The 109,998-nt window shown below is 43.6% G+C and overlaps 1 protein-coding gene across 2 annotated transcripts; it reads right to left on the bottom strand.

Moving 5' to 3' along the window:
- Positions 1-4,478: 4,478 nt before the first annotated feature.
- NUMBL (NUMB like endocytic adaptor protein) lies at positions 4,479-93,573 on the bottom strand. 2 transcript variants are annotated; one of them, XM_063431117.1, is made up of 10 exons: positions 93,543-93,573; positions 37,941-38,086; positions 32,600-32,741; positions 29,056-29,130; positions 27,645-27,719; positions 13,691-13,831; positions 11,859-12,063; positions 11,174-11,488; positions 8,854-9,027; positions 4,479-6,206 (listed from the first exon to the last, which is right to left on the bottom strand). In XM_063431117.1, the coding sequence occupies exons 3-10, from the start codon at positions 32,723-32,725 to the stop codon at positions 5,524-5,526; spliced, it is 1,794 nt and encodes a 597-aa protein (XP_063287187.1). In that variant the 5' UTR covers positions 32,726-32,741; positions 37,941-38,086; positions 93,543-93,573; the 3' UTR covers positions 4,479-5,523. The 2 variants fall into 2 exon arrangements, with proteins under 2 accessions (XP_063287187.1, XP_063287186.1); XM_063431116.1 differs by lacking the exon at positions 93,543-93,573 and adding an exon at positions 83,898-84,023.
- Positions 93,574-109,998: the final 16,425 nt, after the last annotated feature.

A 109,998-nucleotide genomic window follows, 5' to 3' on the forward strand; every position in this document is an offset into this window, starting at 1 on the left:
CAATACTGGGTGGGTCAAGCACACGAGCTGGCAGATCGCTTCTCGGCTGGCCCCCAACATGCAGAGAGTGTTACTTAAATGCTGTCTGCGAGGTTCTGGTCATAGAACCATAGACTGTGACGGCAGATAAGAACCATTAGGCACATCTAGTCTGCCCAATGTTCTAAATACTGCATCTAATGATGCATTCGTGATGTGCTGCCCCAGTGACAGTTCCCCAGGGTCCCTGTATTTGGGACCCTAGGTAATAATCAGCATTGCGAGACAGGACCCCAAATAGGGACAGTTGGGAGGCGTGCTGTGTGGGGTGTGTAATGCTCTGTAGGTCTCCGTGAATGATCCTTCATACTGTGCAGGCCTTACTGGGATATGTGATGTCACACCTCGTATCGCTAGCAAACGCCAATTTTCTCACACAGCCACAGACAGACTGTGAGCAACAGCAAAATCGAGGCAGTGCAGCTATGGTCACAGATTGGCTAATTTTGTCTAAATGTTGCATCCCAATAACCAGATCACTAGAATTCGGTGTTAAAAAATCACCACTTTAGTACAAATTAAGACTTCTGCAAAAATGTGTTAGGGGCAGCTGAACCAAATCAAATTCCTTGTGATCCACACACAAACGAATCAATCTGTCCAGATTTACATGTAGAGTCCTATTCATTGGATAAAATCCACAGGTTAATCGCAGTCGGATTAAAAGGAATTAGACAAACAAAGTCCAGTGTTCCATTGAATATAGCTTGAAGCAACAGCAATCAAATCAGTTCAGCTAATACTCTGGCGCCCTCTATCTTTTCAATAACGGTACTACATGCAGCATTTTTATCATTGGTTGTTAACCTCTACAAGACAAGTCTTTGGCAAGATACACTGTATTAATAGCAGTACCAACACACACACACACACACACACACACATTGAACATGTCCATGCAAAGACACATATGATATATGGAGAGCTGCTGGGTTCAGTGTTTATTCTCAGCCAATAGTCGCAATATATTTTAAATTATTAAAGCTTGCATTTAAATAAAACGGATAAATGTATTCTATAGATTAAATCTATACATAAAACAATTGAGTGACAATCTATAGTTGGAGAACCCTCCGTATCGCCAGCACAGATAATGCAGTGCATGTGATGTCGTTGCTGTGATTTTCGCAGATCCTTGTTAATGTCTGATTAGAAAATAAATGATACATTTCTTCTTTATAGCACATTGATAGATTCTTATTGCCAACCTAAAGAAGTCGTGTTGAATGATCAGTTCAGGTGTGTAATAAGAAATAAATAAATCCCAAGACACCAAAGCATGTATTATATTTAGGATTTTATTTAATCTTTTCACAATGTTATAATACAAATACAGGAGGTTTATCTTTTTTTTTTTATAGATACAAAATCTGAAGAGCGGAGTAGAAATTGTCTGTTTGAAACAAGAACAAAACAAAGCAAAAAATTATAAAAAAAAAAAGGGGGCAAAAAACAAAACATAGAAAGACATTTTAAAAAATGCATCGGGCTTAAAAAATGAAATGACTTAGAAACGTAAAAGTGGTCCCTGTCCCTTCGGATTGCGCACGTCAGGTACTTGGAACTGAACCCTTCCTATAAATATGGGTTGGACCCTATGGGAACTGGCTAGTGGTGTATCGATGACACACGAGCTGGCTATTCAATAAAACCTGAGTTTTCATTCCCAGCTCCATTGTCAGACTGCGACTGAACTCAGCACAACAAAGAGTTTTACAGACTGCACCCTGATTGCAGAGGACTGCCACTCCCGTCTCTCCCAGCCAAGTCCTGCAATGGGGGAGCCCCCTCTGTATTGACAGCAATAAAACAATCCTGACATTGCACTCTGTGGACTGTATTGGGTATTGGGGTATCAGTTGCTGTTACCATGGAAACATGTATGTCCACAGTATATCCATCCTCTTGTTATATCTACGCCTATATAAGCACATATATATATATATATAGATTTATCCTGTATATAGATTTCATACACATACGTGCACGTCTTTGCTGTATATACACACTACCCTTCCTGATATACTCTATATGCAGGTATTTTACACCTGAGTTATGGCTTTATTATATAGCAATACCCACTCAGCAGATGTGGAGCCACATATGTGTAGAGAGATTTGGGGTGGGGGCTCAATACATACAGTAAATGTTTAGGAATTTGGCCACGTAGACTGGTATCCCGGGTTAAACAGTGTAACACCAGCCCATGAGTAGGTGAGAATTCTGTCACCAGGAAGGTGTTCAAAATACGGCCTAACGGTTTGTTTCTGTAGTAAAGACGGTATAAACCCCAACCTCCCTTTTCTTACTGGAACCCCTCTGTGCTCTCTAGATATGCTTCCAACGTTTGGGGTACTTTATCGTCACTTGGGAGGTGTTTGCCATTTGTTGTAGATACCCTGCAAAGTGACACGTCCACATGTGTGAAGCTACCCATTAATACTTACCTTCAGCTGTCCCTCAGGGCCGTCATACTAATGAGAATTTTTGTTATCTCTAATCTTATATATGGATAATGGATAGCAGTGACCAGGCTCACACAATGCGGCACAGACAGAAATTCCAAGTTAATTCAATGACACCTGTTGGAAAGACCCCTAAATAGAGAGAGAGGGAGATCTCCATCATCACAGCCAGGGCAGCAAGAGGCTCAGCCAGTCTCTTTGGCCAGTTGCCCCACTATCGTACCACTTGCCCTGCGGAATGTTCAACTCTACATTTGCAACAAAAGAGATGGCAATCACCTCGGCACCCCAAAATGATCAGCTAAGCATCATGGGAATGAGAATGGCAAACTCTTTAAGTTGGCTAAGCATCATGGGATATGTAGTCCACATAGATCTGGCAGAGCAAACATTACTATTTATCCCTTGTTCATCGCACATAACATGAAAGCATTAGAAATAGAGACAAAGGTCTATTTATACAGCCTGATCGAGCAGATACACATTTCTAGGTGAGAAAACGTCTATGCAGCTATTTATTTATTTATTTATTTATTTATTTTCTGGCTTTGGGTCAAGGATAAAATCTGTTATTACGGACTTTCCCAGTCTGGCGCGTTGATTGACATCACATCAACTCAAAGGGTTAAAACCTCACATTTTAAACTGAATCTTGTTATTTGGTCATTTTATATCTTAAAAAGACACAGGACTACAAAAAAAATATATATTAAATATAGTATACATTTGGCATTTAATTTAAATTATAAAAAAAAATTATAACAAAAAAAAACAGAAAAACACAAAGTCTAAAGATAATCTTGTGAGATGTTTGAAATAAAGCAAGTTTGCGGTAGTTTATGTTACGAATTCTGTTGCATTGAACATGTATGGCGTTGGCTTGGAGGTTGATATTGGTGTATCTATGCAGCCATGAGAGAATTTGGCACAATATATTTAAATCATGTATAGTGTTCCTCTTTCCCCAAAAACATTACAGACACATACTTTATCCAACACGCAGAAATCAGGAAGTCTTTCAGATGTGGCATCTGTGTGATCGCGGCTTTGCGCCAGAGTTAAGAATTCATTTAGAACATGCCTCCTTCTGTGTAGGTTCCACACATATATATTTTACTTTTAAAGGATAGACTTTATTTTTCGATATAATGCTTTGCAGTCTCAGGCAAAAGAGTAAATCCACGAGAGGTCAGTAGAATTATCAACGCATTATAACAAATTTTATAAACACTAACTCTCAATTCTCTAGCAGAATACCGTCTTAAAAAAATAAAAAAAATATGGCAATTAAAAAACTATATTTCCTGGCTAAACATGGCGGCATTACGTATGGAGGCCTGAGAAACAGGAATGATGCTGTCGTGTAACACAGCCAGGAAGAGACAATTACAGTAAGTATGTCTTCAAATGTATGCTTTATATTCAAAGAAGAAGTTCATTATTTTATAATATGACAAATATATCTAAAAAAAAAGGGGGGGGGGGCGAGGGGGAACCAACAGAATAAAAAAAACTGTGGGTTAGAAGAGAAGAATATTAATAACTTACATTCAGAAAACCCAAAACACACCAACCTTGTGCAATGCATTTTCTATCTTAAAAAAAGGAAATTTAAACAATAAAAATCTTCAAAACATTTTAAAAAGTTGAGATATATTTGTAATTTGCCTCCATTTGAAAATTTTCGACAGTAGAAATTGGTATTCCAGTTTTAGATCAATCTGCTTTTGTTTAACATTAAATAATATATGCATTTTATATTTATAATATTCTAGTTTATTTCTATTATAGTGAGCTATGTCCTCCTAAATCCCAAATCTCCCTTTTCTGAATTATTTCATATTCCTACAAAATAAATCATATCGCTTTCAATTCACTGTTAAATGGTGATTTTTTTTTTTACTTCTCATAATGCTAAATACAGATTCATTTAAAAAAAATAATGTTAGTTTTTAATACATTTTAAGCATTTCAAGACTTCATGTAAAACTATTGCACAAAATATGTTAGATATAACATGCCAAATATAATATTGACCTCTAGTGAATTCAGCCAAAGCCTGAACAGCAAACATCATTTTTTTTTTAGATATTTAATTTGGGCTCAAATCCAATATCTAAAAAATGTTTTAAAAAAATGTCTTCCGTCATCTGTTTTTGCACATGAATTACAATCTCTTCCCCATTTTACAATCTGACTGTCAGTTAAATAAAATTCACTGCTAAGGAATACATTCCAGAATAACCATTTAAGAGTGGAGTACAAATATTACGCTGTTTGTTTGCTTTTTATAAGTGGTTTTCTGAAATTTGGATTCATCTCTTTACTTCTCCTATGAAGTTCTGGGCCCAATTCAATTCTGTAAATGTAATTTACGTTCTAATATCAGTATTTTAAAACATTGGTCATTTAACATGTTCACCTGACATCTTGAAGAGGTCATTCTAAAGGACATATCCAGGTATTAATTATAAAATAATACCTTGAAAGATTTGCAATGTGTAAACATTAGAACAGCGTTGCATCTCCACAACTGATTTCTCAATCACTTCCTTGCACCATCCCACAAAAAAAGATCACATACCCCAGGCTCCCTCTTCACATACTAATCTTTCTCACACCCTTTGACTGCCACTTGAAGGACATTTCACAAGATAATGAACCAACATGAGTAATCATGCTTCTTTTAGCGCTTTCCACAACCCACCACAAGCCAACTATTTATGGAACATATAGAAGAGTTTTTTGGGGTACCCAGTAACTGGTATTGGTAAATGTTTTGCAAATAATGACACATTATGCATCCATGAGTACAGATGATCTGTGATGATGTTATGTCTCCATCTGGACTGGATCCACCACCAAACCATGGGCTACAAGACACAATCTGGCACGCTTGTATACAGAGATAGGTTGAGTTTCCACGTACAAAGATTTCTACTGGCTGACTTTGATTGGTCAGGTATGTTCTTGCAGCTGATCCTTAAAATCAGTTTGTGTTGAGATGGTCACTTCTTGGCTACAATTCTATCTGGAAAGTCTTTTGCAGTTCGTTAGAGAAGGGGTTGGCCAACCTTTGCTGAGATTTGGACTCCAAGGCCGCCCATTGAGCTTCAAACTGGTCCACCTCCTGTGCTGTGGATGCCAGCCTCAGCTGGCTGGGGTCTGGGGGCCACGTGGTACCATTTGCAGTGGCATTTGGCTTTGGTCCCATCTGTGAAGGCTGGGATGAGGTAGGGTTCTGGACATTGGTGGAGTGCAGAATGCTCTGAGGAAACGGGTTGGACTTGTTGGCCATGTTGGAAGATGGTACTTGAGTAGCAGAGCAGAATACATTGGCCACCATCTGGGATGGAGTGATGCCCACCACAGGTACGCTGGGAGCAGGGTATGGCATGGTGTTGGCCATAGTTGGCGCATACCCAGCCACAGGTACATAGGCAGGCTGCATGTGGGGTGTAATAAACACGCCGACCGGGGCAGATGCATGATCATAAGTAACTGGATATGCTGGCATTGCGGCAGGAACTGCCATGGGCACTGGAACCATAGGCTGGGGTGGGGGCTGCTGCTGCTGGGCTTTAGCTGCCTTTGCCACCTCTTCCAGCCAACGCTCTGCCTCAGATGGAGTGCGGCGATGTCCCATTTGGAAGTTAGAAGGGGCTGTTGTGGTTGTCACATGGTCGACCCATCCTGGATTCCCTGCAAGAAATCGAGCAGACTCAGAGGCCACATAATGAATGGTCGGCATGGAGCACATAAAGAAAACAATCACAATGCAGCGATATGGATTGCGATGGCAATTTTACCAGTCGCTGCCATCATAATAATTATGGATAATAAATCCTATTAAAAAAGTGATTTCACTGAATTAGCGTCTGCATGGAGCTGCCACTGGTAAGACACCGGATATCCCATGGCGATATAAGACCTTCCGTCAGCAGATTGTGTAATAATTGATTATCATTTAACTAAGCAATGGAAAGTAAACATCTGCCAATATTCTCTTGTGTTTGGAACATAATAATTCCCACCATGCACCTCTTTTGGTTTACTCCGCACTTTTATTCATTTTATTTATTTATTATTGTGTAACATTTCCCAGCTTGCCCAGAACCAGATCATTGTGTATCTTTTTGAAACATTGTAACTGGCTTCCTAACCACGAAACGCGATATCGGATACTTATCACAAAGCTCCGTCATGGGATCTGAACCAGCCAATCACACAGTGCGAGGGCGGGACTAACCACATCGCATCATATTAATAGTTCCAGCCAGTGGTATTTTATCCAATCACGGAGCAGGGGAAGGATTTTATATTTGAATTAATTCCATATTGGTTTAATGCTGGTGTTGGGTGTATGTACAGCAATAGGAATGCAGACGCACAAGCGATTTGGGAAAAGTCCTGACTATTTCAAGGCACAGGTAATATTTAATATCAGTCTGTGAGATTTCCCTCATTTGGCCAATTTTTAGGTTTAATTATTTTCTAAATTAAAAGAGTGCCTTACATGCAGATTATTCACATTAATAGTGCAAGCAGGTTCATCTGATAATATGGGAGCAGGAACCCTTTATTGAAGGGTTTGAGGGTTGCCTTCCCCTCAGGTGTGCAGCTCCTTCCACCTCTGTGATCAGTACTGTAGCGCTGTTCCACCCCAAATTCTATTCATCTAATAATATGCCAATTAATATGCTTTAGATTTTCAATTTAAATATAAATAGAATGATAATTAGTATTTACAATGAAAAAGGAAATGCAAGGGGGAAGGCGGGAGGTCTGTGCACGGAGTGCGTTAAGGTAGATACCAAGAAGGAGGCAAGTGCAATAAGTGTAGAGGCCATTCTATCCAAAAATAACTTTATACGTATACCAAGGGGATCACTTCTTGATGGAAGATTTGGACAAATGTACGTATATATAGGGTTAGGGCATTTAATAACTTGAGGCAGGAATTAGCATAAAGGTTTGTTTAATGATTGCGTGGGTTTGGATTGGTTGAAAGTTTAAGAAATATGTGAATTCATAGTATGATAACATGGCATTGAAAGTCATGTTTCAGTGTTTGCAGAGGACACAACACTTTGTAAAGTAATAAAATGTGAGCAGGATATTACCTTGCTGCAGAGGGATTTGGATAGATTGGGGGACTGGGCACTAAAATGGCAGATTAAATTTAACGTAGATAAATGCAAAGTTATGCACTTCAGGGTTAAGAATGCACAAGCAATTTACACACTAAATGGTAGAGAATTAGGGGTAACCACGCACGAGAAGGATTTGGGAATTGTTATAGACAACAAATTAGGCAGCAATATGCAATGTCAATCTGCAGTTGCTAAGGCCAGTAAGGTTTTGTCATGTATAAATATGGGCATGAATTCTAGGGATGAGGATATAATTTTGCCTCTTTATAAATCACTGGTAAGACCACATATTGAATATGCTGTGCAATTTTGGGCGCCTGTTCTAAAGAAGGATACCATGGCACTAGAAAAAGTGCAGAGACGAGCTACAAAATTAATAAAAGGAATGGAACATTTTAGTTACGAAGAAACGTTAAAAAATGTAAACCTCTTTAGTTTGGAAAAACGGCGCCTGAGAGGGGATATGATAACATTATACAAATAAATAAAAAGAGACGAACAGGTAGAGCCAAATTAGATACACATAAAGATGGGGGATAACCCCAAGTAGACAATGAAAAGAGCAGAGAATGGTGTATCTAATGCATTGTGCAAAATATATGCATCGAAAAATATTGCTAAATAATTTTATTATTATTTAGCAATATTTTTCGATGCATATATTTTGCACAATGCATTAGATACACCATTATACAAATATATTCGGGGCTAATACAAACCATTATCTGGAAATCTATTCATAAACAGGGCTATACATAGGACACGAGGTCACACATTTAGGCTTGAAGAAAGGAGATTTCATCTAAGGCAAAGAAAAGGTTTTTTTTACAGTAAGAGCAATAAGGATATGGAATTCTCTGCCTGAAGAGGTGGTTTTGTCAGAGTCACTACAGATGTTTAAACTGCAATTGGATAAATACTTGCAAAAACATAACATACAGGGATACAATTTCTAATTAGTGGGGTAATAGCTGCTTGATCCAAGGAGACATCTGACTGCTATTTTGGGGTCAAGAAGGAATTTTTTCCTAGTTTGTTGCAAAATTGGAAGCGCTTCAGACTGGCTTTTATTTTCTCACAAAAACATATGTGAGGAAGGCTGAACTTGATGGACACAAATCTCTTTTCAGCCCATGTAACTAAGTAACTATGATTTTTATCAGATAGATTTGTCAACCAGCTACGTGTGTCTTTACCTTGCGCAACCTGAGGAGGGGGAGGGAGACTGGGTACTGTAGTGGGGGTCTGTGTCCCATTGCCATTGATGAAAGGGTCTTCTGCAGCTCTGTTGGTGAACGAATTGTTTATTTGGTTACACAGATCCGTGATCCCATCAGAGTCCGGTGGGAACGAAGGATCAGCTTCAGGGACTGAAAGATAAAAATGGGCAAGAAACATTTAACCCTACACGTTGGCATGGTTAGCAAAGCGCAGCAAAGAGTTAAGGAGTCCGTCTTTACAACGGAATGTGAGTGGGTTCCAGCCATTTGTCTATAGGCTAGTGACGATGAACTCAGACATCACCGATATTCCAGATCCACATTTTCTGTTATGCAATGGGCAGGTGTTTGGAGAAGAGGTTTACTGAGCATTGTGGGAAAGGAAGTTGACATACCTGGGGTGCCGTGGTTAATCACAACCCCCACAGATCAGAAGAAGGAATTATTTGTATTTGCATATAGGGCATAATTACCTGGCCTTATATGCAAATGAGAATTCCCAGAAGTGAGGTTACGTTGCACACAGCAGATATTGGTCACACAGGGGGCGGAGCAGCCGTAAAACAACCGGGTTTGTTCATTAAACAGAGAACTGCAAAATCTAACTATAATTCCCTGTGGTAGTCTAGCTGGAACAAATTTCCAAATCAGTTATTTTTGTCTAAGTTTTAGAATTCACTACTATAAACTCACTACTACAAACTCACTACTATAAATTCACAACTACAAAATAAACACCCTACTATAAACTCACTGCTAGAAATTCACTACTATAACCTCACTACTATAAACTCACTACTATAAACTCACTACTACAAACTCACTACTACAAACTCACTACTACAAACTCACTACTATAAATTCACAACTACAAAATAAACACCCTACTATAAACTCACTGCTAGAAATTCACTACTATAACCTCACTACTATAAACTCACTACTATAAACTCACTACTACAAACTCACTACTACAAACTCACTACTACAAACTAAACTCCCTACTATAAACTCACTACTATAAACTCACTACTACAACCTCACTACTACAAACTAAACTCCCTACTATAAACTCACTACTACAAACTCACTACTACAAACTCACTACTATAAATTCACAACTACAAAATAAACACCCTACTATAAACTCACTGCTAGAAATTCACTACTATAACCTCACTACTATAAACTCACTGCTAGAAATTCACTACTATAACCTCACTACTATAAACTCACTGCTACAAACTCACTGCTACAAACTAAACTCCCTACTATAAACTCACTACTATAAACTCACTACTACAAACTCACTACTATAAACTCACTACTATAAACTCACTACTACAAACTCACTACTATAAATTCACAACTACAAAATAAACACCCTACTATAAACTCACTGCTAGAAATTCACTACTATAAACTCACTGCTACAACCTCACTACTACAAACTAAACTCCCTACTATAAACTCACTACTAGAAACTCACTACTACAAACTCACTTCTATAAATTCACAACTACAAAATAAACACCCTACTATAAACTCACTGCTAGAAATTCACTACTATAACCTCACTACTATAAACTCACTGCTACAAACTAAACTCCCTACTAGAAATTCACTACTAGAAACTCACTATTATAAACTCACTACTATAAATTCACTACTACAAACTCACTATTATAAACTCACTACTATAAATTCACTACTACAAACTCACTATTAGAAATTCACTACTAGAAATTCACTACTATAAACACACTGCTAGAAATTCACTACTATAAACTCACTGCTATAAACTCACTACTATAAACTCACTACTACAAACTAAACTCCCTACTATAAACTCACTACTAGAAATTCACTACTAGAAACTCACTATTATAAACGCACTACTATAAATTCACTACTACAAACTCACTATTATAAACTCACTACTATAAATTCACTACTACAAACTCACTATTATAAACTCACTACTATAAACTCACTACTACAAACTCACTATTAGAAATTCACTACTATAAACTCACTGCTAGAAATTCACTACTATAAACTCACTGCTAGAAATTCACTACTATAAACTCACTGCTATAAACTCACTACTACAAACTCACTACTACAAACTCACTATTAGAAATTCACTATAATTTACTATAAGCCACTTGGTGTGTGAAGACACTACAAGGGTGCCATACAGAGCGATGAACACACAATGCGCACTCCTGACGCTTTGCACACAATCACATACCTCTCTTATTAGCATTAAATTGTTTAATAATCCCCCGCTCACCTTGGTTCTTGTCCTGGAAATTTGTCTTCCTTTGCAAAGTGGATGGAAGCTCATTTAATCGGAGAGAGAGCTGCCGTTTAAAGGGCGAGTTTTTCTGGCTCAGTGCAGGGAATCCCCGGAAGGAGCCCTGTCTCACCAACTGTTCCAGGGGCGCGTGTCTGCGGGGGATGGCGTGCTGTCCCCCTCCCTCCCCCTTTTCACTCGGGACCATCGCACACTGTGGGGGTGACTGGTTCTCAGGCTGCGCGGGTAACACGGGGCTAGGAACCGCAGCTACAGATGGCGTATTTACCGGCGGAGTCTGAACTTCTTCAACTGTAACAGATCGGTATATTTTACTTTACAATACAATAGAAACTAACTCTTCACATGCTAAAAAGGCCCCTGCAATGCTCAAACTTTTAACGGGTTAACAGGATTATATTAGAAGTCTCTCCCCCAAAATAGTTAGAGAAAGTTTTCCATTTTACAAATTATGATACACTGATAATATTTCAGGTCCGGCTTCTGATAGGATTAAAGTGACGTGACGGGATATTCCACTGGTTTCCAAGGTGACTGCTCCATGTTAGTACTTTACCCCAGAATTGCTTGTTATGGCTAAGCCTGTGATTGGCTGTTGGGAGGGTAGATTCCAGGCTGTAGCACACCCCCCCAGTCACCATTTACTAAACCCGCCACTCACCTTTCTTTTTATCCTGAAGATGTTTCATCACCTCCTCACGCTCAGCCTGCTGAGACGCAGAAGTGACACGAAACGAACCCTCACGGGCAAAGCTGGTACGACTGGCGTCAAAGGAAGCAGTGACGCCGCACTCTTTCTCCCGCTTCTGCTTACGCTCCAGACAAGCGGCAAACGCACAGCCCACCGCGTGGCTCAAACGCTCACCCTGCCGAACGGAGGGAGAGAGAAAGTCAACAGGGAAATAGAGGAAGGCAGTTGGGAAAGGTGCGAAACTCGGAACAACATAGAAGCACAATCATAAGGTTTTCAAATAAAAAATACTAAATAACACTTTGCATGAAACTAGGAGCAGGATGGGGAGCTGTAATGTTTCTTTAATTTACTGCTTACATCTCTATTCTTTGTTATCTATTAATATCCCTTTATATTTTAGCACGGTTGACTCATTATATATGAGGTTATCTTTTCCTACAGATATAGACATTAAATATGTTGTAGTTATTCTTTTTTCTCTTAAAAGGACACTCTGGATTCAGCTTGCTATAATGCTTTATGTGTGAAGAGTGTGTCCTCTTTTAAACTTTTTTTAAATGAACCTGGTTACACCCCCCTGGCTGTCAATCAGACAACCAGTCCTGTTACTTCCTGGTTTGGTTAACTCAGGCAGCAACTGTCCTGAGCACCTGCCTTAAAAAGACTTCTGGGAGTCTGTGATTGGACAGTCACAGAAAGTCTGGACAGGAGAACAATGGGACAAGGCTACAGACAATAGATCTGCAGCTATTGCAAGACAAGATACATACAAGATTACATGCAGATTTTCTTTGCTAGATTTCTATTAAATTGCAATTTTTAAATTTTATTTATTTATTTTAATGAAGGATGTTTTTAATGATACTGTTATACAGTGATACCAATGGCCTGATGGGTGTGCGTTGATTGTACATTGTAAGGAAACATTTAGATCAAAGTCTACCTGGCTCTCACTATGACCTCACTGCTTACAAGCAAGCTTGTAAAAACATAACATACAAAGCAAACATTACAATCTACAAAAGGGTCAAAGTTTGACAGACAAGATTAACTCTAATCCTTCTAACCAGACCTATTCTTTGAATGATTTAAAAAAAAAAAGTCTACAGTCCCTCTCACTCAATCTATTCTCTGACCGCGAACACATAACTGAACATTCAATGGAACACAACTCAGCAGATGCAACGTATTGATAGGTGTAAAATAAAATCATGCAATTAATGTGGTGATAGAATTAGGGATATTTAACTGGATACCATGAGATACACAAATTTTTCAAATTCTGCCAAAACTTCTGACTCCATTACTTTCCGGATCCCAAGACACATTGTGTGTGTTCCCACTTGCTCGGAGTGGTTCTCCAGGTGGTTCTCTGTACACGCACAGGTTAACAAACCATCCGTTCTCAAGCCTATCTTTTCTCTAAATATTTTGAGATTTTGGTTCCTGCTACTTCATAATCAGCTATGCATTAATGGAATATGGAATTGTAGGCCATCGCAGAGAGTCCACCAAAGGTTATCCATTACTAGAACAGACCTAAGCTACGGGGATATTTCAAAAACGACAACTGTGACACAAATAGTAACTGCACAAATTAGCTTAAAAATGCTACTAATGGAGATTTATAGCAGGAGAAATGTGTGTCCTATCCTGGTACAGGCCACTATTTCTTGGTTTCATATCGGTATGTTATACATTGACAAATGAGCTCGGACACAGCTTGGTGCTGGGATTCGAAGGTCCCTGGCTTTATACAGTGCATACTGTGTGCATGTGTGAATGAACCCCAAACTCACAGAGTCTTTCAACGCCATGAAGCAATGACAGATCCAGCGGCGCGTGGTACCATCACGGCAGATATAGGAGAACGCCTTGTCAAAGTTACGGTCCGGCGCACAGAATGACACTTTCTCGATAGTCTGGTCCACAATGAGGTCCTAGGCAGGAGGACAGGAAACAAGACATGAGGATGGTGGGAATTTTATGGACAGTATGTCAGATTACAGGTTATTATTATTATTATTTATATAGCGCCATCAGATTCCGTAGCGCTGTATAATAGGTTCTAACAAAGACCTTGATACCATGGGGCAGAGATATAACACAATGACATTTTATTTATAGAATATGAGAAGCAGCCGTTGAATAAATGGCCATTTAATATGAGAAATGAGAGCTCAACAGCAACACATCACATGCTCTAAAAATGATATATATATAAATATATAGTCACACGTCACATGATCTAAAACTATATATATATATGTATATATAGTCACGTGCTCTAAAAACGATATATGTGAAATATTTTATATGCTTGGAATTTCCGGTTTAATTAAGGACATGGAGGTTGGATTATAAATGGCGGCACACACAGGTCTTACACGCAGCCTTCTAAGAGACACAAAGTGACATTTCGTAGCTAGGCCCACAAGGTTTTCTTGGGACCATTATTTTTATTTCCAGGCCCAGGAAGCCATTAATCCAGCATTGCACACATTTATTCTCCTATTTGTATCATAAAATGGCTCCTGCCCAGTTGGCGCAAAGTTATTGTTACTGAGGCGTTGGTCGATAGAGGGTATAAATTTTCTTGGTCATGAATCATGGCTGCTACGTACTCCCGCCCCAGGGTACTAGGCGTGGCATTAGCTCATTATTAACTGGGCTCAAGGGGCAGCAGCATGGATTCCGTTACGCCATTACCACGAAGAGGTGAACTAAAATGACCTTGTGATCGCCTCTCCCTCGCCAGAATATTAACTCCTGCATTACTGCGCCAGCTGTATCGGGATTGTATCCACAACAATCCTCCAGCTGCCGATTAAAGATGCAGGCAGGCGTTAACAGCTCAACTATAACCATTAAAGGTAGATATAATTAGAGTTATCATTTGGAAGCAGATCGACAGAGCGAACAGATGTTTCTAATATGCAGGAAACAATGACAAAGTATTGTCATGGCCTATTTAAAGACCCTGTGTAACCCATTTTGATACCGGAGAAACTGACGGAAGCCAAGCACAGAGAGATGGACACAGGTTTCTTCAGGAAGGAAGAGATTCTTTATTGGATCACCGATCGGGACTCAGAGGGACTAGCGTCACCAAAATACAGCAAAGTCTGAGTACTGAATACATAGAGTACATTCCTTATATAGCACTGTAGCTCCTCCCACAATTAACTACACCCACACATACCCTTAACCTATTTAATAAATAGAGTCTAAACTCATCCATCCGGTCTAACCACGTGGCTCATCTGATACAAAGGAGAGGGACGTGTAATTCCAGTTCTTACATTCCTGCACCTGGTCAGTACAGTGATAACAGTATCTTAGCTACGTGTACTACAAACACATATACATACATATGCCTTGTGGCAATCTTAGCCTGCTAAACTTGTATTTTACTGGAATTACATCACATTCCCCCCTTTGATGCCTCTGATATTTCACAATTACTTGAGGCATCACTTAACCTTGGTTTGCATATACCTCAGGTTACCATGAACCAGACCAGACTTATCTTATGATGTGAATCTTTTAACACTCATCTTCCTGCATTGGTTCTCCTTGATCTAGAGCCTTATACTTATATATCGCCATTATCTGTGCAGCAGCCTTCCTCTCTGCTATACTTCCTATCAGGCTTTGCACAGACCTAACTACTAAGGGTATAAGACACGGTAGGAGTAGACACAACAGTAAAATCAGTAGGACTCCACCTACCACTGCCTTAAGCCCTCCAAACCACTCATACCAGCTACCAAACCAACTACTTGGATTGTACCCTTTCCATACCTGAGTAGGCACATGCACTAGTTTAACCATATGGCTAGTAAGCTCAGCTATTGCTTGCCCTTCGTCATCTATTTGAAGACAGCAATTGCTCAGGTTAAACTTCCCACATACACCTCCCTCTACTGCCAAAAGGTAATCCAAGGCTAATCTATTTTGGTACACTGCTGTCCTCATCCTGGTATTATGCTTCGCTAGAAGATTGAGTGCTTGTGAGGTCTCATTAGTAATAATCTCAACCACCGCCTGTAATCTTATAATACGGTTGAGCATATAAATTGGGGTTCTATAACCAAAGGTACCATCCTCAGCCCACGTGGCTGGCCCATAATAATCTATAATACGCTGGGGAGGCCATTCATCATCTTCCCAGGCGCCTATCTCTATGGGTCCCCTTTTCTTCCTATGATTCACATCATACACTTTAACACCTAAAGTCTCACCTGTTTCAATCGGTAACAAGAAGAAGGATGGTTTGAGCATACCCAACACACATGCCCCTTCCCAGTCCTGTGGCAACTCCGAATAGGCTTTCTTACCACAGATCCAGTACAAATTTGCTGGGGCTCTCCAGGTAGATGTGATGGATAAATCAAACCACACATCCTTTAAACTGGCATATCTAGCAAACGGGTTAGATGGTTCTGAGACATTTGAAGCCGACCACCAAGTTGTATTCTTTGTATCATCATCATAAGCTTTTTGCCCTAGACAAGTTAATTCTCCTACAGAAGTATTATACATTATTCCTTTCCTTGCTATGCAAACATAACCTATGATGGAGGTCTTTAATCTCCACTCAGATTTACCTCTAACACTCAAATGATAATCGGCTTGTGTAGATATTAGTTGGTCAACTGCCTCAGAACCGGACATTACCTCCTTTGCTTCCCAAGGCCATTGGTCTCCCATGTTAGTACCTCCACACACATAGCAGTTGGTAACATTAAGACTACCGGCAATACTTTCAGCTAGGTCAATGAACAGGTTTTTAGCGTTATGGGGGATCTTATTATCTATACTCATCTCTTCATAAAAGGAATGGTATACTTGATGAGTCTGGGAGGATACCGTATCAGTCTCTATTCCTATAAACAATAATGTCCCAGGATCTAAACCCGTCCCGTATATCTGAAACCCAAATAAATTTCCATACTTATCTAGGAACTTGTCGGGGTTATTAATAAGTATATGGACTGGGTTGCATTCCATAGACTTACAATAAGGGCTAGTCGGCAACTTAGTCACTATCATGTCTTTATCTACTGTCTGTCCCCAAGTTGCCCACCCCACACAAGACCAATATGGGCAAAAGTTATAATCTCTATTTGGGCATCTAGGACTTACATATTTATTTTTGCTACTGGGACAAATATATTTATCGTTAGACCCATACGTCCTCTCCCATCTAAGATCCCCACATACATTCCACGGCTTTCTACCACTCGATATCGCTTTACACGCATCAAATAGCAGAACACCCGAAGAATGTACGGATTCTAACACCGTTTTATTAATTAGGGTCCCCTGAGGATCTCCATTCCTGAGAGTCAACCAAATTGTACGAGGTTGATACTCTGGACTGAAGCACTTAGGTTCTCCTACTCCTAAATGGCACACACTATAGTCTATATTTAGGTATCTACATCTTGATACCTCTCCTTTACATTCGTATTGTGAATGCCAAATTAGGGTTTGGGAAATATGGTTACCTGTTCTCGTAGTCTTAATGCATACCTCACAGCTAGGAGTGTCGGTACCTCTACCTTCCTGAATATAAAAACACATATAAATAAACACAATCAAAAGCACATCTTTCGCCGTCATCCTCAGTCTTCGTCCGTGCGATGGAACCTCAGCTTCCAGGATGTGAGGGCTGCAGGGAATGGAGTTCTGCTCATCTTCACAGGTGTCCCTTCGAGACTTTCCTGGCTTATACACTATGTGTTGGTAAGCGGACAGGCTTTATTATGGCCTTCTCACTCACACCTGTAACAATAAAATTTGTAATCCACAATAATTCCTCGTTACTCCGACTGAGTAGTGCGTTTTAACCGGATCTTGCAGGGATTCTCTGGATCTGCTGTAACTTGCCAAGAATCGACTGCTGCTGGTTTAACCCTGGAGTGATGTATCCACGGAGTCACTTCTGCTACTTTTATTGCTGTAGGGGTAGACAAAAGAACAACATAAGGACCTCTCCACTTGGGCCCTAACGGTACATTATTCCACTCTTTAATCCACACTTGATCTCCTGGATGATAACTATGAACAGGGGGATAAATATTCACAGGTAATCTATCTTGTACCCATTTCTGTACCTCCTCCATAGTCTTACCCAACTCTACAACCTGCTGCCGGGTAATTCCTTCTCCCAACTGACTCAAGTCCCCCCTTAAGTTACCAAGTACGGGAGGTGGTCGCCCATACATGATTTCAAAAGGAGAGAGGCCCATCCTTCTGGTAGGGGTACTGCGGATTCGCAATAAAGCTATGGGTAAGAGAACGTTCCACTTAAGTTGGGTTTCCTGACACATTTTAGCCAACTGGTTCTTTATAGTTCTATTCATTCTCTCTACCTTACCAGAACTCTGGGGTCTATATGCAGTATGAAGCCTCCACTTTATACCAAGCATATGAGTCAGTTGTTGTAGGCACTGATGAACAAAAGCTGGACCATTGTCCGATCCTATAGAACAGGGTAGTCCATATCGGGGTATTATTTCTCGTAGCAGGAATCTTACAACTTCTCCTGCTTTCTCTGTACGAGTAGGACATGCTTCTACCCAGCCTGAATAGGTGCACACAATTACCAACAGGTAACGATGTCCACCCGATTTAGGCATTACTGTAAAGTCTATTTGTAGATCGGACATGGGGAGTCCCCCCATAAACTGGACTCCTGGTGGCTTTACTGGTCCTTGTCTTGCATTATTCTTAGCACACGTTACACATCTGCGTACAATGGCCTGAGTCAAGTTGGACAATCTTGGTATGTAGAAATGTTTCCTGAGAGATTCTTCAGTACTGTCTCTCCCAGAATGTGTCCCGTTGTGATAATTTTGGACAATTTCTACCGCTAGTGATGCTGGTATGACTATTCTTCCATCTTCTAGCTGATACCACTTGTTCTCCAAATACTTTCCCGGTTCAGTCTTTAACCACTCCTCTTCTTGAGCTGTATAAACTGGAGTCCATTGGGACAGTGGAGTTGGTATAAGAGCAGCTATATGCCCCACATACTCCTGTCTTCCTGATTCAGCAGCACGCTTAGCTGCACTATCTGCCATCCGATTTCCCTTGGTTACATCACCATCTCCTCTCAGATGCGCTCGACAATGTATGATACCGACTTCTTTCGGCTCCCACACTGCTTCCAATAGTTGTAGGATTTCAGCTGCGTACTTGATTTCTTTGCCTTCTGAATTCAGTAGTCCTCTTTCTTTATACAAAGCTCCGTGGGCATGAGTGGTTAAAAACGCATACTTAGAGTCCGTATAGATATTTACTCTTAAACCTTCAGCCAATTGTAACGCTCGTGTTAGTGCTATTAATTCTGCCTTTTGTGCTGATGTTCCTTTCGCCAGTGGCCGAGCTTCTATCACCTTGTCTATTGTTGTCACTGCATATCCTGCATAGCGGATCCCTTCTTTCACATAACTACTGCCGTCGGTGTAATATTGAACATCGGGGTTCTGGATGGGAAAATCACGAAGATCTGGTCTACTTGAGAATACTTCATCCATTACTTCCAAACAATCATGTTGACTTTCAGTAGGTTGTGGCAAAAGGGTAGCTGGATTTAAGGTGTTTACAGTCTCTAAATGCACTCTTGGGTTTTCACACAACATTGCTTGATACTTGGTCATACGGCTGTTACTAAACCAATGATTTCCTTTGTAATCCAACAACGTCTGTACTGCATGTGGGACTCGTACATAAAGTTCTTGACCCAGAGTGAGTTTATCGGCTTCAGCTACTAGCAGGGCGGCTGCAGCTACGGCTCTTAGACAAGGTGGAAGTCCGCTGGCCACTGCATCCAATTGTTTAGACATGTAGGCAACAGGTCTTTGCCATGATCCCAAGTACTGTGTCAATACTCCCACAGCCATTCTTCTTTGCTCGTGTACATACAGGTAGAATGGTCGTGTGTGATCAGGTAGACCTAATGCTGGGGCACTCATCAAAGCCTTCTTCACATCTTCAAATGCCGTTTGCTGTTCTTGGGTCCATAGGAAGGGGTCGTGCTCTGTACCTTTGATAGCTGCGTACAGAGGTTTTGCTAGTATCGCATAACTGGGAATCCATATCCTACAGAAGCCTGCTGCCCCCAAGAATTCTCGCACTTGTCTTCTATTCTTGGGTATTGGTATTTGGCAGACAGCTTCTTTTCTCTCTGGCCCCATAATCCTTTGACCTTCAGAGATATGGAATCCCAGATACTTGACAGTTGGCAAACACAACTGAGCCTTCTTCCTGGACACCTTGTATCCTGCCTTCCAGAGAATATGTAGTAGATCGTGCGTTGCTTGCTGACATTTTTCTTTTGTAACTGCTGCTATCAACAAGTCATCTACATATTGTAACAATACACATTCTCCTGGGATAGACTCGAAATCCAATAGATCTTGACTTAGGGCTGAACCAAATAGGGTAGGTGAATTTTTAAACCCTTGGGGCAGTCTTGTCCAAGTCATTTGGCGTTTTGAGCCCGTTACAGCGTTCTCCCATTGGAAAGCGAAAATACATTGGCTTTCTGCGGCAATTCGGAGGCAAAAGAAGGCATCTTTGAGATCTAAGACTGTGAAGTAAGTAGCCCCGCCCGGAATTAAAGCAAGCAGGTTATATGGATTGGGTACAACTGGATGTATGCTAACAACCGCATCATTGACTGCTCTTAAGTCCTGTACAGGTCGATACTCATCTGTACCGGGCTTTTGAACAGGCAGCAATGGGGTGTTCCAGGGGGAAGTACAGAATTTTAGGATACCATACCGTATGAACTTATCCAGATAGGATTGGATGTTCTTCTTAGCCTTCTGCGGAATGTGATATTGTCTTAGGCTCACTGGATAAACCCCATGTTTCAGTTCAATTTTTATTGGTGGAATATTGCGGGCCAGTCCTGGTGGGTTGTTCTCTGCCCAAACTCCTGGTATGTTAAACAATGTCTCATCACTCCTAGGGTTTTGGCTAGTCAACACTGTATAAAGTCGCCACTCTTCTTCCTTTGGTACGGATAAAGTCATAATACCTGAAGGTCCATTAAACTTTAAGGATGTTGTTCCATTTGGTAGGAACGTAATCTGCGCTTGTAATTTTGATAGCATATCACGTCCCAGCAATTGGACTGGACATTCAGGCATATAAAGGAATTGGTGTTTTACTACGTGGCCTCCCAATGTACAGAGTCGACTTTTAAGAACCGGTTTTTCAGCACTTCTTCCAGTTGCTCCTATCACAGTAATAGTCCTTCCAGATGGAGGAGCAACTAGATTAGTCACCACTGAATGTTCAGCACCAGTGTCGATCATGAACGCACTCCTTTTCCCCCCTATTGATACATCGACCATAGGCTCCGCTCGACCAAGGGGGATGGAGCCCGGTCGGTATCAATAGTCCTCCATGACCGTGTCAGCCAATCCTACAAAGTCCCTACCTTCTCTATCGCGAGACCTTTGCGCTGCTGGAATATACCTGTCTTCCCTAACACTTCCTCTGTTCCCATTACTCCCTCTATAACCATTACTCCCTCCGGGGCCTCCTCTACCTCTCGCTCTACCTCTAAAGTTTCCGTAGCCTGCCCTGGGTTGGTCTCTCTCGTACTGCTCTCTTTGCGGACATTCGTTCCTCCAATGCCCTTCTTCCTTGCAATACGCGCATTGATCCCTACTCAAAGGCTCCCTACTCCATCTATTATTGCCTCTATCTGGGCCCCGTTTATCTACGCCTGCGATCGCTACCGCTAGCATATCAGCCTTTTTACGCATCTTGCGCTCTTCCTCTTTCTTACTTTCTGTATCCCTGTTCATATAGACCTTATTTGCTACCTCCATTAGTTGGGTGATGGACATACCTGCAAACCCTTCTAACTTTTGTAGCTTGCGCTTAATATCTCCGTAAGCTTGGCTGACAAAGGCGGAGTTAACCATTCGGGAATTGTCTGCGTCTTCCGGATTAAAGGGGGTATACAAGCGGTATGCCTCCAATAATCGGTCATAAAAGACACTGGGCGCTTCATCGCTTTTCTGGATCACCTCAACTGTCTTCGACATGTTAATGGCTTTCTTTCCTCCGGCTTTCATGCCAGCAATTATAGCGTCTCTATAGGCTCTGAGTTGAACCATATCAGCACCATTTACGTTCCAATCGGGATCGGTGTTGGGATAGTGTGTCGCGGCCCATGCTGCTGGATTGGCTTGGTTCAAAGCACGGGCTCTATCCTCTAATGCTTTAATGGCTGCTTGATTTATTCTTGTCCTTTCCTCATTGTTAAATAAAGTCATTAATAACTGCTGGCAATCAGCCCATGTCGGATTATGTGTCTGTACTATTGAGGTGAACAGATCAGTCATGGCTTGTGGTTTCTCAGTATACGAGGAATTATGGGTCTTCCAGTTTAAAAGATCGGTTGTGGTAAATGGGACATATATGAAGACTGGGTCAGCGTGTGCCATTTGACCTGCGGCATCGATATAAGCTGACCCGGGATTCAGACGAAGAGGCATCTGATAGTGCTTTAATTGTTGGGCATCAGTCAACTGTCGGGTTTGGATGGGGCTACGTAGAGAGGCGTCAGTCATGGGTTCCGGTCGGGGAGAGATAGGGTATGGGGATGTGGGAGGTCGGTTTTGGGAAAAGGTCGTAAATAAAACACTTCGAGCCGAGCTAGATGAAGCTTGACCGGAAGTCTGAAGTGGCGCCAAATCAGGATATTCGTTTCTAATGGGGGTGGATTCTGGTTCCGGAAGGGGAGATTTAGTACGAGGGGGGGTGGATCCTGTACTGGAGGAGGAAGCGGAAGTGGATGAGGGTAATGAGGGGAGGGGTGCAGGACTTCCTGCGTTTGCGTCACTTCTTCTTAACGGAAAGTAAGGGGGCGGCAAAGGGATCTCGGACTCAGGGGGCGTGTCCAAAATGGGCCTAACACCAGTCCTAGTGGACGAGCAAGTCCTAGCTACCATGAGGCGACACTGCTCCTCGTGGCATGTCCGGAGCCATTTTGGCGAGTCATTTACGGCCTGTCTCCAACAGTCAATATAAGGAAACTGGCCGTAAAGTTCAGGCCTACCCGATACAGCCACGTGTAAGCGCTGTACCAGAGTTGGATCCAAACTGCCACGTGGCGGCCATGCCGCAACCAAAGTAGGCCACTCCCTAGTACACAAAGTGACCAAACGTACAGGAGACATCTTTACCCCAAAATCACAAACTTTGAATCCCTTTTTAAAATTCTTAACCATACATCCTAAGGGATCCGGAATCGTTGACTGCGACGCACCCATACTTAACAATGGAACGTCGTCGACAACGAATACTATACACGCGTACTATTCAACAGTCACACCCGTTTCCTCTGGCAACAGCACCACGTGGTACGGTTACCAAGTGAAACGTACACAATAACAATAAACACTCAGGGAATTCCCGTACACACACAGCTGTTACACCAGTCACTATATAATCAATATTATGCCCTTTGGCGTAACTATACAGTCACCCACGCTATAATTCTCTATATACGAATTACCCGTCTATAACACACCCCAGTAACATCGTCTTTTACAAATAGCGGTTACAGTACGGTTAGCATAGGTCAAAGCACAAGTTAAGGTCACAATACAATTATTAGTGGTTATGGTGTTAAACATGCAATGGACGACAATGATTAGTACTTATTATATAATGTCAGTAAATATACAGGGTTATGGTACCGTGCACTATAATACAGCAACACACTATTAACACTCTCGCTAGACGGCTGAGCTCGCGCTATCTAACAAGATATACACTTTACTAAAACAATCGTTAACACATTTACAATTCCCAACTAAACTATTGGCCAGTACCTTGAATGGACTACCTAAAACTATATACACCCGTTTTGGTTAGCCACACTGCCCAATCACCACATATATAGCGAGCTAGAGAACCGAATTTACACAGGCGCCTCTTAGTCGCACTATCAAAAGTCTAGTGGGTTCCAAATTTACACGCCTTCCCACTTAGCCCAGATAGGATGAGAACTAGCGAACCGAATTTACACAGGCGCCGCTTAGTCTCCCGGTCCCTCCGACCTAGCGAACGTAATATACACCCTAGAACGCTAGTCTAGACAAGACACCGGTGTCCGGCTAGGGCTATTTACACCAGGACCCCGCCTGACTAACCAAATCAAACGGTCTGACTAAAGAGCGTTCGATCGAGCGGTGCGCCTTCGCTCCTTCCCTCCGACAGAGGGGGCAGATACACAGATTCAAAACCCCTTTGGGCCTACCGCACAATCGGTATACCCCTAGTGGGTCCTGCCGTCTAAAACAGCAGTTGTCTTACCTCCTCGTTCCTGAACCTGAGTTCACACTCATCGACGGGGACACCCCAGCACTTCTCACGTAGAGGCCGATGATCTCCTGGACAACAGACCAGTGGCGCCGAGACGAAGGGAGGTCCACGCAGAAGTTCAGGGGTGCAGCCGTAGAGAACGTGGGCAAAGATAGACCGTCTCACGCCTCTGCCTCTCAGCTACCGTTGAACGATGAGCTTCCCGGCCAATGCACCAAATGATACCGGAGAAACTGACGGAAGCCAAGCACAGAGAGATGGACACAGGTTTCTTCAGGAAGGAAGAGATTCTTTATTGGATCACCGATCGGGACTCAGAGGGACTAGCGTCACCAAAATACAGCAAAGTCTGAGTACTGAATACATAGAGTACATTCCTTATATAGCACTGTAGCTCCTCCCACAATTAACTACACCCACACATACCCTTAACCTATTTAATAAATAGAGTCTAAACTCATCCATCCGGTCTAACCACGTGGCTCATCTGATACAAAGGAGAGGGACGTGTAATTCCAGTTCTTACATTCCTGCACCTGGTCAGTACAGTGATAACAGTATCTTAGCTACGTGTACTACAAACACATATACATACATATGCCTTGTGGCAATCTTAGCCTGCTAAACTTGTATTTTACTGGAATTACATCACAATTTAAAGGTACATACAACCTTATAGTAACACACAAGTGACATTCATCCTACTTCTGAGCCCATAGAAATCTAGCTGTGATGGAAGGAATTGAAATTGTAAACAACATTTTGTGTCAGCAAGGCTTGCACTCCTTTGCGTATCTTGCACGGCATGCTGGGAGTGTTGTAAGGGCAAGATATTTCTTTTACATTTATTGTATTTCCCATTACAATAATTTATATGGCACCAACATATTCTGTAGCCTCAATAGGTAGACGAGACAGACACTTAATTCTAGTAAAACATGTTTGACAGACAGGAATGTATACATCTATCTACAATGATGGGTCACTTGAGATTTTACTTATAATCTGGAGAATAAAAATACATGAAATCAATTATTAACAAAATATCCAATTATGTTCCACATTTATTCTGGAATGAGAATGTTATTATGATGCAGCTAAAGAGACACTATGGGCCCCTGGACCACTTCCTGTCAGTCACATGGTTTGGGTGCCATGACACCCCATTTTACCCCTGGAGTGTAAAGGATTGACGTTCTGCAGACAGCAATATGTACGTTGCAGGGCTAAATGCCTCTAGTCTCTGTCACTCTGCAATTTTACTCATATAGGATAACCCATAGCAAAGTTCACGGTTTATTGAATTGGACTATATGCAACTATCGGCAAAGCAGCAATGTGACATTATGTTCAGCCCAACTTGTGCTTCCTGCCTGCCTGCAAAACAAAGGCCAGGACGACGAGGTTCGAGCAGGGACCAGGGTGAGGTTCCAGCGGAGGCCAGGGTGAGGGTCCAGCAGAGGCCAGGGGGAGGATCCAGCAGAGGCCAGGGTGAGGATCCAGCAGAGGCCAGGGTGAGGATCCAGCAGAGGCCAGGGTGAGGATCCAGCAGAGGCCAGGGTGAGGTTCCAGCAGAGGCCAGGGTGAGGTTCCAGCAGAGGCCAGGGTGAGGTTCCAGCAGAGGCCAGGGTGAGATTCCAGCAGAGGCCAGGGTAAGGCTCCAGCGGAGGCCAGGATGAGGATTCAGCGGAGGCCAGGGTGAGGATCTAGCAGAGGCCAGGGTGAGGTTCCAGCAGAGGCCAGGGTGAGGATCCAGCAGAGGCCAGGGTGAGGATCCAGCAGAGGCCAGGGTGAGGTTCCAGCAGAGGCCAGGGTGAGGTTCCAGCAGAGGCCAGGGTAAGGCTCCAGCAGAGGCCAGGGTGAGATTCCAGCAGAGGCCAGGGTAAGGCTCCAGCGGAGGCCAGGATGAGGATTCAGCGGAGGCCAGGGTGAGGATCTAGCAGAGGCCAGGGTGAGGATCCAGCAGAGGCCAGGGTGAGGTTCCAGCAGAGGCCAGGGTAAGAAACATAGAAACATAGAATGTGACGGCAGATAAGAACCAGTCGGCCCATCTAGTCTGCCCAGTTTTCTAAAGTCTGCCCAGTTTTCTAATACTTTCATTAGTCCCTGGGCTTATCTTATAGTTAGGATAGCCTTATGCCTATCCCACGCATGCTTAAACTCCTTTACTGTGTTAACCTCTACCACTTCAGCTGGAAGGCTATTCCATGCATCCACTACCATCTCAGTAAAGTAATACTTCCTGATATTATTTTTAAACCTTTGTCCCTCTAATTTAAGACTGTGTCCTCTTGTTGTGGTAGTTTTTCTTCTTTTAAATATAGTCTCCTCCTTTACTGTGTTGATTCCCTTTATGTATTTAAATGTTTCTATCATATCCCCCCTGTCTCGTCTTTCCTCCAAGCTATACATGTTAAGATCCTTTAACCTTTCCTGGTAAGTTTTATCCTGCAATCCATGAACCAGTTTAGTAGCCCTTCTTTGAACTCTCTCCAAGGTATCAATATCCTTTTGAAGATAGGGTCTCCAGTACTGTGTACAGTACTCCAAGTGAGGTCTCACCAGTGTCCTGTACAATGGCATGAGCACTTCCCTCTTTCTACTGCTAATACCTCTCCCTATACAACCAAGCATTCTGCTAGCATTTCCTGCTGCTCTATTAGTAAGGTTCCAGCGGAGGCCAGGGTGAGGATCCAGCGGAGGCCAGGGTAAGGCTCCAGCGGAGGCCAGGGTGAGGATCCAGCAGAGGCCAGGGTGAGGTTCCAGCAGAGGCCAGGGTGAGGTTCCAGCAGAGGCCAGGGTGAGGTTCCAGCAGAGGCCAGGGTAAGGCTCCAGCGGAGGCCAGGGTGAGGTTCCAGCGGAGGCCAGGGTGAGGATCTAGCAGAGGTCAGGGTGAGGATCCAGCAGAGGTCAGGGTGAGGCTCCAGCGGAGGCCAGGGTGAGGATCTAGCAGAGGCCAGGGTGAGGATCCAGCGGAGGCCAGGGTGAGGTTCCAGCGGAGGCCAGGGTGAGGATCTAGCAGAGGTCAAGGTGAGGATCCAGCAGAGGCCAGGGTGAGGATCCAGCAGAGACCGCCGCATGGTTAGTGGTGCTGGAATAGAGTAGCCTGGGTAGGTACCATGAAGCAGCAGTAAGTTAACATTTTATGCCAGCTATTTGTATTTAAACCCTCGCGGTTTGTGAACTGAGTCAGCTATTATTTCCAGCTTCAGTTGAACATTTTCCGTATTTGATTAAATTTGTTGCCTATTAATTTCCTTTTCAGTCTACTAACAGGGCACACTGGGGTCACAGATCACCGACCGAAACCCTCACGGCAGCGGATACATAATTAAGGCCACAGCCGGTGCATTTCTATGACTGTATCACCCATCACCTCGCGCTGCTCACCTTGGTTTTATCGTCCACAACGCGTAGCCCATCCGCTGAAACCCACAGAATAGCTTTTACTGACTTCTTGCCAAGCTGGAGAAATAACGAGAAAATAAACCAGAATTAGTTAGTGCGACCTGCAAGTAAGCATCAATGTTCAATGAGTGTATCTGTCTGTAAATGTGGGGACCTGGAATAGCCTCCCAGTGGGAGCAGTAACAGTGATATAGAAAGGGTAGTAGATACCTGGAATAGCCTCCCAGTGGGAGCAGTAACAGTGATATAGAAAGGGTAGTAGATACCTGGAATAGCCTTCCAGTGGAAGCAGTAACAGTGATATATAAAGGGTAGTAGATACCTGGAATAGCCTTCCAGTGGGAGCGGTAACAGTGATATAGAAAGGGTAGTAGATACCTGGAATAGCCCTCCAATGGGAGCAGTAACAGCGATATAGAAAGGGTAGTAGATACCTGGAATAGCCTTCCAGTGGAAGCAGTAACAGTGATATAGAAAGGGTAGTAGATACCTGGAATAGCCTTCCAGTGGGAGCAGTAACAGTGATATAGAAAGGGTTGTAGATACCTGGAATAGCCTTCCAGTGGGAGTAGTAACAGTGATACAGAAAGGGTAGTAGATACCTGGAATAGCCTTCCAGTGGGAGCAGTAAAGACTAATAGGAGTAAAGGAATTGAAGAATGTTTGGGATGTGTAAAAGATTATCTTAGAGAATGAATAAAATGTAATGAATGTGCCATTATAAGCCAATATGTTCTGTTCTATATAAATCCCATATAGTATGAATACACGCTCTATTGATAGGTTCTGGTAGAGGCATGTTAATGATCATCGTTCTCATTATTAAACAAAGCATAAGAAGGTAAATAAAACCAATTGTGTATGTAATTAAAAGCAATCTCAGTGTGAAGTCAGCTTAGGAAAGCCATCAGCCCCCTGCCAAGCAGAATGGGGATGTGACAGCTTAGAGTGCTTTGATGTACATCTTGAATTCTTCCAAATATCCAGAGAGCCTGCACCAGGCCTTTCATCTTATCTCCTATTCTCACATGGAGGCCCACGCAGCCTACTTACAGCTACCACACATGCGATGCACGCCTGTAACAGATAGGGGGAGCCATTCGCACAGCTTATATCAAAAATTGGGAAGAACAGAAGGCCCCATCGTATCATGCCAATACTGCAGAACACAATGTATCTTCTATATTCACTTATTCCAAAAACCTTTAATGTATTACATTGTGGAAATAACGGATTTTATTATGATCTGCCGTACAGATTGCAAAATACAGCTAAGGACAATATAACCAATGTATTACTCACCGAATGTAGCCAATGGCTCCTAGTTAATCTTACAGTGTAATAACGGAGCTAGTAACCATCACACGTGACTTGCTTGACGTGAGAAACTCACCAATTTCAGTTTTTTAACGGCGTCCTCACACACATGCATGCCTCTCGATTCCTCCACCTCCACGTGACCCAAGTACTGCAGACACAAAATAGGTCAATAGTCAGAGGGTTGGTCATGGGTACATAGACAAGTGTGACCATAGGAGGGGTAAGTGGACAGGATATCCTGTATATTATACATTGTACAACAGACTCCGCAGGAGAAGACATCCCACCGGGAGTCATGAAGAGCTCTATTTTGCTCTGGACATCACCCAGTTATATTTTCGGTGGGTTTGTTACAAAGGGTCGATCCGGTTTGATTAAGTTTTACCAGTGAGGTTCCCATGAATTACAGAAAGCTGAGGCCAGAGTTTTAAACAACCAAAAATAGATGAGAGAAACACCATAAATTAGCTAAATACTGAATATAGCTATTGTGGAGTAAAAATTCTGGTTCCCTTGTTAATTTTGCACAATTCCTGCTTTAATAAACAGCAACTTCATTTTTCTAATCCCAAATGATCACATTCCACTTCTCAATGCTTCATTACTAAACAAAGATGCCACGCCACTATATTGTTTTAATGTTCCCCTTCCCGGCTATTCTAACACTGGCTGTGGATGATAAGAATTGTATGTTTGTAAATGCAAACACCTGAAGAACTTTAGTTTACTAAAATGCTTTATCTGTGAGTCTATTTTCTTTATTTCATTTTGCAAATAGTATAGAGTTCAATGGAAATTGACACTTTTATAAATGACTCCCTTGTTACTCCCCCCTGGCTGTCAATCAGACACGTGGTCCTGTTACTTCCTGGTTTGGTTAGATTATTTGCATTGAACTCAAGAGGCAGCAATTGCCCAGAGCTCCTGCCTTGCAAAGACTTCTCGTTGAGCTACATCGGGAAGTCTGTGATTGGACAGCCACAGAAAATCTGGGCGGGGTTAGAAGTGGAGGGCTTGCACAGGCTGCAGACAAGAGATCTATAGCTTTTACAAGCTGTTTTGAGATAAACCTTCCATGAGAGAATGCATAATTAAATGTTCATTATATCTACTAAACAATCTTTTTAATGGGCAGTGGAGTGACATTGTTATGGTGTCCAGAGTGTTCCTTTAAAAGGTTCAATATTTAGCTTCTTTTGAAATTTAAGATAAATTATAATGTTTAACAAAGGGATGAAGCAATAATACTGGACAGAGATAATAGGGGTTAACCCATCGAACAAATGAATAAACAAGAAAGGGAGAAACTGGACTGTCCAGTGACCACAGCAAAATATTAAGATATAACTTTGAATATAAAAAGAGCTTAAAAATATATCTAGCTCTAAACGAACAAACACATATAAAGAAAAAAGAAGAAAAAGGGAAGAACCCTAGATAGAGGGTAATATAGATCCCTATGCACTCAAAACGTAATCTCCAACGTAAATTCTCCTATGGAGGGATTCACTAGGTGAATAATCCTGTATTGATAATACAGAGTCTCAATGGTGAGAAACAGAGGATAACCTACGAAAGGATTAACTAGATGAAAAATCCTGCATCTATAATACAAAGTGTCTTCTTAGTGAGAAGGAAAGAAAACTCATCGAGTAAAAATGAAATAAATAGCAGGAATAGCGATACAAATAGAAAGTAACAGTTAAACTGTTACAATAACAGCAATCCACAGGAGGTAGAGACGTAGAAATAAAGTAAGTGCTACATAAGGGAAAAAATAGCCCAGGACAGAGGGTCCTAGATAAGCCTGGACTACAAATAAAACGTGTAACTCATATAGCGAAAAATCCCTGCTATAGCTACAGTCTAAAATTCGTTGAGAGAGCAAAGCTAAGCTAGAAATCCCTAGACTGAACAAATAATCGTAAGGATGCAAAGATAGCTAAATATAATATCTATCTAATATGTGCTGGTCCGCGGTATCAAGTCACCCAGTTCCGGACCTAAACGTGAAAATATACAGACAAGAATTGTAAGATTTTAACTAAAGCTTCCGATTTAAGGACTAGCTAAACTAAAGGCTCTGCTTGCCAACGGACAGAGAGTCAGGATACACGTCAGTAAGCCCCGACGCGCGTTTCGCCTGTGAGCGGCTTTTCAAAAGTTATATCTTAATATTTAGCTGTGGTCACTGGACAGTCCAGTTTCTCCCTTTCTTGTTTATACATTATAATGTTGGTATAATTGTTAAATATTTGTAGCAGATGTATTCTGCATTTAATTAAAGTGTTAATTTAATTTTCATCTGCGTGTGATTTATCCAATTAAGAAGAACTAATAAAACGTATTCTATATTCTTTACTTTTAGAGGCTAGTTGGGAAATCATGACAGTTTGTTTTAAATCGGAGCTTGTTCCAACGTGTTTTACATTATGCTGTTTGCACGGTTCACATCAACTACAAAACCCAAATGATGGCTTAATGAACACCCGAGTTACGTCCTCGGTCACTGCAATTGGTATGTGACATCCCTTCTGTCCCGCAGTGTTTGTCCAGTGACACCGTTCATGTCATAATATTCATAAATAAAACCTGAGAATCGGACTACAACTCTCTGAAGCCCCCGCTTTACCCACGAAGCCTTGCTGCGCAGTGATTTAGGAGATAGAATCGGCACTTTGAAAAGTCCATAGAAATGAATTGAAGCATTCTGATTGGCTGTTCAGATCTGTCTGGGCAGCGCTAACATTCAGTAATTGCAAATCCTGGGAGTTTATTGCAAATACAGCAACTTCTAATGTGATTATCTTATTTACATTTTATTATATGGGATTAGTTGTTATAGCACTATCAATGCCGCCCAGCCCAGGCCTTTTTTAATTTAAAGAGTCATAAAAGTTAAAAGCACTCTGTGCCCTCGTTTGGAATTTGCAGGAAATATTCTTGTTCCACCCTAAATAATGGGCTTTTGGGAGCCGAGGTCTACTGGTGGTGATTAAAGGACCACCATAGGCACCCAGACCACTTCAGCTCAATGAAATGGTCTGGGTGCCAGGTCCCTCTAGTTTTAACCCGGCAGCAGAGAAACTGCTATGTTTACACTGCAGGGTTAACCCAGCCTCTAGTGGATTAAGGTAAGTGGCCGAAGGGGGGGGGTCCGAGCGAGGGGGGTTCTCCAAGAGCCTATAGTGCCAAGAAAACGGGTTTGTTTTCCTGGCATTATAGGATCCCTTAAACCCCTTAAGGACCAAACTTCTGGAATAAAAGGGAATCATGACATGTCAGACATGTCACGTGTCCTTAAGGGGTTAAAGTGATGCATTGCCTAGTTTTTAATGAACAGCTCTGTCTACATTCTATAATTTACATATCTACAAGTGGATGTCATTCACGCAGACAGCCACTAGGGGCTTCAGACAGAAATAGATTCAATGATTGAATCAATTTGACATCCAGTGTCAACATATGCCAGATGCTGTATGGTAGTCCAATGGTTGGCTCTATCAGTGTTGCGCATGCGCCATGTCTGTAAGAGAAGTGCAGCGAGGAGTCTGTCTCGGCACTGGAAAAAAGGGACGTTTAATGGCTTTTGTATATCTTCTCATATCTCTACTCACCCGCACAGGGAAGCTGCATTTCCCCCTCCTCACTGACTCTTCATCTGCCCCCCACTGGTGGGGTCGACTAGCCTCCGGGACGTACGTTTGCTTTTTCCGCCGCAGGCTCTGACGCAGCTTATTCATTTCAGGCGCTGCAGGGCTGGGGGACAGAAAATGTAAATCATTTATATTATTTCTATTCAATCTTTCTCCATAAAAAAATAAACACAGTCTGCTTTGAAAGAAAATGAGGGAATATAACAACGCAAACAAACTGAACCACTGGTATAGACTGTATTTATCGCACAGAAGACATTTTCTCCTAGTTATCTGGGGTGAATAGCCCTTGACAGCAGAGCTAGCAATCTACATGAAGGGGCCTACACTGGACCAAGTGGTCAGTTAAAAAAAAAAGAATAAATTCACACATAACGGATATAATGTAGTAGTTTGATAGTAAAAAATATATATCCCAGAATTCTGTGCAGCCCTCCTCCCCTCGCTCGCTTGCTCTCTCCATCTCTCGTGACTTTCCCCAGCCTCCCAGACATGTTAGAGAAGATTGAAAGCATATGGTGAGACGACGAGAAAAAGGAATAAAAATCTCCGGAAACCGAGGGATCCAAGAGGGAGCTGTGAAGAAAATGAACACAACGCTCTCTCCTTCGAATTTTAATTTGAAAATGTTATATATATGTTTTTTCAAATAATAAGATTTTAATGAAAATGGCATTTTATTAACCACATATTGGCACGTGATCAATTTACTGAAAAGAAGAGATGATTGACATCCGTTCTCGAAGGGTTAAGGTTAAGGGGTACCCCCCCCCATGATAAATATGGGATTTTTTTTTTATCCTCTATCATACAGGAGATGAATATTCGCAGACGGTCTATTTAATCTGCCAGAGTAAGCAGGGAATGTTACAGGCACAAGGATTTAATATCCAGCCATTAAATGCACAGCACACGCCGGTAACCTTACAAATCAAATTAACCCTGTAACACCGAGCCAGGGATTTACCCTCCTGGGAACTAGAGTGTCACATTTTCTTAGACGCCCAAGCCAGCGTTATATACACACACATCTAAATATAACAGAACGAGAGGAGGAATATTCAAATCAGGACAGCATTTTAAGGTTTTCATTATTCAACTAGTGACCCATGAAAGGGTTAAGCAATGGCTACGTGCCGAATGCTATGAGAATCAGTCCCTTTAAAGGGTTTTATATTGACGGAGGAGCGAGAGGGTACACATGGAGAGGTTATAACCTCATAAAGTCTGAGAGTGCAAATACCATTCAAGGGAGAGACATTTCCCAGGATACCAGAGACAGCCAGACACTCAATTAGAAATCTCAATACCCCACAAAGCTCCATAACCAGCGATAATGGACGCTTCAAGGAAATGCTGGATTGTAACAAGAAAGACCCTGCAGTGGGAGGGACAGACTCCGTGTCCCATAGCTCCTTCTGTCTGTGTCACCCTGCAGTGGGAGGGACAGACTCTGTGTCCCATAGCTCCTTCTGTCTGTCACCCTGCAGTGGGAGGGACAGACTCTGTGTCCCATAGCTCCTTCTGTCTGTGTCACCCTGCAGTGGGAGGGACAGACTCCGTGTTCCATAGCTCCTTCTGTCTATGTCACCCTGCAGTGGGAGGGACAGACTCTGTGTCCCATAGCTCCTTCTGTCTGTGTCACCCTGCAGTGAGAGGGACAGACTCTGTGTCCCATAGCTCCTTCTGTCTGTGTCACCCTGCAGTGGGAGGGACAGACTCCGTGTCCCATAGCTCCTTCTGTCTGAGTCACCCTGCAGTGGGAGGGACTGACTCCGTGTCCCATAGCTCCCTCTGTCTGTGTCACCCTGCAGTGGGAGGGACAGACTCCGTGTCCCATAGCTCCTTCTGTCTGTGTCACCCTGCAGTGGGAGGGACAGACTCCGTGTCCCATAGCTCCTTCTGTCTGTGTCACCCTGCAGTGGGAGGGACAGACTCCGTGTCCCATAGCTCCCTCTGTCTGTATCACCCTGCAGTGGGAGGGACAGACTCCGTGTCCCATAGCTCCTTCTGTCTGTGTCACCCTGCAGTGGGAGGGACAGACTCCGTGTCCCATAGCTCCTTCTGTCTGAGTCACCCTGCAGTGGGAGGGACTGACTCCGTGTCCCATAGCTCCCTCTGTCTGTGTCACCCTGCAGTGGGAGGGACAGACTCCGTGTCCCATAGCTCCTTCTGTCTGTGTCACCCTGCAGTGGGAGGGACAGACTCCGTGTCCCATAGCTCCTTCTGTCTGTGTCACCCTGCAGTGGGAGGGACAGACTCCGTGTCCCATAGCTCCCTCTGTCTGTATCACCCTGCAGTGGGAGGGACAGACTGGCTGCTCACCCTCTGTTACCCTACTCCACACAGGTTGCTATATGGGTTAATGCTCCCAGTTGCCATAATCAGTGATGATGGTGTAATATACTGAGCACGGGAACTGACTGATTGCAAATGCCTGACTGTCCGTCCTCTGCCGGCGATGCTCTGTGTTACTGTGTGCAGGTCTGATGGGTAAACCCCGCTCTGTGTGTGGTCTATGAATGGAAGGTTTTGCTCCTGTATAGGAAGTCCCGCTGTTCCCATATAAAGCGAGGACCAGGAAAGGAATCAGGACGAGTTAGACAGAGCTTTTATTAATGTGGTTTTGTCTAACAAGCTGCTAATTAGCAGGGAGCTGCTGGGGGAAAGGACATGCTGGGGGGTCTGATTCGAGGACAGATTTCTAGAAAACTAATTCATTGAGGGTCCTCGAATAGGACTCCAATAGATTGTAATAAAATGCACAAATTGGTTATTTCTGACAGATTCTGCAACTTCAGCACTCTCAGCCCTCTGGCACACTGTCTGCCAATATCACCATACACAGCTCTCTGGCACACTGTCTGCCAATATCACCATACACAGCCCTCTGGCACACTGTCTGCCAAATAATAATACACAGCCCTCTGGCACACTGCCTGCCAATATCACCATACACAGCCCTCTGGCACACTGTCTGCCAATATCACCATACACAGCCCTCTGGCACACTGTCTGCCAATATAATAATACACAGCCCTCTGGCACACTGTCTGCCAATATCACCATACACAGCCCTCTGGCACACTGTCTGCCAATATATTAATACACAGCCCTCTGGTACACTGTCTGCCAATGTCATTATACACAGCCCTCTGGCACACTGTCTGCCAATATCACCATACACAGCCCTCTGGCACACGGTTTGCCAATATCACCATACACAGCCCTCTGGCACACTGTCTTCCAATATCACCATACACCACCCTCTCGTACACTGTCTGACAATATCACCATACACAGCCCTCTGGCACACTGTCTGCCAATATAATAATACACAGCCCTCTGGCACACTGTCTGCCAATATCACCATACACAGCCCTCTGGCACACTGTCTGCCAATATCACCATACACAGCCCTCTGGCACACTGTCTGCCAAATAATAATACACAGCCCTCTGGTACACTGTCTGCCAATGTCATTATACACAGCCCTCTGGCACACTGTCTGCCAATATCACCATACACAGCCCTCTGGCACACTGCCTGCCAATATCACCATACTCAGCCCTCTGGCACACTGCCTGCCAATATCACCATACACAGCCGTCTGGCACACTGTCTGCCAAGATCACCATACACCGTCATCTGGCACACGGTTTGCCAATATCACCATACACAGCCCTCTGGCACACTGTCTTCCAATATCACCATACACCACCCTCTCGTACACTGTCTGACAATATCACCATACACAGCCCTCTGGCACACTGTCTGACAATATCACCATACTCAGCCCTCTGGCACACTGCCTGCCAATATCACCATACACAGCCCTCTGGCACACTGTCTTCCAATATCACCATACACCACCCTCTCGTACACTGTCTGACAATATCACCATACTCAGCCCTCTGGCACACTGCCTGCCAATATCACCATACACAGCCATCTGGCACACTGCCTGCCAATATCACCATACTCAGCCCTCTGGCACACTGTCTTCCAATATCACCATACACAGCCCTCTGGCACACTGTCTGCCAATATAATAATACACAGCCGTCTGGCACACTGCCTGCCAATATCACCATACACAGCCCTCTGGCACACTGTCTGACAATATCACCATACTCAGCCCTCTGGCACACTGCCTGCCAATATCACCATACTCAGCCCTCTGGCACACTGCCTGCCAATATCACCATACTCAGCCCTCTGGCACACTGTCTGCCGATATCACCAACGTGCCTCTGCTGCCGTCTGGTAAAAAGAAACCCTAGAACCCAAGACAAATGATGACCCAACTTCCGACGACACAGAAAGTGGAATAAGCGATACGGAATTTGCTGGCGCTATATAAATAATAAAATAACAATAGTGAACGTCTCACCGAGAATCCCTGTATTGGGGAGGTCGGTAATGGCGGTTAGGCTTGTGGTCAGCAGCGACATCATCCCAGTGATGTTTGATGGCGTTGTGGGGGACAGTGAACGACAACACTAATCATAACAAATCCGCAGGGAGCCCTTACTCTACAGAACGTGTCCATGTTCGATGATGGTGAACCTGACCCTATAGTGTTAAAACCAACATTGTATTATAGTCTGCTGCTGCTTGCTCTGCCCCTGATCTGCCGGCTTGGCTAACATTATCAGAAGTGGTGGTCTGAGCCAATCACAATGCTTTCCCATAGGATTGGCTGAGACTGTCAAGGTGGCAGATCAGGGGCAGAGCCAACACAACCCTGGCCAATCAGCATCTCCTCATAGAGATACATTGAATCTATGCATCTCTATGAGGAGAGTTTAGTGTCTGCATGCAGAGGGTGGAGACATTGAATGTCAGTCACACTGTGCAGCACTGCCCCAGGAAGCACCTCTAGCAGCCATCTGAGGAGTGGCCAGTGGAGGTATACCTAGGTTGTAATGTAAACACTGCATTTTCTCTGAAAACACAGGCTTGATCTTAACTTGGCAGATGTATATATTGAATACTGGCTTAAGACTCACATACAGACATTTTAACATGGTGGTATTTTTAAAAGCTATATTCCCCAAAATAATAGCAGACAGGGCCAACTACACACAGACTGGGCCATCGAAACATTCTTATGTGATTTTTTTTTTTACCTTCTTCCTGTAAAGTTTCACTGAATAAATAAAAAAACGATAGTGTGTATAATTGATGTCATTTTATTTTTTAAAGGTATCCCTAAACACCAATTTATAAGTAGAGTAGCTGTTCTTTTGCCCCGGGTTTATTCAAACATATGTTACAGCGTCACACAGCGCACACTTACAGTACTGGCGGGAGAGGCAGCGTGATCCGGTGTTGGCATCCAATTGTCCAAATACGGAGCCTGACGCCTCTTCAATACCAGACCCGCGCCGACCAAGGTGTTGCTGCAAGTACCAGTGCTCTTGTCAAATGGTTCAACGTGTTCGCCTAAAAGTAAAATATACTCATGAATATTGGGAAATCTATTTTATTCACACGCCAAACAATATTTATTTTCAAAGGGCACACAGCTATTCATCCAATTAATTCTCCAGCAGACAACTAAAATGATTCTCTATCCTTGGCTTTCAATGACGCACACAGCCGATCCTTCAGTCACAGACATGCTGCATACAGAGTACTGCCAGCCCCCTAAAGGTTAAGAGACCCCCCCCCCCCCCATCACCCACCACAAACAAAACCCATTAACCATAACTGTGCCAGGATTAAACACAGATCCAAATCAACTGTGCTTCTTATGTCCCTGTGGAGAATTAGAATATCCAGCCATTGACAGGGTAGCTAATTGGTCCGACAAGAGAAGGACGCAGGCTCGTGATTAGCCAGGTCTTATCCTAAGAAGTGAGGACTGCAGCCTGTGTTTGGCGAGATTGTGCCCAGATGGAGCGAAAACGGAAGAGTATGCCAGGAAGTGGATTACGGAGCATCAGGAACAGAGATTATGGAAATTTCACAGACATTAAAGGGAAACGTGCTACAATTCACATAGATGGAATATTTAGTATTATATTTGCGCATGCATCTTATCGGTACATAGATGGAAGTAATTTCTCTCCGCAATTGAGAAACACTTCTCTGATATTCCAACAGGACCATAGAGCCGCTAGTATGGCATAGAGGAACGTTCCCAAACCTTAGTGATGGGTATATATTTCTGTCAGTGGCCAGTGTATATTTCTGTCAGTGGCCAGTGTATATTTCTGTCAGTGGCCGGTGTATATTTCTGTCAGTGGCCGGTGTATATTTCTGTCAGTGGCCGGTGTATATTTCTGTCAGTGGCCGGTGTATATTTCTGTCAGTGGCCGGTGTATATTTCTGTCAGTGGCCGGTGTATATTTCTGTCAGTGGCCAGTGTATATTTCTGTCAGTGGCCGGTGTATATTTCTGTCAGTGGCCGGTGTATATTTCTGTCAGTGGCCGGTGTATATTTCTGTCAGTGGCCGGTGTATATTTCTGTCAGTGGCCGGTGTATATTTCTGTCAGTGGCCGGTGTATATTTCTGTCAGTGGCCAGTGTATATTTCTGTCAGTGGCCAGTGTATATTTCTGTCAGTGGCCAGTGTATATTTCTGTCAGTGGCCGGTGTATATTTCTGTCAGTGGCCGGTGTATATTTCTGTCAGTGGCCGGTGTATATTTCTGTCAGTGGCCGGTGTATATTTCTGTCAGTGGCCAGTGTATATTTCTGTCAGTGGCCGGTGTATATTTCTGCCAGTGGCCGGTGTATATTTCTGTCAGTGGCCAGTGTATATTTCTGTCAGTGGCCGGTGTATATTTCTGTCAGTGGCCGGTGTATATTTCTGTCAGTGGCCGGTGTATATTTCTGTCAGTGGCCGGTGTATATTTCTGTCAGTGGCCAGTGTATATTTCTGTCAGTGGCCGGTGTATATTTCTGTCAGTGGCCAGTGTATATTTCTGTCAGTGGCCAGTGTATATTTCTGTCAGTGGCCGGTGTATATTTCTGTCAGTGGCCAGTGTAGCATGAGGTTTGCAAACAACAGTACTCAATCTCTTGAGGTCTGACACTCTCTAGTGAGTCAGAGCACTTTCGCTGGGATTCCCAGAATGCACTCTAACTCAATAAGTGCAGTAACTAAGAAGCAGTTCAAGAGCCTTTCTAGACCACCAGGGTTTCAGGACCCACTACTGGGCGACCAGGTATGCAAGACACATAAATGGTCAACCAGGGATACAGGACCCGCCACTAAAAAAAATCAGGGATCCAGGATTCACCACTGAACCACCAGGGATCCAGGACCCACCAGTAAAACACCAGGGATCCAGGACCCACCACTTAAACACCAGGGATCCAGGACCCACCACTTAAACACCAGGGATCCAGGACCCACCACTGAAACACCAGGGATTCAGGACAGCACTGAATCACCAGGGATCCAGGACCCACCACTGAAACACCAGGGATCCAGGACCCACCACTGAAACACCAGGGATCCAGGACCCACCACTGAATCACCAGGGATCCAGGACCCACCAGTAAAACACCAGGGATCCAGGACCCACCAGTAAAACACCAGGGATCCAGGACCCACCACTTAAACACCAGGTATCCAGGACCCACCACTGAAACACCAGGTATCCAGGACCCACCACTGAAACACCAGGTATCCAGGACCCACCACTGAAACACCAGGTATCCAGGACCCACCACTGAAACACCAGGGATCCAGGACCCACCACTGAAACACCAGGGATCCAGGACCCACCACTGAAACACCAGGGATCCAGGACCTGCCACTGAAACACCAGGTATCCAGGACCCACCACTGAAACACCAGGGATCCAGGACCCACCACTGAAACACCAGGTATCCAGGACCCACCACTGAAACACCAGGTATCCAGGACCCACCACTGAAACACCAGGGATCCAGGACCCACCACTGAAACACCAGGGATCCAGGACCCACCACTGAAACACCAGGGATCCAGGACCCACCACTGAAACACCAGGGATCCAGGACCCACCACTGAAACACCAGGGATCCAGGACCTGCCACTGAAACACCAGGTATCCAGGACCCACCACTGAAACACCAGGGATCCAGGACCCACCACTGAAACACCAGGGATCCAGGACCCACCACTGAAACACCAGGGATCCAGGACCTGCCACTGAAACACCAGGCATCCAGGACCCACCACTGAAACACCAGGTATCCAGGACCCACCACTGAAACACCAGGGATCCAGGACCCACCACTGAAACACCAGGTATCCAGGACCCACCACTGAAACACCAGGGATCCAGGACCCACCACTGAAACACCAGGGATCCAGGACCCACCACTGAAACACCAGGGATCCAGGACCTGCCACTGAAACACCAGGTATCCAGGACCCACCACTGAAACACCAGGGATCCAGGACCCACCACTGAAACACCAGGGATCCAGGACCCACCACTGAAACACCAGGGATCCAGGACCTGCCACTGAAACACCAGGCATCCAGGACCCACCACTGAAACAGCAGGTATCCAGGACCCAACACTGAAACACCAGGGATCCAGGACCCAACACTGAAACACCAGGTATCCAGGACCCGCCACTGAAACACCAGGTATCCAGGACCCGCCACTGAAACACCAGGGATCCAGGACCTGCTGTCACGATCCCGGGGAACCCAACACGCTAACACACACACAGACACACACACAGAAAGTGTGCTGTACCGGTCCTTAGAGTGGCCGGGCTAAGCACACAAAGAATAGTCAGGAGACAAGCCGAGTAAGGGGAACCAGAAAACAGAATAACGAGAAACAAGCCGAGGTCAAAGGGTAGGAGAAAGTCACAAAGTCAGTATAACAAGCCAGAGGGTACGTAACCAGAAAGCACACGTTCACAATCGATACTATAAAGCAAAGACCACAACAGGGCACAGATAGACAGGAAAGGTAAGTATTTAAATCCTAGCCTGAATCCTGATTGGCTAACCACCAATCAGTATTAACAAACACACGTGGGGGATATCTATACCCCCCACTGTGTTTGTTGCACTGTAGCTTTAACGCCGGGTCACGTGAGTGACCCCGGCGCTTAGATAATAGTGCCGGCTCCCAGCGTGCAGCGTTAGACATGCTGCCGCTGGGAGGAGGAGAGGAGGACGCGAGCGGCGTGTCAGGAGGAGAGGACGCCGCTCGCTTAACGGTAAGGGGAGAGGGGACCGCGGGCGGCGACGGACCGAGGGTGAGTGCTGCGAGAGGATTGCAGCCTCCCCTCACCGCTGCCCGCGGAGCCCTGACATAACCCCCCCCTCGAAGACCGCCCAGGGGGCGGGAAGCCGAAGGCTTCAAAGGAAACCGCGCATGAAAGGAGCGGATCAAGGAGGGGGCGTCCAAGTCAGAGACAGAAACCCACGACCGCTCCTCCGGGCCATAACCCTTCCAATCAACCAGATACTGCAACCGACCTCGAGAGAAACGAGAATCAAGGAGAGCAGCCACCTCATATACGTCACTAGAGACCGCGCGGAGGGCATCGGAACGCCTGAGAGAGCCAGAGAACCGATTACAGAGCAAGGGCTTCAAAAGGGAGGTGTGAAAGGTGTTAGGTATGCGCATGGAAGGGGGCAAGGCCAGGGAGTAGGATACAGGATTCACCCTACGCAACACCTTATAGGGACCAAGGAACTTGGGCGCGAACTTCATCGAGGGAACCCTAAGGCGGAGATTCCTAGAGGACAACCAAACCCTATCACCCGGAGCATAAGAAGGAGCCGCACACCTACGACGATCAGCAAACCTCTTTTGAGTAGCAGCAGCACGACAAAGAGCAGCATGGACCTGATCCCACATCTTCCGTAAGGAGGCGAGGTGCTCGTCCAAAGCGGGCATTCCCTTGTCGGAGAATACACCGGGAAGGACAGCGGGTTGGAACCCATAAGCCACCATAAAAGGACTTGCGCCAGTAGAAGAATGAGACACAGTGTTCCTGGCAAACTCAGCCCAGGGAAGGAGACGGGACCAGTTGTCCTGGTGTGCATTCGTGAAACAGCGTAAATACAACTCCACAGACTGATTTGCTCGTTCGGCAGCTCCATTAGATTGCGGATGATAGGAGGAAGTAAACGATAAGGAGACCCCCATCTCAGCACAAAAGCCTCTCCAAAACCGAGAGACAAACTGAGGGCCCCTGTCAGATACGATATCTTGTGGTATACCATGCAAGCGGAACACTTCTTTGGCAAACACCTGAGCCAACTGAACCGCAGAAGGTAGCTTCTTAAGCGGAATGAAGTGCGCCATTTTGGAGAACCTATCCGTTACAGTCAAAATTACTGTCTGCCCATCAGATGAAGGAAGATCCACAATAAAGTCCATGGATAAGTGTGTCCACGGTTTCTTGGGTACAGATAGGGGCATAAGGAGTCCCAGGGGTTTAACATTAGGGGACTTACACTGTGTACAGACACGACAAGCCTGCACGTAATCTACCACGTCTTTTTTGAGTGAGGGCCACCAAAACTGTTGGAGAAGACCCTTGTAAGTCTTGGTAACCCCTGGATGACCAGCCGTTTTGGCTGTGTGAAATAAAGTCAACAACTTCTTTCTGTCTTTTACTTTCACGTACAGCTTACCAGTAGGTGTCTCAGAGGGTGCTTGGGGTTGGTATGACTTGATACCATCAAGAAAAAGAGACGAGATAACCAAACGGGTAGTAGCTATTATATTAGTTGTGGGTACAATGGGCTCAGGAGTGGAGGTAATAGAATCTACAGGTTCGTACTGGCGGGAGATGGCATCAGCCTTGACATTTCGATAACCAGGCCTGTATGTGATTATGTACTGAAAACGTGAGAGAAATAAAGACCATCTAGCCTGACGAGAGGATAACCTCTTAGCATCTGCGATATAGGATAGATTTTTATGATCGGTTATAACCAAAATCTTGTGTCTAGCTCCCTCTAACAAGTACCTCCATTCTTTAAATGCCATCACTATAGCTAATAATTCCCTGTTCCCAACGTCGTAATTCTTTTCAGACTCTGACAAGCGTTTTGAAAAGTAACCACAGGGAAGGAGGGGTTCGTCATACGATTGTCTTTGTGACAACACTGCTCCTATACCTGATTCAGAGGCGTCTACTTCCAGTACAAAGGGAAGGGAAGGATCAGGATGGTGTAACACAGGGGCAGTGGCAAATGCCTTTTTTAGAGTCTCGAAGGCCACAATAGCATTAGGATTCCAAACCCTGGGGTGTAAACCCTTTTTTGTCAGTTTAGTGATAGGGGAAATAATGGATGAGAAGTTTTTAACAAACTTTCTATAATAATTGGCAAACCCTATAAATCGCTGTATTGCCTTAAGTCCTTGGGGAAGGGGCCAGGACAGTATAGCTTCCAATTTTGAAGGATCCATGCTGAATCCTTGTTCAGAAATAACATAACCCAGGAATTGTACAGAGGTTTGGTCGAATAAGCATTTCTCTAATTTACAATAAAGACCATTCTGCAACAACCTTTTAAGCACCATCCTAACATGAGTATGATGTGTCTTCAAATCTGGAGAATATACAAGTATGTCATCTAGGTAGACTACAGCACAGACATGCAGTAGATCTCTAAGGACATCGTTTATGAGGTCCTGAAAAACGGCAGGAGCATTACACAATCCAAAAGGCATGACCAGATACTCGTAATGCCCACTACGCGTATTGAACGCCGTTTTCCATTCATCATTCTCCTTAATACGAACAAGGTTATAAGCCCCCCTGAGGTCTAGTTTAGTAAAATATCTAGAACCTTTGACACGATCAAACAATTCGGTAATGAGGGGAATCGGATAGGCATTTTTAATCGTTATATTGTTTAGGGCTCTGTAGTCTATACACGGTCTCAAATCGCCCTCCTTTTTTGCCACAAAAAAGAAACCAGCACCAGCAGGAGAGGAGGACCTTCTAATAAAACCTTTACTTAAGGCCTCTCGTATGTACTCCTCCATGACCTGGTTTTCTTTCTCAGAAAGAGGGTAGACCTTACCCCTAGGAGGCATAGTACCCGGTAATAGGTTTATGGCACAGTCATACTCACGGTGTGGGGGTAGCTTATCTGCCTCCCTTTTTTCGAAAACCAAAGCAAGGTCTGCATACACAGAAGGGACAGAAACAGAAAGCGGTTTAGCCGTGGGCACGTTAAGTAAACAAATGGGACGTACTTGGGCCATACAGTCTCGTTGACAAGATTCCCCCCAGGAGAGTATGTCTAAACAACCCCAATCAAGTACTGGGTTGTGTTTCACTAACCAGGGAAAACCCAGAACTATGGAAGCAGTAGGGGAGTCAATTATTTGGAAGGTTAACCTTTCCTTGTGTAAAGCACCCACACACATCTCTATATCTTGGGTCTCATGGGTCACCAGAGGTCTCTCAAGGGGTCTACCATCTATGGCCTCAACGGCCAAGGGTGTGGCCTTTTGGATCAAAGTCAAGGCTGCGGTTCTGGCAAAGGTCTCATCCATAAGGTTGTCAGCCGCACCTGAATCGATCAAGGCTTTAGTTGTTATGGTGGTTTTATTGACCAAAAGAGAGACCGTAATAAATGGTCTGGAGATGGACACATGAGGGGACAAAGTCATAACACCCGAGGCCGACCCCTCTCTAGGCCTTAGGTGCTGGAGTTTCCCTGTAATTTAGGGCATGTATTACAGTGGTGACCCCTCTTTCCACAATAGAGACATAACCCCTCCCTTCTACGATACGTTCTTTCAGCCTCAGTTAACCCCGTAGCACCCAATTGCATAGGTTCGGGGGATGGTTGCCTAGGAGCGGGTAACGCTAGTAATGCAGTACTGGGTAGAGCAGGTAACACCCGTGTATCCAGCCGTCTTTGACTACGTCTCTCTCTAATGCGGTTATCAATAAGGATTACATAGTCTATAATATCATCTAGAAGGACAGGCAGTTCCCTGGATGCTATTTCATCCAGTATGTAAGCGGCCAAACCCTCCTGAAAGGCTGTTACGAGGGCGTCGTTATTCCAAACCACTTCAGCTGCTAGAGTGCGGAATTCGATAGTATAATCCGCTACAGATCTGTTACCCTGTCGAACCCTAAGCAGAGCTTTGCCAGCAGAGGCAACCCTACCGGGTTGATCAAACGTGCGTTTGAATGCGGACAAAAAATCCGCAAAGGACATAGGAGACATATTTTCCCACATGGGGTTTGCCCATGCTAAAGCTCTCCCAGACAGGTGGTTTATCAAAAAGGCAATTTTGGATCTGTCGGTGGGATAGGAACGTGGATTCATCACCAGATGGATGTCAATTTGATTGAGGAAACCACGACACAATGCTGGGTCACCACTATAGCGCTGTGGCGGTGTCATATGGACTACATGGGCAGGAACGGGTACTGGAGTGGCAATGGGTTCGGACACAGCAGCAACCGCCTCCTGGACGGCAGGCTGCAGGTGTGCAGTACGAGCCAGTATGGTCTGCAAAGCTTGAGCAAACTGATCCATACGGTGGTCCAAGCCATCCATTCTAGCCTCCTGATTAACTAGGAGCTGTGGTATGTCAGCAGGTTCCATTATGGCCCTGTTGTAATGTCACGATCCCGGGGAACCCAACACGCTAACACACACACAGACACACACACAGAAAGTGTGCTGTACCGGTCCTTAGAGTGGCCGGGCTAAGCACACAAAGAATAGTCAGGAGACAAGCCGAGTAAGGGGAACCAGAAAACAGAATAACGAGAAACAAGCCGAGGTCAAAGGGTAGGAGAAAGTCACAAAGTCAGTATAACAAGCCAGAGGGTACGTAACCAGAAAGCACACGTTCACAATCGATACTATAAAGCAAAGACCACAACAGGGCACAGATAGACAGGAAAGGTAAGTATTTAAATCCCAGCCTGAATCCTGATTGGCTAACCACCAATCAGTATTAACAAACACACGTGGGGGATATCTATACCCCCCACTGTGTTTGTTGCACTGTAGCTTTAACGCCGGGTCACGTGAGTGACCCCGGCGCTTAGATAATAGTGCCGGCTCCCAGCGTGCAGCGTTAGACATGCTGCCGCTGGGAGGAGGAGAGGAGGACGCGAGCGGCGTGTCAGGAGGAGAGGACGCCGCTCGCTTAACGGTAAGGGGAGAGGGGACCGCGGGCGGCGACGGACCGAGGGTGAGTGCTGCGAGAGGATTGCAGCCTCCCCTCACCGCTGCCCGCGGAGCCCTGACACCTGCCACTGAAACACCAGGTATCCAGGACCCACCACTGAAACACCAGGGATCCAGGACCCACCACTGAAACACCAGGGATCCAGGACCCACCACTGAAACACCAGGGATCCAGGACCTGCCACTGAAACACCAGGCATCCAGGACCCACCACTGAAACAGCAGGTATCCAGGACCCAACACTGAAACACCAGGGATCCAGGACCCAACACTGAAACACCAGGTATCCAGGACCCACCACTGAAACACCAGGGATCCAGGACCCACCACTGAAACACCAGGGATCCAGGACCCACCACTGAAACACCAGGGATCCAGGACCCACCACTGAAACACCAGGTGTCCAGGACCCACCACTGAAACACCAGGTATCCAGGACCCACCACTGAAACACCAGGTATCCAGGACCCACCACTGAAACACCAGGGATCCAGGACCTGCCACTGAAACACCAGGGATCCAGGACCCGCCACTGAAACACCAGGGATCCAGGACCCGCCACTGAAACACCAGGTATCCAGGACCCACCACTGAAACACCTGGGATCCAGGGAGCACCCCTAAACCACCATGGATCCAGATGAGGAAATGGTGAGATGGGGGTAGAAGTGGTTCAGGGAAAGCAGCTGCTAGAATGGAAACTACATACAGCCAGCACAGCACACACACAAACATTACATACAGCCAGCACAGCACACACACACAAACATTACACACAGTCAGCACAGCACACACACATTACATACAGCCAGTACACACATGAATTACATGCACACATTACACCTAGCTGAAACACCCGCATACAACCAAATTATGCCCCTTGCAGAATCTTCCTAGGGGCGTTACAAGTGGTGCAAATTATGTCACTGGTGACACCCACAAAGGGCAGGTCTGCCCGCAAACTAAGCGAGTCCGCTCATTAAAATACGTCAGGCTCACAGAGAGCCTCCTTGTCAGCCCAGGAATAGAGGACCATGCAGAGAGCACTGATAAAACACTACCTACACTACACGACAAATGTTCAGAAATAAATCTGCGTTGCCAAACGGAGCTAGTGACGACAGCTGAGCCTTTTTCCAGATTAGCTATTTTAGTTTCCGTTTTCCCATTCAGATTAATTTAGGAAAATGCAGTGTCTAAGCAGGGTCCCCAAACTTTCACATTTAACATTATTTTGTGCCAGAACAAGTAGATTGTCATGACGGACAAATAGATGGGGCTACCACTTTACTCCTTTGGCCATGTACATTTTTGTTTTACCTTTCCTGTGGTCAGTGTATCTGACCATACACCTGTCCTATTACCACCTCTTCCCCTCGCGTGTAGGCTGCACCCTGGCCCTTACTGGTACCCCCAGATGTAACTCCTCCATTCGGGTTCAGGCTGGTAGCAGCTCCCTCTAAACTTCTCGAAACACGTCAATCAGACTTCTCTGTTCTTAACGTTCTTCTCTACTAACTGAAACTCATTGCAGAGCTCTGCTCCCAATAACGGCACAATCATGGATTTTGTCACCGCATTGCCTCTAGGCATTCTATCCTTCTAGATTGTAAGCTCCTGGGCACTCTCCTGTAGCACTTTATTGTATAAACTGTAAAACGCAGAAATTAAGAATAGAAAACCAAAATGACACCGACTGACTGACCCCACAAATCTCCCAGGTAAAACTAACTACGCAGGGCGTTAATGAGGCGATACTGCCCAGGGAGGTGACTCACACAAACGCATTATTAGAACACAGCGCTACGGAATCTGATGGCGCTATATAAATAATAAAATAATAATAACACACTGGATGTACGCAGAGAATGCCTAATCCCCTCACTACGGTACTAAGCTTTATATGAGATAATTCAGGTCTAGTGGCCCCGATTCCTCGATCCGTACCACTATGTAGAGCAACGATTGACACGTGCAGCACAGAATCAGCTGTCAGTCAGTGTATTCTGTATGAGATGCTTCCCACGTATAACGGGAACACGGTCGCTGTGGCAATGGTTGCCAGGATACAGGATTCTGATGGGATTAAGACGGTAAGGTGTTGCAGGGATGAGCACTTTCCTTGTTTCTACGACCGAGTCCAGTATATCATTATCTCTAGTTAAAGCAGAGCCCAGAGGCCAAAACTATCTGCATATCGCAGAGTATGCAAGAGAATGGGCTGTGTACGTAGTGAGTACAGACAGAGAATGGGCTGTGTACGTAGCGAGTACAGACAGAGAATGGGCTGTGTACATAGTGAGTACAGACAGAGAATGGGCTGTGTACATAGCGAGTACAGACAGAGAATGGGCTGTGTGCATCGCGAGTACAGACAGAGAATGGGCTGTGTACATAGTGAGTACAGACAGAGAATGGGCTGTGTACGTAGTGAGTACAGACAGAGAATGGGCTGTGTGCATCGCGAGTACAGACAGAGAATGGGCTGTGTACATAGCGAGTACAGACAGAGAATGGGCTGTGTACATAGTGAGTACAGACAGAGAATGGGCTGTGTACGTAGTGAGTACAGACAGAGAATGGGCGGTGTACATAGTGAGTACAGACAGAGAATGGGTTGTGTATATAGTGAGTACAGACAGAGAATGGGCTGTGTACATAGTGAGTACAGACAGAGAATGGGCTGTGTACATAGTGAGTACAGACAGAGAATGGGCTGTGTACATAGTGAGTACAGACAGAGAATGGGCTGTGTACACAGTGAGTACAGACAGAGAATGGGCTGTGTACGTAGTGAGTACAGACAGAGAATGGGCTGTGTACATAGTGAGTACAGACAGAGAATGGGCTGTGTACATAGTGAGTACAGACTGAGAATGGGCGGTGTACATAGTGAGTACAGACAGAGAATGGGCTGTGTACATAGTGAGTACAGACAGAGAATGGGCTGTGTACATAGCGAGTACAGACAGAGAATGGGCTGTGTACATAGCGAGTACAGACAGAGAATGGGCGGTGTACATAGTGAGTACAGACAGAGAATGGGCTGTGTACATAGCGAGTACAGACAGAGAATGGGCTGTGTACATAGCGAGTACAGACAGAGAATGGGCTGTGTGCATAGTGAGTACAGACAGAGAATGGGCTGTGTACATAGTGAGTACAGACTGAGAATGGGCTGTGTACATAGTGAGTACAGACAGAGAATGGGCTGTGTACATAGTGAGTACAGACTGAGAATGGGCTGTGTACATAGTGAGTACAGACAGAGAATGGGCTGTGTACATAGTGAGTACAGACAGAGAATGGGCTGTGTACATAGCGAGTACAGACAGAGAATGGGCTGTGTACATAGTGAGTACAGACAGAGAATGGGCTGTGTACATAGTGAGTACAGACAGAGAATGGGCTGTGTACATAGTGAGTACAGACTGAGAATGGGCTGTGTACATAGTGAGTACAGACAGAGAATGGGCTGTGTACATGGTGAGTACAGACTGAGAATGGGCTGTGTACATAGTGAGTACAGACAGAGAATGGGCAATGTACATAGCGAGTACAGACAGAGAATGGGCTGTGTACATAGTGAGTACAGACTGAGAATGGGCTGTGTACATAGTGAGTACAGACAGAGAATGGGCTGTGTACATGGTGAGTACAGACTGAGAATGGGCTGTGTACATAGTGAGTACAGACAGAGAATGGGCAATGTACATAGCGAGTACAGACAGAGAATGGGCTGTGTACATAGAAAGTACAGACAGAGAATGGGCTGTGTACTTAGGGAGTACAGACAGAGAATGGGCTGTGTACATAGTGAGTACAGACAGAGAATGGGCTGTGTACGTAGCGAGTACAGACAGAGAATGGGCTGTGTACATAGTGAGTACAGACAGAGAATGGGCTGTGTACATAGTGAGTACAGACAGAGAATGGGCTGTGTACATAGTGAGTACAGACAGAGAATGGGCTGTGTACATAGTGAGTACAGTCAGAGAATGGGCTGTGTACATAGTGAGTACAGACAGAGAATGGGCTGTGTACGTAGCGAGTACAGACAGAGAATGGGCTGTGTACATAGTGAGTACAGACTGAGAATGGGCTGTGTACATAGTGAATACAGACTGAGAATGGGCTGTGTACATAGTGAGTACAGACAGAGAATGGGCTGTGTACATAGTGAGTACAGACAGAGAATGGGCTGTGTACATAGTGAGTACAGACAGAGAATGGGCTGTGTACATAGTGAGTACAGACAGAGAATGGGTTGTGTACATAGTGAGTACAGACAGAGAATGGGCTGTGTACGTAGCGAGTACAGACAGAGAATGGGCTGTGTACATAGTGAGTACAGACTGAGAATGGGCTGTGTACATAGTGAGTACAGACAGAGAATGGGCTGTGTACGTAGCGAGTACAGACAGAGAATGGGCTGTGTACATAGTGAGTACAGACTGAGAATGGGCTGTGTACATAGTGAGTACAGACTGAGAATGGGCTGTGTACATAGTGAGTACAGACAGAGAATGGGCTGTGTACATAGAAAGTACAGACAGAGAATGGGCTGTGTACTTAGTGAGTACAGACTGAGAATGGGCTGTGTACATAGGGAGTACAGACAGACAATGGGCTGTGTACATAGTGAGTACAGACAGAGAATGGGCGGTGTACATAGTGAGTACAGACAGAGAATGGGCTGTGTACGTAGCGAGTACAGACAGAGAATGGGCTGTGTACGTAGCGAGTACAGACAGAGAATGGGCTGTGTACATAGTGAGTACAGACAGAGAATGGGCTGTGTACATAGTGAGTACAGACAGAGAATGGGCTGTGTACATAGTGAGTACAGACAGAGAATGGGCTGTGTACATAGTGAGTACAGACAGAGAATGGGCTGTGTACATAGTGAGTACAGACAGAGAATGGGCTGTGTACATAGTGAGTACAGACAGAGAATGGGCTGTGTACATAGTGAGTACAGACAGAGAATGGGCTGTGTACATAGCGAGTACAGACAGAGAATGGGCTGTGTACATAGCGAGTACAGACAGAGAATGGGCTGTGTACGTAGTGAGTACAGACAGAGAATGGGCTGTGTACATAGCGAGTACAGACAGAGAATGGGCTGTGTACATAGAAAGTACAGACAGAGAATGGGCTGTGTACTTAGTGAGTACAGACTGAGAATGGGCTGTGTACATAGGGAGTACAGACAGACAATGGGCTGTGTACATAGTGAGTACAGACAGAGAATGGGCGGTGTACATAGTGAGTACAGACAGAGAATGGGCTGTGTACATAGTGAGTACAGACAGAGAATGGGCTGTGTACATAGCGAGTACAGACAGAGAATGGGCTGTGTACATAGGGAGTACAGACAGAGAATGGGCTGTGTACATAGTGAGTACAGACAGAGAATGGGCTGTGTACATAGTGAGTACAGACAGAGAATGGGTTGTGTATATAGTGAGTACAGACAGAGAATGGGCTGTGTACATAGTGAGTACAGACAGAGAATGGCTGTGTACATAGTGAGTACAGACAGAAAATGGGCGGTGTACATAGTGAGTACAGACAGAGAATGGGCTGTGTACATAGTGAGTACAGACAGAGAATGGGTTGTGTATATAGTGAGTAAAGACAGAGAATGGGCTGTGTACATAGTGAGTACAGACAGAGAATGGCTGTGTACATAGTGAGTACAGACAGAAAATGGGCGGTGTACATAGTGAGTACAGACAGAGAATAGGAGATGTGTGCATAGTGAGTGTGTGAGTGTCTGTCAATGTGCGTGAAATCAGTGAGTGTGTGTGTCTGTGCCTATCACTCAGTGTGTTTGTCTGTAAGTGAGTGTGTGCCTATCAGTCAGTGTGTTTGTCTGTCACTCAGTGTGTTTGTCTGTAAGTGAGTGTGTGCCTATCAGTCAGTGTGTTTGTCTGTCAGTCAGTGTCTGTTTAGGTGACCGGCCTCCCTTCAATCAAATGGAAAAGGCGTTTTTACTCACCTTTTTCCCCACGCTGTTTTGCCACTGCTGGCCCCGTCTCCATGGCTGAGGTAATCAGTCTTGATGATCTCAGCCAATCCAATGGTTTCCCATTGAAAAACATTGTGAGGCTCTGCCTGAAAAGGCAGTAGTGGTTCTGGTGACTATAGTTCCTTTTAAGAATTGTATTTTTGACAAGGAAAAACCTGGCTCCTAACTTTTTTAGCTGACTCCTAGATTCCAAGCCCTGCTCTAGTGTGTATGTGAGCAAATACATGTACACTTTACACGCACATACAGGGAGTGCAGAATTATTAGGCAAATGAGTATTTTGACCACATCATCCTCTTTATGCATGTTGTCTTACTCCAAGCTGTATAGGCTCGAAAGCCTACTACCAATTAAGCATATTAGGTGATGTGCATCTCTGTAATGAGAAGGGGTGTGGTCTAATGACATCAACACCCTATATCAGGTGTGCATAATTATTAGGCAACTTCCTTTCCTTTGGCAAAATGGGTCAAAAGAAGGACTTGACAGGCTCAGAAAAGTCACAAATAGTGAGATATCTTGCAGAGGGATGCAGCACTCTTAAAATTGCAAAGCTTCTGAAGCGTGATCATCGAACAATCAAGCGTTTCATTCAAAATAGTCAACAGGGTCGCAAGAAGCGAGTGGAGAAACCAAGGCGCAAAATAACTGCCCATGAACTGAGAAAAGTCAAGCGTGCAGCTGCCAAGATGCCACTTGCCACCAGTTTGGCCATATTTCAGAGCTGCAAAATCACTGGAGTGCCCAAAAGCACAAGGTGTGCAATACTCAGAGACATGGCCAAGGTAAGAAAGGCTGAAAGATGACCACCACTGAACAAGACACACAAGCTGAAACGTCAAGACTGGGCCAAGAAATATCTCAAGACTGATTTTTCTAAGGTTTTATGGACTGATGAAATGAGATTGAGTCTTGATGGGCCAGATGGATGGGCCCGTGGCTGGATTGGTAAAGGGCAGAGAGCTCCAGTCCGACTCAGACGCCAGCAAGGTGGAGGTGGAGTACTGGTTTGGGCTGGTATCATCAAATATGAGCTTGTGGGGCCTTTTCGGGTTGAGGATGGAGTCAAGCTCAACTCCCAGTCCTACTGCCAGTTTCTGGAAGACACCTTCTTCAAGCAGTGGTACAGGAAGAAGTCTGCATCCTTCAAGAAAAACATGATTTTCATGCAGGACAATGCTCCATCACACGCGTCCAAGTACTCCACAGCTTGGCTGGCAAGAAAGGGTATAAAAGAAGAAAATCTAATGACATGGCCTCCTTGTTCACCTGATCTGAACCCCATTGAGAACCTGTGGTCCATCATCAAATGTGAGATTTACAAGGAGGGAAACCAGTACACCTCTCTGAACAGTGTCTGGGAGGCTGTGGTTGCTGCTGCACGCAATGTTGATGGTGAACAGATCAAAACACTGACAGAATCCATGGATGGCAGGCTTTTGAGTGTCCTTGCAAAGAAAGGTGGCTATATTGGTCACTGATTTGTTTTTGTTATGTTTTTGAATGTCAGAAATGTATATTTGTGAATGTTGAGATGTTATATTGGTTTCACTGGTAAAAATAAATAATTGAAATGGGTATATATTTGTTTTTTGTTAAGTTGCCTAATAATTATGCACAGTAATAGTCACCTGCACACACAGATATCCCCCTAAAATAGCTAAAACTAAAAACAAACTAAAAACTACTTCCAAAACTATTCAGCTTTAATATTAATTTTTTGGTTCATGGAGAACATGGTTGTTGTTCAATAATAAAATTAATCCTCAAAAATACAACTTGCCTATTAATTCTGCACTCCCTGTATATCATTCATTTTTTTCATTAAAAGTCATTGACTTTGAAGAAATGCTCTGCCCGTTTTACATATCGTTTTTCCCTGATCTCCCAGCGACAGACGCCAGTCTTGCAGATGGCTGCATGCGGCCCACTTATTTTGCCATGCAAATAATTAATATAAATGACCTTTCACTCACAGGGGCCGAGTGGGTGTGCCGGGGGACAGTCCAGCGTGTGCCGCAGACAATACCCATCTCTTTATTACACTTTAATAAGTGCAGCAAAGGCACCTGGAAGGGACCACAGATGCTCTGACAAGAGAAAACCCCCACCACAAACACACACTTCCTCTATTCCCTCAATTTACTACAGCCACAGGCTTTCACCAGACATGCTAGGCCTAGAGCAGATTGACGGTGGTCGGCCAGGAAGGCGTGACCAATCCTCCCCCCACCCCCCCCCCATCTCCATCCCCATCCCCAGTCCCTATTGTGTGTCCTTATTTTAATTAAAGCCAAGAAGAGTCATAGTTGGCAACAGCTGTGTGGATAGCAGGGGGACTGACACTGGAGGTGTCGGGACAAAAGCTTCGGACAGTGCACAGGGTATTGAAAGCAGCTGGGGAGCAACACAGGCAAAGAAATTGGGACAGCTGTTTGCTAGACTTTGCGTTGCCCCTTCCCCCAGCTGGGCCCAAGGAATGGAGAGTAACAAGACATTTTTATAGTGACTCGCTACGTTTTATCCTTCATCCTGTTACATCGTGGCACGTGTGACTACCGAGAGGGGACGCAAAGCTTAAAGCTCAATATCCTCAGGGGAAGCGGGTGTTTAAATTAAATTAAACTGAACTGTCACCTTGCTTGTCATAAGCCACTCACAATGTAAGGGAATGGGAAAGTTAAAGTCACTACAGCCCAGTACGCCCCAACCCAGTCCTCGTGGACCACCAACAGTCCAGGGTTTATGTATTTCACGGTTTTATTCCAATGGAGATACTGACAAAACCTGAACTGTTGGTGGTCCATGAGGGCTGGGTTGGCGAGCCCATTTTCGGCATTTTAATATTTGCCATTTTGAGCTGAATTCTCTGTAGGCCTTGTTTTAGCGAACAAGCCTGACTGTCACGTTTCCTACAAACACTGTCATTTAGATTTGCCCAGAGCGATTTTTCCAGGTCCAGGGCTAGGACCGGAGATGGACCAATTCTGCAAACTACATTATCATTAAATTCCATGGCGCCTCAACCTATAACCCAAAATGTCTTAAATTTTCCTTAAAAATCTGGAAAAATCCTGACCCATAAGGCATTTACAAACCCCCCCAAAAAACTATATAAACTGGATATGCTGGAGATATTTAAGGAAGTTAAACAGTCATCTTTTTTCTTCACATATCTCCTTGTTTACTCTCGTGATCACCAAGTCCTCTTTAGGCGGGACAGCCTTTACCCAAACAAAGAGCAGATAACCGAAGCTAGTGTGTTCCCCAATATTGAGGTGCAAGCGCCTGGCAGACGAAATAAGTGGAATAAATCAGAGCCCTGGGTTCTATTTAGTTATCTATTGCACATGGTCTCCAGTCCGATACGGTGTGTATGTGACCAAATAGGAGTTCTAGATGGCGGTTCCCATGCAGTGAGCGAAGGCAGGAGAAAAATTTAAATATAGAGAATTTTCCAATTGTAGAGAAATCTCCTATTACTCATGCTCAATCCAGACACCCACATCTGATGTATGAATAGAATATGCAATATTCTACAACAACTCAGACAGTTTGGCCTAAAAAAATGCTATTCTCATTTCAATGTTTCACAATTCATGGATTAATGAATAAAAATTCCAATCTTTTTTAAGTGTTAAGAACATAAATAAATAAAACATCCTACAGATGTGTTCTTTTCCCAACGAGGAGTGTGGGCAACCGGATATCAGGCCAGAGTTAATGGATTTCTTAATATTCAAGGAAGGACACAAGCAGAAGATGGGTAGTGAAACGAGCAAAAATAGAACCGCCCTCCAGCAGGGGTGGTAGTAATACACAAATATCACCTCTGATGGCTTTATTAATAAAAACATTCACATAGCAGGGAGAACGGCCACCTGGTAAGATCAGAGTGTTGTAGGCTAAACTTCTGCGGAGTAACTTCAACAGAACGCAGCAGTTCCCTCTAAGAAATATTAACACCTCCTCACCCCCCGTTGTGTATATTGCTGCCAGTCTCCTGGTTTTAAGCGAAGCCATCACATCCCTTTCTATTCAGTTTGATCAAATCCAGCATTAGGGCAGCCAGTAGAAGTGTCGCCTCATACTGAACATTCCCAGAATAATTGGGGTTAGTCACTAAAAAGTGATTTGAAGTCAATTGACAACAGATTTGCAAAATCTAAACCACACGCAGCCAAGTTGGAAAAGAAATTCTCCCATAAAAATTATTCAAACGGATCTGTCACCCTCTGGGGTCTTGGCATGGGCGCCCCGATGGTGCAGGGGACTCATCTAAAAAATAACAAGCCCCCCACTTCCTTCCTATACCGCTTCATTCAGCGTCTTCAAGGGTGTGGACTCCCCATGAGCGACATGAAAGACGACTGGGAGGGTCAACAAATTCTGCTCAACAAAAGGGTTTCCTTCCGAGAGACAGGGATCGTCTGATATGTCCAGGTCTGTCTGCAGAGGAGGAAACTTAATATTTGGAGAATAGAGAAGAGTTTAACCCCCTGCATGTCAACACGAGATCCTCAGACTTATCTTACTCCATGTGACATTAATTCCCATCTTCCTATGGAAAGCCATCACACTTTATTTTATCATACTCCCTGCAGACTGGAAGCTCCGTTATAGTATTCCTCGTAGACCATAAACCGGTTTTATTTTATTTTTCTCCTGTAGACTATAAACTAGTTTTATTTTCATTTTACTTCCGTAGACGATAAACCGGATTTATTTATATTTTACTTCCGTAGACGATAAACCGAATTTATTTATATTTTACTCCCGTAGACGATAAACCGGATTTATTTATATTTTACTTCCGTAGACGATTAAACAAATTTATTTATATTTTACTTCCGTAGACGATTAAACGGATTTATTTATATTTTACTCCCGTAGACGATAAACCGGATTTATTTATAATTTTCCTCCCGTAGACGATAAACCGGATTTATTTATAATTTTCCTCCCGTAGACTGTGAACAGGTTTGAGCAGGACCTTATCACCGCTGTTTCCTGCATGCCTAAACTGTTTTGTCTCACTTACTTGCATGTCTAGTCTGCCCACTGTACAGTGCAATGGCACATGTTGGTGTCATTGTTATTTATATACCGGTCCAATCCTAAATTTTTTGTAAAAGTGTAACCCAAAGTACCAAGGAAAGTACCTACCTCTAGATCACACTATGACTGAATGGATTTATTCACTAAAGTGGGAGTTCTTCGGGGGTGATCATGGAATTGTTAATTTTAGACCAAAACAGCGGGTCTGAGAAAATAGGAAGTCAACATTCAGGATGCCTGTGAGGTTAAATGTATCATCCTGGCTTACACAAACACTGTACAGCAGCATGTTTGCACTAATCAGAAATTCAGCCTTTCGCATATCATTTGTTACATAACTCCTTTCGCTAACACAAGCAGAGAACATTGTAAACATACAGACAGAAAATGAAAGCGTTACCCCAAGAGCCATGAGTACTTCAGTGATTTGTAGTGGTCATGGTGTCTGAAGTCTAGATGCGCAGCATTGTGCTGTGAAACGCTGCACGTACGGAGTTTAACCCCCTTTTGCTGCTGGAGATGTAAAACCATCAACGACAGCGACATTTGAGTGTCATTAGCCAGACCAGAATTCTCTATGATGCGATCAGCGAAAGAATGGCGACTGGATCACATTCTGCAGATATCGGAAGTGCGTCGACAAGCAGGAGAGAAACCTCAAAGCCCGGCGGGGTGCTAGGCAAGAGTGCAACCATGGCCCTCATACTATATGATAGTCGGCTTAACCCTTTACGTATAGAAAACAAATGCACATAAAGTGTCATTGCACAAAGCTGTGTCAAACTACCAATGAGCTGTCTCTCTGCTGCTTATTACTGGGAAGAAATATTGGCGACTGGGAGAACTTGCACACAGCATTTTCCTTGCTTATCCTTCAAACACGTCAACACTGGTTTTCACACCCTGTGTACAGCGCTGCTGCACATGTTGGTGATTTAGAAATAAATACTAATACTCTCATTTAGAATCCCTACATTCCAGCGGAATTGCAATCACTGTACATGACAAAATGAATAGCGGGCAGATGTTTTCCATTCTACGTATTTATTAAATGATTGGTAGATCGTTCTCAGTCCCCTGCAGAGTGAAACTGTATCTTTTCATACAGCTAAACCTTAAATTCACACACGTAGGATTATACATTTCTACCCTATGTAGCATCAAAGAAAATTCACTGGATACCCCTGAGCTGAGAAAGCAATCCGCATTAATAAAAGCAGACATATTGCGTTAGTGACTTCCTATTTCTGGCGTCTTGCCCAGAAACAAGCTACAACCTGCCGATTTCCGAGAGATTCAGAATAAACTCGATACGTGACAGCAACACTAGGTGACACCATCATCAAGTGAAATGACACACAATATATTTTTATATATTGTTCTCATACCCCCTGCAGTATATTCAAAGCATCTGCCTGCGTTATCCAAGTGCCCAATAAAATATTAATTAATATTCCCCTTAGAAAATTCACTGAAATATCCGTTTAGGGGCTTATTCACTTAACACCACGTTGTAGTGAACGGAAAAAGAAAAAACGCACAATTCAGTCCAAAATAATAATAAATTCTCCAATTCCAGTATATTCACAGCTTGAAATTTTATTTTGCTTAAATTGTGCTTGTTTTCATTGCACATCCATTCGCCGTTTAGTGAATTAATCCCCTACTGTCCTTTTAAACATCTACGAAACATGGCTGGAAAGGTGAATTTCTTCAAACAGTATAGAGATTTAATCTGTAAGTACAGCCAGGACGAGGGGTGATCATTATATTGGGGTACTCTTTACCGATACATTATGTAGACATGGAGCAATCACAATGTAGGAGTTAAATTGCTATTTTTTTTTTATATATATATTTGGTAAATGGTTAAAGAGTTTGATCCATTAACTACTTAATAGAAATTTGCAGATAATATTCTAATGTGACATTATTAAAAAAATTAAATGTCTACAATTTAAAATAAAAATCGAGACTAGATTACTATCTGCAAATTTCTATTAAGTAGTTAATGGCAGATAAAACTCTTCAACAATTTACCCAAAAATACATGGGTATACGTAGAAGGATTCACAAATGGTATCAATAGGGTTTCCTGTGAGGAGTATTGATTATCATTTAATCCGCACCAACACATACTGCAGTGATGTGTAGGAATGGGTGGCAATAGTAACCATGGGGAGCATAGGAAATATTGAGAGATATGAAGACAATCATGAGATATCGAGGAGAGCCAAGTATCGAGAAGATTACAGGAGCAGTAAAAAGCCACAGTGGGCAGGGTTATAGTATGAGGGCCAGCCGGACATCGAGGAGATTAGAGGAGCAGTAATAGGTCGGAGTGGGCAGGGTTATAGTATGAGGGCCAGCCGGACATCGAGGAGATTAGAGGAGCAGTAATAGGTCGGAGTGGGCAGGGTTATAGTATGAGGGCCAGCTGGACATTGAGGAGATTAGAGGAGCAGTAATAGGTCAGAGTGGGCAGGGTTATAGTAAGAGGGCCAGCCGGACATCGAGGAGATTAAAGGAGCAGTAATAGGTCAGAGTGGGCAGGGTTATAGTATGAGGGCCAGCCGGACATCAAGAAGATTAGAGGAGCAGTAATAGGTCAGAGTGGGCAGGGTTATAGTATGAGGGCCAGCCGGACATCGAGGAGATTAGAGAAGCAGTAATAGGTCAGAGTGGGCAGGGTTAAAGTATGAGGGCCAGCCAGACATCGAGGAGATTAGAGGAGCAGTAATAGGTCAGAGTGGGCAGGGTTATAGCATGAGGGCCAGCCAGATATCGAGGAGATTAGAGGAGCAGTAATAGGTCAGAGTGGGCAGGGTTATAGTATGAGGGCCAGCCGGACATTGAGGAGATTAGAGGAGCAGAAATAGGTCAGAGTGGGCAGGGTTATAGTATGAGGGCCAGCCAGACATCGAGGAGATTAGAGGAGCAGTAATAGGTCAGAGTGGGCAGGGTTATAGTATGAGGGCCAGCCGGACATCGAGGAGATTAGAGGAGCAGTAATAGGTCAGAGTGGGCAGGGTTATAGTATGAGGGCCAGCCGGACATCAAGAAGATTAGAGGAGCAGTAATAGGTCAGAGTGGGCAGGGTTATAGTATGAGGGCCAGCCGGACATCGAGGAGATTAGAAGAGCAGTAATAGGTCAGAGTGGGCAGGGTTATAGTATGAGGGCCAGCCGGACATCGAGGAGATTAGAGGAGCAGTAATAGGTCAGAGTGGGCAGGGTTATAGCATGAGGGCCAGCCTTATATTGAGGAGATTAGAGGAGCAGTAATCGGTCAGAGTGGGCAGGGTTATAGCATGAGGGCCAGCCGGACATCGAGGAGATTAGAGGAGCAGTAATAGGTCAGAGTGGGCAGGGTTATAGCATGAGGGCCAGCCAGATATCGAGGAGATTAGAGGAGCAGTAATAGGTCAAAGTGGGCAGGGTTATAGTATGAGGGCCAGCCGGACATTGAGGAGATTAGAGGAGCAGTAATAGGTCAGAGTGGGCAGGGTTATAGTATGAGGGCCAGCCGGACATCGAGGAGATTAGAGGAGCAGTAATAGGTCAGAGTGGGCAGGGTTATAGCATGAGGGCCAGCCAGATATCGAGGAGATTAGAGGAGCAGTAATAGGTCAGAGTGGGCAGGGTTATAGTATGAGGGCCAGCCAGATATCGAGGAGATTAGAGGAGCAATAATAGGTCAGAGTGGGTGGGGTTATAGTATGAGGGCCAGCCGGACATCGAGGAGATTAGAGGAGCAGTAATAGGTCAGAGTGGGCAGGGTTATAGTATGAGGGCCAGCCGGACATTGAGGAGATTAGAGGAGCAGTAATAGGTCAGAGTGGGCAGGGTTATAGTATGAGGGCCAGCCGGACATTGAGGAGATTAGAGGAGCAGTAATAGGTCAGAGTGGGCAGGGTTATAGTATGAGGGCCAGCCGGACATCGAGGAGATTAGAGGAGCAGTAAAAGGTCAGAGTGGGCAGGGTTATAGTATGAAGGCCAGCCGGACATCGAGGAGATTAGAGGAGCAGTAATCGGTCAGAGTGGGCAGGGTTATAGTATGAGGGCCAGCCGGACATCGAGGAGATTAGAGGAGCAGTAATAGGTCAGAATGGGCAGGGTTATAGTATGAGGGCCAGCCGGACATCGAGGAGATTAGAGGAGCAGTAATAGGTCAGAGTGGGCAAGGTTATAGTATGAGGGCCAGCTGGACATCGAGGAGATTAGAGGAGCAGTAATAGGTCAGGGTAATACCGTGAGGGCCAGCCAGATATCGAGGAGATTAGAGGACCAGTAATAGGTCAGAGTGGGCAGGGTTATAGTATGAAGGCCAGCCGGACATTGGGGAGATTAGAGGAGCAGTAATAGGTCAGAGTGGGCAGGGTTATAGTATGAGGGCCAGCCGGACATTGAGGAGATTAGAGGAGCAGTAATAGGTCAGAGTGGGCGGGGTTATAGTATGAGGGCCAGCCGGACATCGAGGAGATTAGAGGAGCAGTAATAGGTCAGAGTGGGCGGGGTTATAGTATGAGGGCCAGCCGGACATCGAGGAGATTAGAGGAGCAGTAATAGGTCAGAGTGGGCAGGGTTATAGTATGAGGGCCAGCCGGACATTGAGGAGATTAGAGGAGCAGTAATAGGTCAGAGTGGGCAGGGTTATAGTATGAGGGCGAGCCAGATTTCGAGGAGATTAGAGAAGCAGTAAAAACCCACAGTGGGCAGGGTAATAGTATGAAGGTGAGCCAGATATCGAGGCGATTAGAGGACCAGTAATAGGCCATAGTCGGCAGGGTCATGGAGAGGTAAATATTTGCTGTGGATTCACAGAATCGTGGTGAATCGTCTATAAACCATGTGGAAATATGTGGAATGCAAACAGACTGCGATTAATGTAACGTTACTGGAATAATCTATAGATAATGTACAAAGCATGGACGCTTCTTGGCAGGATTGGTGGCGAATGGGAAACACGTATACTGGTCTTCTGGTACCGGGAGCTAATTTGGAATCCCCCAATAATCCCAGTCCCGTGTAACTCCCTGGCCTGGAGGGAAATTACAACAATAATCCAATTACCTTCTGCCATTCCTTCCTGTTTACACACATTTTCTAATAGACAATTACATCCAGCAACAACATTCATTCATATCCCGTTATCATCACCATTCTGTATGGGGTGTGTGGATTCATTACATTATATATTGCTACAGAGCTCTGCCCCTTTACATAAATACCCAAGCCTATAAATACGAGGCAAGATTGACACAAATAAAACTAGTGGTCACTGTTAATAATTAGTGACCGTGCCAATGTACAGACCATGTTTGGAGTGATTTACGCAGCGCCGTGTGAGGGTGCAGTGGTAGTACAGCTTTCCTTGGGGGTGACACAGCAGGTGTGGCGGTTACAAGTAATGGTTTATATAAAACTCTGAATTCATTGAAGAATTCGGTGTCACAAAGTGACTTATAGAGTTGGACATAGAGCACAGTTTTGGAAGAACTCCAGACACATGAAGTATTTCCGCTTGCTCTATCACGGCACACTGAGAGGCATCGGAAAACCGTGACCGCACTCGTGGATCTCAAAGAGAAGTCTCTGATTGGAGTATCCCTCGGCACAAACTGAAAGTCTGTCATTTACCTGAAATATATGTGGGTATATCTACTAAAATGTAAAAAAATAAAAGAATAATAAAATGTTCAATGGAGTATTCATTTAAGTTAATGTGTGTAGATGGGGCAATAATATTTACCCTTGGACTAAAGGCCTTGGTCTTTTTTCCACCAAGTAACGCCCATGCACATTGTTTTTTATAAAGCATCCAAACCGCTAGGTGCACCATTGGAGCATGTCCACAAATCCCTAATTTTGTCCTCTACTGTAGATCCACAAATTCCTAATGGTGTCCTCTACAGTAGGTCAACAAAATCCGAATAGTGTCCTCCACCATAGGTGCACAAATTCCTAATAGTGTCCTCTACAGTAGGTGCACAAATTCTTAACGGTGTCCTCTACAGTAGGTCCACAAATTCCTAATGGTGTCCTCTACAGTATATCCACAAATTCCTAATGGTGTCCTCTACAGTAGGTCCACAAATTCCTAATGGTGTCCTTCACCGTAGGTCCACAAATCTCCAATGGTGCCCTCCACCGTAGGTGCACAAATCCCCAATTGTGTCCTCCACCGTAGGTGCACAAATTCCTAATGGTGTCCTTCACCGTAGGTCCAAAAATCTGCAATGGTGTCCTCCACCGTAGGTCCACAAATCTCTAATGGTCTGTGGTAGTTTGTCGGCTCAGATCAACTACTAATGGCTTTTGGGTCACAGTAAAAGGGCTGTATGTTTCACTACATTAGAATCACATATTACAAACGGTGTCCCGGCCCGGACAGACAGACTTCCAAGGGGTTCATTCACTAAGTGAAACCTTACGGACAGATGCAAAATGTCACCTGAAAACAGAATATCTCCAAACTGGCGGAGACTCTGCACTCTGTCTGTTGTCATGTCGCTGTTTAGCTAATAAGCCGCTGGAAAATGTGCTTTGTTTATTATTAAATCTGAATGGTCGTCTTTCATGCAGAATCACGAGAATAGCTATTCATGCAAAAAAAAGAATTCTCCAACTATTAAACTATTTCTGACATATTGATAGCACCTAGTGTGATCCCAATTAGTTATAATGGCAGGATGTGTGAATTGCGGATTTCACAAACGGGGGATGCGAATAAAGAATAATTCTGGCATCAAGGACGTCTGTTTATTGCTCTACTTCCCCACGTGCTCATGGCAAATCATTTCTACTTTTATTGCAGCTAAATCCTTTTTTAAATAAAAAATATGAAATAAAAACGTGTTATTTTTTACCAGTGCAAGGTTAATATAAATGAGTTTTTTTGAATTGTTCACGTCAGAATGCCTCCGGGTTATTAATCTGAGCAGTCTACTAGATTCTCAATCCGATATATAAAGTCATTACGGCATTTTTCGGCATTAACAGCAGTTGAGACCGTATTATCCGAACATAAGAAATGAAGTTTCAGCTGCCATTACGCCAGCACTTAGGAGAATTTGTTTTCAAGGTGGAACTAGCCCTCGGGGCAGCTGATAAAACGCAGGCGCACAATACTGCGGCTGGCAAATTGAGCATCAGCGCGATTCAAAAATCCTTCAGAATTTCCAGCGATTGGATGAGATTCAACAAGGAGACTGGAAATCGAAACTCCCAACAGGCAAGTTAAATAAAAAGTATCCAAGAGTATATATTCTGGGCTAAAAGTTAGAGTTCAACAATTCACTGAATAACCTTAACTTTAACTTTGCTATATAAATACCAATAATAATAATAATAATAATAATAATAATAATAAAAGGAGGTTGTGTTCTTTAAGCCATCACTTAAATCTGTAATTATTATTCCCTGAATTAAAATAATTTTCTTTCGGAAAATCCTGCAGTAAATTCTTTATATTTCAGTTTAGGAATGGAGTAAAATTCTCATATTAACAATGTAGAGCTATTTGTGATACAACCATCCCAATGAATTCAGTTCAGACTATTGAATAAAGGTGATAGCATCATATAAACTATTAATAATATTGCCATCAGTTACTGCCATCAGTTACTGAACCATATTTCATCCTGGACTCTCACCGTGGAAACATTAGCAGATTGCAAGCTCTTGGACAAGACTGGGCAACGTGTTACTATCTGTAAGCTACATGTTTGTCTGAGAAGCTTGCAATCATTTCTGGATAATACAATAAAGAAACATTACATTCCTCCAGTTGTTATTTAGTAAATATCGAGGTCACAGAGTGCATGAGGTTTAAATAATGGAGAAAATGTTAAGAAATATTTATATTAATCTCATCGCTCACTGCTCGCATCACAAACTCATGCAGCGTATTTTGGGACAGCTCGGCATAGCATGGTGGGTGAGGAGGAACACCATATAAACTGAAAATAAGACTGGAAGGAGCACTCTACAAATCACAGAAAGGGACAGTCGGAGTGAATGCCCACGGCAGACACCATTAACCCCTTAAGGACACATGACATGTGTGACGTGTCATGATTCCCTTTTATTCCAGAAGTTTGGTCCCTAAGGGGTTAAAGGGTTACGACTTGCCGGCACACAAGGAGCAGGCTAGATTTGTAACCGACGCTCTGCGCAAGAAACAAACGTAAATAAATCAAGCCAATTTACAGAGCGGGTTAACTTCCTGTGAAAGAAAAAAGAAAGACTATGATAGTGAAATCGGCTGAATTCTAAATATATTGACGCGGATTACACACGAATACGGCTGGATTGCTTTACAGGACAATATGTAGAGGTTGAGAGACAGGTATTTGTTATAACGAACGTGAGGCAGAAATACTGTAAATCTGTAAATTATCGATATTTGTAGAAAGTGGAAAAAAAAAAAATCACACTCCAAGTCTCGGCACTTGTAGATATCAACTCTCTGGAATATGTTAGTGATAGAAAATATTTAATAACAACGCGCCATTACCTTGAGAACTGATGATGGATTTCTGGGCGTTTTTATAAAATATGCATTTTTATTTCAATATACTTAAACAAAGCAGTTAACATTTAAAATATATATTTTTTTTTTCCTAAAATGATTTGAAGATCGTTCCTTCTCTGCCAGTTCTGGTTTGTGCCCCGCTACCTCATCCTCTCCTACCCACAGAAGGGAAAAAAGATGGCGTTTTATGATTGTATTGCAGCAGGAAGACACAGAACCAACTGTGCCCTATATTTATTCACTCTGAATGGGTCTTATGTATCATTATTATAGCGCCAACCTATAGTGTATTGCTGTAAATATAAAAATACACACTGATTGGCCACAACATTAAAACCTCCTGCCTAATATCGTGTAGATCCCCTCGTGCTGCAAAAAACGCTCTGATGCGTCCAGGCATGGACTCCACAAGACCTGTGAACGTGTCCTGCAGGATCTAGCACCAAGACATTAGCAGCAGATCCATTAAGTTCTGATAATTACGAGATGGGGTCTCCATGGGTCAGATTATGCCTCTGCCGGCCAGCCTGCCTTCTTCCCATAGTGCATCTTGCCGCCATCTCTTCTTCAGGTAAACGGCGCACCCACAACTGGCCATACACCTGATCTAAAAGAAAGCGTGATTTACCAGAAGAATCAGCCTTCTGCCGTCGCTTCATGGTCCAGATCAGACACTCTCATCCCTAACAATGAATTAATGACATTGAATGTGGTGGCCTTCGCTCCCCATGTGCATCAATGACCTTTGGCTGCCCATGACCCTGATGCACTACATTTGGTAAGTACTAACCCCTGCATATATATATATATATAGATTAGTATATATTCCAAGCAGATTAATGGTGAAATGTAACTTCATATTCCTGGCACAGCCAAGGCACACGATGCAAACAAAGGGGAGAAAGAAACAAAATGGACGCGCTCAGTTCCAGGATGGAGGTAAATACTGTGCTATTATTATTAAGGTATGGCGACATGGGACACTGGTGCGCTGACATGGACTTTGGCGATTGCTGCGCATGTACAGTATGCCTACAGCGTTTGATGTTTGATGACATCATCAAGGTCAGATCAGGCTGCAGGGGAGTGTGTCTCTGCATTGGATAACAGGTGTGTTAGACCGGCTATTCGCTAACGTGAGAATTCAAAGAGAACTTAAAATGTAAAGCCAAAACAGCAAAGCTTAACATAGACCTGACTGAGAATCTTTCGAATTCGGCTATTTTGGCCTACGTTTTTTGAATTCCCGGTAATGCTCAATTTAGTAAATAACTCGGATTTTAGAGTGCGTTTAAAATCTTGTTTCATCCTGCGGCTAAAAGTTTCTATATTACTCTCTCTGGATATTATATAATAAATTCGTATTTCGGTCACCTGACTCTGCATATTATATTTATTGCAATAAGCCCAGAAATAACCTTTACATTTTAACAAGGGCCCCCCAAGCGATTCCGTAGGGTAAAGGCCTCTTGCGTCACTATGTAATTGTAGCGTACCGATGCTGACTTGTGAGGGATTATGGGTAACTGTAAACGCTTATAACCTAAACTGGAAACCACATAATGATATTCACATATTAATTCCTCCATATTAATTGGTTTAACCACTTCACTACCAAAGTATTTTAAGAAAAGGAAACACACACACAAAACACAAGCTCTGGGTATCGCTGGGAGTAATGGGTGTCATTTATTCTGAACCCAGCATACATCATAGTACTGGAAGGAAGGTATAAATTACTAGTCAGTATTCAGGATCTCATATCTCAAAGTCTCGCAAAAAGACTCTGAATAATTTACGCAGAATGAAAAATGTTCCTTTAAAAACATGGGGTAATTATGATCAGGAAAACCGATGAAAATCCCTAAACGAAATCTTTCGAAGGAAACAATGTATCTGTATAATCTGTAGCAGAGTCCTGATTGCATGTCACAGGGAAAAGAAAACTCTGGTACTCCAGTTGCTACAGACTACAACTCCCATGATGCTTAGCCGAGAAGCATGGCAGCAAAGCAGGTTTTAAAAAACAAACACACCAGCAGCGTCAGTGCGTCCCCATCGCACTCACTCCATTGATGAGTCATGTTTTTCGAAAAGCTAAGAATTCTGGAAAATAACAGAGGGAGAGTTCTGTATGTGCTGACTGTACGAAAGGCGGAGGATTTTTCCAATTTGTTCAGGCTGCGCAGTAATGCGCAGTAAAGCCAAGACTCCATCGACAATTTACTAATGATCAGCCTGGCATTTGACATGATGACATTTTTCATTTTGCTCAGGGTAATTCATGCTTTTAGGGGAATTCTTTTAAAGCTCCAGTCATCCGCCGTGTCTCTCTGCAGGTTTATAATTATATGTTAACGTGGGAGAGGCGGTGAATGTGTGAATGAAAGAGGGCGTTAGAATGGAGGACAAGGAATGGTGGAAAGAGACGTTGGAGGAGTAGGAGCACGAGACCCAGTGGGAAAAGGAGAAGATGCTTCAGAATGCCCGAGGAAAAGGACTGCGCAAGGGGCGGGGTGCTAGAATGACAAGCATAGTAAATATATACGGAGAAGCTAGTTAGTGTAAATAACTGCACACATAGTCACAAATTACAAAGATTTGGGCATCTCGGCTAATCATCAGTAAACAACTACGCTGTAATGTGCGCTTTAAACACAAACGTTCCTTTCCGTTACCATTTATCGCAGCAGCACACTTATATTTATTAAATATATATATTTTTTATTATCAGTTAAAAAAAACAAAAAAAAACAAGAAAAAGTAGATTTGATGCTCACTGGTGTCTGATGAATATTGATGAAAAAATAAAATATTTTTGTGGTTTGATTTATCATAAATTATTCTTCTTCTGGGTTATTTTCAAACTAACGCAGGTTAGTACACGCCCACTACGCCTCTAATAAAACGGATTGTTATGTTCTTGTTGAACACAATGCACTATTAAAAGGACACACAAGACACCCAAGCCACTTTGGCTTGCTGAAGGGTTTCAGGTGTGAAAAGTGTGTCCTATTTTTTTTTATATTTTACAAAAAATGCACTTCTCAAAAGATATTGGCACTTTTATGAAATAAACTATTAACCTGGTCACTCCCCCCTGGCTGTCAATCAGATAATTGGTCCCGTTACTTCCTGGTTTGGTTAGCTCAGTGGAAGCAATTGCCCAGAGCACCTGCCTTGCAAACACTTCTCATTGAGCTGCATTGGGGAGTCTGTGATTGGACAGCCGCAGAAAGTCTTGGCGGAGTTAGAAGGAGAGGGCTTGTTAAGGCTGCAGACAAGAGTTCTACAGATTTTACTAGCTGTTTTTAGAAATACCACAAATTTTTACAAAATACACAATTAAATGCATGTATTGGGAGTATACCTATTAAACAGTGATTTTTAAAATTTCTTTATTTATTATCGTGTATGGGAAGTGGAGTATCTCTTTAAGCCACTTAGTGGTAAGATTATGTATGTTAAAAAAATGCTGACATCACGTTAAGAAGAACCAGTCCGTGTGTTCCATCCGCGTCTGGTACCAGAGGAAGTAATGACAAGTCTATCGGATCAATAGATAGAATTGATCAAATATCCATATTCATTACAGGCACTCTATATCCCAGGAGCCCAGAGGAATTTTACTAATAATATAAATAATTGATAATTTAAATGTGGAAATACAAAAAGCTATTGATCTGTTCCTGGAATGTACTTTCCATCCCGTCTCCTTCCCTTCCTGGGACACGACTGGAAAACATCTTAGGTTTCCATTTCTTGTGATCGATACAAATAAGGACATAAATCCATCTAATGGCCGTGTCATCGTTACTATTATTACACAAAAACTAAATTACAATAAGAAATATAATATTAAAAATAGAGATACAGGACTAATAAAATATATATTTATTGGAGATACAGGGCTAATAATATATATATTTATTAGAGATACAGGACTAATAATATATATATTTATTGTAGATACAGGACTAATAAAATATATATATTTATTGTAGATACAGGACTAATAAAATATATATTTATTGGAGATACAGGACTAATAAAATATATATTTATTGGAGATATAGGACTAATAATATATATATTTATTGGAGATACAGGACTAATAAAATATATATTTATTAGAGATACAGGACTAATAATATATATATTTATTGTAGATACAGGACTAATACAATATATATATTTATTGGAGATACAGGACTAATAAAATATATATATTTATTGGAGATACAGGACTAATAAAATATATATTTACTGGAGATACAGGGCTAATAAAATATATATTTATTGGAGATACAGGGCTAATAAAATATATATTTATTGGAGATACAGGACTAATAATATATATATTTATTGGAGATACAGGGCTAATAAAATATATATTTATTGGAGATACAGAACTAATAAAATATATATTTATTGGAGATACAGGACTAATAACGTATATATTTATTGGAGATACAGGACTAATAACGTATATATTTATTGGAGATACAGGACTAATAATATATATATTTATTGGAGATACAGGGATAATAAAATATATATTTATTGGAGATACAGGACTAATAAAATATATATTTACTGGAGATACAGGACTAATAAAATATATATTTATTGGAGATACATGGCTAATAATATATATATTTATTGGAGATACAGGACTAATAATATATATATTTATAGGAGATACAGGACTAATAATATATATATTTATTGGAGATACAGGGCTAATAATATATATATTTATAGGAGATACAGGACTAATAATATATATATTTATAGGAGATACAGGACTAATAATATATATATTTATAGGAGATACAGGACTAATAATATATATATTTATAGGAGATACAGGACTAATAATATATATATTTATAGGAGATACAGGACTAATAATATATATATTTATTGGAGATACAGGGCTAATAATATATATATTTATTGGAGATACAGGACTAATAATATATATATTTATTGGAGATACAGGGATAATAAAATATATATTTATTGGAGATACAGGGATAATAAAATATATATTTATTGGAGATACAGGGCTAATAAAATATATATTTATTGGAGATACAGGGCTAATAAAATATATATTTATTGGAGATACAGGGATAATAAAATATATATTTATTGGAGATACATGGCTAATAATATATATATTTATTGGAGATACAGGGATAATAAAATATATATTTATTGGAGATACAGGGCTAATAAAATATATATTTATTGGAGATACAGGGATAATAAAATATATATTTATTGGAGATACATGGCTAATAATATATATATTTATTGGAGATACAGGGATAATAAAATATATATTTATTGGAGATACATGGCTAATAATATATATATTTATTGGAGATACAGGACTAATAATATATATATTTATTGGAGATACAGGACTAATAATATATATATATTTATTGGAGATACAGGGCTAATAATATATATATTTATTGGAGATACAGGACTAATAAAATATATATTTATTGGAGATACAGGGCTAATAATATATATATTTATTGGAGATACAGGACTAATAAAATATATATATTTATTGGAGATACATGGCTAATAATATATATATTTATTGGAGATACAGGACTAATAATATATATATTTATTGGAGATACAGGACTAATAAAATATATATTTATTGGAGATACAGGACTAAGGCTTTTAGGCCGAAACGCTGCATCTTTCTTTGTCTTTTTTTGATCTCCAATAACTATATATTATTTGCCTTCATCGTTCTTTGTGTTAGATGCTCTTGGTAGCTGCGGCCCCCCCATTCTGCAGGGGGTAATATAATATGAGATGTGTGAAGTATACTGTAATATAATGTAATAAAAGCTGTGATTATATATCTCTCTCACTACACGTGGACATTTATATGATATGTATCAATCTGGAATGCAAAGTGACCGAAATCTCTGGCTTCACCCCTTTCGCCAATGTAGCCGGCGTACCCATGTTGTTGCTGTGGAAATAGACTCGGTACTGTACCCGGCCACCTTATAATAACGCTCTGGGGGCAGGCACTTTAAAACCCAACTTTCCACAGGAGACTGGGTGCAGGGTTCTGGCACTGTATGGGATTTCTAAAAAAAAAAAGGAAAAATTTGGCGCGGATTCATTTCTTCACAAAATTTAGCAGATCTAAACACAATGAACTGAAACACAAGGCAAAATATATTATCCCATTGTGAACGCAATCTCCAGATCCCACAAACGGGAACCGATGATGTAACAGAAATAAAAAGAAACTGCTGCTAAGGATGTCAGCCACACATACCGCAGCGTGGCATTAATATAAAGAGTGCCACACCTTGGGAGCTGTGGCCATGGATCACATTTATCTCCAGTCTGTGTGGCGAGTCTTCCCCGGCTGGAAAAATCCAATAGGATAAAAATAGACCCAGGACACGATGGAGCCCGGGAGCAGAGAGGACAAGACTGGCATAACGTGGGGGCAAAATGGGATGACGTGGCAGGTCCTACTGCCATGGGTACGTGGAACAGACTGACACGTTTTCACATGTGATACCATCTTGTTGTATTGCTCCTATATCTCCCACAGCACTCTAGCAAAAAGGGGATAGAAAACAAAATAAACGACAAACTGCACTCTACTCATATCACAAAACAAAGTGTTTCAAAATCGATAGCGTCAAGTTGACCGAATTCCCAGACTGTTTCTATGACAACCATATCCAAACTGGCTGGTAATAAGGAGCAAGGCGACCGAGAACACGCGGCCACTAGCCACCCATCTATTTATCCCATTATTATTATTATTATTATTATTATTGCAATTTATATAGCGCCAACAGATTCCGTAGCGCTTTACAATATTATGAGAGGGGATTTAACTATAAATAGGACAATTACAAATAAACTTACAGGAAACAATAGGTTGAAGAGGACCCTGCTCGATCGAGCTTACATTCTATAGGAGGTGGGGTGTAAAACACATTAGGACAGGAATTTGCAATCAAATAAGGTGGGCTGCCCTTTAGGAGAGGGCAAGAGACAGGTATGTGAGGTGTTGGTTAGTCTTGGAGGCCATAAGCTTTCCTAAAGAGATGGGTTTTAAGGCACTTCTTAAAAGATGCAAGACTAGGGGAGAGTCTGATGGCAGCAGGCAGGCTATTCCATAGGAAGGGAGCTGCCCGCGAGAAGTCCTGCAAGCGCGAGTTGGCCGTACGAGTGCGGACAACGGACAGGAGGTGGTCACGTGCAGAGCGGAGAGACCGAGAAGGGACATACCTATGGATCTGTGAGGAGATATAAGAGGGGCTAGAGTTGTTCAGTGCTTTATAGGTGTGAGTTAGTACTGTAGCCAATCTCTCCAGGGACTTACATAACAAATCGATAAAGGCAAACGATGAACTTTACTGATTGGCTACACAGAAACAAATCATTCTCTTTGAATAGAGCCTCCTGTGTATGGGACACATCCCCTCTCACACTGCGGCCTCTGCCCTTGTTACAGGGTCGGAGTCTCCGGCTAATTCCGTTAAATCAGATATTTCTTCTAGATTTCCTAGTGTACAGGCACCGCGCTTGCCGGCTTGTAATCCCAAGACTGAGATCTTGTTTGTCTTAAAAAAATAAAAATGGTATAACATCTGCTTCCCCGTCAGAGCTGCGGCATTGTGCCAGAGGAAATTGAATCACTGAAGAATAAATATAGTTTCAGCTACAGCTGAAGTCACCTCCTTAAGTATCCACAAGTTTAGGCCATCTGCTTGGGGTACTTCATTCATCGTAAATGTATTCATTATTTTAATGAATGAGTTACGGGGGTAACAGCCAAAACACAGCATCAAATAAATGGCCGGAGTACACGTTGGGGAAGGAAATAAGCACAAAAAAACCCGAAAACCACAAATAAGCATTGTATATCATCACGCTCACCAAGCACACAAGGCGGGTTCTTAATTACTTGGACATCGGTCACTTTTACACATTTTTTATTCTGCAGCTATTTCTCGCCTTTCCAGGAAAATATCAGAGCCACCAGAAATCCTGGCTGGCCATGAGTGGTGGCCCAGAGCCGTTCGGGGACAGAATGTCTATGAAGAAGCGTTGGCAGAGAGGTTTTCTTCACCGTACCAGGAGCTCTCACAACGCACGGCCAATAAAGACATTCCTTCTAGCCTTGTGTTGTCACTCTTTACGGCAGGCTCTCTGATCTTCGCTCTGCAGCTGCTGTTGGACTGCATCTCCCATAATTCTCAGCCGCTCATTGGAAGCTTGGTAAAGTATCCACTCATCCATCCTTCCTGCTTCCCCTCTCCCCCGGGGCTCCACTGCCACAGTTACCTGAAGCCACACAACACCTTGCCGATAAGACTCAGCATCTGCTCTGACATTATCGAAAAGATTCCGAGCAATTTAACCCCTTCGTGACAGATGATGTCATGATTTATTATATAAGGGTTAAATCCTCTAAATGACTTCTTCTGATAGGACCATGTTTGAGGCCAGGGTGTGGCCCTTCACCGGCCGTCTTTTGGCACGGAACACAGAGCACGCTTGGCGTCAATTTCCAACAATGAGTACATTTATCAGTACCCACCTATTCTGTCCTGACAATAAGGAGGTCTCTTCCTGCGCTCCCTAGTTTACTATTATATTGTCAAAATAAAGAAAAAGCTACATAACAAGGTAGGACTTTGCAGGGTGCGTATTTTAATTCTTTATACACTAAAGGTTTCGCAATGTTTCCAAACACAGAACACACCGTCTCAAGCGATCGCAAGTTTAAAACTGAGACTTTAGCGTTTAGAGACTGTCAGACATGTCGCAATTATTTTAATTATAAAATGATGCACAGATTTAAAAAGTTACTAAATCTGAGAATATTCACACGTTGTCTGCATTACCGTTTATAAATAAATTCCATTGTTTTATTCTAAAAACAAAACAAACAATAACAAATAATGTTCATTAACTAAACGATGAATTGACAGAGGTTTAGCAGGGAATCACCGTGACGCAAGCAGACGGTAAAGCTCGATTCAAGGAGAAACTCAATACCATGGCAACCAAGGGCATGTCTTATAAATTGGCCTTTATTCGCTAAACTCAGACTTCAGGACAATCGACAAGGGTAGGAGAAGCTTCTCTTAGATTGTCGAGTAATTGTCTTCATGTCTTTTCATGAATAAAGTCACTCATACCTGCTAACTGCAGATAATATCAACCCTCGCTGAGAAAGGGTTTTCCAAATATGTGCGGCGCTCCCACTGAAATTAATGGGAGAAACCGGATTGGCTAAACAAACCCAAGATTTTCCTGGTCTCTACAGAAGCTTTGCAGCAAACAAGGAAAATTCAGAAAGAGTAACATTTACTTTCAATTTAACGCTTTCTGAATTTACTGGAATTCCTTTGAATCAAATGATAAATGAGACAAGGTAGGGACTAGATTGTCTCCCGTAAACGCAGATCTTTGAGTTTCTGGCGCTATATCCTACCACACGGTATTCCAGATGTTTTGGATTACATTTCCCTTCTGTCCTACTATTTCCTACCAGCCATGAAGTATGACCCACCCCTGGCCACCCCCGTACGAGTGGGCATGCTGCCTTGAGGGTCTTTGCATTTTTTACACTGTTGCTCTAATCCCCTGCAAAAACCAGCGAACTGCAAAGTATATTCACCGTAATGCTCAGCCGGCTTCGACATGAGCAAACATCTGCAACGCCAAACATTCCACATAGCTGGAAAGCCATTCCATGTATCCACTACTCCCTAAGAGAATACATATCCTGCAAATATTCACTAACAGAAAAGCCTTTAATTAGGATTTATTATATTAATATAATTCCGGTTTGTTTTTACCAATTCTTAAGTTCAACGCGTAAACGGACGTGTTTCATTCAGGATCCCTATACACCCTTCCTTTCTCTCAAATAAACTAAATTACAAACATACAGGGTTTATTTATTAAACATTGAACCGTAGTGAATTGAAACCCATAATTATCAATGCGCAATTCAGGCTAAAGTAGCCAAGCTGTGACTGTTGCAGACTTGGAGAATTTTTCCAAATCTGCTATTTTGGCCTGAATATTGCAATTTTCCTTTCTCTTTAATTCAGTATTTAAAGAGCAGGTGTTAGCTGTGATGTTCTGATCCAAAGCCCCAATACGGCTGTGTGTTTGGCCAGTGAGGGAGATAGATGGCACATATACAATCTATTAACTAAAAACAACTAACATACTCTATGTTTTAACCCCTAAATAACACAATAGGATTATCTGATCAAACAGATTCACTGCTATTCTGGTTTAGCAGAGCCGCCATTTTTCTGAGATGACTTGCGAACGCACATTTGTTTTGGGTTTTTTCCTATAATGTTGTCCACGTGATCTTGGGACAGGGAGAATTTGCATTCAATGCCAGGCTGTGCCAGGACTACCGAGCATTTGGTTTAAACACACTGGGGGAGATTTATCAAAGACTTTTATGTCTATGTTTCAGTGAATATTTGGCTAGATTTATTAAAACATGTTTTTTTTTATCTCTATGGATTTATTAACCTTTTCACTTTCTCATTTCTCTATTTTCTGCTACTCTAATTATGGCGTTCTCCTAAAAGGGATATTTCTGAGTAAGCTGGCGGAATATTCAGATTTCTTTTAGAACACTTTAATGAATACAAATGGGACATAATCATAAAAAATATAATCAGTTCTGATGTTGATGAATCTCCTAAAAAAAATTCCAGATGTTGTATCTTCTGCAGGAAACTCTCACCTAGAGCTTGGGCGAGGAAAAAAGATGAGGGAGCTTGGCTGGGAAGACAAGGGGCCAATGGGAGCTTGGCTGGAGAGACAAGGGGCCAATGGGAGCTTGGCTGGAGAGACAAGGGGCCAATGGGAGCTTGGCTGGAGAGACAAGGGGCCAATGGGAGCTTGGCTGGAGAGACAAGAGGCCAATGGGAGCTTGGCTGGAGAGACAAGAGGCCAATGGGAGCATGGCTGGAGAGAGACAAGGGGTCAATGGGAGCTTGGCTGGAGAGACAAGGGGCCAATGGGAGCTAGGCTGGAGAGACAAGAGGCCAATGGGAGCTTGGCTGGAGAGACAAGGGGTCAATAGGAGCTATGCTGGAGAGACAAGAGGCCAATGGGAGCTATGCTGGAGAGACAAGGGGCCAATGGAAGCTTGGCTGGGGAGACAAGAGGCCAATGGGAGCTTGGCTGGGGAGACAAGAGGCCAATGGGAGCTTGGCTGGAGAGACAAGAGGCCAATGGGAGCTTGGCTGGAGAGACAAGAGGCCAATGGGAGCTTGGCTAGAGAGACAAGAGGCCAATGGGAGCTTGGCTGGAGAGACAAGAGGCCAATGGGAGCATGGCTGGAGAGAGACAAGGGGTCAATGGGAGCTTGGCTGGAGAGACAAGGGGCCAATGGGAGCTAGGCTGGAGAGACAAGAGGCCAATGGGAGCTTGGCTGGAGAGACAAGGGGTCAATAGGAGCTATGCTGGAGAGACAAGGGGTCAATGGGAGCTTGGCTGGAGAGACAAGGGGCCAATGGGAGCTTGGCTGGAGAGACAAGGGGCCAATGGGAGCTTGGCTGGAGAGACAAGAGGCCAATGGGAGCTTGGCTGGAGAGACAAGGGGCCAATGGGAGCTTGGCTGGAGAGACAAGGGGCCAATGGGAGCTTGGCTGGAGAGACAAGGGGCCAATGGGAGCTTGGCTGGAGAGACAAGGGGCCAATGGGAGCTTGGCTGGAGAGACAAGGGGCCAATGGGAGCTTGGCTGGAGAGACAAGGGGCCAATGGGAGCTTGGCTGGAGAGACAAGGGGCCAATGGGAGCTTGGCTGGAGAGACAAGAGGCCAATGGGAGCTTGGCTGGAGAGACAAGAGGCCAATGAGAGCTTGGCTGGAGAGACAAGAGGCCAATGAGAGCTTGGCTGGAGAGGCAAGAGGCCAATGAGAGCTTGGCTGGAGAGGCAAGAGGCCAATGAGAGCTTGGCTGGAGAGACAAGAGGCCAATGGGAGCTTGGCTGGAGAGACAAGAGGCCAATGAGAGCTTGGCTGGAGAGGCAAGAGGCCAATGGGAGCTTGGCTTGAGAGACAAGGGATCAATGGGAGCTTGGCTTGAGAGAAAAGGGATCAATGGGAGCTTGGCTGGAGAGACAAGAGGCCAATGGGAGCTTGGCTGGAGAAACAAGGGGCCAATGGGAGTTTGGCTGGAGAGACAAGGGGCCAATGGGAGCTTGGCTGGAGAGACAAGAGGCCAATAAGAGCTTGGCTGGAGAGACAAGGGGTCAATGGGAGCTATGCTGGGGAGACAAGAGGCCAATGGGAGCTATGCTGGAGAGACAAGGGGCCAATGGAAGCTTGGCTGGGGAGACAAGAGGCCAATGGGAGCTTGGCTGGAGAGACAAGAGGCCAATGGGAGCTTGGCTGGAGAGACAAGAGGCCAATGGGAGCTTGGCTAGAGAGACAAGAGGCCAATGGGAGCTTGGCTGGAGAGACAAGAGGCCAATGGGAGCGTGGCTGGAGAGAGACAAGGGGTCAATGGGAGCTTGGCTGGAGAGACAAGGGGCCAATGGGAGCTAGGCTGGAGAGACAAGAGGCCAATGGGAGCTAGGCTGGAGAGACAAGAGGCCAATGGGAGCTTGGCTGGAGAGACAAGGGGTCAATGGGAGCTATGCTGGGGAGACAAGAGGCCAATGGGAGCTATGCTGGGGAGACAAGAGGCCAATGGGAGCTATGCTGGAGAGACAAGGGGCCAATGGGAGCTATGCTGGAGAGACAAGGGGTCAATGGGAGCTATGCTGGAGAGACAAGGGGCCAATGGGAGCTATGCTGGGGAGACAAGAGGCCAATGGGAGCTATGCTGGGGAGACAAGAGGCCAATGGGAGCTTGGCTGGAGAGACAAGAAGCCAATGGGAGCCTGGCTGGAGAGACAAGGGGCCAATGGGAGCTATTCTGGAGAGACAAGGGGCCAATGGGAGCTATGCTGGAGAGACAAGAGGCCAATGGGAGCTTGGCTGGGGAGACAAGAGGCCAATGGGAGCTTGGCTGGGGAGACAAGAGGCCAATGGGAGCTTGGCTGGAGAGACAAGGGGCCAATGGGAGCTAAGCTGGAGAGACAAGGGGCCAATAGGAGCTATGCTGGGGAGACAAGGGGCCAATAGGAGCTATGCTGGGGAGACGAGAGGCCAATGGGAGCTTGGCTGGGGAGGCTGGAGGCCAGCGAAAGCTTGGCTGGAGAGAAACGAGGCCAATGGGAGCTATGCTGGAGAGACAAGGGGCCAATGGGAGCTATGCTGGGGAGACAAGAGGCCAATGGGAGCTAGGCTGGGGAGGCAGAAGGCCGGCGAAAGCTAGGCTGGGGAGACAAGAGGCCAATGGGAGCTATGCTGGAGAGACAAGGGGCCAATGGGAGCTATGCTGGGGAGACAAGAGGCCAATGGGAGCTAGGCTGGGGAGGCTGGAGGCCGGCGAAAGCTAGGCTGGGGAGGCTGGAGGCCGGCGAAAGCTAGGCTGGGGAGACAAAGTCGACTGGAACTTGACCGAAGAGACTTGAAGTCTAAAGGAGATTGGCCAGGAATATCAGATGCTGAGAAGGAATCAAGCCCTGATAGAGTAAGATGGGGGTAAAGGAGGGGATGGATCATTTTCAAATAGCTAAACATTGTGTCTACATCATGGCAAATGAAAATGAATGAAGGTGGTTTTGAGCTTATTGATAGGTTTGGAATTTCACACGGTATGTATGTGCTGTCTGATTTAGGGACACGTAGTTGCACACGTGGTATGTATGTGCTGTCTGATTTAGGGACACGTAACTGCACACACAATCACTATTAGAATTGTACAAGGTGGAAAAAAGTGGGAAAACCAAAAGTGTGTGAAAAATGGCAAATCAGTGAACAAGTACGGCAAACTAGATCCATAACAGAAAGATTATTAATAATAATAATAATAATAACAATAATATAAATTGTATATATATCACAGTGCACCAAGAGTAGCATTTCACAACCATTTAACTCACAGTGAGAAGTAACCAGGAGACGCAGTGAAATAACCACCTAGATTTCTATATTATATATTTATAAAATGTTAAATAAAGATAATATTTTACAGATTCTCGTTTTCGACCTGTATTGGTCTATTCTCACGCTATCTATGAATAAAATCAGCATTCAGTCCCCAGCCATCAATCATGTCTTTTTTTTACTCCGAATCACGAATAAAACGAACCTGCTCGTCGTATGGTGCTTCAGAGTTACGAAATTCAGCCTAAATTCAGACGAATAGCAATTTGTCCGAAAACGAATGCACATGTTTATTCACTATCCATTCCGCAGCCGTATGGATTGTACAAAGTGTACGTGAAATTAGCAACTATACAAAATGGGACTCTGCGATCATCACGTCTGCCGTCATTGCGTTCCTTTAATGTTCCAAATACACTAATTATTGGATCGTGCATTTCAGGGACACAATCGGATTCTGCCCCTGGAACAGACTACCAGGGAGCTGAAACCAACCGGACGCTGCAGACCCTGTCCCATTGGGCAGATGGCTAAATCCACCTGGATGCATTGCAGAGGATCATGGGAATATTAGTTGGCAGCATTGCATTCATGGCGTCTGGTTTAACATGAGATTTGCAGAAAGGTGAGAATTCAAGGTTGGGACGGTTTCTCTCCCCCATTCATACAGACATGTTTCCACTCACAGCCCAGTTTCTGTCCGATAGCTGCAGATTATCTCGTCCATTCCATTTCTGATTGTATACCTCTAGGTAGTCGCTGCCTCCATTCCCGAGGTGCCTGCAGATTATTGCCCCCCCTAATTCCTAAGGATTCCGATTATCACGCGACCCCCGATAGAAACCGGAAGATTATGGCAGACACCCATTCACACAGATTATCTCATCTTCCTTCCATTCCTGCAGATTATCGCAGCCCTATCGCTCCAGACGCTGAATGTATGGAATGAAACACACGTGTTCCCCTGGCCTGGCTGCTGTCCAGCCATGTCCTGTAAATGACACAGGCGGTGGCTGCGCAGCTCCCTGAATAATCAACCAATTAGTTGACACCCCAAACATGGTACAGTACATTAAAACACGTTTATTATTCTAAGGGGCGGATGTACACACTGAAAGCTGTGTATACTGCGAGCAATGGGTGTGTGCAGGGAGAGAGAGGAGTGTAATGTACCCCAAGAGATAGAACTGCAGATGGGGAAAGTGTGTAACGGTCAGGGATGGATGGAGGCCGCTCAGTACATGGGATGTGTATAATGGGGTGAGTGTGAGTACACGTTGGGATGTGTATAATGGGGTGAGTGTGAGTACACGTTGGGATGTGTATAATGGGGTGAGTGTGTGAGTACACGTTGGGATGTGTATAATGGGGTGAGTGTGTGAGTACACTATGGGATGAGTATAATGGGGTGAGTGTGAGTACACGTTGGGATGTGTATAGTGGGGTGAGTGTGAGTACACGTTGGGATGTGTATAATGGGGTGAGTGTGTGAGTACACGTTGGGATGTGTATAATGGGGTGAATGTGAGTACACTATGGGATGTGTATAATGGGGTGAGTGTGAGTACACGTTGGGATGTGTATAATGGGGTGAGTGTGAGTACACGTTGGGATGTGTATAATGGGGTGAGTGTGTGAGTACACTATGGGATGAGTATAATGGGGTGAGTGTGTGAGTACACTATGGGATGAGTATAATGGGGTGAGTGTGAGTACACGTTGGGATGAGTATAATGGGGTGAGTGTGAGTACACGTTGGGCTGTGTATAATGGGGTGAGAACACTATGGGATGCGTAGAATGGTGTGAGTGTGTGAATAAACTATGGGATGAGTATACACTGTGAGTGAGCGCTGTGTGTGAGTACACTTTGAGTGAGCGCTGGGTGTGAGTACACTGTGAGTGAGCGCTGTGTGTGAGTACACTGTGAGTGAGCGCTGTGTGTGAGTACACTGTGGGATGTACGTGTGAGTGAGGGCTGTAGTTAACATGCACACACTCTGTCTGTCAGTGCGCAGTACCAGCAGTGTACCCGTTGCTGTGCCCATGCTGTGCCAAGACAGAGAGCAGTGTAATTTCTATGACTGAATCCAATGCCAGTAAATCCCAGATCCGGACACTTTGTTGGCCGCAGTGAATTCTCTGGGAGCCGGGAGGAGACAGGATGTGGTGCAGTCCAGCGCACACAGGGTTAATGGCCACACACATACTGTACAGACAATACAGTATTACAGATACATTGTAACAAAAATCTACCCATATATTTAATGTCAGACACACACTGTACATTGCCTTACACACACACACACTACATACCAAACACAAAACACACACAAACTGATACTACCTACTAAACACAAAACACACACACACAGATACTATCGAGTAAACACAAACCCACACAGTACCAACAAAACACACACACAGACACAGATACTACCTACTAAATACAAAACACACACACACACACTACATACTAAACACAAAACACACACAAACTGATACCGACTAAACACAAACCCACACACTACCTACAAAACACACACAAACACACACACACACACTGATACTACCTACTAAACACAAAACACACACACACTACATACTAAACACAAAACACACACAAACTGATACTACTGACTAAACACAAACCCACACACTACCTACAAAACACACACACACACACTGATACTACCTACTAAACACAAAACACACACACCCTACTAAACACAAAACACACACACAGATACTATCGACTAAACACAAACCCACACACTACCTACAAAACACACACACACACACACACACACCATGCTAAACACAAAACACACACAAACTGATACTGCTAAACACAAACCCACACACTACCTACAGAACACACACACACACACACACTGATACTACCTACTAAACACAAAACACACACACACACACACACACTGATACTACCTACTAAACACAAAATACACACACACACAGATACAACCTACTAAATACAATAAAAAAACACACAAACACTATGTGCTAAACACACACACAGTTTATGCCCACAGAGAGATCATACATCTATATCACACCATCTCAGTAACACAGGGACATATAACACATGGCTGGGACTTTTAACCCTTTCAGATCCTGACGTGTATTTCAGATTTGCTAAATCAGCTGGTGTGGCCCCTGTGGCTCTAATAAACACAACCCCCACCCAGCACCCTGGGGACTCAGTCCATGGATTCCTGCTGACTGAGCAGGAGGATAAAGCAATGGGCAGGTTTACCCAGCCACCCACTCTCCCTGCCTGTAAATCCTCATTAAATGCCACCCTGACTCATAGTATCCAGCAGGCAGGCTGGCACAGAGCTGGCACAGGGATACACAGTATACACACAGGGATACACAGTAACAATCTACATACCAGGATGGTATCCTCACACACAGCTCCCACTCCCAGCACAGCAAGCCAGGATCCTGCAAACTGTACAATCCCAGGTCAATGACTCCCAGCAGATTATCCAGGGTGATAGAAGTGACTGTGCTGCTGCTTTGTTAGCTTCTAATCCACGCATGCTCCCTAACAATGGTACAATCACCATAACCACTCCCTTCTCTCCTGTCATTGGCCAAGGCTGCTATAACATGCAAATTAGCTGACATTAGCCCCGCCCAATTTACCCCCAACACTCCTCTCCTCCCCCCCCCCCCCCCCCCCCCTCCCCCCCCCCAATATTCCCAAATTCTTCCCTTCTGTTACAAAGTATCTGGAAGACATTATTTCCCTAAATTTAGCAGAACCCACCATAGACAGGAAATGAATCAAATCAATATTTATATTATTACATATCCTCTCTTTGTATCAAACCTTTGGTTATTGTTTACAGACCAGAAGATAATAATAATAATCATAATAATAATAATAACAATATAAATAATAATAATAATAATAACAGAGAAAGAAAGATTGACAATTAAATGAAATGTACAGTGAGCTGCCATCATTTAGCACTTTATTAGGTAAAAGTGGGATTTATAACCCAAATGTAAAGCCTCAATAATAAACCAAATAGTTTTATTTTCATCTAAAATCACTTTTTATTTTTAATGATAAATTCATAATTCACAACTTTACTAACAGCACCAGCCAGACTCCTGCAGGGAGAGAACTTTAAATATATTAAATGGAAAAGGGTAGAATTATGCAAAAACACAGAAACCAGAGCAGAATGGAGGCGCGGAATGAGGAAATAGCACCTTACCAAGAGGCTGGTAGACACAAGGAACAGCCTTCCAGTGGGAGCGGTAACAGCGATATAGAAAGGGTAGTAGATACCTGGAACAGCCTTCCAGTGGGAGTGGTGACAGCGATATAGAAAGGGTAGTAGATACCTGGAATAGCCTTACAGTGGGAGCATTAACAGTGATACAGAAAGGGTAGTAGATACCTGGAATAGCCTTCCAGTGGGAGCAGTAACAGTGATATAGAAAGGGTAGTAGATACCTGGAATAGCCTTCCAGTGGAAGCAGTAACATTGATATAGAAAGGGTAGTAGATACCTGGAATAGCCTTCCAGTGGGAGCAGTAACATTGATATAGAAAGGGTAGTAGATACCTGGAATAGCCTTCCAGTGGGAGCAGTAACAGTGATATAGAAAGGGTAGTAGATACCTGGAATAGCCTTCCAGTGGGAGCGGTGACAGTGATATAGAAAGGGTAGTAGATACCTGGAATAGCCTTCCAGTGGGAGCAGTAACATTGATATAGAAAGGGTAGTAGATACCTGGAATAGCCTTCCAGTGGGAGCAGTAACAGTGATATAGAAAGGGTAGTAGATACCTGGAATAGCCTTCCAGTGGGAGCAGTAACATTGATATAGAAAGGGTAGTAGATACCTGGAATAGCCTTCCAGTGGGAGCAGTAACATTGATATAGAAAGGGTAGTAGATACCTGGAATAGCCTTCCAGTGGGAGCAGTAACAGTGATATAGAAAGGGTAGTAGATACCTGGAATAGCCTTCCAGTGGGAGCGGTGACAGTGATAGAGAAAGGGTAGTAGATACCTGGAATAGCCTTCCAGTGGGAGCGGTGACAGTGATAGAGAAAGGGTAGTAGTCTGGAATAGCCTTCCAGTGGGAGCGGTGACAGTGATATAGAAAGGGTAGTAGATACCTGGAATAGCCTTCCAGTGGAAGCAGTAACATTGATATAGAAAGGGTAGTAGATACCTGGAATAGCCTTCCAGTGGGAGCAGTAACATTGATATAGAAAGGGTAGTAGATACCTGGAATAGCCTTCCAGTGGGAGCAGTAACAGTGATATAGAAAGGGTAGTAGATACCTGGAATAGCCTTCCAGTGGGAGCGGTGACAGTGATATAGAAAGGGTAGTAGATACCTGGAATAGCCTTCCAGTGGGAGCGGTAACAGCGATATAGAAAGGGTAGTAGATACCTGGAATAGCCTTCCAGTGGGAGCATTAACAGTAACATAGAAAGGGTAGTAGATACCTGGAATAGCCTTCCAGTGGGATCAGTAACAGTGATATAGAAAGGGTAGTAGATACCTGGAATAGCCTTCCAGTGGGAGCATTAACAGTGATATAGAAAGGGTAATAGATACCTGGAATAGCCTTCCAGTGGAAGCAGTAACATTGATATAGAAAGGGTAGTAGATACCTGGAATAGCCTTCCAGTGGGAGCAGTAACATTGATATAGAAAGGGTAGTAGATACCTGGAATAGCCTTCCAGTGGGAGCAGTAACAGTGATATAGAAAGGGTAGTAGATACCTGGAATAGCCTTCCAGTGGGAGCATTAACAGTGATATAGAAAGGGTAGTAGATACCTGGAATAGCCTTCCAGTGGGAGCAGTAACAGTAATATAGAAAGGGTAGTAGATACCTGGATTAGCCTTCCAGTGGGAGCATTAACAGTGATATAGAAAGGGTAGTAGATACCTGGAATAGCCTTCCAGTGGGAGCGGTAACAGTGATACAGAAAGGGTAGTAGATACCTGGAATAGCCTTCCAGTGGGAGCGGTGACAGCGATATAGAAAGGGTAGTAGATACCTGCAATAGCCTTCCAGTGGGAGCAGTAACAGTGATATAGAAAGGGTAGTAGATACCTGGAATAGGCTTCCAGTGGGAGCAGTAACAGTGATATAGAAAGGGTAGTAGATACCTGGAATAGCCTTCCAGTGGGAGCAGTAACAGTGATATAGAAAGGGTAGTAGATACCTGGAATAGCCTTCCAGTGGGAGCATTAACAGTGATATAGAAAGGGTAGTAGATACCTGGAATAGCCTTCCAGTGGGAGCAGTAACAGTGATATAGAAAGGGTAGTAGATACCTGGATTAGCCTTCCAGTGGGAGCATTAACAGTGATATAGAAAGGGTAGTAGATACCTGGAATAGCCTTCCAGTGGGAGCGGTAACAGTGATACAGAAAGGGTAGTAGATACCTGGAATAGCCTTCCAGTGGGAGCAGTAACAGTGATATAGAAAGGGTAGTAGATACCTGGAATAGCCTTCCAGTGGGAGCGGTGACAGCGATATAGAAAGGGTAGTAGATACCTGGAATAGCCTTCCAGTGGGAGCATTAACAGTGATATAGAAAGGGTAGTAGATACCTGGAATAGCCTTCCAGTGGGAGCAGTAACAGTGATATAGAAAGGGTAGTAGATACCTGGAATAGCCTTCCAGTGGGAGCAGTAACAGTGATATAGAAAGGGTAGTAGATACCTGGAATAGCCTTCCAGTGGGAGCAGTAACAGTGATATAGAAAGGGTAGTAGATACCTGGAATAGCCTTCCAGTGGGAGCATTAACAGTGATATAGAAAGGGTAGTAGATACCTGGAATAGCCTTCCAGTGGGAGCAGTAACAGTGATATAGAAAGGGTAGTAGATACCTGGATTAGCCTTCCAGTGGGAGCATTAACAGTGATATAGAAAGGGTAGTAGATACCTGGAATAGCCTTCCAGTGGGAGCGGTAACAGTGATACAGAAAGGGTAGTAGATACCTGGAATAGCCTTCCAGTGGGAGCAGTAACAGTGATATAGAAAGGGTAGTAGATACCTGGAATAGCCTTCCAGTGGGAGCGGTGACAGCGATATAGAAAGGGTAGTAGATACCTGGAATAGCCTTCCAGTGGGAGCATTAACAGTGATATAGAAAGGGTAGTAGATACCTGGAATAGCCTTCCAGTGGGAGCAGTAACATTGATATAGAAAGGGTAGTAGATACCTGGAATAGCCTTCCAGTGGGAGCAGTAACAGTGATATAGAAAGGGTAGTAGATACCTGGAATAGCCTCCGAGTGGGAGCAGTAACATTGATATAGAAAGGGTAGTAGATACCTGGAATAGCCTTCCAGTGGGAGCAGTAACAGTGATATAGAAAGGGTAGTAGATACCTGGAATAGCCTTCCAGTGGGAGCATTAACAGTGATATAGAAAGGGTAGTAGATACCTGGAATAGCCTTCCAGTGGGAGCAGTAACAGTGATATAGAAAGGGTAGTAGATACCTGGAATAGCCTTCCAGTGGGAGCAGTAACAGTGATATAGAAAGGGTAGTAGATACCTGGAATAGCCTTCCAGTGGGAGCAGTAACAGTGATATAGAAAGGGTAGTAGATACCTGGATTAGCCTTCCAGTGGGAGCATTAACAGTGATATAGAAAGGGTAGTAGATACCTGGAATAGCCTTCCAGTGGGAGCGGTAACAGTGATACAGAAAGGGTAGTAGATACCTGGAATAGCCTTCCAGTGGGAGCAGTAACAGTGATATAGAAAGGGTAGTAGATACCTGGAATAGCCTTCCAGTGGGAGCGGTGACAGCGATATAGAAAGGGTAGTAGATACCTGGAATAGCCTTCCAGTGGGAGCATTAACAGTGATATAGAAAGGGTAGTAGATACCTGGAATAGCCTTCCAGTGGGAGCAGTAACATTGATATAGAAAGGGTAGTAGATACCTGGAATAGCCTTCCAGTGGGAGCAGTAACAGTGATATAGAAAGGGTAGTAGATACCTGGAATAGCCTCCGAGTGGGAGCAGTAACATTGATATAGAAAGGGTAGTAGATACCTGGAATAGCCTTCCAGTGGGAGCAGTAACAGTGATATAGAAAGGGTAGTAGATACCTGGAATAGCCTCCGAGTGGGAGCAGTAACATTGATATAGAAAGGGTAGTAGATACCTGGAATAACCTTTCAGTGGGAGCAGTAACAGTGATATGGAAAGGGTAGTAGATACCTGGAATAGCCTTCCAGTGAGAGCAGTAACATTGATATACAAAGGGTAGTAGATACCTGGAATAGCATTCCAGTGGGAGCAGTAACATTGATATAGAAAGGGTAGTAGATACCTGGAATAGCCTTTCAGTGGGAGCAGTAACAGTGATATAGAAAGGGTAGTAGATACCTGGAATAGCCTTCAAGTGGGAGCAGTAACATTGATATAGAAAGGGTAGTAGATACCTGGAATAGCCTTCCAGTGGGAGCAGTAACAGTGATATAGAAAGGGTAGGAGATACCTGGAATAGCCTTCCAGTGGGAGCAGTAACAGTGATATAGAAAGGGTAGTAGATACCTGGAATAGCCTTCCAGTGGGAGCAGTAACAGTGATATAGAAAGGGTAGTAGATACGTGGAATAGTCTTCCACTGGGAGCAGTAACAGGGATATAGAAAGGGTAGTAGATACCTGGAATAGCCTTCCAGTGGAAGCAGCAATGGTGATATAGAAAGGGTAGTAGATACCTGGAATAGCCTTCCAGTGGGAGCGGTAAAAGCGATATAGAAAGTGTAGTAGATACCTGATATAGAAAGGGTAGTAGATACCTGGAATAGCCGTCCAGTTGGAGCAGTAACAGTGATATAGAAAGGGTAGTAGATACCTGGAATAGCCTTCCAGTGGGAGCAGTAACAGCGATATAGAAACAGTAGTAGATATCTGGAATAGCCTTCCAGTGGAAGCAGTAACAGCGATATAGAAAGGGTAATAGATACGTGGAAAAGTCTTCCACTGGGAGCAGTAACAGTGATATAGAAAGGGTAGTAGATACCTGGAATAGCCTTCCAGTAGGAGCGGTAAAAGCGATATAGAAAGGGTAGTAGATACCTGATATAGAAAGGGTAGTAGATACCTGGAATAGCCTTCCAGTGGGAGCAGTAACAGTGATATAGAAAGGGTAGTAGATACCTGCAATAGCCTTCCAGTTGGAGCAGTAACAGTGATATAGAAAGGGTAGTAGATACCTGGAATAGCCTTCCAGTGGGAGCAGTAACAGCGATATAGAAAGGGTAGTAAATACCGGGAATAGCCTTCCAGTGGGAGCAGTAACAGTGAAATAGAAAGGGTAGTAGATACCTGGAATAGCCTTCCAGTGGGACCAGTAACAGTGATATAGAAAGGGTAATAGATACCTGGAATAGCCTTCCAGTGGGAGCAGTAACAGTGATATAGAAAGGGTAGTAGATACCTGGAATAGCCTTCCAGTGGGAGCAGTAACAGTGATATAGAAAGGGTAGTAGATACCTGGAATAGCCTTCCAGTGGGACCAGTAACAGTGATATAGAAAGGGTAGTAAATACCTGGAATAGTCATCCAGTGGGAGCAGTAACAGCGATATAGAAAGGGTAGTAGATCCCGGGAATAGCCTTCCAGTGAGAGAAGTAACAGTGAAATAGAAAGGGTAGTAGATACCTGGAATAGCCTCCCAGTGGGAGCAGTAAAGGCTAACAGTGATATAGACAATTAGAAGCTTGGAAGCTGAATAATAGCATGATGAACAGATCTGTTGAGCCAGAGGGAGGCCAGGCTGAGTGTGAGTAAATATATGTGAGTATAAGGTGCTGTAAGATATGGTTATAATTTGCCATTAAACGGACAGTAGATCTTTTATAACGTTACTGCAAGCAATTAGCCTATTCTGCTGATATGCGAGGCTGTAATAATCTAAACCATCAGACAGACTTACTGCTCTCTGAAATATAATCTATCCGTTGCATCTACAGCTATGGTAGGCAGGCTGCCATACAGATTGTATGAAAAGGTTTGTCCCTCCCAGGCGTAGATTCATTCTCAGATTTAGTCTGCTAAATAGACTTTGAAGAAGGAGACTTGCTTGTGTGCTAGTAAAGGGCTGAATAATGTCACAGTAATAGAGCCATATTTATTAACACCAGACTGGGACAATTCCTGCCCAAAGTGTTCGATTTTCCTAGATTCTATTGGTTGCTATGGCCATTTAGGATTTAATGCAACTCCGACATAACATAAACAAAGGGATCCCGTGTCATGAGACGTAACTGTCCCTTTAAGATGTTTTTAAGTTTTGGTTGCAGTAAATGACCGTGGACTGACGGAGATGCAGTTAATCCAGTCACAGTTATGATGTCTCCGCCAAGGAACAGGAAGCCATGACATTATGGCCAATTATTACACAGAGAGCGCTGTGCATAGCGGACCCTCTATAGGGACTAGGGGGACATGGCGGCCCCTTTTTCAACAAGCTTTATTTATATACAATGAACATTGGGGTGTGGGGGGGCATATTGCTGTGTCGTGGACGGTCCTTTCTTTGTACATCTCACATCTTCTTTGTGAAGACTTTTTATATCTTTCACTCCTTCAGAAATAACATTAAACATGGGAACTAAAAAAAAAAAAATATTCACAGTTTTTGGTAACGCTGAGTTTTCGTAACAAATTAGTAATGAGAATTCGGACATCAGATTTTTAGGTTTTTTTTTGTCAGGGAAAACGAGATCCCGGCTCTACGATAGCAAGTGTTGGCAGCTTCCTCCATCATTCATGCAATTAAAGCGTTGTAGTCCCTTCAGGGTTTTCAGACTTAAACTTTTAGTGGAACTCTGACACAATTAATGTTGTAATTTAAGAATACGGGAAAATGTGCAATTTAAATAATCTAAGCTTTAGGGTGAATGTAATTTGCGAACAGCCCCAGTGCGAGCGTCAGCCAATACTGCTGTGTGTGAAATGGAATAAAATGTTTATATATTGACGCAGTTCACTGTTTAGTGGGTAAATCCTCTAATATCACATATGTGCTTCACTCGTCCACGCGCTAGTTACCAACGTAGACTGTTATAAACTCATGGATCACTGGCGGCCATCTCGTAAAACGAAATTAATATCACTTACAGAACGGACAGATAAGAGCTCCGTGAAGTAACAGTGAGATGGGAAAAATCGATTCTTTCAGCTTAAAATCTTGTTAACGTAGCCTGGGACAGAAACTCCTGCTCTAATCAATCAAACACAAAAAAGCAAAACATTCCACATTAAAATGACATCAGCAAAATCACCATCTCATTACGTGTGTGCCTGCGAAACGCCATTTAGGAACCACAATAGACAACAGGCAGCAGGACGCTGCGCTTTCTCCCGAGAACCATTTTACCTGTTAGAATGATTCCCATAGCTTTCCATTATTGGTGAAATAATAGTAATAACTGGAAATGTTTTTACCAGTCATTAAAATCGTTGAACCATTCGAGGGTGTACTGATAGTACATTTATGCCATGTGGAAAAATTATATTCGACCAAAACATTTTTTCTAAAAATGAAATTTAGTTCGGAATCTCCGACACATAATCAGCTGACGGTTCCGCTCATCCAAATATCGTCCAGGAAAATTATTTGGAAAACAATTTCAGGTGAAAACAGGCCAATTATCGCACTGCAAAATGAATACATTAATATAGAAATGATAAATGTTTTGTATAATTCAAATGTATAAATAATATATATATATTGTGCAGTACACTGATAGGAACATTTTCCAACTATTTAGTTCACAGATCAAGTGAGAAAATGTAGGGAACACAGGAGCATCAGTAAATAAAATGATAAAAAAATATATATATGTATACAGACACTCCTCACTTACTGACCGGGTTCCGTTCCTACGACCCGGTCATAGAACAAAATGGTCGGTAAGTGAGGAGTGAAGGGATTCCCTGCTCAGCTGCGTTCTTCTATATTTGGGGAAATATCCGCAGCAGAGCAGGGAATCCCTCTAATTCCCACGACAGCTCGCACTTACTACCCCACAAGAGAGCCGGTCGTAAGTGCGAGTTGTTGTAAAGCAGGTAGGTCGTAAAACGAGGACCTCCTGTATATAACAATTTTTTAATGCTCGTCCTGGTTTTCCCTCTGTTGGTCACTTCTCACTGGATTTGTGAATAAAATCAACATTAAATGACTGTCCGCTAACCATTAATCCTATTTTTTCCCATAAGCCATACATTTTTTAGCGCCATTAGCGGAACGCCATAACTCGAGTCAAACGAACAAGTTTAGCCATCGCGCTAGTTATTTGCTCGGTTATACGTCCGTATAGCATTTCGGAGATATGGAGTTCGATCGATCAGCCAATAGGCCGACATTTAGACGAATTGCAATTTGGGTCAAACCGAATTCACAGTTCTAGAGAATAGAGACATCGTTTCAGGTTTTAAATGACACCAGACACTATAAGGGCTTTAGTGGAACAATCACTTGTAAGATCTGGCAAAATGTGGCCTAATGTAGGGGAATAATACGGAAGATGGACAATTCTTTCGTTATATTTGATGGGGATTGTGAATGTTTGCGGTGGGGAACGCTGGCAGTTTAGTTATTTTTTGCTAACACTTTCAAAGTCCTTGTCAGTTGTCCACAATTACCAATCGAATGTCTAATCACCTACTGCTTTATATAGAAATCTCCGAACCATTTCTCAGCTTTCTCAGAATTCCCTGACGTATTTGCGCCAAATATTTAGAATTTCATTACTGAAGTTGGAAAAAGCAACATTAAATAAATCAATGAATTAAATTGTGACGGCTTTGCTCACAGCACAGATAAAACCTGGCAGGGTGAAATAACTTTACATTGCTGTCAATTTATCAGAACATTTCACAATAAGGAGAACGTTTCATGCGTTGATCAAGGAAAAGGTGTGCATCTATTTATGTTGAGCTTAGAGTGTCCCTATGCAGTAGATTCAGCCCCTCCCTTTTTAAAGAACAAAATGATAATATTTTTTCAACAATTAGCATTACCTGTAATCCGGAGTCGGGACAGTCTCCCTGTTATGAGATGATCCGGACAGATGTACGTGATGATCTGACAATCTGAGGATTCCCAGAGAGAGTTATTAGAATCTACTGACAATGATAGCAATCTATTACACTGTCACAGAGAGAGGAGGCAGCATCAATACACAAAAACAGTACAGAAAGATAAAGTGTCCCTTTAAGAACGATATGAATTGATCCAAATGATATGATTTTACACTGTGGCATTGATTTCACTCAGTATTAAGACTCATCGTATCACAGCGGAGGGAAGGGTTCTCTACAGTAGGAACAATAAACATACAGAATTCGCTACAGAAAGAGCTTTTCTTATAAGATTCTATAGATATTTCTTTAAAAAATGGCCTGGATGGGTTTTTAATAAAATCAGAATATTAAAGATAATATGTATGTGAAGAGCGTATCGATCCAAGGAGAACCCTGATTGCTATGATTGAGACAATAAGTATTTTCTATTTTTTCGGGGGGAGAGGGTATAATTGTTTAATGCATTATATTGGGATTTATTTATACTTTTTCCTTTCTTCTTGATGGACAGCATACAGAGATGTCTCTTAAAGGTTGGACTCTTTTTTCAACCTCGATTACTAAGTAACAATGTAACTATGTATTCTGCCGCAGTCCGATCTCATGGCCCTAAAATCAATATTCACTGTGAATTCAAAGTGGCATCAAGATTAATTCAAAATGTTAGTCTAAAACAGACAACGTGGAAAAATTCTCCAATTCAGCTTTGTTTTTAGGTCGCCATCCTTGGCATCACATTTAAAATTCACTTTGTTTGTAAATTACAAATTGTTGCAAAGTAAAAACGTAGCAGTAATATTTGGGACATTTTATACGAGAATAGCAAGTCGTTGTTTTATTCCCATGTATATGTTTATACGTATGAATAAGTCCTCCCACAGCCCTGTGTTAGTTATCTCAGGATATCACTCTGTGCGTCTGAGCTCCACAAAACAATCTATTTGTGTCATTGAAATTATTCACCAAACACGGAATTGTGGTGAATCAATCACCAAATTCACAAATTCTGGGAGAAGAAAATTGTCCAACCCAGCAATTCTTTTCAAATTTTGATTGTCAGCTCACCAGCACTGCGAGGGCATAAATCCATAATAATCTCCCAATAAAATGATGTACTTTTCCTAGACGAGTGGGGTTCGGTTGTTACCCTAAAGTGAGTGGCTTTCCTCTTTAATGGCTGGCGTATAGCTGATTATACTGCTGACCCGTGCTATGTGCTTTTTATAACTGTGATTTAGTAAAGGTTGTCGCCCGTCTGTGCCAGCATTGTACATATTGATGATGCTGTTAGATGTCAGTTTCCTAAAATAAATAAAAATTAAATGACAAATATCAATATACACTGCTCAAAAAAAAATAAAGGGAACACTTAAACAACACAATGTAACTCCAAGTCAATCACACTTCTGTGAAATCAAACTGTCCACTGAGGAAGCAACACTGAGTGACAATCAATTTCACATGCTGTTGTGCAAATGGGATAGACACCTGGTGGCAATTAGCAAGACACCCCCAATAAAGGAGTGGTTCTGCACAGACCACCTCTCAGTTCCTATGCTTCCTGGCTGATGTTTTGTTCACTTTTGAATACTGGCAGTGCTTTCACTCTAGTGGTAGCATGAGACGGAGTCTACAACCCACACAAGTGGCTCAGGTAGTGCAGCTCATCCAGGATGGCACATCAATGCGAGCTGTGGCATAAGGTTTTCTGTGTCTGTCAGTGTAGTGTCCAGAGCATGGAGGCGCTACCAGGAGACAGGTCAGTACATCAGGAGACGTGGAGGAGGCCGTAGAAGGGCAACAACCCAATAGCAGGACCGCTACCTCCGCCTTTGTGCAAGGAACAGGAGGAGCACTGCCAGAGCCCTGCAAAATGACCTCCAGCAGGCCACAAATGTGCATGTGTCTGCTCAAACGATCAGAAACAGACTCCATGAGGGTTGTATGAGGGCCCGACGTCCACAGGTGGGGGTTGTTACAGCCCAACACCGTGCAGGATGTTTGGCATTTGCCAGAGAACACCAAGACTGGCAAATTCGCCACTGGAACCCTGTGCACTACACAGATGAAAGCAGGTTCACACTGAGCACATGTGACAGACGTGACAGAGTCTGGAGACGCCGTGGAGAACGTTCTGCTGCCTGCAACATCCTCCAGCATGACCGGTTTGGCAGTGGGTCAGTAATGGTATGGGGTGGCATTTCTTTGGGGGGCCACACAGCACTCCATGTGCTTGCCAGAGGTAGCCTGACTGCCATTAGGTACTGAGATGAGATCCTCAGACCCCTTGTGAGATCATATGCTGGTGCGGTTGGCCCTGGGTTCCTCCTAATACAAGACAATGCTAGACCTCATGTGGCTGGAGTGTGTCAGCAGTTCCTGCAAGATGAAGGCATTGATGTTATGGACTGGCCCGCCCGTTCCCGAGACCTGAATCCAATTGAGCACATCTGGGACATCATGTCTCGCTCCATCCACCAACGTCACGTTGCACCACAGACTGTCCAGGAGTTGGCAGATGCTTTAGTCCAGGTCTGGGATGAGATCCCTCAGGAGACCATCTGCCACCTCACCAGGAGCATGCACAGGCATTGAAGGGAGGTCATACAGGCACGTGGAGGCCACACACACTACTGAGCCTCATTTTGACTTGTTTTAAGGGCATTACATCAAAGTTGGATCAGCCTGTAGTGTCTTTTTCCACTTTAATTTTGAGTGTGACTCCAAATCCAGACCTCCATGGGTTGAAAATTTTGATTTCCATTTTTTTATTTTTGTGTGATTTTGTTGTCAGCAAATTCAACTATGTAAAGAACAAAGTATTTCAGAAGAATATTTAATTTATTCAGATCTAGGACGTGTTATTTTTGTGTTCCCTTTATTTTTTTGAGCAGTGTATAATACCGGGGATTTTCACTAAAGTATAAATTGTCCAAAATTAAACGTGAATTCACAGTTTAGCAATTAAGTTGAGAACGTTGCTGACTTGGAGTCCTCTTCCAGTTTCGCATGGTGGCCTAAACTCCAAGATTCACTTTGATTCCCCAACAATTCGCAGGTTAGTGCATAACCCTGACGGCAAATTTAACCCTTTGAGAGCCAGATTGGGCTGCTCCTGGCGCAGAGAGGGTTCGCTGATGGCAGGCGCCAGTCAACAGCTGAGCTCACTCTCTCTCTGCTTATTAACCTCAAGGAGTCAATGGAGGGTTAAACGATATTCCAGGAGGCGGTGCAGGAGAAACGCCAGAGATCATGCTAAGGCCAGGCTGTGCTCATGGCTGGGTGTGTATGGAGTGACTCACCTCCTTGGTGTTTGTGGTAATAGCCGCTGCTTTAAATGGCAGGGAGGAGGGCTGCATTGGCTGCTACCGAGCTCATTTAACCTGTTCAGTGCAATAGCATCGCTCAAACCCTGACAGTCCAATGGTTAATGGAGACTGGGTCCTCTTCTTAGGGAATAAACATGTCATGGCAAGTTAAATAAAACAGATTTAAAGAGCTTGTTATGAGCACAGGCACAGCGCCCCCTGGCTGCACTCTGAGTATTGTGTTCAGTTCTATAGAGCAGATCCCAAGAGGACATAGAGAGGTAGTGATAGTACTATATAGATCCCCGGTAAGATCTCACCTAGAGTATTGTGTTCAGTTCTATAGAGCAGAACCCAGAAGGATATAGAGAGGTAGTGATAGTACTATATAGATCCCCGGTAAGATCTCACCTAGAGTATTGTGTTCAGTTCTATAGAGCAGATCCCAGGAGGATATAGAGAGGTAGTGATAGTACTTTATAGATCCCCGGTAAGATCTCACCTAGAGTATTGTGTTCAGTTCTTTAGAGCAGATCCCAGGAGGACATAGAGTGGTAGTGATAGTACTTTATAGATCCCTGGTAAGATCTCACCTAGAGTATTGTGTTCAGTTCTATAGAGCAGATCCCAGGAGGACATAGAGAGGTAGTGATAGTACTTTATAGATCCCGGTAAGATCTCACCTAGAGTATTGTGTTCAGTTCTATAGAGCAGATCCCAGGAGGACATAGAGAGGTAGTGATAGTACTTTATAGATCCCCGGTAAGATCTCACCTAGAGTATTGTGTTCAGTTCTATAGAGTAGATCCCAGGAGGACATAGAGAGGTAGTGATAGTACTTTATAGATCCCCGGTAAGATCTCACCTAGAGTATTGTGTTCAGTTCTATAGAGCAGATCCCAGGACATAGAGAGGTAGTGATAGTACTTTATAGATCCCCGGTAAGATCTCACCTAGAGTATTGTGTTCAGTTCTATAGAGCAGATCCATGGAGGACATAGAGAGGTAGTGATAGTACTTTATAGATCCCCAGTAAGATCTCACCTAGAGTATTGTGTTCAGTTCTATAGAGCAGATCCCAGGAGGACATAGAGAGGTAGTGATAGCACTTTATAGATCCCTGGTAAGATCTCACCTAGAGTATTGTGTTCAGTTCTATAGAGCAGATCCCAGGAGGGCATAGAGAGGTAGTGATAGTACTTTATAGATCCCTGGTAAGATCTCACCTAGAGTATTGTGTTCAGTTCTATAGAGCAGATCCCAGGAGGACATAGAGAGGTAGTGATAGTACTTTATAGATCCCCGGTAAGATCTCACCTAGAGTATTGTGTTCAGTTGTATAGAGCAGATGTATGGAGGACATAGAGAGGTAATGATAGTACTTTATAGATCCCCGGTAAGATCTCACCTAGAGTATTGTGTTCAGTTCTATAGAGCAGATCCCAGGAGGACATAGAGAGGTAGTGATAGTACTTTATAGATCCCTGGTAAGATCTCTCCTAGAGTATTGTGTTCAGTTCTATAGAGCAGATCCCAGGAGGATATAGAGAGGTAGTGATAGTACTTTATAGATCCCCGGTAAGATCTCACCTAGAGTATTGTGTTCAGTTCTATAGAGCAGATCCCAGGAGGACATAGAGAGGTAGTGATAGTACTTTATAGATCCCCGGTAAGATCTCACCTAGAGTATTGTGTGCAGTTCTATAGAGCAGATCCCAGGCGGACATAGAGAGGTAGTGATAGTACTTTATAGATCCCCGGTAAGATCTCACCTAGAGTATTGTGTTCAGTTCTATAGAGCAGATCCCAGGAGGATATAGAGAGGTAGTGATAGTACTTTATAGATCCCCGGTAAGATCTCACCTAGAGTATAGTGTTCAGTTCTATAGAGCAGATCCCAGGAGGACATAGAGAGGTAGTGATAGTACTTTATAGATCCCCGGTAAGATCTCACCTAGAGTATTGTGTTCAGTTCTATAGAGCAGATCCCAGGAGGACATAGAGAGGTAGTGATAGTACTTTATAGATCCCCGGTAAGATCTCACCTAGAGTATTGTGTTCATTTCTATAGAGCAGATCCCAGGAGGACATAGAGAGGTAGTGATAGTACTTTATAGATCCCCGGTAAGATCTCACCTAGAGTATTGTGTTCAGTTCTATAGAGCAGATCCCAGGACATAGAGAGGTAGTGATAGTACTTTATAGATCCCCGGTAAGATCTCACCTAGAGTATTGTGTTCAGTTCTATAGAGCAGATCCCAGGAGGACATAGAGAGGTAGTGATAGTACTTTATAGATCCCCGGTAAGATCTCACCTAGAGTATTGTGTGCAGTTCTATAGAGCAGATCCCAGGCGGACATAGAGAGGTAGTGATAGTACTTTATAGATCCCCGGTAAGATCTCACCTAGAGTATTGTGTTCAGTTCTATAGAGCAGATCCCAGGAGGATATAGAGAGGTAGTGATAGTACTTTATAGATCCCCGGTAAGATCTCACCTAGAGTATTGTGTTCAGTTCTATAGAGCAGATCCCAGGAGGACATAGAGAGGTAGTGATAGTACTTTATAGATCCCCGGTAAGATCTCACCTAGAGTATTGTGTGCAGTTCTATAGAGCAGATCCCAGGCGGACATAGAGAGGTAGTGATAGTACTTTATAGATCCCCGGTAAGATCTCACCTAGAGTATTGTGTTCAGTTCTATAGAGCAGATCCCAGGAGGATATAGAGAGGTAGTGATAGTACTTTATAGATCCCCGGTAAGATCTCACCTAGAGTATTGTGTTCAGTTCTATAGAGCAGAACCCAGAAGGATATAGAGAGGTAGTGATAGTACTATATAGATCCCCGGTAAGATCTCACCTAGAGTATTGTGTTCAGTTCTATAGAGCAGATCCCAGGAGGATATAGAGAGGTAGTGATAGTACTTTATAGATCCCCGGTAAGATCTCACCTAGAGTATTGTGTTCAGTTCTTTAGAGCAGATCCCAGGAGGACATAGAGTGGTAGTGATAGTACTTTATAGATCCCTGGTAAGATCTCACCTAGAGTATTGTGTTCAGTTCTATAGAGCAGATCCCAGGAGGACATAGAGAGGTAGTGATAGTACTTTATAGATCCCGGTAAGATCTCACCTAGAGTATTGTGTTCAGTTCTATAGAGCAGATCCCAGGAGGACATAGAGAGGTAGTGATAGTACTTTATAGATCCCCGGTAAGATCTCACCTAGAGTATTGTGTTCAGTTCTATAGAGTAGATCCCAGGAGGACATAGAGAGGTAGTGATAGTACTTTATAGATCCCCGGTAAGATCTCACCTAGAGTATTGTGTTCAGTTCTATAGAGCAGATCCCAGGACATAGAGAGGTAGTGATAGTACTTTATAGATCCCCGGTAAGATCTCACCTAGAGTATTGTGTTCAGTTCTATAGAGCAGATCCATGGAGGACATAGAGAGGTAGTGATAGTACTTTATAGATCCCCAGTAAGATCTCACCTAGAGTATTGTGTTCAGTTCTATAGAGCAGATCCCAGGAGGACATAGAGAGGTAGTGATAGCACTTTATAGATCCCTGGTAAGATCTCACCTAGAGTATTGTGTTCAGTTCTATAGAGCAGATCCCAGGAGGACATAGAGAGGTAGTGATAGTACTTTATAGATCCCCGGTAAGATCTCACCTAGAGTATTGTGTTCAGTTGTATAGAGCAGATGCATGGAGGACATAGAGAGGTAATGATAGTACTTTATAGATCCCCGGTAAGATCTCACCTAGAGTATTGTGTTCAGTTCTATAGAGCAGATCCCAGGAGGACATAGAGAGGTAGTGATAGTACTTTATAGATCCCTGGTAAGATCTCTCCTAGAGTATTGTGTTCAGTTCTATAGAGCAGATCCCAGGAGGATATAGAGAGGTAGTGATAGTACTTTATAGATCCCCGGTAAGATCTCACCTAGAGTATTGTGTTCAGTTCTATAGAGCAGATCCCAGGAGGACATAGAGAGGTAGTGATAGTACTTTATAGATCCCCGGTAAGATCTCACCTAGAGTATTGTGTTCAGTTCTATAGAGCAGATCCCAGGACATAGAGAGGTAGTGATAGTACTTTATAGATCCCCGGTAAGATCTCACCTAGAGTATTGTGTGCAGTTCTATAGAGCAGATCCCAGGCGGACATAGAGAGGTAGTGATAGTACTTTATAGATCCCCGGTAAGATCTCACCTAGAGTATTGTGTTCAGTTCTATAGAGCAGATCCCAGGAGGATATAGAGAGGTAGTGATAGTACTTTATAGATCCCCGGTAAGATCTCACCTAGAGTATAGTGTTCAGTTCTATAGAGCAGATCCCAGGAGGACATAGAGAGGTAGTGATAGTACTTTATAGATCCCCGGTAAGATCTCACCTAGAGTATTGTGTTCAGTTCTATAGAGCAGATCCCAGGAGGACATAGAGAGGTAGTGATAGTACTTTATAGATCCCCGGTAAGATCTCACCTAGAGTATTGTGTTCATTTCTATAGAGCAGATCCCAGGAGGACATAGAGAGGTAGTGATAGTACTTTATAGATCCCCGGTAAGATCTCACCTAGAGTATTGTGTTCAGTTCTATAGAGCAGATCCCAGGACATAGAGAGGTAGTGATAGTACTTTATAGATCCCCGGTAAGATCTCACCTAGAGTATTGTGTTCAGTTCTATAGAGCAGATCCCAGGAGGACATAGAGAGGTAGTGATAGTACTTTATAGATCCCCGGTAAGATCTCACCTAGAGTATTGTGTGCAGTTCTATAGAGCAGATCCCAGGCGGACATAGAGAGGTAGTGATAGTACTTTATAGATCCCCGGTAAGATCTCACCTAGAGTATTGTGTTCAGTTCTATAGAGCAGATCCCAGGAGGATATAGAGAGGTAGTGATAGTACTTTATAGATCCCCGGTAAGATCTCACCTAGAGTATTGTGTTCAGTTCTATAGAGCAGATCCCAGGAGGATATAGAGAGGTAGTGATAGTACTTTATAGATCCCCGGTAAGATCTCACCTAGAGTATTGTGTTCAGTTCTATAGAGCAGATCCCAGGACATAGAGAGGTAGTGATAGCACTTTATAGATCCCGGTAAGATCTTACCTAGAGTATTGTGTTCAGTTCTATAGAGCAGATCCCAGGAGGACATAGAGAGGTAGTGATAGCACTTTATAGATCCCGGTAAGATCTCACCTAGAGTATTGTGTTCAGTTCTATAGAGCAGATCCCAGGATATAGAGAGGTAGTGATAGTACTTTATAGATCCCGGTAAGATCTTACAATATACGTTGGTTAGTAGTTTAAAGGAAAGTTTACTTAGTTAAATCAGTGAGGGCTGTCTTGCCGAGTCTGGCAGAGAGTTCCTCTGTGAATAATGTACAGGAGGGGAGAGAATTTCAGTGAACAATATAAAAGGGGCAATGAATCAGCTTGGTCCTCCTCGCTGAGTCAGCATTGACCCCAAAACCTCGCTCCGCTCCACAAAGTCCTTTTCTTAAAACTAAATAGGTCTTGAAACATTATTTTTTTTTTTTTCTTCAAACAATGCCGGCTTGTGGGAATCCAGTTACAGTAAATTCATTGTGCGCCGTCAGAAATTGTCGCCAAGTGAACTCCGATTCCCCTGCAAGCCTTTGTCTGAAGAGTTAAACGTTCTCCTCGCTGTGCCTGGGGAGGCAAATTTAACACACAACTTATGGTGTGATCAGAACCAGTGAAAATTTACGGCGTAATTCAGAACCAGCGTGAACTTATGGCGTATTAAGAACCAGCGAGAACTTATGGCTTATTCACAACCAGCATACCAGCGTGAACTTATGGCGTATTCAGAACCAGCGAGAACTTATGGCGTGTTCAGAACCAGCGAGAACTTATGGCGTATTCAGAACCAGCGAGAACTTATGGCGTGTTCAGAACCAGCGAGAACTTATGGCGTATTCAGAACCAGCGAAAACTTATGGCGTCTTCAGAACCAGCCAGAACTTATGGCATGTTCAGAATCAGAGAGAACTTATGGCGTGTTCAGAACCAGCGAGAACTTATGGCGTGTTCAGAACCAGCGAGAACTTATGGCGTGTTCAGAACCAGGCAGAACTTATGGCGTATTCAGAACCAGAGAGAACTTATGGCGTATTCAGAACCAGCGTGAACTTATGGCGTATTCAGAACCAGCGAGAACTTATGGCGTGTTCAGAACCAGCGAGAACTTATGGCGTATTCAGAACCAGCGAGAACTTATGGCGTGTTCAGAACCAGCGAGAACTTATGGCGTATTCAGAACCAGCGAAAACTTATGGCGTCTTCAGAACCAGCCAGAACTTATGGCATGTTCAGAATCAGAGAGAACTTATGGCGTGTTCAGAACCAGCGAGAACTTATGGCGTGTTCAGAACCAGCGAGAACTTATGGCGTGTTCAGAACCAGGCAGAACTTATGGCGTATTCAGAACCAGAGAGAACTTATGGCGTATTCAGAACCAGCGAGAACTTATGGCATGTTCAGAATCAGAGAGAACTTATGGCGTATTCAGAATCAGAGAGAACTTATGGCGTCTTCAGAACCAGCGAGAACTTATGGCGTATTCAGAACCAGCGAGAACTTATGGCATGTTCAGAATCAGAGAGAACTTATGGCGTATTCAGAACCAGCGAGAACTTATGGCGTATTCAGAACCAGCGAGAACTTATGGCATGTTCAGAACCAGCGAGAACTTATGGCGTGTTCAGAATCAGAGAGAACTTATGGCGTATTCAGAACCAGCGAGAACTTATGGCGTATTGAGAACCAGCGAGAACTTATGGCGTGTTCAGAACCAGCGAGAACTTATGGCGTATTGAGAACCAGCGAGAACTTATGGCGTGTTCAGAACCAGCGAGAACTTATGGCGTATTCAGAACCAGCGAGAACTTATGGCGTATTCAGAACCAGAGAGAACTTATGGCGTATTCAGAACCAGCGAGAACTTATGGCGTATTCACAACCAGCAAACCAGCGAGAACTTATGGCGTGTTCAGAACCAGCGAGAACTTATGGCGTGTTCAGAACCAGCGAGAACTTATGGCGTATTCAGAACCAGCGAGAACTTATGGCGTGTTCAGAACCAGCGAGAACTTATGGCGTGTTCAGAACCAGCGAGAACTTATGGCGTATTCAGAACCAGCGAGAACTTATGGCGTATTCAGAACCAGCAAGAACTTATGGCGTGTTCAGAACCAGAGAGAACTTATGGCGTATTCAGAACCAGCGAGAACTTATGGTGTGTTCAGAACCAGCGAGAACTTATGGCGTGTTCAGAACCAGCGAGAACTTATGGCGTATCCAGAACCAGCGAGAACTTATGGCATGTTCAGAAACAGCGAGAACTTATGGCGTATTCAGAACCAGCGAGAACTTATGGCGTGTTCAGAACCAGCGAGAACTTATGGCGTATCCAGAACCAGCGAGAACTTATGGCGTGTTCAGAAACAGCGAGAACTTATGGCGTATTCAGAACCAGCGAGAACTTATGGCGTGTTCAGAACCAGCGAGAACTTATGGCGTATTCAGAACCAGCGAGAACTTATGGCGTATTCAGAACCAGCGAGAACTTATGGCGTGTTCAGAACCAGCGAGAACTTATGGCGTATTCAGAACCAGCGAGAACTTATGGCGTATTCAGAACCAGCCAGAACTTATGGCGTGTTCAGAACCAGAGAGAACTTATGGCGTGTTCAGAACCAGCGAGAACTTATGGCGTGTTCAGAACCAGCGAGAACTTATGGCGTATCCAGAACCAGCGAGAACTTATGGCGTATTCAGAACCAGCGAGAACTTATGGCGTATTCAGAACCAGCGAGAACTTATGGCGTATTCAGAACCAGCGAGAACTTATGGCGTATTCAGAACCAGCGAGAACTTATGGCGTATTCAGAACCAGCGAGAACTTATGGCGTATCCAGAACCAGCGTGAACTTATGGCGTATTCAGAACCAGCGAGAACTTATGGCGTGTTCAGAACCAGCGAGAACTTATGGCGTGTTCAGAACCAGCGAGAACTTATGGCGTGTTCAGAACCAGCGAGAACTAATGGCGTATTCAGAACCAGCGAGAACTTATGGCGTGTTCAGAACCAGCGAGAACTTATGGCGTGTTCAGAACCAGCGAGAACTTATGGCGTGTTCAGAACCAGCGAGAACTTATGGCGTGTTCAGAACCAGCGAGAACTAATGGCGTATTCAGAACCACGAGAACTTATGGCGTATTCAGAACCAGCGAGAACTTATGGCGTGTTCAGAACCAGCTAGAACTTATGGCGTGTTCAGAACCAGCTAGAACTTATGGCGTGTTCAGAACCAGCTAGAACTTATGGCGTGTTCAGAACCAGCCAGAACTTATGGCGTATTCAGAACCAGAGAGAACTTATGGCGTATTCAGAACCAGCGAGAACTTATGGCGTGTTCAGAACCAGCGAGAACTTATGGCGTGTTCAGAACCAGCGAGAACTAATGGCGTATTCAGAACCACGAGAACTTATGGCGTATTCAGAACCAGCGAGAACTTATGGCGTGTTCAGAACCAGCTAGAACTTATGGCGTGTTCAGAACCAGCTAGAACTTATGGCGTGTTCAGAACCAGCTAGAACTTATGGCGTGTTCAGAACCAGCCAGAACTTATGGCGTATTCAGAATCAGAGAGAACTTATGGCGTATTGAGAACCAGCGAGAACTTATGGCGTGTTCAGAACCAGCGAGAACTTATGGCATGTTCAGAACCAGCGAGAACTTATGGCGTGTTCAGAACCAGCGAGAACTTATGGCGTATTCAGAACCAGCGAGAACTTATGGCATGTTCAGAACCAGCGAGAACTAATGGCGTATTCAGAACCACGAGAACTTATGGCGTATTCAGAACCAGCCAGAACTTATGGCGTGTTCAGAACCAGCTAGAACTTATGGCGTGTTCAGAACCAGCTAGAACTTATGGCGTGTTCAGAACCAGCTAGAACTTATGGCGTATTCAGAACCAGCGAGAACTTATGGCATATTCAGAACCAGAGAGAACTTATGGCATATTCAGAACCAGAGAGAACTTATGGCGTGTTCAGAACCAGCGAGAACTTATGGCGTATTCAGAACCAGCCAGAACTTATGGCGTGTTCAGAACCAGCGAGAACTTATGGCATGTTCAGAACCAGCGAGAACTAATGGCGTATTCAGAACCACGAGAACTAATGGCGTATTCAGAACCACGAGAACTTATGGCGTATTCAGAACCAGCCAGAACTTATGGCGTGTTCAGAACCAGCTAGAACTTATGGCGTGTTCAGAACCAGCTAGAACTTATGGCGTGTTCAGAACCAGCTAGAACTTATGGCGTATTCAGAACCAGCGAGAACTTATGGCATATTCAGAACCAGAGAGAACTTATGGCATATTCAGAACCAGAGAGAACTTATGGCGTGTTCAGAACCAGCGAGAACTTATGGCGTATTCAGAACCAGCCAGAACTTATGGCGTGTTCAGAACCAGCGAGATCTTATGGCGTATTCAGAACCAGCGAGGCTCCATTTAAAGGGAATTAATTCTTACCTGGCATTGGCTCGTTAGGTGTACACATTTATTTAGATTAGAAACACAGATTTTTTATTTTTTAAGTCATTTCAATAGAAAACACAATAAAGAAATTGAAACAAAAAAATATGAAGCAAAAATCAATGTCTCTCGGTTTATGGCCCAGATCGCTTTAACCCCTTAAGGACCAAACTTCTGGAATAAAATGGAATCATGACATGTCACACATGTCATGTGTCCTTAAGGGGTTAAGATTTGGAATCCCCCCCATTAAATATGACACTGTGAGCAGTCCGCACTTATCACATTTATTGTGATTTATGTAACATTAATTCTGACATCCTGTGTCCAGTTCTGGAGAATGAGGTTCCAATCAGTTTCAGATCATTTCTATAGAAAGAGTTCCACTAACCTAATGGGGGCGAGAATGACATAATATTCTGGGAAAGGCAGAAACAGAATAGCTTAGTGGTTATGGTGTAAGGTGGTAAGAAATTTCACTATACTGAAAGGGTAGTAGATACGCCTTCCAGTGGAAACAAGAAAGACTACTGGTGATATTTAAATGGTAAGTAGATACCTGGAATAGCCTACCAGTAGGAGCAGTAACAGTGATATAGAAAAGGTAGTAAATACCTGGGATAGCCTTCCAGTGGAAGCAGTAACAGTGATATAGAAAGGGTAGTAGATACCTGGAATAGCCTTCCAGTGGGAGCAGTAACAGTGATATAGAAAGGGTAGTAGATACCTGGAATAGCCTTTCAGTGGGAGCAGTAACAGTGATATAGAAAGGGTAGTAGATACCTGGAATAGCCTTCCAGTGGGAGCAGTAACATTGATATAGAAAGGGTAGTAGATACCTGGAATAGCCTTCCAGTGGGAGCAGTAACAGTGATATAGAAAGGGTAGTAGATACCTGGAATAGCCTTTCAGTGGGAGCAGTAACAGTGATATAGAAAGGGTAGTAGATACCTGGAATAGCCTTCCAGTGGGAGCAGTAACAGTGATAGAGAAAGGGTAGTAGATACCTGGAATAGCCTTCCAGTGGGAGCAGTAACATTGATATAGAAAGGGTAGTAGATACCCGGAATAGCCTTCCAGTGGGAGCAGTAACAGTGATATAGAAAGGCTAGTAGATACCTGGAATAGCCTTCCAGTGGAAGCAGTAACAGTGATATAGAAAGGGTAGTAGATACCTGGAATAGCCTTCCAGTGGAAGAGCTAAAGGGTAACAGAGTGTAAGTATTGCAGAATGGTTGGGATGGTTATGTGATTTGCAATACGCAGACTATATGGGCTTGCGCAGTGTTTATCTATAAAAGTCTCCCCCACCCAGAACGATAGAACGCTGGCTCACACCGTCTCTGAATGAAGGATTTACACCCTCATGATGTTAACCTGATGTAATATTGGAGGTGTTTGTCAGCAGATACAGATGGAGCCCTCAGGGCTACCAGAGCTGCAAGGCCAGACACAGGTCAGATTAAAGGACCACTATAGGCACCCAGACCACTTCAGCTCCATGAAGTGGTCTGGGTGCCAGGTGCCCTAGTTTTAACCCGGCAGCAGAGAAACTGCTATTTTTACATTGAGGGTTAAACCAGCCTCTAGTGGCTGTTTCCCCGACACCCACTAGAGACTGCTTCCGCGATTCTCAGTGTGAAAATCGCATTGTACTCACGTTGGACGTCCATAGAAAAGCATTAAGTACTGCTTTCCTATGGGCTGTTTGAACGCGCACGGGGCTCCACTCGGGAGCTGACGCCACCAGCACCGAGAGAGTCTGGCGCTGGAATAAGGTAAGTGGCTGAAGAGGTTTTAACCCGTTCAGCGCCGAGGAAGGGGGGGACCTATTGACCCTATAGTGCCAGGAAGATGGGTTTGTTTTCCTGACACTGTGATTCCGTTGACAGCAGGTGGAATGTGGAAATTCAACTCCGACAGGAATATTTACTAAAGAGAACTGGCAGGAATTCCGAGTGAAGACATAAACAGCCGACAAAACAGAACTGTCTCAGAGAATGTTTCTAATTCAGCTATTTCAGTCTAAATATTGTAATTCACATCGAATCTCCAGACACTCTCCCTTTAGTGAATAACTCTTGATATTGAGTTTGGGTCTGTATTTGGAAGACTGCTATTCAGCCAAAATTTGGTCAATTCAGCACTTTGTGAATAATAAACAATCAAATTGCTAAATGAACCAATAAAGCGAGACCCGAATCACTAATACGCAGATATGTCAGTTATCAATGTGATTTATGTCAAGCTTCACATAAATGATTGAGAAGTGACAACAATATATCAAATTAAAATCTTAACCAAGAGGTGATAAGGTAATGTTACAAGACAGGTGTACAGGTTTCACAACTAAGTTACTACCTTAAGCTAGACCCTCTTATACACTCCAGGGCCAGCTCAGTGGCTGTCACTTAAAGGAACACTATAGCGACATGAATACAAACATTTAACCAATGTGAAAGGTGATTAGCTGAGATCATCCAATGCTTTTCAAAAGGAAAGCATTGGGATGCTATTGCGCATGCACGGCAAAACGCTGCACCAATCAGCATCTCTATGAGGAACTCTCAGTGCCTCCGTGCAGAGCTGAATGTCCATGCTGCACATTGTGGCACCTCTAGTGGCCCTCTGAGTGAGTGCAACTAGAGGGGTTACTAGGCACTCTAACAGGCAGTGTTTACATTAAAAAGCCTGCAGGGACAGACTAGACACACCAGAACCACTATATTAATCTGTAGTTGTTGTGGTGACCATAGTGTCCCTTTAACGAGTGTTCCCACTCAGCCAATGAACTTGGTAGAAGAAGAGGGACACAGGATCCAGCAGACAATATAAACCCCAATATTTGATAACAGATGCAGTATTTACAACACTTATAAGAAAAGAGGTATAAATGATTTAATAAACTCTCTTTGTACACAACATATATAATTGTTTAACCAATGAGATCCTTTCTTTGGTGTAGGAGTAATCATGGAATATTGCAGCTTGTCGCAATTCGCCATGAATGACGTCGTCCAGAAATGGCTAAGCTAAGATGGAGGCGGCTCTCTCTATACTGAGTGCCAGGTGTAAAGGGAGGAGCTTATAACAATGATTGACAGGGAGCTAAGATGGAGGAGGCTCTCTCTATACTGACTGCCAGGAGTAAAGGGCGGAGCTTATAACAATGATTGACAGGGAGCTAAGATGGAGGTGGCTCTCTCTATACTGAGTGCCAGGTGTAAAGGGAGGAGCTTATAACAATGATTGACAGGGAGCTAAGATGGAGGTGGCTCTCTCTATACTGACTGCCAAGTGTAAAGGGCGGGGCTTATAACAATGATCGACAGGGAGCTAAGATGGAGGCGGCTCTCTCTATACTGACTGCCAGGTGTAATGGGCGGAGCTTATAACAATGATTGACAGGGAGCTAAGATGGAGGCGGCGCTCTCTATACTGACTGCCAGGAGTAAAGGGCGAAGCTTATAACAATGATTGACAGGGAGCTAAGATGG

This window comes from Pelobates fuscus, chromosome 9 (genome assembly GCF_036172605.1).
Source record: "Pelobates fuscus isolate aPelFus1 chromosome 9, aPelFus1.pri, whole genome shotgun sequence".
Taxonomy (NCBI): Eukaryota; Metazoa; Chordata; class Amphibia; order Anura; family Pelobatidae; genus Pelobates; species Pelobates fuscus.

Excerpts from the sequence above, each read along its gene's own strand:
- NUMBL (XM_063431117.1), bottom strand. The coding sequence starts at position 32,725 with ATGAATAAGCTGCGTCAGAGCCTGCGGCGGAAAAAGCAAACGTACGTC. Across the intron at positions 27,720-29,055 it reads CCGTTAAAAAACTGAAATTG|CTTGGCAAGAAGTCAGTAAA; the intron begins GTGAGTTTCTCA and ends TTATTTCTCCAG. Across the intron at positions 12,064-13,690 it reads TCATGGCGTTGAAAGACTCT|GGTGAGCGTTTGAGCCACGC; the intron begins GTGAGTTTGGGG and ends TCCGTTCGGCAG.